At 41.2% G+C, this 121,896-nt stretch overlaps 2 protein-coding genes across 5 annotated transcripts; one reads left to right on the top strand and one right to left on the bottom strand.

The window, feature by feature from the left end:
- The first annotated feature begins 26,098 nt into the window (after positions 1–26,098).
- Positions 26,099–69,025, top strand: LOC128899513 (interleukin-6 receptor subunit beta-like). The gene is made up of 15 exons (XM_054178937.1): positions 26,099–26,141; positions 26,341–26,391; positions 32,072–32,183; positions 34,231–34,397; positions 36,096–36,235; positions 43,748–43,889; positions 44,834–44,916; positions 50,908–51,118; positions 52,185–52,343; positions 53,269–53,391; positions 54,785–54,937; positions 56,605–56,748; positions 58,688–58,784; positions 60,332–60,395; positions 68,603–69,025. The coding sequence occupies exons 1-15, from the start codon at positions 26,099–26,101 to the stop codon at positions 69,023–69,025; spliced, it is 2,112 nt and encodes a 703-aa protein (XP_054034912.1).
- A 21,716-nt stretch (positions 69,026–90,741) lies between these two features.
- On the bottom strand, positions 90,742–120,284 carry SREK1 (splicing regulatory glutamic acid and lysine rich protein 1). 4 transcript variants are annotated; one of them, XM_054178935.1, is made up of 13 exons: positions 115,096–115,206; positions 111,571–112,425; positions 108,069–108,192; positions 107,663–107,778; positions 104,807–104,971; positions 102,488–102,666; positions 101,987–102,117; positions 100,548–100,662; positions 97,891–98,010; positions 95,145–95,654; positions 92,188–92,283; positions 91,634–91,766; positions 90,742–91,277 (listed from the first exon to the last, which is right to left on the bottom strand). In XM_054178935.1, exons 4-13 carry the CDS (start codon positions 107,723–107,725, stop codon positions 91,131–91,133), a joined length of 1,659 nt encoding a protein of 552 aa, XP_054034910.1. In that variant the 5' UTR covers positions 107,726–107,778; positions 108,069–108,192; positions 111,571–112,425; positions 115,096–115,206; the 3' UTR covers positions 90,742–91,130. The 4 variants fall into 4 exon arrangements, with proteins under 4 accessions (XP_054034910.1, XP_054034908.1, XP_054034911.1 ...); XM_054178933.1 differs by lacking the exons at positions 108,069–108,192; positions 111,571–112,425 and adding an exon at positions 119,939–120,283 and having other exon boundaries at positions 115,096–115,229; XM_054178936.1 differs by lacking the exon at positions 111,571–112,425 and having other exon boundaries at positions 115,096–115,193.
- Positions 120,285–121,896: the final 1,612 nt, after the last annotated feature.

The following is a 121,896-nucleotide window of genomic DNA, read 5'->3' on the forward strand; positions in this document are numbered from 1 at the left end:
AGATTACATGGACTCACTGGGGGCCGTAATATTTTCAAGACTGTCATGGTATTTTATACATTAAATATGATAACATGCATTCATCAGACAGTCACTTATTGACCTCACAATCCTTTGATCATCTCAAGCTTTTGTTGCAAAACATTAGTTTTATTAGTACCACAGAAGACAAGTTTAGGAGAACACATCCTAAGTCCACCCCAGACAACTTGTGTCAATACTGGCCGTTCTTGCTGTTCCAGTTATGCATATGCTTAATCTCCTTTGTTCACCTCTTACCTCTGTGCTGCAGTTTCCTCTCTGTTTGACAGCCTTTTCTTAACACTCTCATACTTTCATCTTTCTTTATTGCATAGCAGGTTATTAGCTTGAAAAGCCTGGTAGATCACTTGAATGCACTGTGCAACTGAACACATACATGGGTAAAGGATGCTGGCAAGTTAGTGGGGTAAAATAATATAGTTGTGACATTATGCTACACAGCCTGAAGCAAAATGTTTAGCAACATGGCACTACTCAAAAATGAAAGAGCTATTTTTACCTGGAAATATTGTCCTTTCTGATTCTACCCTGGAGATTCTTCATATTATGCAGCAATCATTTGTTTTGTTTGTAGGGGTTATATTGTACACTCCTAGTATCACCCTTGAACACTGCTCTGCACAAACTCACATAATTCATGGGCACTTTTTGCAGATGTTTACCTTGTACATGGATTCAGACAGAAAACTGGCTTTTGAACAGGAAGGCTGGGGCTATCAGCTATTTTTCTCTTAGCAGAAGAGGGTCAAAAAGCCAACTGCCAGGTCAGTGATCTCTTCTAAGGAGAATTTATGTGTCTCAGACAGGGAGAATGCTTTTGCAAGTATCTTGTTATCCTTACCTGGTCATGGAAAGCACAGCTGTAGCAAGTCTTGGCAAGAACACAGAACACCAGGAAACGTGGAACTGCAGCTCGTGTGTTTAAATAAGCAACAGAGACCTGTAATTACTGCTTCAGTTTAACATTGGAAATTACTAGTACAGAGAAGCCCAAGTCAAGGAGTAGACCCTACTTTAAGATGGGTTTGTGAAATCTTTGTTAAAAGTAAAGACTGCAGTGAAAACAAGAGTACATTGCCTCAAATGTGCACAGCAATATTTTCAATGAAGGGCCAGGTTCAAAACAGATCTAAGAAAGACATGCAGATACTTTGTAAAAACAAACAAATCAACCTTTATAGAAAACCTATCCTTGAAAATGCATGTACACCCTCTTGTTACAATGCTATTTTCCACATTCTGAGTCATACACTATTCTATTCCAGGACCTAGTCTATCTCCTTGGTGTGTGATACGTACAGAATCTGCACTAACTCAGACTGTAGGACTCTGGAAAATAGGCACTTCCAAACAGAGACACTAGCATAGTGCAGTTCTCAGTATCTCAAAACTTGCATTGTGATTCTAAGTGGCAAATCCCCTACTTCTCTCAGAAAGAATATATATAATGAATTCAACACTTTATTTATGTAAAAAAATTATCCTGCTGAACATTCTGCTCTTGGAAGAACATGGCTTTCAAAATTAGATTTCTTAATAAAACTCCTTTCTTTCACTGGTCATTAGCAGAGTGCCCAAGCCATTCCCTTCAATTTATTCACAACAATGGTGAAGGAGAGGTCTGCTATGGAATAATCTCTGCTCTACAGGATCAGTTAGGGGAACCCATTCAAGACAAAGGAAAAAATAAATGGATTATGTCAAGTGCATATAAAATTAGAGATAAGACAAACAGTACTTACACTTGAGAATTTGCTAAACAAAATATTCGTTGTTTGAAAGTTAAAGAAAGACTGGTACCAACAAGCCTGGGGTATCTTTGAGAGTCACTAAATTAGCAGCAGTGCTGAAGCATGGTTTTCTCATAATCTCGTTCACCTAGAATCCCTTCTGATGTGGCCAAACTAGATACCACCACACTGGCAACACTTATGTAGTGAACTCTTTTATTTCTCCAGATATTAGCCTGGTTACATAAAATAAATATTACGAATTTCATTCACTTTTTTTTTTTGCTTTTGAGAGGCAAAATAGGGGACAGGATATTGGATTGGAGCTCTCAGAACTAAACACAGGATTCTGGCTGTGGCGTCAATAGGGAAGAGAAGAGGGGGACGAGAATCTTCATCAACCCACTGATCACACACTTCTTAATACACCTCAGGATACCATTGGATTTCTTGGCCACAAGAGCACACCACTAGCTTATGGTAAACTTGTCCACTAGCACTCCCAGGTCCTTCCCCACAGAGCTGCTTTCCAGCAGGTGAACCTGTGCTAGTGCATGGGGTTATTCCTCCCCAGTACAAGACTTGACAATTGTGCTTGCTAAAACTCATTAGGTTCACCTTTGCCCAGCTCCCCAACCTGTTCAGGCCATGCTGAATGGCAGCACTGCCTTCTGGTGTGTCAGCCACTCCTCCAAGTTTTGTATCATCAGCAAACTTGCTAAGAGTATGTTCCATCCCTTCATCCAGGTCATTGATAGACATGTTGAGCAAGACCAAGCTCATTACTGATCCCTGAGGAACATCACTAGCTACTTGCCCTCAAGTACCTCGCTGCTTCAGAGAAAACAAAGAATGTGTCATTGCCATAAAGCCCAAAATCCTTGTGATGGTACTGGCCATGAAGTCTGATATTCATTATCCATCTACTTATGACCTTTCCCTTTCCTCTAACTGGTAAAATGGAGGAAAAGAGAACTTGGCCTCCAAATGTTTTCATTTTACCCCCAGGACTTCAGTCTTCTGTGATTCTGTCCAGGTTTGGGCTCATAGCATCATTTATGCCCACATGGAAGAGCAACAGTGCTCTTGACAAGTTGTAACACCATCTTTGGCTCCCAGGAAGCAGCAGACCTCTTGTGACTCCCTGACAGGTCAACATATGTCTGCCTTAGCGGCCTTAGACAGAATGCTGCCCACCATGAGCAAAGGTTGTTTCTTTTGTGGTATCTACTACATGCTGCTGGTGAAGTTTCTCCATGTAGAGCTTGCTTGCGGGTGTCTATAGGAATCATTACTATGCAAGTTTTGCTGTCAAGGCAACCTCAGCTTCTACTTATATAGTCTGCTTGCAGAGACTCCTTTTAATAATCTAGTAATGAACTTTGAGTGTAGAACAAATTCCACACTGCTTCTGCAAAGCACTTTTACACACATTGAACTCTATTATCTTCAGAAGAAATTGAGAACATGCTTACGTGTTGTGATGGTTTAACCCACCCGCATCACATAAAGCCAGTCAGAGAATGGAGCTGTATTTTACAAGCAACAATGGAATGCTACAAATATGTAAAAAAATATACAGTATTTACAATATTATGCTGGTATTTACCAAAAAAAGAAGCAGCACAGAAATCCTCCTTGGGCAGGAGGATTCCACCTCACCTCCCCCCAACCTCTCCCCTCCCCTTTTCCTCTGGTTAATTGGAAGAAAAGAGAAAAATAGATATGTTAGGGCAATTTCAGTTAGTTCAAAAGTGTTGTTAGAAAAGCTAGTAATGCTTATCTTTGGTTTTGCTAATGAGTCCTTCAGTGAAGCAGTCAGCATGCCAGCAGAAAGACAGAAAAGAACAGAATGAGAGGAGAATGTAAGATTGTAAAACTGCATCCCACTCCTCTGACCAATGAAAGTTAGTTTAGTTTAGAATTAGTTTAGAATTATCTTTGTTTTCCTTTTTACACCCAACTGTAGATTTGCTCGGATTTTTTTTAAAAGCACAGCCTAAACTGTCATCATGTGTCCTGCACTGTGACCTCTTGTTTCTGATCACGTCAGGTCCATGGAATGTTGCTCAGAGCAGTTAGCAGCATGAAACCTCCAAAGGCAGAGCGTGGCATGGCAGCAGCATCAAGCCTAGGTGGTGACATTTGTTTACCCCAGGTAATCTCACTGGTGAGATAATTCTGTGAGATTAGAATCACAGGACTGTATCTCACTTCAAGGATGGCTCAGCAGGGCTGTCTTTTCTAAGTTTGCAAATGCAGTATGTTTCAGCACTCACACTTCATAATATAGGCAGTACATAATAAGGATTTTAAATAATAAGCATTTCTGGTGCACTCTTTTGCTCATGCAACTTACCTAATTAAAATTCCTATGTTAGACTGCAGGTTTACTGAAACTTTACAGTAATTTTTATTATTTTTTTTTTCCCAGGTAGCAATTAAGAATTAAAGATTAAAGCCTACTTGTTACACACTTTATGTTTTTCTAATATGTGGCTCTGTACGAATACTGCAGTAGTTCCATATAATACATTGCTCTGTTGCCAGGTACGCAATGAAAGGTACATGGATCAACTACTGGAGATCAAAGACATATTTTAGAAGTTCCAAAGAGGATGTAGCAGCTGATCAGGATAATCTATCATATAATAGTAATTTGCAAAGATATTTAAAAAACAAATGCAGTCAGAATGGTCTAATACCATTTATTTACTTAGACAGCTGTGGTGAAGGCACATTATGCCCAGAATTATGCCCAGATATTGAAATTTGTCCCAGCACATGGGCAAGTTCCCCCTCCTTTCATGAGGGGTACAAAGCCCAAGGCACTAGCCAGGTGGCATGGACCCCTGCAAGCATTCATCACATGGGATGCTTGTGCTAATACCAAATATGGGCATAATTCCAGCTTCATGCCTCCTATGGGCGGAAGCTGGTTGTTTACGAGAGTGCCCACTGGCAAAATCTAGCCTCGAGAAACCTGTAAGTATTACCCCAACTTGTAAATATGTTGCCCTCTTTCTCTTTGTCCTCTCGCCTGGCTCGAGCAAGGAGAGATCGTTGCTTACAGCCATACCACCCTGAGAGTGTCTCTGGAGGAGGGACCTCGCTGAGCCTGAGAAGCTACAGCGTTGTATTGCCGGTCTCACCGGTTGGAAGAGCCCACCATGTCTCAAGAGGACTGGACTCCCCGAGTGCAAGATCTGCCCAGTTGTCAGGGAAGGGACTTAGACGAGTCCGGCAGTTCAAACGTCTGCGTCAGCCTTAAGCAGCAGACTGACGAGGTGTACACCCCTGTGTGTGTCAGTTCGGAGCACAGGTACCAGCCTCAGCTGCATGCCGGAGTAACGCCGCCGTCGTGGGAGAGTAGTCGCTACTGCTGCCGCTCCATGCCCTGTGAACCTCAGGGAAATCCAGAGCACCGTTTGTGCCCTGCGCTCCATAGCCGGGACCGCTCTGATAAGGGTCCCGCCCACTCCTTCGAGCCAAGCAAAGAGCAAGCCGCCACTCTGTGCAGCCGCGCTTCTTCCCCGGGGCCGTCCTCGCTGGCCCCGAAACCCGTTGCCTCCGGGCCAACCCCGGCCGGGTCCAGCCCCGTCTGCTACTGCGGCAGATCAGAAACGTTCGAGCCTGCCTACTGGGAACCCTTACCCCGCCCCACCTGCCGGACCCACCCCTCAGGACCGCTCCCTGCCGTCCGGAGGGAGCCACCTGCGTCCTGCGAAGGGGGACATGCCGTCCGGACCAGCCTAGGAATCAGTCCGGCGACAGCAGTCTGCTGTAACCTAACCTGTCTGCAAACAAAGGACACAGTGTATGTCCCACGTGCTTTCCGCTCCCTAACTCACAAAGCACCCGCGTCTACGAGTATAATCCTTCCAGTCCAGTCCTCTGAAATACATTGTAATATCTTTGTATATAGTCAGCCGTCGCCAACGTCCCGTCGCGTCGCCATCTGCTGGACAAGCGGCAGAATTGCAGCCTTCGTTGTAGTAATCGAAATTAATTCTGTAAATATCCTAATTGAATCCTAATTATAAATACTAAACCACTTAAGGGGCGTATTTCGCAATCATGCACTAGAATATGTATATAAAACAGTGATTCATCTGTTGTTAATAATTGTAACAATTACTATTTACATAATTCATTTTTTGTATTCATGAATTAATAACCTCCTCATCACAATGGCACTAAAAGTTTTGTCAAAGTTAAAATTTAAGCTATATAAGGGAAGGTGACCCTCCAGGGCTGTTTGCACTACCAAAAATAATTATGATCTTTCCAGAATACAGGACAGTTAGAATAGAATAGAATAGAATAGAATAGAATAGAATAGAATAGAATAGAATAGAATAGAATAGAATAGAATAGAATAGAATAGAATAGACCAGGTTGGAAGAGACCTTCAAGACCATCGCGTCCAACCCATCAACCAATCCAATCCACCTAAACAACTAACCCATGGCACCAAGCACCCCATCAAGTCTCCTCCTGAACACCTCCAATGATGGTGACTCCACCACCTGCCCACACAGCCCATTCCAATGGGCAATCACTCTCTCTGTATAGAATTTCTTCCTATCATCCAGCCTAAACTTCCCCTGGTGCAGCCTGAGACTGTGTCCTCTTGTTCTGGTACTGGCTGCCTGGGAGAAGAGACCAAGATCCGCCTGCCTACAACCTCCCTTCAGGTAGCTGTAGAGAGCAATAAGGTCACCCCTGAGCCTCCTCTTCTCCAGGCTAAGCAACCCCAGCTCCCTCAGTCTCTCCTCATAGGGCTTGTGTTCCAAACCCTTCACCAACTTTGACAGGCGTATAATTCCCTGGCTCATCCAACCGGCCCTTCTTGTGGATGGGCACCACATTGACCAGCTTCCAGTCATCTGGGACCTCTCCAGTGAGCTAGGAGTGTGGAAAAATGATGGAGAGTGGCTTGGCCAGCTCATCTGCCAGCTCTCTCAGCACCCTAGGATGGATCCCATCCGGTCCCATGGACTTGTGGGGATCCAAGCGGCTGAGATCACCAACTACCCCTTCTGGAACAGAGGGAGACTATGCTGCCCCCTGGCTCCTTCTGCCAGCTCTGCAGGCCAGCTGTCTGGAAGACATTCTGTCCTGCTAGTAAAAATTGAGGCAAAGAAGGTGTTAAGTGCCTCTGCCTTTTCGTCATCCTTTGTTACAACATTCCCCTCTGTGTCCACCAAGGAGTGGAGGTTGTCCTTGCCCAAGTTATCCATCTGGTTAATCAGATCCAAAATAGTAGGTCTGACTGTTAACCATACTTCTTAACCATACTTGTCTGACTGCATAAAAGACAGTAAAAACCCACTATGTCTCCAAAGCATTAGAATGAAAACAGTTGTTTGTCTTGCCAAAGAAGGCAAAGTGTTCCATACCATGAGATATGCATTAGCCTAAGCATCACTACCAGCACTGGGTGCACACAAGTGCTTTGCTCGTTACCTGTCTTGGCTATTATTTCAGAGCAAGCTGTTGATTTAAAACTACATGAAGAAGGCAAGACTATTCAATAACTGTGATGTGAATTAACTGTATTTTTCTGGAAGCTTAATGATTACAGAATCTTTCTTGTTTCACTCAAGGAATTGTGGCTGCATTAAAAAGTTGGTTTTTCAGTACATTCACCTGTGTGACCTAGATCACCTCCCAGGAGCAAGCAGTTTTACAATGTTTTTCAGAACACAGATTTTACACAGTAACTCTATACATTGAACAAAGCTGTCAATAGCAACAAGATATTTACTACTCCTCTACATCTTTGCAACACCTTCTTTTCATCTGGTTTTCCTACGGCCCAGGTGCTTTTTGGCATGCAAATGCACAAAGATACAAAAGACACTGGGTCACATCCACACCAGTGATCCACAGGCAGAAATAAAATAATGAAAATTGAGACATCACCACTGTAAGTTCAAAATAGTCCATTTATTTGTATGACTGAAAGAATCATTAAGCACAGTACCTGCCCAAGAACTTAGCACTCTTTCAAGATCACGCCACTGAACAGTCATTCTCTGCACTGCTCAGCTGACAGCTAATGAACCTCTTAAACTCCTGAGCAGGTAATGGGATGCACAGCTGCACAGTTCCATTAGGAAAATAACCCTAAACATAGATATTCCCAAGCAGTTAACTGGTTTTCCACAGAGGCTGCTTGTAAACATGATGAAGAACTAATTTCTGAATTCTGTCAGCACCTCAACAAGTTGTTTGCAATTAAAACAGCAAAATCATTATGGTTTTGAATCTAACGTAATTTAATTTAACTTTCTTTACATTTACCTCTTTCTCATCTACCAAATACCAAGAAGGCTCAGCTATACTGCATTACACTATGCATTAGAATGTTCTCTTACTCTCCCTCCAGAAGCATTTAGCCTTTGTTGCAAATCACAGAAGAATGGACAGGATCTTATTCAAAATAAATACAAGTAAGTACTCAAATATTTTTATAACAAAAAAAAATGAAGATGGTATACCCACCACCTTGCTTAGTTACAGTGCATACTGCTTGCAGTTTTTATTTCACAAGAATAAATCTAAAATTATCATAAGTAGCATTATCAACCAAAAAAAATTCTATTTGGTGCCTTTATCTCAGATTCTGCGCAAAACATAAACTTGTGATTCTGTTTATTTTAGCATATTATGGTTTGGGAAAAGATAAAACTCTGTAATATAAATATATTTGCCAGTGTCACAACAGTCAGTAAAGAACTGCTTCAAATTAAAGATTTGCCTTTCATCTGACAGCCACTGTTTCCTTGGCGCTGATCTCTCTCTTTCTTCTTTGTGTGTGTGTGTGTGTGAAATTCCATCTCCTAAAATAACAACCTTCTTTCTGCGATGGCTGTTATCATTACTCTGGTAATCTCACTTTGAGATTTCACACTATTCATTTGAACGCCAGTTATCATAGTAGTATCATAGTATCAGTCAGGGTTGGAAGGGACCACAAGGATCATCTAGGTCCAACCCCCCTGCCATGGGCAGGGACACCCCACACTAGATCAGCCTGGCCAGAGTCTCATCCAGCCTGGTCTTAAAACACCTCCAGGGACAGCACCCCAACCACCTCCCTGGACAACCCGTTCCAGGGCTTCACCACTCTCATGGTGAAGAACTTCCTTCTCATGTCCAGCCTGAATTTTCCCACCTCCAGCTTCATTCCATTCCCCCTAGTCCTATCACTACCTGATATCCTGAGAAGTCCCTCCCCAGCCTTCTTGGAGGCCCCCTTCAGATACTGGAAGGCCACAATTAGGCTACCTCTGAGCCTTCTCTTCTCCAGACTGAACAGCCCCAACTCCCTCAGTCTGTCCTCATAGGAGAGGTGCTCCAGCCCTCTGATCATCCTCGTGGCCCTTCTCTGGACAACTTCCAGCACCTCCAGATCCCTCTTGTAATAGGGGCTCCAGAACTGGACACAGTAGTCCAGGTGGGGTCTCACCAGAGCTGAGTAGAGGGGGAGAATCACCTCCCTTGACCTGCTGGCCACACTTCTCTTGATGCAGCCCAGGATCTGATTGGCTTTCTGGGCTGCAAGTGCAAATTGAGAGCTCATGTTGAGCTTCTCGTCCACCAGCACACCCAAGTCTCTCTCCTCAGGGCTGCTTTCCAGCCAGTCACTGCCCAGCCTGGATTTGTGCCTGGGATTGCCTCCACCCAGATGCAGGACCCTGCACTTGGTCTTGTTGAACCTCATGAGGTTGGCTTGTGCCCACCTCTCCAGCCTGTCAAGGTCTCTCTGGATGGCACCCCTTCCCTCCAGCATGTCTGCTGCACCACACAGCTTGGTGTCACCAGTTCCTATCTGCCTTTTGATATTCTTCTTTTCCTCTGTTCAAACAGGCTTCTGATTGCCCTGGCTCATCACTGAGGAGGCTAGCACTGAAGGCAAAACCAGCTGACATCTCACAATGTTGTTCAGCAAACCACACTCTATTCTCTAGGAACAGCTGCTACCAAGGAAAGTAGGAAATGCTCGCAACATTTCACTATTAAACATTTCCAGCCATGATCCACATACTATTTTTAATCTGTACTTTGCATCACGACATAGCACTTTTGACACAGAAATGCAAGCTGTAGATCTTTTCAGATGTCAGGCCCCCATGCACAAGTATTATCTGGAAAGAGAAGATAATGTCTTTTTGCTTCACTATTTGCAGTTACTGGTTGGTGCCTTTAGAGTGCAAAATATTCTTCTCTGAGCATGATTTACTTTCTCTATTTTTACAGCTGATTACACGTTTCATCACTGTGTCATTATTCATGGCTTCTTTGAGATTTGGTTTAATAAGAGGTACCGTGGTTTCACAATCAGTCTTCAGTGAACTTACAGGAATGCTACTAAAAAGTGTCTTTTCTGTTTTACTGTTGCCTCTTGTCAAAAACTTTGTTGATAACAACATATGCTCAGGAGCTCCTCTGTAGTTTTTAAGGTAATTTTGATTGCATTATAAAAGTGCTGCATACTGGGAACATTATATTCTTGCTGTTCACTCCTTAAAACATACAGGAAAGAGACAGAAAATGATCTACTGCATATTTAAGCAGTATCCTTGTGCTGTGCTTTTGTCTCAGTTATGGTTCAGTCTCTGCAGGGGTCTGCAGACAAAGGCATCGTAGAAACATACAATCATAAGGTTGGAAAAAACCTTTAAGAACATCAAGTCCAATTATCAGCCCAACACCACAATGTTCACTAAATCTTGTCCCAAAGTGCCATGTCACTCACTTTTTTGAAAATCTGCAGGGATGGTGACTCCAACACCTCCCTGGGGAGCCCGTTCAAATGCATGGCACTTCTTCAGCAAATAAACTTTTCAATTTTTCCTAATATCCAATATAAACTTCCTCTGCCACAGTTTCAGGACATTTTCTCTCCTTCTTTCACAAGTTACTTAGGAGAAGAAACCAACACCCACCTCTCTGCAACCTCCTTTCAGGTAGTTGAAGAATGCAGGAAGGTCTCCCTTCAGCCTCCTCTTCTCCAGATTAAACAATCCTAGTTACCTCAGCCACTCCTCATAACACTGTCCTCTAGGCCCTTTACCAGCTTCATTGCCCTTCTCTGGACAGTTGCAAACCAGTTGCTAATTTTGACCTTCAGTCACATGTACCTCACAAGAATGTTTTGAGGTTTAATGCATGCATGATTACAGAACATATTGAAGATGAAAAATAATATATGATAAACATTTCTTTATACTACTTTGGACATAAAAGGAACATTAGTACTGTTTTCTAATGTCTCAAATAAATAGCTATGCTGTCCTTTCCTAGACATCTATCAAAAATATATCTATAAAACAGGAAGAAAAAAAATAGAAGATGAAGAATTATAAATAATCAAATACAGAAGTAATTTATTTTGACAATTGGAATCTCTCTCACTTGGTTCTTTTGAACTCCTTGAGGCTCATTAAACTGTTGATGGCAGAGCCTGCTTCCATGTTTGAGAAAAAAAAAAAAAAGAGAGTGCTGCCTAAATGCAAGCAAAAGTTTCAAAGATAATGAGGCTTGGGACCTACGGACCAGAATGTATAGGCTGATTTGCATGCATTTTCCTCCTCCCCTGCTGCTTATTTGCATTGTTCTTCATTTTCCAGCCAGATCAGAAATCCTCAGGTGATTTGTTAAGATTTGCACAGTGCCCACTTGTATTACTGTTACTCTTTAGGTAGGCAGGGAGGAAAAGCACTGTCCAGTGAGCTTTCAATTGAACAACATTAGTTGTTAGTTAGTCACTTTCATTTGCTATCTATCCTGGAGGAGTACCAAAGATTTCCCACAGCAACTGTGAATAACAGTTTCACAAAACTCTGTTCTAAATCAAAATCATCTATAATTGAAAGGAAAGGGTGAGGAACTGTGATCTTGGGTTCCCCCTGTAAGGAATATAGTCATTCTCAGTTTTTCTGTGTGTACTCTGTTGTATTTGTATTGGGTTTTCTGCTGTGGCTGTTTTTATTTCATACTCCTTTGGTGCTTGGGTTTGAAGTACACTGCAAAACAAGAATCTTTCTAATGAGTGATGTGGAACTGTTTTTAACAGTGATGGTTTGCCCAGCTTGTGCTATGTGCTGTACTAGTTATCTCTGTAGGTCACTGTTACATATAAGTACAGAGGGAAATGGGACCTTCTGCACCTGGAATGGACTGCCATGGTAGGGAAGACTTGCATGCTTGTGCCCTTTTTTAAGGATGAGAATTAGTGTCCTAATGACTTACAAAAAGAATGAAAATGCATCATAAAAGGGGAAGAAAAGAGTTTCAAATTCTTGAAACGAGTATCTCAAGAGAACAGAGACCATGCTAGGTCACACAGAGAGACAATTAGAAAGGCAACAGCCCAGATAGAAATCCATCTGACCACTATAGTAAGAGATAGACAAAAACATTTTTTGCAAATACATTAACAACAAAAAGAAAGCCAAGGATAATGTCCGTCCCTTATGGGATGGAAGGGAGGAAATATTGCCACCAAAGATGAGGAAAAGGCTGAGGTACTTAATGCCTTCTTTGCCTCAGTCTTTAATAGTCAGACCAGTTATTCTCAGAGTATTCAGCCCCCTGAGCTGGACAACAGGGACAGGGAGCAGAATCAACTCCCTCATAATCCAGGAGGAAGTAGTTAATAACCTGCTATGGCATGTGAACTCTTACAAGACTATGGGGCTAGCTGTGATCCAGTCAAGAGTGGAGGGAAATGGTGGAGGAGATTAACAAGCTACTCTCCATTATCTATCAGGAGTCACGGTTAACAGGAAGGTCCCAGACAACTGGAGGCTTGCCAGTGTAATGCCTATTTACAAGAAGGGCAGGAAGAAGGATCCAGGGACCTACAGGCCTGTCAGACCTCAGCACCACAAAAGGTTATGGAACAGCTCATTCAGAGTATACTCACATGGCACGTGCAGGACAACCAGTGAAACAGCCTCAGGCAGCCTGGGTTACAAGAGCACAGGATTTTAGGGGTTGGAAGGCACCTCTGAAGATCATCAAGTCCAACACCCTTGCCAGACCAGGACCATAGTATCTAGCACACATCACACAGGAATGCATCCAGATATGTCTTGAAAATCTCCAGACAAGGAGACTCCACAGCCTCTCTGGGGAGCCTGTTCCAGTGCTCGGTGACCATCAGAGTCAAGAAGTTCCTCCTCATAGAATCACAGAATCATCCAGGTTAGAAGAGACCACCAAGATCATCAAGTCCAGCTGATCACCCAACCCCATCTAATCAACTAGACCATGGCACTAAGTGCCTCGTTCAGTCTTTTCTCAAACACCTCTAGGGATGCTGACCCCACCACCTCCCTGAGCAGCCCATTCCACGGGGCAATCACTCTTTCTGTGAAGAACTTCTTTCAAAGATCAAGCCTAAACTTCCCCTTACACAGCTTGAGACTGTTGAGACTCTTGTTCTGTTGCTGGCTGCCCAGGATTGGTCTCTTCTCCAGGAGTGTAAGGGGAAGTAGTTTCTCTGCATGCATTACAAAGCAGTCATCACCAGTAAAAACAAATACTATTTATTATTCTGCAGAGCTTCTGTTCTGTTCAATAGAAGGAATGCTTATTCAGTATTCATTTTATTTCCTTCTCTAGCATGCACTTGCCCTTTGGTGCCAAGTATTTGAAGGAAGAAATAAAAATACCTTCTGTGTTTTTTCCCAAGAGATCCTCAGCACTGTCAGTTTAAGGAAGCTCTGCCTTACAGAGCTATGCCTGAGACTACAGGTCAGAGCCTAGCATCAGCACAGACTTCTGTTACTTGAGACACTTTGCCAATGCTAGAGGCAGAGGTAGCTACATACACTGTGTCTGTCTCCATGCTGTGGTGCAAAACAACCCTTAGCCCTGCTCACTGGGTATGTATGATTACATCCAGATGCTTCATCCTTCATCTCTGAAGAAAGACCACACATTGCAACAGGGAAGGGAGCAGAGTTTTCTTTAAGAGACTGCAGGAAGACCTCTGATCCATGTCTCAAAATCAGCTGGCTGTGGTTAAAACCTCCATCCTCTGTGCCTTCCCACACCCTGAAAAGGAAAGACTCAGTCTGAGACAGAAACCACATTTAGAAAAGTGCAACAAGATGCTTGCTCTACAAATTAAAGAAAGGCTTGACAAAGCTGAGGTTGAAGCTGCACTGCCAGCCTCAGTTCTAACACTTGTATGTGGATGAATGTGCATGTACAAAAATATTCTAAAATCAAATACAGTTAAGGCAGCTTTTACTTTTTCTATGTGAGATGATGAAGATAATTCCATTGAGTGCAACATCACTGAAACACCCAGCAGGAAAATCGCATGCAAAACACCATCATTATTTTCATCCTGACCTTCTCAAATGCAAACATGTACAATTTAATAACTTTGGCAGACCAAGAGTATTTCACTTGCATTGTACATAAAGTATTTCCATCAAAATTAGAAGGCCGAATGTTTAGATCTACAACTTGGAAGCCAGAGGTATTTCTCAAATAAAAAGTGAATCTTGTTAAAGGCTAAGATCACCTCACACTTTGGACATTGAAAAAATCTGTAGTAAACCAGATGAAATACAGTTTTACCAATGTCATGTACATCCTGAGATTACAGAGGTAATCCCTGGCATTTAGTGATACCTAGTGGTATTTTCTTGAGTATGACAAGCCCAAGAGTGATAACCTAGATGCTCTATGGCACATTTCTTCCCCACATACCTTTTGCTTTCTGAATCCCACAGGATACTGATGGAGTCTATGACAACTGCCAGTAAGAACTACACACATTATAACTGAAAGATCCGTTTCGTAAAATATGGGAAGGGGAGACAAATGGTTGTCCTATCCATATCTGGGAGAAGACTTCAGCATCCTCGTAAATCAGTGTGTGGAGAAACACTGTGCATTCTATTGAGGGATGGTCTGCAACCCAAGTGCTGCAGAATTTCAGATGTAAAATTGCATTCAGTCCATATGCCTCTTTAGAAGTAAACAGCAGGATGTTGTACAGTGTTGTGGTGGTTCTCAGAAAGTTTTTTCATACTTTTCTGGTATTTTTCCCTTGCATTAATATTTCTTGTCACACATAATATATTCTGCTTCTGCCAATCAGTTAATGTTTAGTTCATGCTAAAAATATATCTTCCCTGTCTAAATGAAGGCCCTATTACAGCAGGTGTCACTGTGACGTAATAAACACAAAGTCCAAGCCCCTCTCTGAGGTGTGGGGTGCTGAGTGGGACAGGTCCAGCCTGGTTAAGCAAGGGCCCATCGGTCGGCCCCCCAACATACATCACAGGCTGACAGAAAAGTTTCTGTGAAGGAGCTGTCACAGGCTTCATGCAGCACCTGGTGCAGGAAGCTTGTAGTGTTTGTATCATCTGAGCCATGTCTTCAGCCTTCAGCAGCTCCATGAGCTAGGTGACAGCAGTTGATCAAATACACTTGAGTGTGTGTATTGGGTTTAAGCTGAGTTGGAATTAATTCTCCTCAAAGAAACTTTCTAGTGCTGTGCTTTGCAGTGCTGTAGCTGGGGTGACAACACACCAGTGGTTTGGCTACTGTGGAACGAGCACCCAGGCTATGTTTTTCCAACATTTCCCTGCCCCAAGAGTATGATGAGGGGACGCAGCTGGGCCAGCTGACACAAGCTGGCTAGAGGAGTATCCCATGCCTTATGACATCATCTCAGATGTAAGAATGAAGTGAAAGAGGGAAGTGGGGAGATTTGCCCATGGCCTCTGTCCTCCAAAGGAACCACCGAGTGTAGAGAGCCCTGCTTCCAAGACTGACCACTGTCCTGCTGATGGGAAGTAGAGACTGACATCTGTCTCTGCTTTTGCTTATCATTATTAAATTGCTTCTATCACATAGCTGGCTTGTGTTATATTTTCCTCTCTCCCCTGTCCATTTGAGAAATAAATGATAAAGCAGCTTTGGTGGGCACTTGGCCCCTATCCAGGGCCAAACTACCACAGTGTGAAGCACCTGAAGTCCTACACAGGGCCTGCATTTCCAGACTTAGGATTCTGCAGTCTCCTGGGGTCCCCAGTTTGACAAATGTATGAACGATTTTCCCAAGCACTAAGTCATCCAAGACTGTAACTGTCTGTGTAAGGACCAGGTGCCTAGGGACAGGAGGATGTTTCAGATTTTGAAATGTAAGAATAATTTCATGTTTTGCTGTGAAAAAAAAAAGAAAAAAAAATCTCCTTCCAGGTCTGAAAGTTTTGTTATTCTCTCTGGTGGTTTTATATTTTTGTTACTATAATAATTCAATATCTATGTATCCAGGAAATTCAGTCATAATAATGTTTATGGGGAGTTCAGTTATGTAAATTATTATGTTATTGTTAGAAACACAAGGAGGCTTGGATATAGGATGAGGATTTTTGTCACATAAGAACATTTTTGTGGAGCTATACCAGCTTTGCCTAATCTCCCTTTAGTCAGTAACTTTGGCTCAGTGGAGTTTGCATTTTTGTCATGGTTTTATAACAGGAAAGCTTTCGTTCTGCATGTTTGATGCTACACCCTGTACCTCTATCAGACAACGTTGGTTCCATCAAATTCCTTAGAGCTCTTTAAGCAATATTTCAAAATGAGCATGGAAGAAGAGGCTTGTCACCCAGGAGAGCTATAGTGTAGTTTCCAAGGCATGTAGGAAGGCAAGAATGAAGGCCAAAGCCCTCTTGGAACTAAAACTGGCAAAAGAAGTTAGAGAACAAAGAAGGGCTTCTTCAAATAGTAGGAAAAGTAGTAGGAAAAGGAAGAATAGGGACAGTGTGGGCCCACTGCTGAAGGGGGAGGCAGCCCTGATAACGGAGGATGCAGAGAAGGCAGAGTTGCTGAATCCCTTCTTTGCTTCAGTCTTTACTCCTAAGACTGAACTCTTCTATGAAGTCCAGACCCTGGATGAAGGAGAAGACGGGAGGAAGGAGGACTTTCCACTAGTCAATGAAGACTGGGTTAGGGATCCATTATATAAATTGAGTATTCATAAGTCTGTGGCCCCTGATGAGATGCACCCAAGAGTGTTGTGAGAGCTGCCTGATGTCACTCTTATCACTCTCCATCATTTTTGCAAAATCCTGGCAGACAGGCGGGGTGCCCAATGTCACTCCAGTCTTCAAAAAGGGCAAGAAAGAGGTTCCAGGAAACTACAGACCAGTGAGTCTCATTTCCATCCCTGGAAACAGGGTGGAGTGGCTCATTCTGAAGGTCATCTCTAGGCACTTGGAATAGAAGAAGTTGATTAGGAGCAGTCAGCATGGATTTACCAAGGGGAAATGATGCTTGAATAATCTGATAGCATTCTATGATGCTGTAACAGAATGGGTAGATGCAGGGAGACCTGTGGGTGTAGTCTACCTTCACCTTAGTAAGGCTTTTAACACTGTCTCTCATAACATCCTTGTGAGCCAGCTCAGGAAGTGTGGGATAGAAGAACAGAGAGCGAGATAGATTAGGAACTGGTTATAAAGTAGAGTCCAAAGAGTGGTGGTCAGTGGTGCAAGTCCAGCTGGAGAGCTGTAACTAGTGGAGTCCCCCAGGGATCAGTGCTGGTTCCGGTCCTGTTCAACATCTTCATCAATGACATTGATGAGGGGACAGAGCGTCTGCTCAGCAAGTTTGCTGATGATACCAAACTGGGAGGCTTGGCTGATACACCTGAAGGCTGTGCAGCTGAGCTGTTCAGTGAGACTTGGAGAGACTGGAGAGCTGGGCAGAGAGGAACCTAATGAGGTTCAACAAGGGTAAGTGCAGAGGCCTGCATCTGGGGAGGAATAATAAACTGCACCAGTACAGGTTAGGAGGTGATCTGCCAGAGACCAGCCCTGTGGAGATGGACCCAGGAGTCCTGGTGGATAACAAATTATCCATGGGTCAGCAATGTGCCCTTGTGTCCAAGAAGGCCAATGGTATTCTGGGGTGCATTAAGAGGAGTGTGTCCAGCAGATCAAAGGAGGTTCTCCTCCCCCTCTAGTCTGCCCTAGTGAGATCTCACCTGGAATATTGCTTCCAGTTTTGGGCTCGCCAGTTCAAGAGGGACAGGAATCTACTCAAGGGAGTTCAAAGGAGGGCTACCAGGATGATTAAGGGACTGGAGCATGAGCCCTATGAGGAGAGGCTGAGAGACCTGGGGCTGTTTAGACTGGAGAAAAGAAGACTGAGGGGGTATTTGATAAATGTTTATAAATATCTGAGGGCTGGGTGTCAAGAGAGAGGTGGCAGGCTCTTCTCAGTTTGACCCTGTGATAGGACAAAGGGCAGTGGGTATAAGCTACAGCACAGGAGGTTCCACCTCAACATGATGAAGAACTTCTTTACTGTGAGGGTCACAGAGCACTGGAACAGGCTCCCCAGACAGGTTGTGGAGTCTCCTCTGGATACTTTCAAGACCCATCTGGATGTATTCTTGTGCAACCTGTGCTAGATTCTATGGTCCTGCTCTGGCAGGGGGGTTGGTCTCGATATCTGGAGGTCCCTTCCAACCCCTAACATTCTGTGATCCCATGAGCATCAGAATATCCTTCAAGTTAAATTTTGCTCTTCAAAGGTTGAAAAGTGACATGAGAGAATATATTTCTGAATCTGACTTTTGCCTTTTGATCTCTGAAGATAAACTTCCTTGAGGTGAGCAGGTAAACTAGTACAGGATGCACATTAATTGCTTCTTGCCTGCACTATTTTTTTAACTTTTAAAATTATTTTTAGTGGAAAAATCCTCTCCTTTACATAAATGGTAAGAAAGTAATGTAAAGAAATGTGACCTTTCTTGGATTTTTCCCTCTATTAACTGCCTCTTTTACTACGTTAAGTTTATTCAGTACCATGAGTGAGAACTTGATGTACAAAGATCTACAAAGCCTACACAACACTACTCAGAAACTTATCAAAGTTTCAGATCTGTGATGTGTGTTTTATTTTTTCTTATACTTCGTGATTCAGAAACTCATTTAAGAAAAAGGCATTACTGGGTTTGTGTCACCTTGAGGCAATACCAAGCTTAAGCTATCTTCACAGAGCTCAAAGCCAGGTTTTTTATGGAAAAAGACATTGAAGGGGGCAAAACAAGAGAAACAAGATCTTCTACTTTCTACCCAGATAGAGATCACTGTAGAAGTGCTGACAGCCACATGATTATTGAACTTTTGGCCTGGTAGCAGCAGCACCAACTCCACAGCCAGTCCATTCATGGTCCTTGCCTTACACAGGAACATGGGCACTCTTTGAGTCATGTTTAGTTTTAATGCTAAATGTTGCCTAATCAGTGGAAAATTCTATGTACTTCAGTAACTGTGATTGGGAGAGACTGAGGAAAATGGTGAAGAGAAAGCCATTTAAAGCCCCTGTGGAATACTGGATGTAGGCTAGTTCTTGCATTTCACTACCTATCCATGCTTACTTAGAGATATGATTGAAGACCATTACACCTAGTAAAAATTACTGGATTGCGAATTCCTCACAACCTTTGCTATTCCACTTGTCATGTGGCATAAAGAAACATCCAGACCTTCTTTAATGAGCTATGCTACAGAATGATTGCATCAAAGGATTCTTCAATTTCTTTTTATCATATAGAGAGTCCATTTTGTTTGGAGAGAATATTGCTGACCTCCAAGATGCCATTAAAATGGAGCTAGAAGACCATTGCCACAATGACTCCAAAACCAAGCAACTAAACATAGCAGTATCTTGCAAGATTGTATTCCCCTCTCTGATGATTACTAGAAAGGAAAAACAAACAAACAAACCCAGCAAAACAAACAAAAAACCTCAACCCTATTTATAGTACTTCTTTACAATTCTGCCTCCAAACTATTCCTAAAGGGAAAATTAGACACTTAGATGCTTTTTCCCCAAATAGTTCTCAAAGATAAATAGTTCTGGAATAACTTTCCATAAGGACCAGTGGGAATCAGAAACAATTTTAAGCAGGAGCCTATCTGATTTACAAACAGATTGCAAATGCCTTCAACAGAACTGGAACTGGTGACTCAGAATTTCCTTTTCCTAAGGCAGAAGGGGTAAATGAAATAAAAAGTGTTCTCTTTTTGTTGCAATGTTGTTCCTTCCTGAAAGAGAGAGTTTTTTCACTTTGTTTCACTAAAAGAAAGCTGAATTTATGGCTAACCATGAAATTAGTTCTCCTGCTTTTACTACTAATACTCATATAACAATTTGGGCCAAACAAGCCAGATCACAGCTTCTCTCTTTCAGAAGAGAAACAAGGTAGCTTTCTGTGGTGGTTTAGGCTGGGTGCTGGCCCGGATGCCACTGCGCAGGCCACACCTGGGAGGTCCCAAGGGGTGGGCCCAGCCCAGGGGGTGGTCACAGGGAACCAGGTATTCCATTCCCATAGTGCCCTGCTCCCCTATAAAAAGTCCATGCGGGGTCTTCACTTCCTCTTTCGTCCCCTGCTGCTGCCTAGGTAAAATGGCTGAGCTGCCTCCCTTGGGCCTGCCCAGGCCCAAGGCTGGGTTGGGGGTTGGGGGAGGAAAGAGCCCTGGGGGGGGGTTTGGGTGTACCCCCAGGTGGGGATGGGATGTTCTTGGGTATGTTCTGGGATCTCTCTCTTTGTCATGGTGCTTGTGGGTCTCTGTAAAACTTTCATTGTTGTTTTTGATTGTTTTCTTATTTAAACTTTCCATCACTTTTTTGCAATCCGTTTGCCTGAGTCGTTATTTCTGCCTGTGGTGGGGAGGGGACCTGCCCCAACCCATTACACTTTCAAAAACCATCTCTGTCTTTCCACTATTCAGTGCCTCCTTCCTACAGCAGTGTAAGCTTCTGTTAGGTGGGGCAGGGCGCCAAAATGCTCTTTACATGACCTGATGCTTACTGATGGTGCACAACTGCCTTTCTTCACTATCAAGCACACTATCCTGATTGTACAGGCTCTGCTTTTCTGAAAAACAGGGTAGCATACAGAGATATCAGATTGCATTCACATCCTCTTACAACCACACAGCCAAAGCAAACTTATCTCAAGTATGATTGTTTCTTGCCCTGCACTACTGCAAAAGTGTATTATTGCAGAGTGGCAGCTCTTGCTTTGCATGTGTATATAGCCATACATGATAGAGAATTGGAACTTCTCATACTTGAATTCTTTTACAGGGAAAATATATCTTTTCACATGCTTAGACTTCATGTCTTGTGTACGTCTACCTCTAAACATTGAGAAAGATAAGTAAGAGACCCAGAGATAGTCCATCTTACAGTTCACCCTAGTTCTTACTTTGCCAGCAGCCCAGGTGTGAGACTTGCAAATTATGATTAAGCATTTCCCCTTGAGTGCAGTTCCACCTCATCTTGCAGCAATCCTTTCTGTAAACTGGAAGGCCTGTCCTTCATATAGTTCTCATATTCTTCTCTGCTGAGCATTCAAGTCTTCATATTAACCAGATATTGTTTTATTACCAAGAATTAGCACTTGGGGAGAAAATTGAGTGCTAAGCCATCAATAGGAATTTGTTGTGTAAATGAGAAAATACAAACTTCCCCAGTTTCAGGGTTGCTTATACCCTCTTCAATTCAGTTTTACTCTTTGGCATGTCATTTCATTCCTGCCATGCTCCCTCTATGGCCTTTCCCTCCCTTTATGGGGGAGGAAAGGAAAAAAAAAAAGGATCTTGCAGTCACAGTAACTATGGAGACTTTCACTACCTCATGCAGCCATGTTCACTGCATGTGCCCTACCATATTGCTGAAAGGTTCTCACTAAGGACTCAATAAGTAAATTCACAACTCTTTGACAAGTCTAAATTAATCTTAATTTGGCTTCAGGAAAAAAAAAAATCCTATGAAATTTGTTTATGGAGTTTTTAGGGGGTTTGTGTTACCGGAGAGAGAGAAGCAGATTTTGCATTCTTTGAAATGGCCACAAGTGAGGATGAGTTAACTGATGACTCAGTTAACCATAACTACACTTTTTCAATTGCTTTGTTCCAAGACAGGGAAGGCACTTGTAGGTATTTGAACTGAGAAAAGGTAATGATTTGGCATCCCCGTAAAGCTGGATAAAATTATGAGAGAAAAATTACCATGGAGAAAAGCTGGCTGTGAAAGAGTTACACTAATGGCATGGATATATGCACTATTATTGAAGTCAAAAGGACTGTACGAACACAGAACAATATGTTTAAAAGTTCATCCTCTGCCTTGTACTAAGCAAACTTCTTCACAGTGCTTTTTTTGCCTTTCTCAAACATGTTTCTATTATAGTTATGTTCTTCTAGAAAGCATTTATTTGTCCAGGAGTAATCCCAGGAAAGGGGAAAAAACAAGTAAATAAATAAAATAGAGAAAAAAAAAGGTGTCTCCAATATTTATATCTCCTCCCTCTTGCCTGAGTGATACAAAAAAAAAAAAAGCAGGTATAAAACTAAACCAAACCAAAATGATCCTAAAAACAAACAAACAAAAATAACCCCAAAAAGTTAGAAAACACAACCTTTCCTGTTCAAAAGGTAAATCTTACTCCCACAAGTGTGTATGAGGAGAGCACAGACAAGCTTTCATCAAATTTTCTTTGTTTCCATACCACATATCCCCAAAATAGTAGGTGGAGACCTACTGGATAAGCCAAAGAGGAGGGCAAAGAAGAAGGCTTAGAAGGTTTATCTGCTTCTACTATGTTCCCTTTAATAAAATCTTTTATGTGATGGAGACAGTTATGAGTGGCCCTTGAATCTTCTCTTGGCTGCACAGAAAGACATAATGAACACACAGATTCTTAAATTTTATTTTCAGAGCAGTCACTGACAAGTTAGTAAACCTGATAAGATGTGTTTGCAGGTGACTGAGCAGAGGTAAAGATCTTGTGTCCAAATCACAATACTTAAGTCTCTGATTCTGCATATAGGCATATAGCTCAGTCAACACGTGTCAAATACTTTTTCAAGTATGCCAGGGAGAATTTCCTCCCATTATCCCATAAAGAAGCCTGTAGCACTAACTGTGGTTCCCTGTCTGATATAATCATGCTGCCTCAACTCATATAAATGTTCTAGTTTACTCACTGGGCAAAACTGTGCAACCATACTTAGGAAGATTTAGCATCATGTCATTGTCAGTGGTGAGAAACTAGAGGTACTCCACTATAAGCAGAATTTAGTTCAGAATTTAGGTCTTAATGAAATTAATGTAGTTTCATCTTTTTTTTTTCTCTTTCCCCAAAGTCTTCACTCAAACATAAAAATCTCTGGTTCTCCTGCATTCTGTCTTGGCTGTGTAGCTTATTCTGTGACATTTATGCTTCATCTGTACTTGGATTTTTTATAAACCTTGAGGGCAGATCCTTTTTTATGATTTTCACTCAGTCAGTGTGTTAGGATGAAGACTGTGACTTTCATTAAAATATCACAGAACTGTTTGAATGATAAGATGCTTCACAATGTAACTTGAACTCAGAAAGGATGAGCATTAGGTGATGGAGATGTTCCCTGTCACAGCAAATTCCCCCCACAGGGTGTGGCTGAGGTCTGAGTGGGATTTTTTTTTCCCCAAAGACCATATGAGAACTGCATTTTGAATTCAGATGCTTGTGCATTTTTCTGGCAGAAAAACCCATTCTGTAAGAATCTGTTAGATCTTTTACAGACCTGGAGGTCTGTTTATTGGAAGCAGAGTTACCTCTGCTTCAGAACTAAATTCTGAAAAAGTGTAGCACTACTTTACATCCACAGAGGAGAGATACAGGACTCCAGCATGTACTACTCATAGGCCACAACTGAATCTGAATTTTCTGCAATACTGAATTTGTTAACAATGTGCCTGAAACAGATGAGTTGCGGTCATTTGGAACTGAACTTTTCACCAGACAAAAAATGATCCTATTAAAAACATACATGGATTGACTAAGGAGAAAACGAAGACCTCAATTATTTGCACTTCAGACAAGGAGGTAAGACTTCAAATAGAAACACAATATTCTTCTCCAGATGCCTCAGCTCTACAGTCTATATTCTGTTTCAGCTGTCTAATAAGTTCTGAGTGCTGCTCCCACATAATCCAAACTGTCTTAGGATATATTCAGTATGCTGAGTAAACAAGATTTCAGACCCCTTCTGGTTCATTAGCATTTGTGGGCACAAGGTTCATTTGCAAAAATGTATTCATAAGTTCATGTTCTTGACAGTGCTCCTGTGATGTCCAAAGCCACAAGAGACTGATCTCCACAGCTGTGGAGCAGTATTTTCCTTGCCTGGTTGTATTCAGAGATCTTTTTTTTTCTTTTAAATGACAATTAACTGATGAAGCTAGGGCAGAGAACAGAGAAGGATGTTGTGGGTTTCATATTAATTTACATGATGTAATCTAGTCTAAACTGAAAACATCATTTATTTCAAGACTGCATTCTGGGGATAGGACCACGAGTGTGCTGTCTCTTTTACTGCAGAACTTAAATAAGAAAGTGTCATGGAAAAGAATTCAGAGAGAACTATATCTACAACAAAAATGCATAAGCCCAGGTCCAAGAAACCATTTAGGTCACAAATGAAGCAAAGCTGACAGTATCCTACAGTCATTCTGCACTGTTGAGCATATCATAGAAGATGGCATAATTTATTCTCATCTGAATGGTGATAGAAGTCCATGGCAGTAAAAGACCTGAAATATTAAACATTTGGAAAAATGGTTCTATGCAAAATTTACCTTAAAAATGAGAATTCAGCTTTTGATGCACATTAAAAGGTTACTATGGCAACTTGATTGCTGTACTGTAATTAAAATCTTACTCCTCTGAAAAATCCCAGTTCTTAGGTTTGTATCTCCTCTGCTATTTCAATGGGTGATATATTTTCTGTACTTGTTATAATTGACTTTTTTGTTTTAATAGCAGTAGCATTTGTACTGAGACATAGAGCTCCAGGAAAGATAACACAGACTTGCCTTATTGGGTTTGTTTCTCTCAAGTATGATCTTTTCTAGAATGCATGTTGAATCCAGTTTTCTTCTCTTGCATTGAGTTACTTTCATGGTTTTAATTTGGGATATGTTATTTTAAATGTGATTATCTTGATCTCATCAAACCAACCACACAGTTAACATAGTTTTCTCTATGTTTTAACTTCTATGCTATTCTTAGTCTTTAACTCTTTAACCCTACTGTCAAAATCTCTCTCACATATGACTTGCATTTTCTCTTTGTTAGTTTTTCCTTACTTATAAACTAAAGCTATCCTCTTGGCTATTATTTGTGGAAAATATCGTCAAGGCTGATTTTTAGGTCACTCAGACTAGAGGAATTTTGAACTCACATGCATATCCTCTCTACATTCAGTGTTTCGGAGCTTAGTCCCAAGGCCAAATTATTTCATCATTGGGAACCCCCCTGTAACACTCAGCAGAACATCTTATTCACTTACACTTCATGATCATGCCCCTCACAAAATCTGATAAACTGTAGCTGGTGCATTAGTCACCCACTCCTACTATAGACCAAGATCCAGTGCCTGCCCGTATCTCTCTCTCTTTATGAAAGTGATTAATTTTAAATAGATATTATTTTTCTTTGCTATGCATACTCAACCTGAAAGATATCATGATTAACTTATCAAGATAAGTTACTAATTTTTCTGTCACCAGCTGGGTCTGAGTTGAGTCTCTGATTGCAGCTATCTAAGCCCCAAAGGGAAATTTTCTGAAAATTTCCCTTTACTGCTTTAGCTTCTGTGGCCAGCATTATTGTAAATGTTCTGTGATAAAACTTAACAGATGTGAAGCTTACAGTTATACTTGATTTTTGTCTATATTAGGGCTCCCAGTGTTGGTACCAACATCGTAGATACAGAATTTTTGATGTGGTGAAATTATATTGAATGGGGAAGAGGTCAGAAAGTGAAGACAGGCAGAGTCTTCTTTCCTGCTGTTATTTCTACAGTACTCAAGCATTCATTCCAGAGTAAGTTAAACACTTTGATGCAGCTTTTATTGCAATCAATATCTCTTGTTCACAAAGAAAGGCTAAAATTTTCAAAGGAGTTTGAAGTATCTATAAAAGTTCAGTTCAATTTGCATTGCTGTAGACACTGCTGAGAATGTCACTATGGCTTCTTACAAGCACTAAAGTGGAAAGTTTCTGTTTCTCAGAAAGGTTATTAGGTTTTCTTAAGTATAATTAATAGCTTGGAGCTCCAGCATCCTTCATACTGTCATTAATACACCTACTACTTGTGTTCAGCCAGTAACAGCACAGGTTGTGGAATGAATAAGAACTTTGAAGAGGAAATGTGAAAAATAGACTGAAGACAGTGCAATGCTGATGGTAATCACTATGCTTCTTTACAGAGAAGATGGAGACCTCTCTGCTCACAGCTATCATTTTATTTGCAGCAGGTGAGTTTTAATTTGCTGCAATAATTGTTACTATTTATGAAGAGTAAAAATTCATACCATTACTAAAAGGCAAGGCTGTATGATCAAAACCATGATAAAATGAAGTTCTGTGGGTACAAAAAGCAGCAGCAAATAATATTTTAGACAATAACATTTCTTTTACAGCTGTCCTGTTAAATGGTTTCTTTTTATTCTCCAGATTCTTGCAACTGCATAAACTGGGATTTTTCATCTTGCCAGCAGCTCCCAGGTAAGTAAATATTTCTCACATAATATTTACTTAATCACAAAAATGAACACCATTGTTGAAAGAATGCTTTAGGGTAGATTTAGACTAGATATACAGAATAAATTGTCTACAGTAAGGGTGGTGGCTGGTCACAAGTGGTGTTCCTCAGGGCTCAGTGTTGGAACCACTTCTGTTCAACATCTTTATTACTGACCTTGATGAAGACATAGAGTGTGTCATCAGTAAGTTTGCAGATGACACCAAGCTAGGTTGGGAGTGTTGATCTGCATGAAAGTAGGGAGGGTCTAGAGAGGGACTTGGATATATTGGATCAATGAGCCAACATTAATGGGATGAACTTCAACAAGCCCGAATGCCAGGCTCCTCACCTGAGTCAGAACAACCCCAAGCAATGCTACAGTCTTGGGAAATGCAGCTAGAAAGCTGCCTGGCAGAAAGGGACCTGGGGGTTCTAATCAACAAGCAGCTGAACAAGCAGTGTGCCCAAGTGGACATGAGAGCCAATGGCATCCTGGCCTGTATCAAAAATGTTATGTCCAGCAGGAGTAAGGAGGTGATTGTCCCCTTGTACTCAGCTCTGGTGAGGCCACACCTCGAGTATTGTGTCCAGTTTTGGGCACCTCAATACAGGAGAGATGTGGAGGTGCTGGAGCAAGTGCAGAGGAGGGCAGTGAAGCTGGTGAAGGGCCTGGAGAATAAATCTTATGAAGAGTGACTGAAGGAGCTGGGACTGTTTAGTTCGGAAAAGAGGAGGCTGAGAGGACGCCTCATTGCTGTCTACAAGTACATGAAATGGCACTGTGGAGAGGCTGGTTCTGGTCTCTTCTCACAGGTAATTAGTGAGAGAACAAGGGGCAATGGCCTCAAGCTGTGATTGGGTAGGTTTATACTGGATATTAGGGAAAATTTTCATGAAAAGAGTAGTCAGGCATTGGAATAGACTGCCCAGGGAGGTGATTGAGTTGTCATCCCTGACTGTGTTTAAAGGTTGTTTGGATGTGGTGCTTGGGTTATGGTTTAGGGGTGAACCTTGTAGAGTAGGGTCTTGAAGGACTTGATGATCCTGAGAGGGTCTTTTCCAACCTGAATGTTTCTGTGATTCTGTGGTAAAACACTGGAACATATTGCCCAGAGAAGTGGTGGATGTCCCATGCCTGGAAATATTCAAGGTCACATTGAGTGGGGCTCTGAGCAACCTGATCTAGTTGAAGATGTTCCAGCTCATTGCAGGGGAATCACAGAGTGTAATCATAGAATGATGAGGATTTGAAGGGACCTCTGGAGATCATCGAGGCCAATCCCCAGCCAAGGCAGGTTCACCTAGGAAAGGTCCCACAGGAACATGTCCTAGCATGTTTTGAATGTCTCCAGAGATGAATGCTCCACCACTCTTTTTATATTCTTTCTTCTTTAAGCCTCCAGCCTCTTTTCCCATCTCTTTAGCATAGCCTTGCATTTCTTTGCTCAATCGACACATCTCTCCTGCAGACTGTGGGGCTGATACCTCATTACTAATTTATAGCTGTCCCAAATAATGAGATGCACTTTCTTTAATGACTGCTGCTCCTGAATTCTCTCTGAGTTCAGTTACGAGAAGGAAAGGCTCGGCCCGAGGAGCCTTTATACAGCCTGTTTCACTGCAGAGTGGTTTTCAGAAAGGGGTTATACTAGATGACCTTCAAAAGCCCTTTTGAACCCTGAACACTTCATGATATCGCTCTGCGGGGCACCTGTCACCCGCCTCCAATCCTGCCCACCGCCCGGTCATGCCTACCTGCCTTCCCACGCCCAATTCCCCGGCCCTGCCCACACCTTCTTCTTCCGCCACACCCCCAGCTCCGCCCGCTCCCTGCTCTCTCGCTGCTCCCTCCAGTGTCGCAGCCCAGCTGCAGCCTGCCGCGCTGCGCTCCTGCCTGCCTACGATCAGCTCTGTTCGCGTGGGGCTGGTGGGAAGTTCTGGCCCTGCCAGCCTGCAGAAGCTGCATCCATATGGAAACATTTGCAGCTCTCTGAAGGGGAAAACTGCCCTAGGCAGCACAGACAGATGTGTCCGTGTACAGCCCAGAGATTACGGCAGCCTGGAGGTGATCCTCAGGCTCTCAGGTCTCTCTAGTGTGTAGTGTCCAGACAAAGTATCATATTTTAAAAGACAATAGAGTCTGTAATGTTTGTGTGTGACAGTTACTTGTGCTTCACTCTTAACTGGTGACTTCTGCAAGGACCAGTACAGCACATTTCAGTTGAAGTCACTATGCAGCAGCTGGCGTTCTTCTGGAATACCTCAGGCAGAATTTATAGCACGCAGAAATATCCTGCTTGTTAAGAACCACAGCTGAGATGACAGGTTTTGGAGCACACAGTGGCACTAGATAAAATATCATTAGAACAACTGTATTTTTCTGAAGGGAGCCATGAATAGCTTTCTAGTTCTTGTAATTAGCCAGTCAGATGAAATTCTGCCACAGCATTACAATGAATGCCAAATACACAAGAAGCAACCAACCAAGTTCTAGAATGGAAAAAAATTCTGGGTTGGTTGAGGGGTTTTTTGTCACTTGTTTGTTGTGGGTTTTTTTGTTTTGGTTGTTGTTTGGTTTTGTTTTTGTAGAAGAAAGTGAGTTGTGATGTCTTTAGACCAGAGGAAAACTTTCTCCTTTCTTTGCAATACCTCTTGGAGCACAGTAATGGTTCAGGAGTAGCACAATTCCAAGACAGTAAAGAAGTAATAATATTATGTGTGGTTTTTAAGGGGAAGCCACAGAATAAAACAAAAAAATACTGAGATAAATGTGCATGTGGACACTAATATATACAGGAAATGTGGAGGGAAAGAACCAGGGTGCAATATTAATTATATTTATTCTGAAGGAATTAGCATTGTTTTAGCAGTGGAGTGGTACATTGAGATGTTAATTGAGATGATACACTATTTCCACATGTTACATCTACTGCTTTTTCTTTGTTCTAACACCTTCATCTCAGAGAGAAAGCCAGAGGGGGTTTTAAGACTGAGATTTTAAAAAACAATACAAGAGCCTGTTCTGCAAGCTGAGGCAGGTCTGCACTACTATGGTTACCTCTTGGATCTCAGTTAATAGAAAATATGAAGGGAAGTTAATAGTAATTTATTAGAAGTGTGAAAATGTTTCCTTCTCAACACTGTCTCCAGAACTGTTATTTCAAATAGTTTTAGAAGCAGTACATTTCAAATTTATTGACATAAGTGTTATAGCACTTCCAAAAACATTTTGTTTTCAGGTGTTTCTTTCCTTGAAGAAACACCAAATAAATGAAAAGTTTGGTTTGGAGTAAGAAAGGAGAAAAATGTGTACTTTATTAGAAAAGCACATTTCTTTTAGTAGGAGAAAAGAAGTGTCACAGGATGAGGGTATTAAAGTCTGAGCTATATTCATCTGACACACTTTGGTACAAACCAGTTAAATATACAGCAACCATCGGAGTCATTAAAAGAATACTGAGGATGCTCTATAACCAAAGTTGTGGTAAGAAATGGCTCCAAATGAAGAAAAGAAGAGGAATGATTTTGTATTCCAGAGGTTTGCATATTTACTTATCCAATAGCAACCTTTTTTTACTCAAGACTTGTTAAACCTAACAGTTATAAAGAAAATGTAACTCATAAGGAAACATTATGACCTTAATATCCTGTACCTGTTAAGATCTTTATCTGCTTTTCTGAAGAGGAAAAAAAATTTGGGGTCTTTTTTTAAAAGTGTGGGAGGTACTTTAAAACATTTTGGTAGATTCTTCTGAACTAACAGTTCAGACAGTAAGACACGAAGCAGAAGGAAAACAGTGATGTTTTGCTACCACTGTTTGTGATAAGAGATTTTTTGAAATACTCCAATAAGCTTCCCTTCAGCTGAAAAATTTATACATTTAGTTGCAAAACAAAACAACCAACCAAGCAAGCAAAAGCCAAACAAAAACCACCAAACCAAAAACATCACCCTATTTTTCTTTCCATAAATTAGGCATGGGTCGTTTGGTACATACATTTATGCTTCTTCTGCTTTATAATGTGATCTTTATCAAACTGGTAGTATACAGCAGTGCATCATTTTCCTCCATCAGTACTGCATTATTCTGAGCCCCAGATAGAGGTGACTGATGATTTTGAAGTAATTCTGGAATACAGTCAGTTCTACTGTACAGTACAGTTCTACTGTTGATAATTAGCTCTATGCTGCAGTATGTAATGCTTTGCAAGAAACTCCACAGAAATTCTTGCCAGTTTGAAATCATGGAAGCACCAGATTGGCCCTTGGTGTTAGTTACCAGAATACAATACCTTTCTCCTTTGTTCCCCCACCTCAGTGGTATGGTATTAATTTCTAAGATGTTTCACAAGGGTGTTTGCAGTCAGTTCTGGGATGTAGAATACATAGAATAACCAGGTTGGAAGAGACCTTCAAGATCATCACGTCCAACCCATCAACCAATCCAACACCACCTAAACAACTAACCCATGGCACCAAGCACCCCATCAAGTCTTCTCCTGAAAACCTCCAATGATGGCGACTCCACCACCTCCCCAGGCAGCCCCTTCCAATGGGCAATCACTCTCTCTGTATAGAACTTTTTCCTAACATCTAGCCTGAACCTCCCCTGGCACAGCCTGAGACTGTGTCCTCTTGTCCTGGTACTGGCTGCCTGGGAGAAGAGACCAACATCTGTCTGTCTACAACCTCCCTTCAGGTAGTTGTAGAGAGTAATAAGGTCACCCCTGAGTCTCCTCTTCTCCAAGCTAAGCAACCCCAGCTCCCTCAGCAAATCTCTACATTTGTGTTTAACAGTTGATAATCTGCTCCAAGTGGAGCTGTTTCCCACTCAGGTTTATAATCCTGAAGGCACAGCAGGTTTATAATCCTCTTGTGCAAAGCAAATTGTTCTTCTTGTTCTCCTTCACAGTGACTCCCCCAGGTAGAGGGCCGACTCCCCCAGGTAGAGGGCCTACTCCCCTGATGCGGCTAGCTCGCCAGAGTTTGCTTTGTCCAAACTTCAGCAAACAATTGAGTTCAGAAAGACATTGGCAAGACGAGGAGAGGTTCAGAAAAATTTTGTCATCTGGTTTAAGGAGGTTACTTCACAACAGCTTTCCTCAAAGCAGAAAGCTATAAACTAGTAGTACTTCCTTGAACATATGCAATCTGTTTCTAGAATTTTTGTGCCAAAGCATGCAGTAGTGTATCCAGAAATACAAAGAATTGAAACTAAATCAATAAACTTCAGAGGCAAGCAGCAAGAAGGATTGTGTATCTTCTATTACAACAGAGAAACACACATCAAAAGAATTAACATACCAAATCTGTGGGAAACATAGAGTTTCATCACTGTGTGGTGAGATGCATAACATCTGGTGATCACCTCATGAAACACAGGAAGAATTCATGCTTTCTGCCTTCGCTTACGAAAACTAGGCTATGCTTGGAAACATTAGAACTGATAAGGTTTAATCTTTCTAAATGTTTGTCCCTTGTTCTAAACATTAGTGAACTACTTGAGAGTAAACATGAGATTCACACAGATAGTTCTTACGTTATTGCACAAAAGGATATAGTCTGATTTGTATTTGGGCTTCCTTCCCTTAGTCACCACACACAAGTTAACAGTAAACAGTTGCCTGTGAACATACAGACTGCATGTTTTCATCTTGCAGATTGGGACAATGAATTGGTATGCTACAAGGAGTTAAGTGAGGATCTAACCTGCACCTGGCTGCCAGTTCCCAGTCCTCCAAATGTGATTAATTATACAATATTCTTAAAATGGTAAGTCTAAAAGTAATTTCAGGAAATTAGAAGCTGTCCTTGCTGCTGGAGTTTTACTCTGAGGTATTTCATTATATTGCAGGTTATTATGCAAAATCTTTCTTCACGTCTCATTGATACCTACTGATTTGGCAAAAGCTTGGTTAAGAGTGTGGTGTGCTGACCCAGGCTGGATGCCAGGTGTTCACCTGTAATTGTAAATATATGTAAATATTGTATATTTTGTACACACTCATTGCATTTATTTTGAGATTGTTTATTTAAAAAAAAAAAAAGGGGGTGGGGGGGAGAGGGGAAGTCTGACTTCTGTCTCAGTACCTGCATTTTACAAAATAGAGTTTCCATATTTTGTATCTACATATTTGCTGTGGTTAGGAGTGACTTCTCTATCTACACCACATGCTGGGATATTATATTCCCCATGATGATCTTCACACTGCAGAGGAACAAAGCAACCACTTCAGGGCTGAGGTTACTCCTCCCCATTACACTCAGTATTTTACCACTGGAGGCAGCAACAGGTGATAGCTTGAAATAAACATCAAACAGTGCTGCTTTTACTGTCTTACCTCCTGGGTCTTCCAGAAGCTCAAATTTCTTGGAACAGAAGCACCTGTGAAACAGTTCTGCTTCTCTAGAGGCACCATCAGCTGAAGAATTTGTAAGCTAGTTGCAATTAGAGTGCTCAGCCAAAATCAGACTGCATTGCTCTTAGGATGCAGGGTTAGTGTTATGAACAAAACAAAACAAAACAGCAACAACAAAAAAAGAAAGTGTGAAAGAGGAGGTGGGTGGTGCAGGAGGAAGGCAATCGCCTTTCAGAAGTGTTGGTTTCCCCAAGCCAGACGCAGGACTTGAATATCAGTCTCCTAAATTTCAACCCAGTGGTCTTAAAAACAACACAACCACTTCTTTTCTCATTTTTTATTGGGTTAAAAAGAAAACAAAAAAATGTTAAAAGGGCTTTGGCTTGTCTGGAAGAGCACATCTCCTGTTTCTCAAGCAGCGTCAGTTTAATACTGGCATTTTTCTTGTCCTTGCTCCTTATGATTTTGTTGTCAAGAAGAAGCAGATTAAATAAAAACACTCCCACAGAGAAGTTCCAACCAAGCATTTGAAATCATCCTTTAAAATTCTAATGGCTGATTCACAACTAGTCTGAAGTAGAAGACAAGGGAACCTTCGTGGTTTTGTTCAATTAGTTAAATGTTCTATCACGATTGGCACATTAAATATTTGAAATATGTAGGTAGGCAATCAGTACACCAGCACATTTCTGTAAGGCAATTGAATTGGCACAGCTTTAACATATTTTTTTTGGGGGGGGAGAGATATATCTCTCTCTAGATATAGATATATAGATTAAAAAATGGTCTTCTGTGTGGCAAGGATTAAATGAGAGAGAGAAGAGGTGGGAGGAACCTACATAGAATACAACCAACCTCCTTTTTAAAGCCTTAAACCTCCTGGACTTTCTGTCCTGTATGCATTAGGTATACCAGGACAACCTACAGGGCTGAGAACTGAAGCGGCAGTTAAGCATCTCTGCCAAACACTGATCCTTTGCAGGAATGAAAGACAGGCATATAACTTACAAGAGACTTTTCATACCTTTGTGGTAATTTAGAGTCATGTAAGTTGGAAAACTTGCTACTCAGAAGGAATTTAGGTGCCCCTATGGTAGGTGACAAACAGACTTCATGGAGTGTTTTCTAGCCTAATTATACACCTTCTAAGTGTTCTTTATATCCCAATGTAAGCACAAAAGAATCACACTATGCCTTATGATTTTAAGGAAATTCAAATTTTTCCACTATGCAGCAAGGATTTGCATGTTTAAATTTGGTAGTTACTAGTGTACTGGGATTACACTTGCTGTTTCAAGCCACTCAAACCTCACCTTTGAGATTTCAGGATGCTGAATTTTGTACATAGGTACCTGGAACACTATCAGTTGTTCTAATGATGCTTTCTGGGGCAAGGGGAGAAAAGGGTAACTATCATCTGCTAAACTATTTGTTTTTCATTCTGCTTCCTTCTTCCAAAGGGAGAGAATACCAAAACTTTTTAAACGAAACACATCATCATCTTCTGTCACCATACAGCGAAAGAATCTCTTCACGAACCGATCTGCATTTGTTTGGATAGTAGTTAATTATGCCCATGACAGCTGCATGAAAGGAAAGAACATCTCACTTACACTGAGCACAGCAGGTACAGTGTCTTCACAACTTGTGTTACTGCAGTGCTAAAGGTAAACCTTTTCTTAAAGGTTGCTTCCAAAGTTGCAGCTCTTGGAATATGCCTGTTATTGTCACTGATTCAGAGAGTTTGGCTTCCTTGGATTAAATCTTTACTGGAGTCAATAGCAGAAGTCTATCAGCTTTCATGAGAGAAGGATTTTACTTTAAATAATTTGCTAGGCTATAAAAATAGTCCTAGCCAGAAAAATAGATAGGGATATCTGTGCACAGTACTTAGCCTGCTTTCTGTGTCCTCTTTGACAGTTTTCTGAGCTACTTTATTGGTTTTCAAAGAGCAAGTTCATAGAATCAGTAAGGTTGGAAAAGACCTCAAAGATCATCAAGTCCAACCATTCACCCAAGACCTCATGACTACTAAACTATGGCACCAAGTGCAACGTCTAATCCCCTCTTGAACACCTCCAGGGACGGTGACTCAACCACTTCCCTGGGCAGCACATTCCAATAGCTAACAACTCTCTCTCTAACCTCCAGCCTAAACCTCCCCTGGTGCAGCCAGAGACTGTGTCCTCTTGTTCTGGTGCTGATTGCCTGGGAGAAGAGACCAACCCCCACCTGTCTACAACCTCCTTTCAGGTAGCTGTAGACACCAACCAATCCAACCCACCTAAACAACTAAACCATGGCACCAAGCACCCCATCAAGTCTCCTCCTGAACACCTCCAGTGATGGTGACTCCACCACCTCTCTGGGCAGCCCATTCCAATGGGCAATCACTCTCTCTTAAGGTAGTTGTAGAGAGCAATAAGGTCACCCCTGAGTTTCCTCTTCTCCAGGCTAAGCAACCCCAGCTCCCTCAGTCTCTCCTCATAGGGCTGGTGTTCCAAGCCCCTCACCAACTTTGTTGCCCTTCTCTGGACACACTCCAGCAAGTCAATATCCTTCCTAAACTGAGTTGACTCAGTACCTGCACTTGAGGAATCCTCATAGAGCATTAGCAGTCTGCGAAAAGTTTTCAAAGTTGAACTGTTTTCAAAGACTACTTACCTACCACACAGTGCTGCCAGGGAGTTATGAAAAAAGAAATCCTGATAACTGTACCCTTTAGATGTTTAAGGATTCCCTACAGTATCTGATTACTGAGATAGCTTCTGGAGCTTTCCAAAACTTCACCTTCTCAGAGGAATCGTGGTCCAAGAATAAACAGTGCTTGTCACACTGTGAGGTACTACCAGCACAACCTGCATCACTATGATCTCTTTTGGAAAGAAAGACAAAAGTGTATTTGCACTTCCAGTTAAACAGCTAAACAGAGTTACTGAAAATGGAAGGTGTTCTGGAAATTTTGTATACAATTCACAATTATAGGTACACTTGGCACTTTGATTTTGCCTTTCAGACTCACTCAGAATAGCACCTGCTTACAAAAAGGACCTTCCAAAAATCAGTAAATGCATTTACAGAAGAAAGGAAAGAGGAACATTTCTATATTGTTGATATCATCAAGATTTAATAATTATTTCTAGACTTTTTAAATCTTACAGTGGTCAGTATTCTGTGCCAAATATTTAATTATATTTAATTTAATTTAATTTAATTTTACTTTATTTTACTTTATTTTATTTCATATAAAATACACCTGACACACTATTACCAAAGCTTTTCTGCTTCTCTTGCACTTGTAACAGCTGCATTTTTCCCATTTTAGGAAAGTGCTTGACACCATCTAACACAAATGTTCATCAAATCAAAACCAAATTAATAGCGAAGTGGGACCTGCCTGCAACTCCTACACCATATGAGCTGAGATACAGAGAGGCACTTACAGAGTCCACTCAGTGGACAGTGGTAAGTACCCCAAATACCAATCATTTGAGAACATGAAGTGGCTTACTATCAGCTCTGCAGTACAGAACACCCACAGCAGGGCATCAACAGGCTGCTAAAGAATCATAGAATACATCAGGTTGGAAGGCACACTTGAAGGTCATTTTTGCCCAAACCTCCGGCAGTGAGCTACAAGGGACTGGAGTCTTGTAAGGAGAGGCTGAGGGAGCTGGGGTTGTTTAGCCTGGAGAAGAGGAGACTCAGGGGGGACTGTATCACACTCTACAACTACATGAAGGGAAGTTGTAGTTAGGTGGGGGTCAGGATCTTCTCCCAGGTAACTTGTGATAGGATGAGAGGGCATGGCCTGAAGCTGCACCAGGGGTAGTTTAGGCTGGATGCTAGGAAGCACTTCCTCATGGAAAGGGTAATTAGACACTGGAGTGGACTGCCCCGGAATGTGATGGAGTCACTGTTGCTGAAGGTGTTTAAGGAAAAATTGGATGTGGCACTTAGTGACAGAGTCTGGTCAGTGTGGTGGTGTTAGGTTGTTAGGATCACAGTATCACAGTATAACGAAGGTTGGAAGAGACCCCAAGGATCATCAAGTCCAACCTGTCCCAACAGACCTCACAACTAGACCATGGCACCAAGTGCCACGTCCAATCTCCCGTTGAACACCTCCAGGGATGGTGACTCCACCACCTCCCTGGGCAGCCCATTCCAATGATGAATGACTCACTCAGTGAAGAACTTTTTCCTCACCTCGAGTCTAAACCTCCCCTGGCACAGCTTGAGACTGTGTCCTCTTGTTCTGGTGCTGGTTGCCTGGGAGAAGAGACCAACCCCTTCCTGGCTACAACCACCTTTCAGGTAGTTGTAGAGGGCAATGAGGTCACCCCTGATCCTTCTCTTCTCCAGGCTAAACAATCCCAGCTCCCTCAGCCTCTCCTCACAGGGCTGTGCTCAAGGCCTCTCCCCAGCCTCGTTGCCCTTCTCTGGACACGTTCAAGTGTCTTCTTAAACTGAGGGGCCCAGAACTGGTCATATGGAGGTTATTAATATTTGTTAGGCAGAATTATTAATAAAAATATTAATTACTTTATTAATTTTAAAACATGGGAAATATTAATAAAACCTATTTACTGGTTCAAAATATTCAGTTATGGAACAGATATCTCACCATTGGGAACATATAACAATTAATACGAGCAAAAATTCCGAAACTGAACAAACAGTAATTTAAACTGTAATAGAAAAAGAGAGGAACATCAGCAACATGCTGGAGATTGCCCACAAGAGCAACAGACATTTAACAGATGCTTATAAAAATCAGATTTCATAATTATTCTCTGATCATGGCACCCCATGGCACACGTGGGGATTTAAACAAAACCAAAATGGCATCAACCACGTGAAAGCTGCAGGAACAGAGTTTCACATTCTGTTGGCTTCTGCAGCTTGCTGCTGAGGCACATACAGGCTTTCTCTCCAAAGGCTTTGTAGCTGAAAGCTTTGTAGAAAAGAGGTTGCTGCCAAGGCTTACAGGTCTTGTTGGCTTTGTAGCTTTGCCTGTTTTGGAGAGGTTCTTCAGCTGCAATCTTCGCAGTGGTGCTCATCACTCTTTCCAATAAAATGAAACTGTCTCAGGGACTCTCAGCTCCTCCTGGGGTTCATCTCTCGGCCCAGCAAGATGCATCTGTCTGCTCCTGGGCTTTACAATGCTTACAGTGAGGGGTCTTGCAGTCTTCCTGGGTAAACTGAAGTTCAGTTTGAATTCCAAATTGCAAGACAAGCAAGGCTTGTGACTTCTCCCAGAGTTTGAACAATTGCAAGGCAAGGCTCTGGCTCTTTGGGTGGTATTTATGGATTTCCCAAGACAGTGATGGCCAGTGACAACAAAGATTAAGAGATAGAAACATGACACTTTAACCTATACAATCAGTTCCTGGGCAACGTGGGCAGTTTCCTGAAAAACCAGACCTGCTGGCTCCTGCTCCATTGTCTGATTCAGAGCATTTTTGAGGCTTTTTGTCTCTACAAGACATAGGTCATAGGCTGGACTTGATGATCACAGAGGTCTATTCCAGCCTCAATAATTCTGTGGTTCTGTGATCTAACTACATCAGGTTGCTCAGGGCCCCATCAAGTTTGACTTTGAGTATCTCCAGGGATTTGGCCTCTACCACACCTCTGGGCAGCCTGTTCCAGTATTTTACTACCCTCAATGTGAAGAGCTTCCTCCTCATGTCCAACCTAAATCTAGCCAGCTTCATTTTCAAACCATTGCCCCTCATCCTATCACTACAAGCCCTTCTAAACAGTCCCTTCCCACCCGTCCTGTAGGTTCCTGTCAGATATTGAAATGATGCTATAAAGTCTCTCTGGAGCCTTCTGTTTTCCAGGCTGAACAACCCCAATTCTTTGAGCCTGTCTTTGTAGGAGACATGGTCCAGCCCTCTGATCATTTTTGTGGCCTTCCTCCCACGTCCTTCCTGCATTGAGGACCCCAGAGCTGGTCACAGTACTCAAGGTGAGGTCTCCTAGATCAGACCAGAGTAGTAGAATCACCTCTCTTGACCTGCTGGCTACACAGCCCAGGATATTGTTTGCCTTATGGACTGCAAGTGCACATTTTTGGCTCATGTACAGCTTCTCCTTCAGCAGTACCCCCAAACCCTTTTCAGCAGGGCTGCTCTCAATCTCATCATCCCCCAGCCTGTACTGGTACCAACAGTAGATGTAGGACCTTGCGTTTGACCTTCTTGAACCTCATGAGTTTCTCCTGAGCCCATTTCTCCAGCCGGTCTGGTCTCTTTGGATGTGTTGTGGTTTAAGCATTTCCCAGAGCCCAAAAGCCCAATGGAACAGATTAAGGTTGTCTCCCCTCTCCTCTTTCCCAGTAGGGAAAGCAAATTAGGCAGGAGAAGAAGCAAGAGGTAAAACTACAAAAGAACAGTCCTGAATTGATTTGGAATTAAAAAGGGTATGTTTATCAAAAACATAAGGCACCTGAGTAAAAGGAAGGTTACAAGGTACAATGAAAAGGGATAAATAAAAATATATACAAAAACAGACGCATCTGGCAAAGGATTCTTTGGATGTAAGATGGATTCTCTTCAGATGCAGTTCCCTTAGGAGTCCGGAACAGTGTGGAACAAGCCCAGCCACGTGGTAAACAAGTGAGAGCAGCAGCACAGTTTCAGAGTGCCAAGGACAAAAGAGAGAGAGTGAAGCAGTACATCACCCCACCTTAAATAGGGTTGTGTACAGGAAGTGGAATAAACTTTGACCTGGGGACCCCTCTTTCTGGGAGGGAGCCAGGATTCTTTGACCACCTGAGGCTAGGTTCTTTTCAGCCCACCCCTCCTGGGCTGGACTTAACCTAGCACAGGATGGCATCCCATCCTTAAGTCTTGTCAACCCCACCACTCCATTTGGTATCATCAATAAGCTTGCTGAAGGTGCACTCAGTCTGTATCATTGATGAATATATTGAACAGCACAGGTCCCAATATGGACCCCTAAGGGACACCACTAGTCACCTTCCTGATCTCCATGTGTTTTAGCATAGCTTCCAGGAGGATCTGTTCCATGATCTCTCTGGGCACAGAGGTGAGACAGACAGGTCAGTAATTTCCAGAGTCCTCTTTCCTAAAACTGGTTGCAATATTTCCCTTCTTCCAGGGACTTCACCTGATAGCTAGGAGTTTTCAAATGTCATGGTGAGTGGCCTTACAACTACATCAGCCAATACCTTCAGGACTCTGGGATGCATCTCATCAGGTCCAAAAGATTTATGTATTTTCAGGTTCCTCAGGTGGTCCCAAGCCTAAGCTTCCTTTACAGTGGGAGGGACTTTACCCCCCTTGTCCATCAACATGGTAGGGGTGAAGAGTAAGGTTGCCAGTGAAGACTGAGGCAAAATATTATTGAGTAGCTCAGCCTTTCAGACAACTGTAGAGAGCAATGAGGTGTTCCCTCAGCCTCCTCTTTTCCAAACTAAACAGCCCCAGCTCCTTCAGTCACTCTTCATAAGATTTATTCTCCAGGCCCTTCACCAGCTTCATTGCCCTCCTCTGCACTTGCTCCAGCACCTCCACATCTCTCCTGCATTGAGGTGCCCAAAACTGGACACAGTACTCGAGGTGTGGCCTCACCAGATCTGAGTACAAGGGGACAATCACCTCCTTACTCCTGCTGGACATAACTTTTTGATACAGGCCAGGATGCCATTGGCTCTCATGTCCACCTGGTCACACTATTCAGTTGCTTGTTGATTAGAACCCCCAGGTCCCTTTCTGCCAGGCAGCTTTCCAGCTGCATTTCCCAAGTCTATAGCATTGCCTGGGGTTGTTCTGACCCAAGTGCAGGACCTGGCATTTGGCCTTGCTGTGGCCTTCCTGACCTCATCCCTACACAATCAGACAGTGCTCCTGTACTCCTCCCAGGTTACCTGTCTGTGCTTCCACTGTCTGCTCGGTCCCCTCTTCCTCTTTAGTTTCACCAGCAGGTCTCTATTCAGCCATGCTGGTCTCTTCCATTCCTTCCGTTCCTTGCTTGATTTCTCAACACCTCATACAGCTCTTGCACTGTATGAAAAACAGCCGTGAAGATCTGCCAGCTCTGTTCTACTCCCCTGTCCCTGAGAAACATTTCTCAAGGTGCCCTGCTGACTCACTCCTTGAAGAGCTGGAATTTTGCTTTCCTAAAATTCAGTCCTGACCATGCTTCTTGGCTGCCCCATATCCCATAGCACTTTGAAATCCACCAGTGCATGCTCACTGCTGCCTCCAATCTTGATATCACTGATGGATTCACTTGCAAATGTGACCATTAAGTCAAATAGCCTTCAGGTAGGCCTGTCTATTCCCTGGCTTAAAAAAATAATCACTGAGACACTCCAGGAATCTAATCAATTGCCTACATTTCTCCATGCTAATTTTCCAGCAGGTACTGGGGTGGTTGAAGTCCCCCAGTGTTGTTTCCCCACCACACCCTGAAAATGCAGACAGAAGAACATCTCAGAAGTTTTCTCTGAAACTCTTTATTGCTGCGTTGTAGACTCCCCAGCATTACAGAGCCTCAGAGTCCCACTTACAGAAGAAGTCCCAGAAGCCCTTAACAGACAAAGCAGCTAACAGAAGTCCTGAGCATATCTGTAGCAGCATTCCTAAACCGAGGTCCTGTCCAGAAGAGGTAGCTAGCAGAAGCAGAAGTCCTAACCCAAGTTTCTTACCAATGATCCTTGAGAAGCCCTAAATGAAGTGTCTGTTGCTCAGAGTGGCTGTTTTTTATACTCTTTGTTATCAATCCCTTAACCAGTAAAACCCAACCACACATAGAAGCTAAAATCTTTCCCAATAAGAGGTGCCAGCATGTCAAAGAGGTGGCTTATACAGCCTGTTCCAAAGGGTGCTAACATGAGGATGTGGTTCTTGGCACACATGGAATGTTGTCGTTTTGCTCTAAGCAGTGTGCTAAAGAATTGATCAGCTAAGGGATCATGCACTCTGAACCCATCCAGCAGCTGCCCTCAGAAGAGTGGCTGCAACACTGCAGCATAATGAGAGCCTGCAAACACAAAGTCTCCTGTAGCAGTAGTAGGAAGGCTTCATCAGTGGGCTCCCCTTCAGGCAGTTTGTAGTAGTCACCAACCACAAGTTTTCCTTTGTTGGTTCTGTCCCCAGTTCTTATTCATAAGCCTTCAACATGTTTATGGCTATTCTTCAGGGACAGTTCATCACACTCTATCCATTTTCTGACATGAGGTCAATGCCTCTGCCCCTCCTTCCTCACCTGTCTCTTCTGGACTGCCTGTAACCATCAATAGCCACACTTGAGTCATGGGGTTCCTCCACCCAAGTTTTGGTGATGACAATCAGGTGACTGTTTTCTAGCAGCACAGTAGCTTCCAACTCCTCCTGGTTATTGCTCCTGCTGTGTGCATTCGTGTAGAGGCACTTCAACTGGGCTGTTGGCTGCATCACTTTTAGTGGAGTGCCACTTGTTTCCCTTGAGGTGTTTCATTAGAGTTCCCTTGCTGGCTTCTATTGACCCAGATCACCTCCACTGGATTTTAGCTGTGCTACAGTGTCCCAAACACATCTGGGCAATAATGCCAGAGCCTCCTCGTCTTCAGACTAAAAAACCCTTGTTACCTCACCAGTTCCTCTTAAGACCTGTTCTCCAGGCCCTTCAGCAGCCTTGTTGCCCTTTTCTGAATATGCTGCAGCACCTCAATGTCCTTATCATAGTGCGGGGCCCAAAACTGAACATGGTATTCAAGGTGCAGCCTCACCAGTGTGAAGCACAGGGTCACAACCACTTCCCTACTCCTGCTAGCCACACAGGCCAGGATGCTGTTGGCTTTCTTGACCATCTGGGCATACTGCTGGCTCATGTTCAGCTGGCTGTCAACCAGCACCCCCAGGTCCTTTCCTGCTGGACAATTTTCCAGCCACTCTTCCTTGAGCCTGTAGCACTAAGGGGGCACAATCTATGACCCAGGTGAAGGACGAAAACTTCGCAACCGACAAATGCTAAAACAAATACCTCAGTCTGCAATAGCACTTCTACTAAAAACATCATAACACCTATAACCTATCAGCCCAGAGGTCCATTTAATGCAGGCTACTGTACTTCAATAACCACCACCAATGGACTTGTGAGGATCACAGCATGTTAGGGGTTTGAAGGGACCTCTAGAGATCATCAAGTCCAACACCCTTGCCAGAGCAGGACTATGTAATCTAGTGCAGGTCACACAGGAATACGTCCAGAGGGGTCTTGAAAGTCTCCAGAGAAGGAGACTCCACAACCTCTCTGGGGAGCCTGTTCCCCTGCTCCATGACCCCTACAGTAAAGATGGAAAAGTGTAAATAGCTGAAGCATATAACAAGCTTCTATCATGTTTTCTTCTACAGTTTTCAACTCAGCAATTTCCTTAGATGAGGAGGTGTCTTTGTTTCAAGATAATCTCAATGTTCTGTACAGTCACTGGAGCTCCAGTGCCATCATCAGCTGATGGTGAACATTACTTCTCTGATGTTAAGGTCTAGGCAGCCACACATTCAGTCCATCCACACTCCCTATTACATCACTCTCCCAGCTCTATTTACACATATTGTGACATTTGAAAATAAGAGATTTATTTTTTTCTTCAGTATTTATTTTTTACCTTGACATCTTGTTCTTCAGAATGCCAACAAGCCTCAGAATCACATAATTATTTTTCAGAATACAGAATGCCTCATTGATTTTAAAAGCAATGTTTACACCTAAACTGTTACTTACATGTCCTGACTGAGCTGAATTAATCATGAATTCATGATGAACATATGTCCATGAAAAAGAGAGTATTGCCTTGAACAAACAAAAAGGCGTTGGCTAAAATGTGCAGTAATTCCTCTTTAATGACAGGAAACTCCACTTGCAGATGCAGCCAGAAGACTGGTCCTTGGCTGGGAAAACAGTTAATATAATAAGATCATGTTTCACTGATACCACATAAATGAAACTTCTTTTTTTCAGGTGCCTGTAGAAACCAATGCTGTCAATGTCACTGTTTCAAATGTAAATCCTATGTCTTCATACATTGTTCAGCTCAGATGTATAGCCAAGAATGGTCTTGACTGTGTTTGTGTTTGGAGTAAAGAGATTTCAGTCCCTCACAGTAAGTAAAACGTTGTTTTGTCCTACTGGGAACAAGCACAAATGTGAAAGCCTTTTCAAATCTTGTATCATATGAAATAGCAGTGTCAGATACTGCTGAAAATATGAAAATCAAATGGATTCATATGAGCATGTTGTCTCAGTCCAGAGAGGGAAAGAGACTCAGTTCTTTTGAATATTCCCATGTTATGAAATTAGAGGCACAAACGAGGCCAAAGTATCCACGGCGAGGCTATTTGTCACAAAAATAAAGTGGATGGATCAGAAGGAGAGAGAGAGAATAGCGAGTGAGAGCGAGGAGAGGGAGAGAGAAGAGGAAAGGAATTGTATTACCACACCCCTCACCCCCCAAGACATCTTGAGTCTGTGGAGGAAGGGTGTTGCAGCTTTGGATGTAGAGGAGATATCGTGGCTGTGCTGTCCTCTGAGCAGCCTCTTCAGCTCCTTGAGTTGTAGCAGGCAGAACTTAGGACACGGAGAAAGAGTTCCTCTTGGTCTGCTTCTTCCAGGCTACATGGTGATGTCTCTGTCATTTTTTCTCTCCTGGTATTCTCTCCATTTTTCTTCAGAACAGCATTGCCCCGGTCTTTTCCTTCTCTAATGTTTTTCTTCTCAGCAGCATTGTCCAGGTCTTTTCCTTCTAGGTTTTCATTCTCCTGAGCCAGTAGTTGCTCAGGTCTTTTATACAGTTTTTAGGTATGTATATTCCAGAGAGTATCAACAGCAGTGGCCTCTGCCCATTATTATTTCCAGGGCAGCTGCAGTCTGGTGAGCAATCTTTATCTATGCACCTTCCAGAGAGTTGTTCCAGTGGCTTCTGCCCGATACACGTCAGCTGTTGTCTGGGCCAGCAGCAAAGGTGATTTTATCTTTGTTGAGTCACATCAAGAGAGACAAGAGTTAGTCCCTCACACATGTGTCTCCATCTTTTTCCATGTTTACCAGAGCTCACAGAGAAGCCAAGAATATCATACAATTCAACTACAGAAATCTCTCCAGGCAGAAGAAGAGTTCTTCTGAAGTGGGAGGTAATGTTCCCTTTGAGTCTGAGTACCTTCTATTATGTCCATGCTATTCATTTATTACTTCAGAGAAAAGAAAAAAAAAAGAAAAAGAAAAAAAAAAGGGGGGGGGGGGTGTTGGGGAAACCTGTCTGTATAAGCATATAAGCAAAAGGCTTTGAATCTAGCATTCTGCTTCAGGACTCACTGAATTTGTATGATGGTGTTTTAGGTGATAAAGGAGCAGGGGAAAACTACGCCAATTTATAAACTTGACAAATTATTAAAACAGTAACCCCTGGGCTCAGATTGATTGATTAGAATAAAGACTCTTTCCAACTTGCATTAAAAATTGGTGTGCCTCAAGTTTGTCTGTTAGAATTAAACATTCCTTGAAAGATCCTCATAAGTCTTTAGTGACATACCTTGTGTTTCACAGATTCCTAAGGTACATTTATATTCTTGAGATCAAAAACTTTTAGAAGAGCTTGGTAAATATACAAAATTTACTTATCCAGAAGTGCAAATATATTATAATCAGGATGGAAAAATAGCCTCTGACTTGTGAGAACAGAATCTAGCTATGGGCTTCTCAATGGCATTTAAATTTCAAACCTCTACCACAGAGGCATACCCCTTCTGCAGCAGGAGTCATTATCAGCTGACTACAGCAGGTCAGTCAGTCTTAACAGTTTACAATTTTTTTTGGTGAGAAATAGAGAACTGACAGTCTTGCATGTATAAGTGGCCCAGAGGCAATTGCAATGAGCAATGAGTTAACAGGGGTGTTTATATGGAAGCTAATTAATTCTATCTGATTTCTGAGAGAAAGAGCATCTGTAAACTTGAAGAAGTTTTCCACAAGGGATGTATGTGGCAGAAAGGACAGAAGCTGACAGAATTTTGAAATATCAGGTGGAAAGTTTTGTATATAACCCATACATTTTTGTTAAGAGGAAGAAAAGACAGAGCAAATCTCATCTGATAAGAACAAGAGATCCCCTTTTACCCTTATCTCCTGACAAGGCAGCAAAGCTGTAGAATAGAATAGAATAGGATAGGATAGGATAGGATAGGATAGGATAGGATAGGATAGGATAGGATAGGATAGGATAGGATAGGATAGGATAGGATAGGATAGGATAGGATAGACCAGGTTGGAAAAGACCGTCAAGATCATCAAGTCCAACCTATCACCCAACACTATCTAACCAACTAAACCATGGCACCAAGTGCCTCATCCAGTCTCTTTCTAAACACCCCCAGTGATGTGACTCCACCACTTCCCTGGCAGCCCATTCCAATGGCCAATCACTTTTTCTGTGAAGAATTTCTTCCTAGCATGCTGTGATGGCTTCACCCACCCACATCAAACAAAAGCTTGGCTGAAGTCAGTCAGAGAAGCAAAATGGAAAGCTGTATTTTACAAGCAATAATGGAATGCAATGACTATGTACAAAAATAGGTATTTACAAAGAGAAAATGGCACAGAAATCCTTCCTGGACAGGAGGACACTGCCCCTTGCCCCAACCCCACCCCCCCAACGCATCCATCCCTTTTCCCTCTGATTAATTAGAAGAAAAGAGAAAAGGAGAGATGTTAGGGGAAATCCAGTTAGTTCAAAAGTGTCATTAGAAAGCTAGTAATGTTTATCTCAAGGTCATTATATGATAAGCAGTTTCTGTCCAAGAGCAGCATGCATGCCAGCAGAAAGAGACAGAGTGAGAAAAGAATGTAAGACCATAAAACTACATCCCATTCATCTACCAATGAAAATTAATTTTGAACAATTTTTGTTTTCCTTTTTACACCAACTGTAGCTCCTAGCTTAAAGGCACAACCTAAACGGTCACACACCCAGCCTAAACCTCCCCTGGTGCAGCTTGAGACTGTGTCCTCTTGTTCTGGTGCTGGTTGCCTGAGAGAAGAGACCAACCCCCACCTGGCTACAACCTCCCTTCAGGTAGTTGTAGACAGCAATAGGTCTGCTCTGAGCCTCCTCTTCTCCAGGCTAAGCAACCCCAGCACCCTCAGCCTCTCCTCATAGGGAATGTGTTCCAAACCCCTCACCAGCTTTGTTGCCCTTCTCTGGACTCGTTCCAGCAAGTCAACATCTTTCCTAAACTGAGGGGCCCAGAACTGGACACAGGACTCAAGGTGTGGCCTAACCAGTGCTGAATACAGGGACAGAAATAAATTATTCCCTTTGTGATAAAGCAGTAGAAAGTACATGCCAATTTAAATGTTAAGCTAAGAGAGCAAATTATTCTCCATCTAAATGCTTTTAAAAAAAAAATTAATTAAATATAGTGCCAGAGCTAGGACCTTTTATTCAGGATAACGCACAAGTCTATTATGAAAAATAAAGGTCAAGTCTGGTTGGCTTCAACAAACATAAAAGGGACAGAGGGAAGACATTCATTTAGTAATTATGTTAAAAGTAGATAAAGAAAATCTTTGGCTCTGCTGCCTTACTTGTTTAAGATGCTCTGAAACAAAAGAGCTCAAAACTGTTAGAGGCTAGCCAAAGCTCCTCTGATTTTGCTAACGCTCTGTGAGTAGCCTCTACACAGTTTGGATCAACAAGCACAAGATCCATGGCTTCAGCTCTAAATCCCCAAACAAGGCAGTGTCTACTGCTTTCATGGCTGCAAATAATAGAGCACATCCTTCCACAGGAAGAACAGTGCTAGCCTTTTCCAGTCTCATTTTGCTAAGATAAGAAAGCTAAATTCTACTAGTTCTTCTACAATAGACCTCATTTTTTCCTATATCCTAGGAATTATTCCTCCAACATAGAAATCTGTTCCAGTTTCAAAGTCTGTTGAAAGAGCCATAGCACTTTTCCCTCAGCAGCTTTACAAGAGCTTCAGATAATGGCAATAATTCTTCCCTTCCTATCTTGGGAAAAATAGCTGTTTCTATTTTAACAGGTCCCAGCTTTACCCTAAATCCCTCTCAACACATCTTTGCTTGTTAAATTACTGAATGTCATCCAATTACATAATTTAGATAAGTCAATCTTCCACCTTTGTGGTGTCTCCACACTGATATTTTTTTCCTAATAAGTAATAATCAAGGTTGATATAAGAAGTAATCCTTTTACAAGTCACAGGCCTTCATGTATTGCATTTGATTTCGACTTAGACTGTAAGAATTTCTATTTCTGTGCACTCATTTTTTAGTCTGGTGTGATGTGAAATAACAAATGAACCATCCCTCCTAAAAATTTCTATCAATAGATATATATGTAGTTTCACAGTATCACAGTACATTAGAGGCTGGAAGGGACCTCAAGAAATCATCAGGTCCAACCCCTTGCCAAAGCAGGATCACCTAGGGTAGTCTGCACAGGAATGCATCCAGGTGAGTTTTGAAAGTATCCAGAGAAGGAGAGTCCACAACCTCCCTGGGCAGCCTGTTCCAGTGCTCCATCACCCTCACTGTAAAGAAGTTTCTCCTCATGTTGAGGTGAAATCTTCTATGTATAAGTTTGAACCTTGTCTTATTAGTGTGCGCCACCAAAAAGAGCTTGACTTCCTCTACTTGACGCCCACTTTCAGCTATTTATACACAGTGATGAGATCCCCTCTCAGTCTTCTCAAGACTAAATAGCCCCAGGGATCTCAGTCTCTCTTCATAGGAAAGATGCTTGAGTCCCCTAATCATCCTCGTGGCTCTCCATTGGATTTATTCTCAAAGAGACAAGATGCCTAACAGAGCCTAGTAGATAGAATAGAATAGAATAGAATAGACCAGGTTGGAAGAGACCTTCAAGATCATTGTGTCCAACCTATCATCCAACACCACCTAATCAACTAAACATTGCAACCAAGCATCCTGTCAAGCCTCGCTCTGAACACCCTCAGCGACAGTGACTCCACCACCTCCCCAGGCAGCCCATTCCAATGGGCAATCACTCTCTCTGTGTAAAACTTCTTCCTAACCTTCAGCCTAAACCTCCCCTGGTGCAGCCTGAGACTGTGTCCTTTTTTTCTGGTACTGGTTGCCTGGGAGAAGAGACTAACCTCTGTCTGACTACAACCCCCCTTCAGGTAGTTGTAGACAGCAATAAGGTCACCCCTGAGTCTCCTCTTCTCCAGGCTAGGCAACCCCAGCTCCCTCAGTCTCTCCTCACAGGGCTTGTGTTCCAAACCCCTCACCAATTTTGTTGCCCTTCTCTGGACATGTTCCAGCAAGTCAACATCCTTCCTAAACTGAGGAGCCCAGTACTGGACACAATACTAACCAGTGCAGTGTACAGGGGCAGAATGACCTCCTTTCTCCTGCTGGCCACACAGTTCCTGATACAGGTCAGGATGCTATTGGCCCTCATGGCTGCCTGGGCACACTGCCAGCTCATGTTCAGCTTACCATCAAACAGCACCCCCAGGTCCCTCTCCACCTGGCTGCTCTCCAGCCACTCTGACCCCAGCCTGTAGCTCTGCATGGGGTTGTTGTGGCCAATGTGCAGAACCCGGCACTTGGATGTGTTAAATCTCATGCCATTGGACTCTGCCCATCTGTCCAGCCTGTCGAGGTCCCTCTGCAGAGCCTCTCTACCCTTGAACAGATCAACTCCTGCCCCCAGCTTGGTGTCATCTGCAAATTTACTGATGATGGACTCAATGCCCTCATCCAGATCATCAATAAAGATATTGAACAGGATGGGGCCCAGCACTGATCCCTGGGGGACAGCACTAGTGACCGGCCTCCAGCTGGATGTGGCACCATTCACCACCACTCTCTGGGCTCAGCCCTCCAGCCAGTTCCTAACCCATCGCAGTGTGCTCCCATCCAAGCCACAGGCTGACAGCTTGGCCAGGAGTTTGCTATGGGGGATGGTGTCAAAGGCTTTGCTGAAGTCCAGGCAGACTACATCCACAGCCTGCCCCACACCCATCAGGCAGGTCACCTGATCATAGAAGGAGATCAGGTTGGTCAGGCACGACCTGCCCTTCCTAAATCCATGCTGGCTGGGCCTGATCCCTTGGCCATCCTGTAAGTGCTGTGTGATTGCACTCAAGATGACCTCTTCCATAATCTTGCCTGGCACTGAGGTCAGGCTGACAGGCCTGGAATTCCCTGGCTCATCCAACTGGCCCTTCTTGTGGATGGGCACCACATTGGCCAGTTTCCAGTCATCTGGGACGTCTCCAGTGAGCCAGGACTGCTGAAAAATGATGGAGAGCGGCTTGGCCAGCTCATCTGCCAGCTCTCTCAGCACCCTGGGATGGATCCCATCTGGTCCCATGGACTTGTGGGCATCCAAGTGATTAAGCAGATCACCAACTACCCCATTCTGGAACAGAGGAAAACTATGCATCTCCCTGGCTCCTTCTGCCAGCTCTGGAGGCCAGCTGTCTGGAAGACATTCTGTCCTGCTAGTAAAAATTCAGGCAAAGAAGGTGTTAAATAACTCTGCCTACTCCTCATCCTTTGTTACAATGTTCCCCTCCGTGTCCACCAAGGAGTGGAGGTTGTCCCTGCCCTTCCTCTTGCTATTAATGTATTTATAGATGGACTTTTTGCTGTCCTTCACAGCAGAGGCCAGTCTAAGCTCCAAATGTGCTTTTGCCTCCCTAATTTTCTTCCTACAATACCTAGCAACATCCTTAAACTTTTCATGGGTTGCCTCCTCTTTCTTCCAAAGATGAAGATTCCCAGAGGCATCAATTGCAATTAAACACTTCTCATTAACTTTCAAGTTCCTAATTATGAGGGGTATGTTCCAGTGAAATGTAGAGAACTTTACAGCTGCTTTAATGCCTGTTATTACTAATTGGATACATATATCTAAGTTCTCAATTAAGCAAAACACTTAATCCTGTGCTTAAATCTTCTCCATTTAAGCAGGCTTAGTTTTAAGGAAATGCTTCATTTCATTGATTCCTAATAACCAATTAAAGCAGTATGATTTTAACCTTATCACTAAAGATGATGTTTTGTTTATACCTCTTAGTTATATCCTACACAGGACAACATAATATTTATAGAATAATAATCTTTTTTTCTAGGCAACACAAAGTGAGAACATCCTTGGATATTACATCAGCATGGAAAGGATACCCAACAGTTGCAGGGATTCACCAAATCGCATCATTCTAAAGGACAGAGAAGTTCTTCTAGATGTCTCCATGGCTTATTATAGAATTCGTATTTCTGCCTTTAATAAAGCAGGAGAATCTCCACAAGCCATCTACAGTGTCCCAGACTTCTCTGCAACAGGTACTTACTTACCTTATCATTCATTCACTAGACCAGTGGAGAAGTTTCATGAGCAACCCCTAGGCTACCTCCTGACAATCTTTGGGATAGAGTCAAGCATTCTTTTGACTATTTATTAGGCCGATATTTTTGCACCGTGCAAGTCAGTATTCTTTCTTAAGAAAGGACTTGCAAAGAATTTAAGGCTTCTTGTTTTCTCGAGCTGGCCACATACCTGTGTGTTACATCTACCTATCAAAAGGGCTTTCAGAGGATACTCCAAGTTAAGCAGATAACAGCTGTTTAAACAAATTTCACAGAATTATGTGCAAATCTAAGGGTTTTGAGCTAAGCAGCTGTTTAAGAGACCTGCTACTATATCTATCATAAATTACTGGGACAATACTTGCATTAAGTGTGTTCCCAAGATAAATTCTTACTCAGCATGCACAGCTCTTCCTCAGCTAGCACAGCCATTTCCTGTAATTTTATTTTATTAGTTTCCAGACAGGAGATTAAATGGAGAATTTTGTCTGGCTGCCACAAGTTCCACTTCTTACCATAAAATGATAGATTGCTCTTCTCTACTCTTAGTTTGTCAGAAGGTCTTTCCTAGTTTGATACTCTGTCTTTTAAAGTGTCAAGATGTTTAAGATCCTTGTAGAAAATGTGATGTGGAATTTGAAATTATGTAGCTATAACACATAATTATCTCCTCCTTCTTCCCCAGGTCAGCACTATCTCACAGTTACTTCACGTATAGCAGATAACAGCAGCACACAGCAGATTATTTAGCAATGTCAGCCTTCATATTTGTTGGGCTTGGAACAACCATTTGGCCTTTTCTGGCTGTAGGAAGTTAAAGGTCACAAACAACAGTGAACACTGGAGCTCCCAGAGATCATTGCGAAGTCCTAGATGTTACATTTCCTTTACTGACATGCCAGTGTAAACCTTGCTATATACTAATCACCAGCAATGTTAACTACTTAATGAGTCATCATACAAAACTAGCAAAAGACAAAAAGGAAGAGAAGAGTAAACTGCTTTCCTGTCTGTCAGTCTCTAACAGTGTATTTGTTCACAGACTTGCCTGGCCAAATCCATGTTAAACCCTGGGGAACTCATGCAGTTGTCACTTGGACTCCAGAGTACAAACCAAAATGTTTTGTGGTGGACTGGGGCACTGGTAAAGAAGATATGCACATGAAAATAGTAACTACAGCTATTGGAAATTTCACACTAGGTAACAGCAACTGCTTCATCTACTTATAGAGACATTAATTCATTTATTGACTATCTGGGGTTAGGGAAGGTAGGATTTCATCATGTTTAGGAGCAAACTGAAGATCCAGAGAAGAGCAACTCTTATTTTTGTCTAGCACATCATCTAATTGTTAGCAACACAAAAGCAGACAAAAAGCAGAATTTTCAGTGGGGTTCTTCTAGTCACAAGTGGTCAAAAAAGCTAAGCTAAGCTAAGCTAAGCTAAGCGACATTTGTCTTGTCCCTAGGTAAAGTTATCTTTAAACATAAACTGCTCTGTTACAGTTGCCCACAGATTTTTTTTAATTTTTAATTTTTTTTTAAATCCCAGGGGCTGTCCTTGTCAAAACCTAAGTCCTCAATTCATTCTTCTTTCCAAGCTAGGCTTGATGAGCTGCAGCCAGGGATGACTTTACAGAATAGTCATTGAAAATGTCTTGGCTTTTATGTACAGCAGAGAACATTAAGCTTCAGAGTTATACAAGTGAATGCACTGTTTTCTTTGGTCATTTTGCAACACCTGCACTGCTATGTTACCTCAAAGGGGTTTTGCTCATTTTTAGACATGCCAGCTAAGGGGGAAATACCTGTCCTTAAGCTGAGATATCTGTAGCCACTTTGGTTCCTACTCCTTCAGCAGAAAAAGCTTTCCAGAGGAAGATTACAAGGAGATCTGTCCTCTTTCAAAAGCAAACCCATGTTGTGTCTTGTTCTTCTTTTGAAATGGTTTGTATTAAGCATCTAGAGACAATGAAAAAAGATGCATGTATTTTGTACAGTCTGTAAAAAATCACACTGTGCTTTGAGTCTCAGGAAGTGAAAACCACACACATAATGTTGTCTCTCCTCCCCTTCTTTATCATTTCTAACCTTTCAGTAAACACTGATGTACCTTTGTTTTCCAGACAATTTTCAGCTGTATAAGTTGTACAAAATAATGTTGCATGCATCTGATGTGTGTCAGTGTGACAGTTTCATGAAACATGAAAAGACTTTTGGAGTGACCCACTTGTACTCACTTGAAGGAGGTATTCCTCTCCTTGTCTTTTATATTTCTTCTCATGTCCTATCTGCAGCCACAAAGGAATCCTACACAAAGTTTCTTTACCAGATGACTTGTCAGCATTCTTCACTTAGCATTGGCTTTCACTCCAGCAGTTATACACTGGCAGTGAATGACCTAAATGTTGTTCCTTTCTGACATGCTCATAGAAAAATTATTACACTATTGCTACTATTACTATGCTATTGCTACTATTACTCTAACTAGTAGTAGTAGTACTATTAGTAGTAGCACTATAGTTATTACTGTTACAGTTTTAAAAGACTATGCTTAACAGTAAATAAGAATTAGATTTTTCCAGAGGATTCAATCCAGGGGCTGGACAATTACATTTTTGTCTTAAGAGGTTGAGCAAGTAAGTAGCAGAGATGAGTTTATTTCATTTCATTGTCTCTGCAAATTTCTATATAGTTTAGGAACACACAGAGCATTTCTCTTTTTTCTGCTGTTCACTTGCTTGCTTCCCTCTGTCTCTGTTTCCTGACCTTGGTGCCTTGGCCTGATCGTTTCTTGTTTAAGCTGTGGTAAGAACTGACCAAGACAGGACAGAGAGAAATTGTTAGCTGGTTGTCTATGGCCTCTCTGGGCTTTTGTGTCCAGGGTGGTAGGGGTGAGAAGAGCTGAATTATGGTACAAGGGGCTATTTCTGATGTTATTGAACTGTGAATATACATAAATATACCTTGTATATGTTTGTTGCCTCTTATCATTTCATATCTACTTCATTTTTGTAAATATAATTTCATTTTTCTTCCAAAATTTAGTGTGGCAAATTTATTCTGGGAGTACATCTCCAATTTGTTGGGGTGCAAATCCAGCCAACAACAATTACCATTATTATTGTTACTACTGTTATTAGTACTATCATTATTACTATAGTTGTTACTCTTGTTACTACTGCTGCTAGTATTGTTAGTAGAATAATTATTATGTTGTTATTACTATTACCATTCCTGTTATCAGCATTACTGTCATTATTGCTAATATTACTATTATCACTATTAATGCCATTTCCAAAATAATGGAAAGAAGATCTTGGAATTACTACTCTGTACAGCTGAAATTTAACTTTGGCTGAAGTCAGATTGTCCAATATCAATTCAGTAGTGTCTCGTATTGCAAGCTGAAATGAATACAGCTGCATCTGTTAGAGTAAAAGTATTTCTAACAAGACAGTTGCAGTTTCTACCTACTTTATTGTTTCTCAGGATGAGGGTTTTTTCACTCTATACGATTTCTCTTTTCCACACTTTGTGATACATTTATGACAACTAGAATCTAGGAAGCACTTAGGTTTTAGTGTTTTGTGTCTATTGCATAAGCATTGGTGAAGAACTTAAAAGTATTATCTGATTAAGTTCCTAGGACAGGTCCCAATAATGTGACCATTCTGAATATCACAAAGCATTCTGCACTTGTGAAGTGGACTGAAATAGCTGCTGAAGACTGTTTGGGTTTTCTCCAGGGATACAGAATCAGCTACACAGATTCACTGACTACAAAGTCTCTGGGTAAGTGACCATTGTTCAGAGCAAAGTAGCAGCTCAGAGTCACAACAGAGAAAATTAGTGAGCGCTCTTGCAGCACACTACTGAGTTACTTAGATTTCTGAGGGAATGTAATGCTCTCAAAGGGGAGCTCCTGGTTAGAGTTTGCTAGAGTATGAATACCTAGAATTTTCTAGAGATCACCTGAAATTAATTATTGTTTAAAAAAAAAAAAAATCCTTCAAACTTACATTTCTGAGACTGCTGCAAAATTCTCTAGGAACACTGAATGGAAGATTTATGCTTTCAGTATTTCTGAGGTATTAAGATACTACTATTAAATACTTTTGCATTTCATTGCAACTCAGCAAATCTTGGCTCTGAGTCCTTCTATAACACTTACTGTTTTTCTAACTCCATTAGCAGGGAATACAAGTTTTTATTTTTGCCTGTTTTCAAAGACACTATTATAAATTTGATGTTTAGAAACACTTTCTAAAATTGATAGCTTTTGTGTGTAACTACAATGGATGAAACAAATACACATTAAAAAAATATTTCTGAGCTCCAACTGCTTCTGTTTTTTTACAAAATAATTTTAAATTAAAAGAAAAAAATCCCCATCTTCTTCCAATAAACATTTTTCTTCTGTTCTGCAGTGAAAAATCTTCTTCCTATAAATGATAATATATTAACTTTGCAAATATGGGCTTTCAAATAAAATTAAAGACAAGCTATGGGAGACAGATAGCACCTAACCACCCAACAAAGGAGAATGACAAAGATTTTATAGTTCATGTTGACTTGTGCCCTTACAGGGTCATAAATAGTAACAAAAACTTCAAGTACACAGCATTAGCAGGAGTTTGACACCCTCTTCAGGGGTGGCTCTATCGCACTGCAAATACCTACCAGCACAAGAGGAAGTGTGCAGACTCAAGGGAAGCATCCAGGACTGAACTTTTCTTTCTGCCCTAATCAGTCAACACAATGGTGACATGACACCTGATTGGCATGTTTTCGAGGAAGAAGAATTTTATTCAGAAAATTAGGGGCAGGAAGCCTGTAAGCTACAGCACCATTTCCACTTCTACACAGATCTTAAATTTGCAGTGTCAAACTTGGAAAGTAATTTCTGCCATGTTAAAGACAGCTACAGCATTGCTGACTGCATTATTCTGGTCATGGGAAAAGCTACTGAACCATCAGAAATGTTGAGCTGAAAGATCTCCAAAGTAGGGGAAGCAGAATGCACAGCCCTTTTTCTATACTGAATGTTGAGTAATAGCACTGGTATTAATCAAGGTGGATAACTAGTGACTAGTGTAGTAAGGGTAAAGCATGTGATAGGGTCTAGTCCTTATGTCATCTGTTACAGCCAACATGGAAACCTCTGTTCAATGTGTTAACTGCATTTTCTTGACACACAGTATAAAGATCCTTCTGCACTCAGCACCTAAGCATGCCTGGTATGTAAAAAGCTCATGCTTTTTACCTCTGGATTTAAAATGTGCATAGGTATTTTGGAGAAATCCTGTACCTGTCCAAAGAAATCTGCAGAGTGTGGTTTCCTCCAGCTGTAGGTTAGGGCACAGAATTTTTTTCCTTTTCCCTAGTCAGCTATGGTGATACAGGCTCAGCTGTCAGAGTTGGTCTAACAGTCTCTTCCCCCAACCCCTCTTGCCTTTTAGCTGTTACACTCAACTCTTCAACCACAAGTTACCGTCTTACTGGACTGAAGGCAAAAACCATCTACCATGTGCAAATTTCAGGATTCACTAATGCTGGTGAAGGCCCTCCAACTCGTTCACAGTTTTTCAGCACTCAAAAATACGGTACCCTGGTAGCTAAGATATGTGTTACCCAGCATCAAGATTCACTTTATGTACTATATATGGCATTATAATCTTATCCTTTCCTGTTTTCTGAGGAGTAACAAAGTGCTCTTGCACAAGATCTATTTTTCAGTCCTTGGTTACTGACAACAAACACAAAATTGTTCCTTTGTTAGAGGCAAGCCATGCATCACAGGGCAACTTAACCTGTATTTCATTACCTAACGTGCAGGGAAGACTTAGTTAGGGTTCCTCATCTCTGAAACATTTTCTCACCTTTTGACTATTAAGATATTATATATCTTTCTTTACTGCTAATTGTTATCATAGATTTCAGCAGCTTAAATATTCTGCCTGTGAGCAGTTAGGTCCAGTAGTCTTTGCTCATGGCAAAATCTTGAGCAATTATATAAAACTGGTTTCCAGTTAGACACCAGAGCCATCAGCGGGGGAGAAGTATCTGTTGCTTGTGACAGCAAAGCAATGTATCTTTTGTTCTCTCATAATTGAAATGTATTTTCCATAACAGGTCCTGCAGTTCACTGACAAAAGTTTGCTTTTTTCTTAAGTGCCTAGACCCACTAAGAAGACCAATGCAGTTACATGTATAAAGTTTAATACATTGTAATCACATAAGGTCGGTTAAACATGGATTCTCAAACATTTTTAGAACCTTATCACTGTAGTAGACTTTTTGTTTGTTTGTTTGACTGCTTCACTCAATTTAAGTTTTCTGAATTGCAGAAGAACAGATTAAGATGACATCATCAGCCACAGGAAAGTAACCTGTGGAATTAAGGTGAAAGTACAGAAATGGCTTCTCCCCATACAGCTTTTACAATACATGAAGGAAATACAAACACAAACAATTGAATAGCCACTGTGAAGCAGAAAGAAAGAGGAAAGAAATTAAAATACTCCTTGAAGTCAAGAAGGTTTACACCCCCTCTCCTCCCTGTGGTGAAATCCTTTCTTCCATCAACACAAAAAATTAGTGTCTCCACTGTAGGGCTTTATTCCATGCATTCTTCTGAATATGTTTGGATAGGATTTGATTTTTCAGGAAAATAACAACAATGTAGAGTTAATTTAATGTAACTTTTTTTAAAAGTCAGGTAATTACATTTAATTTAAGCATTAGCTTTACTATTTCCATTGGTTTCTTTGTCATAAAAGCCTTTTGGCAAATGCAGTTTGTATCAGCAACGCAGTCTTATACTGATCACAATTTCCTGGTGCTATTTTGAAGCTTTTAATTTAGCTGTCTGTACAGGATGCCTCAACCACCACTCACTCTTCACATCACAGACTGCTTTGGTGCCTGCAACAGCAGCACTACTCTTACTGCCTTAGCACTTGATCAACCCTCATTAACTTTTCAGTCACTTTACCTCCTTTGGGATGGTGGTACACAAGTGAGATGTGAAGGATGCCACCTACCAATAACACTAACCATACTATTGTCATCAGGACCAGGTATTATCTTGCCAAAGCAACCCCAAACCCTACTTGTAAAAGCCAAAACGGATTAAAAGTCAATTTCAGTCAAATAGTTTCTTATTAAGTTTGAACTGCATCAGAGTAATGAACCATTAAACAAGCCAGAGTTCATGCAATAGCAAAGGGAGTAGGAATACTTCTTTCATTGTAAAACATTTATCTTTGGATAGTAGATTTAAGAATTCAGCAGAGAGAGAGAGAGAGAGAGAGAGAGAGAGAGTGAGTGAGAGAGAGAGAGAGATACCTAAAAATTCAAACCCAAAAGCTTCTGACCCTCAGAGATCCCAGGTCTTGCTTAAAATAAATTTCACTTACAGGAATCCCAGAACTTGTGTAAAATTTGATTTGACTTCTGTTTGCAGTATGTTTCTTGCAGAGGCAATATAGCATTTCTACTCTTGATACCACAGGTCTGATTCAAACTCTGTTTCCCCACCAGATAAAGGAGAATTTGAACATTTTGTGACTGGCCTTTGCTTTGGCATGATGTTCTTTCTGGGTTTTGCACTTCTCACTTGTTTTCTGGTGCATAAAAGGTAAGAAGGTAATACTGACTGAAGTTGTGAGCAGTTCTTCATTGTTGCTTAACACGTTTCATAGCACTGAGTCTTTTTTTGTTGTTAAAGCAATGCAACACAAAAAGTGCACAAGACAAAGGCCATCCATTGAGTCTCCTAAGCAATTCCCTTTCTAGATTTTACAATAAATTGCTCTATATCTCATCTAACCCATTTGACAAGAACTTCTAAGACCTAAACTGAAGTTTTGGCCTAGAGTCAACTTTATTGTCTTAAACATAAGATCATACTTCATTGTCTGGGCCCATTAGGATAGAATTATTTAAAAGAAAAAAAAACAAAAACCACCAAACCACCACTGGAAAACCAGCATACAGCAGCCCAGTGTAACACTACAAACTAACAATTAACTATGAAGTAGTATTGAACACATGGAACTAAGATGGAGGATCCCAAGGATCTTTTCATCTCAATTACCCACTTAGTATGTAAAAAATTACTCAGCCACACACCCATCTTCATAGGATCAACAAGATGATCCAGTAATTCTACAGCCTCAAACCACAGGGAGAGTAATGGGCTTGTATAACCTCCCAGAGACTCTCACAGTAGCACTGATTTTTAATTATTAGTATTATTTTTTCCTATGGAGCTGAGTCACTGGCCAAAGTTCAGAAGGGTGTGCTCCAAGAGCAACTGCTAAAAGGGAGTTTTCTGTTAAAAAATGCAGAGGGACAGTCTCCCTTTGCTCCCACAGGTGCTCATCATAAGCAGTGAGAAGCAACAGATGTCTGCAGGATCAATCAGCTCCACAGAAGCTCTTCAAAATTCCCACCCTCTTCAACTGCTGCCCCTCTGCAGCAAAATCATAACTGGCTTCTGCTAGTCTGGGACCACCATCCCAAGGTGGCAGGAGTGATGGGCAGGCTACAATTACTGTCTGTCTTCTCAGGAAAGTTCAGGGAGGACAGTGCCTGGGTAGTGCCCATGGTGGGGTTAGCCCAGGAATTCTACAGAGCATAGCAGATTGCTGCTCCTGGTGCAAAGTTGGAGCTTGAAAAATGGGGCTCTAGTGAAAGGTCTGAGGACATGTAGCCAGCTGAAACCCACTTGAACACATCAACTGGCAAACAGAATGTGCATTGAACAGAAGTAGCTTACCCTTATTTTAAGGGAAAATAAACTTCAAAGTAAAAGCCCATGACCAAATACTTACTAAAACAAGCTTCCTCCTATGTGTCCAAGAGTCCTCAATGAAGATAGTGGTTTTGTGGAAATAATAGTGAATTAATAATATACAATAACATACAGAAAAAGCTCCTGTCACAGCTCCTTCATCCTTAAATAAAGATGCAAATTATCACTAAATCAGCATTTTAGTGTAGACTGTCAGGCTTGGTGTTCAGGTTTTAATTGGCATTATTCATAATAGTCATTGAAGAAGATCTTGCTTTGATGGTCGCAAAAATACTAATAAAATGTTACTTACAAATGGCCATTAACTTACATGCATAGGAAATGTCACTCATTTAACCTGACAATAAATTTAGAATGTTTTTTTTCAGGCTGAAAAAGTCATTCTGGCCCAGGGTACCAAGTCCAAGAAACAGCAGTGCCCTCCAGGATATGGCAAGTACTCTTTTCATGGTGTGAGAACATACAAAAGAGAGATCTTTCCTACCAAATAATCAATATTAATCAATAATGATAGTTACTAGTCTTTTCACACTTCACCCTAGTAAATGTCTAACAATAACAGTTGAGAAGTTAGAATAATAGTAGAAATATAGAATGGAGGAGAGTTGTTTGGGCAGAGGCTGTATACACTTTTTAATTTAAACAGCATTCTCGGGCTTTTTTGAGAACATTATAGAGCATATTTAAAGGTGTGGTTGTTAAAACAAAGCAAAGTTGAAGGAGGGGAGCTAAAGGCTTTCAGTTTTTCTATCCTGTCAGTTTTCACCATTTGGAACTGATTATAAAGTATAAGTTACTCAAAACTCACAGTAATGCACCATGGCCTAATTCCACAGAAGTTGCATAGTGGAGACCATGTATATGGTATTTTCTGGAATCCATCTCTCACCTCTTTACTCTCTAACCACTTCAAGAGGAATCCAGAGACTCTGGAGGTTTCTAGACAAGGAGCACCTAACAGTCAACAGACATCAAGGGTCAGCAGTATGTATAAATTTTGCCCACAGCTTTCTCACATGCTTTGGCAAGGAATTTGGTACCTGAATTTCAGAATTGAAGCACCTGGAAATCAGCTGTTAGAAAAACGCTGCTAGAGACCATGTTGCCTGTTAATCGACTTAAGTGCATCTTCTTACCCTTCAGTCTCCCCTTTTAAACTAGTTTTTACTCCAGTTTTGCTTGCACCACATACTGAAACGTGTCCTCTAAGACACCTCAGTTTACCTCCCAAGTCTCAGCCTTGTGTTTTTGTAGCAGGAACTTGTACTGCTTTCATTTTCACATCTCTTTGATTTTTCTGGCAAGCTTGAACTTAATCTGGCAGTTGTAGATCTGAATCCTTAAGGCAGCTTGCCAGCCTTTACAAAGCAGACTTGTGTCTATTTAGAAGAAGATCAGGCGGAAGCTGGAGTATGTCTACAAGCCAAACACTGTCCAGATCTGTAACACAGAATGAAATCATCAGCAATGAAATTTCCTGGTCCTGCTTGTCACACTATTTCTGATATGGACTAGGATGCTGTTTGGCTTCTTAGCCACTTGGGCACACTGTTGGCTTCTCTAGTTCTTTTACTGCTGGGCAGCTTTCCAGCCACTCTGCCTGTACTGTTGCATGGGGTTCCTATGACCCAAGTGCAGGAGCTAGCACTTGGCCTTGTTAAATATCATACAATTGGCCTTAGAACCTCCGTCCAGCCTGTCCATGTCTCTCTGCAGAGCCTTTCTACCCTTGAGCAGTTCAGTACTCCCTTCCAGGTTATAGTCATCTGCAAACTTATTGAAGGAGCACTCAATCCCCTCATACAGATCATTGATAAAGATATTAAACAGAGCCAGTCCCAATGCTAAGCCCTGGGGAACACCACTTGTGACTGGCCGCCAACTGAATTTAACTCAATTCACTACCATTCTTTGGGCCTGGCCATCCAAACAGTTTTTAACCCAGCTAAAGGTCCACCCATCCAAGCCATGAGCTACCAGCTCCTGCAGAAGGACCTGCAGAACACTGATATCACCTGGCACTGACATCAGACTGACAGGTCTGAAGTTCTCCTGGATTCTCCTCCTGGCCCTCCTTGTAGACGAATGTCACATCTGCTAATCTCTAGTCAGCTGAAACCTCCCTGGTTAACCAGGACTGCTGATAAATGATGGAAAGTGGCTTGAAGAGCAGTTCCACCAGCTCCCTCAGTACCCTTGGGTGTATGCCCCATAGACTTGTGTATGTCTAAGTGGTGCAGCAGGTCACTAACCATGTCCTCTTGGACTGGCCCATCCTCAGTTCTGGCTCCCCAATAAAAGAAGGACATTGAGTTGCTGGAGCAGGTCTAGAGTAAGGCAGAGAAGTTGCTGTATGGTCTAGAGAACAAATCTTATGAGGAGCATCTGAGGGAACTGAAGGTGGTCAACCTGGAGAAGAGGAGGCTGAGGGGAGACTTCATTGCTTTATACAACAACCTGAAAGGAGGTTGTAATGAAGTGGGTGTTGGTTTCTTCTTTCTAGTATCAGGTGACAGAATGAGAAGAAATGGACAGAAATATACCTCCAGGGGAGGTATAGGAAAAAATTCTTTAAGGAAAGAGTGGTCAGGTATTGGAATAGGGTTACTAAAAGACATGGTGGAGTCACTGTCCCTGGAAGCGTTCAAAAAAACACATGGACATGGCACTTTGGGACCGGGTTTAATGGCCATTGTGGTATTAGGTTAACAATTGGAATAGATGATCTTAGAGGTTCCAACCAAAACAATTCTATGATAATTTGATTCTAAACTCTATTATTGTCACAACTGGAGAGACAAAGAACACTGCTAGCACTCCTGATCCCTTAAACAGTTGTCAGATAATGTTCTGGGGGAGAGCAGAAAAAGCTTTATGTGAGTAGACAATACAATAAGGCAGTTACCAAGTCTACTGCCTAGAAGTAATCTGACCTTATAAACAACTCCTGAAATGTGGAGAAAGATATTCTACAAATGAACACTGTAAAGTGGAGCTAAGAAGTAAATCCTCTTATATTCCATATATTTATTCTATTTGTAGGTTGTTTCAAGAATGAACAGGTTAGTTGAGTAAGAATCACAGAATCACAAAATGTTAGGGGCTGGAAGGGACTTCAAAAGACCATCTAGTCCAACCCCCCTGCCTGAGTGGGATCACCTATATCAGGTCACACAGGAACACATCCAGGTGGGCTTTGAGTATCTCCAGAGAGGGAGATTCCACAATCCCCCCGGGCAGCCTGTTCCAGTGTTTCATCGCCCTTACAGTGAAAAAATTTTCCTCATGTTTCCATGGAATTCCCTATGCCACAACTTCCACCCATTGCCCCTTGTCCTGTCATTGGGCATCACTGAGAAGAACCTGGCTCCATCCTCTCAGCACTCATCCTTTATGTATTTATAAACATTAATGAGGTCTCCCCTTAGTCTCCTCTTCTCCAAGCTAAAGAGCCCCAGCTCCCTCAGTCTCTCCTCATAAGGAAGATATTCCACTCCCCTAATCATTTTTTTGGCTGTGCAGTAGTCTCTTTCAAGCAGCTCCCTGAGGCATAGAATAGAATAGAATAGAATAGAATAGAATAGAATAGAATAGAATAGAATAGAATAGAATAGAATAGAATGGAATGGAATGGAATGGAATGGAATGGAATGGAATGGAATGGAATGGAATGGAATGGAATGGAATGGAATGGAATGGAATGGAATGGAATGGAATAGACCAGGTTGGAAGAGACCCTCAAGATCATCGTGTCCAGCCTATCATCCAATACCACCTAATCAACTAAACCATGCAACCAAGCACCCTATCAAGTCTCCTCCTAAACACCTCCAACGATGGTGACTCCACCACCTCCCTGGGCAGCACATTCCAATGGCAAATCACTCTCTCTCTTCCTAACCACCAGCCTAAACCTCCCATGGTGCAGCTTGAAACTGTGTCCTCTTGTTCTGGTGCTGGTTGCCTGGGAGAAGAGACCAACCTCCACCTATCTACAACCTCCTTTCAGGTAGTTGTAGAGAGCAATAAGGTCTCCCCTCTCCTCTTCTCCAAGCTAAGCAACCCCAGCTCCCTCAGCCTCTCCTCGTAGGGCTTGTGTTCCAAACCCCTCACCAGCTTTGTTGCCCTTCTCTGGACACATTCCAGCAAGTCAACATCCTTCCTAAACTGAGAGGCCCAGAACTGGACACAGGACTCAAGGTGTGGCCTAACCAATGCAGTGTACAGGGGCAGAATGACCTCCTTTCTCCTGCTGGCCACACTGTTCCTGATGCAGGCCAGGATGCCATTGGCCTTCTTGGCTGCCTGGGCACACTGCAGGCTCATGTTCAGCCTACCATCAACCAGTACCCCCGGGTCTCTCTCTGCCTGGCCGCTCTCCATCCACTCTGACCCCAGCCTGTAGCTCTGCATGGGGTTGTTGTGGCCAATGTGCAGAACCCAGCACTTGGATGTGTTCAATCTCATGCTGTTGGACTCTGCCCATCTGTCCAGCCTGTCGAGGTCCCTCTGCAAAGCCTCTCTACTCTCGAACAGATCAACTCCTGCCCCCAGCTTGGTGTCATCTGCAAATTTACTGATGATGGACTCAATGCCCTCATCCAGATCATCAATGAAGATATTGAACAGGATGGGGCCCAGCACTGATCCTTGGGGCACACCACTAGTGACCAGCCACCAGCTGGATGTGGCATCTTTGCTGGATGTGGCCCTTCTTGAACTGAGGGGTCCAGAATTGGACACAATCTTCCAGATGTGTCCTCATTTGGGCAGAGTAGAGGGAGAGGAGAAACTCTCAACCTATTCACCACACCCCTTCTAATACACCCCAGAATGGCGCTGGCACAAGAGCAGATTGCTGCCTCATGGTCAACCTAAGGTAGCAGCTCTTGACAGAAACACAAGCAGCCTGGAATGGATACAGGTCCCTCATAGGAGATGTAAAGTAAAATCCTCCTGGCTCCTCTCACCTTCCTAGCTGCCCTTGCAAAACAAATACGGGGCACTGGAAGTTGAGGGTGAGGTGATTCTGATGACAGAAGACACACCATCTGAGGCGTTGCTAGGTCATGCAGAAAAAAAATTGGAGAGTTAAATGCCCATTTAGAGCTTAAACTGGCCTCTGCTGTGAAGGACAACAAAAAAATCCTTCTACAAATATTTTAATAGCAAGAGGAGGGGCAAGGACAACCTCCACTCCTTGGTGGACACAGAGGGGAACATTGTAACAAAAGATGAGGAAAAGGCAGAGGTACTTAACACCTTCTTTGCCTCAATTTTCAATAGCAGGATGGGTTGTCTTCTGGACAACTGGCCTCCTGAACTGGCAGATGGAGTCAGGGAGCAGTATAGTTCCCCTGTGATACAGGAGGAAGTAGTTAGAGACCTCCTAGGCTGCTTGGACCCCCCACAAGTCCATGGGACCAGATGGGATCCATCCTAGGGTGCTGAGAGAGCTGGCAGATGAGCTGGCCAAGCCACTCTCCATCATTTTTCAACAGTCCTGGCTCACTGGAGAGGTCCCACAAGACTGGAAGCTGGCCAGCGTGATGCCCATCCACAAGAAGGGACTGAAGGAGAAGCCAGGGAATTCCAGATCTGTCAGCCTGACCTCAGAGCCAGGCAAGATTATGGAACAGGTTATCTTGAGTGCAATCACACAGCACTTACAGGATGGCCAAGGGATTGGGCCCAGCCAACATGGATTTAGGAAGGGGTTTAGCAACCTCATCTGCCAGTTCTCTCAGTACCCGTGGGTGTTTCCCATGGACTTGAACACTTCCAGGTTCTTCAGGTGATCATGAACCTGATGGTTATAGGATGGCCAAGGGATCAGGCCCAGCCAGCATGGATCTACAAAGGGTATGTCCTGCCTGACCAACCTGATCTCCTTCTATGACCAGGTGACCCATCTGGTGGGTGTGGGGAAGGCTGTGGATGTAGTCTGCCTGGACTTCAGCAAGGCCTTTGACACCATCCCCCACAGCAAACTCCTGGCCAAGCTGTCCGTCTGTGGCTTGGACAGGAGCACTCTGTGCTGGGTTAGGAACTGGCTGGAGGGCTGAGCCCAGAGAGTGGTGGTGAATGGTGCCACATCCAGCTGGAGGCTAGTTACTAGTGGTTACCAGGGATCAGTGCTGGGCCCCATCCTGTTCAATATCTTTATTGATGATCTGGATGAGGGCATTGAGTCCATCATCAGTAAATTTGCAGATGACACCAAGCTGGGGGCAGGAGTTGATCTGTTCAAGGGTAGAGAGGCTTTGCAGAGGGATCTTGACAGGCAGGACAGATGGGCAGAGTACAGCAGCATGAGATTTAACACATCCAAGTGCCAAGTTCTACACATTGGCCACAACAACTGTAATCTAAAGCAGTGACACATCCCATGGTACAAAGTGGCAGGAAAAACTGGAGATATTCGGTTGAATCAGCACACAGAGGCCAGGAAAATGAACTATGGAGACTAACCTGTGAGGTAGCCATTCCATCAGTATCTTGTTCTTCACATTTAGACCAGATACTTCAAAGATGGTGATGATTCTTCTTTACCTGTAAGTGCTTCTTTCAGACAGTTCACCCATTTGGTAGGTGTAGAATTTAGGCTAGTGTTCATAATAAATATGATAATGGAGGGTACATATCACAGAGGTCTTTATTCAGAAGAAGTTAAAAGCTGGCCATGCAGAGCTGTCTACTCATTCCATTACAAAAGAAAAGCAGGGGCATTTTATGTGGGATTGATAAGATTTCAAGGAACAGCATATTCATTTCCAGGTCAGAATACAAATTGTAAGAACAAAGAAATGTAAAAAGCAAACCAACCAACCAACCACCAAAAAATCCAAAACAACCAATAATGATTTATTTTTTGCAACATAAACTACTCCAGAGCAACTGAGGAGGTTAAAAAAAAAAAAAGCTAATATACCAGAGAACACACCAGCCACACCAGCTCTCACCCTGGCCATAGTTTTAAAAATTTTGTCTCAAAAGTGACCAAAACCTGCAGGACAATCCAAGTGGAAAAGAAGGATGTTTTGTTAGAAACTGTTGACAAGATCACAGGATGCTGGAGGTTGGAAGGGACCTCTGGAGATCATCGAGTCCAATGCTTCCCCTTTTTTTATTTTGTAAGAGAAAAAAAATTATTTACTTTTACAAAACAGACCAAGTATGTGGATGATTTGGGGAGGTGTCCTAGGCATCTGTGGAGGTCAGCACACTGAGGCTGAGGGCATCACAGAACCTCTGTGCATCCAGTTCCACCATTTCACAAAGGGATTTGTCATCCTTGCTTCCTGGCTCACAGGAAGCCAGGAAGCCACTGTTCACGTGTCCAGTGAAAGGTTTGTGGTCTTCCTGTCCACTGTGTTGCACAGCACAGATCCATCTTTGGAGCTCACACAGTCCTCTCCAAATATGTTGGGATTTCCAGAATGGCTGTTTTGACAGTGTCTGCATAAATGTCATTAGAAGGATTCACCACTCACTCAAGGACCACCATGCCTGGCTCCTGGATCACAGTAATGTTTTTGAAAACTTTCAGGGCCAGTTTTTGTTGGATTTCTATTTCTTCTACATCTCCTGTAAGTTTCTGTAGCTGGTGGCAGAGCAGGTGTGCTCATTGCCAGGTCTGTGCAATTGGAGAGGTCACATGGAGAAAGGATGTGATAGCTAAAATTTCTTTTAACTAGGGTTACAGAAAATCTCTGTCCTGGCTTGATTTTTTTTATCAGCTAAAGTTCCCATCACCTTGGCAAGTTTTTCACCTCTGAGGTTCAATGTCACAGTTCCTACGATTGTGAGCTTCTATATGAACTTCATCATCTCAGGCTGCGCCAGGGGAGGTTCAGGCTGGATGTTAGGAAAAAGTTCTATACAGAAAGAGTGATTGCATATTGGAATGGGCTGCCTGGGGAGGTGGTGGAGTCGCCATCACTGGAGGTTTTCAGGAGGAGACTTGATGGGGTGCTTGGTGCCATGGGTTAGTTGTTTGGGTGGTGTTGGATTGGTTGATGGGTTGGACGCGGTGATCTTGAAGGTCTCTTCCAACCTGGTTTATTCTATATATTCTATGTATTCTATTATCCTCATATTCCCAGGTCAAGGCAGCTTTCAACCAGGCGATTTTGTTGTCCATTTAATCATTCAGAATTTGTAAAAACTTGTATACCAAGATCACAAAATAGCCTTAGGTTGCATATCAAACTGCTTGCAGCAGCTGATATCTAAAACTTGTTCGGCTGCTGTTTCAATTCAAGCTGCTGCCTTTTTGTAGCAACACATCTGTTAAATGTTTTGAAAGCTGTGGTCTCAGAACAGCACATTGTGAAGCCTGCATTTTACCACCACCACTATGTTTTATTCAAAGCAGATATAAAAGCAAGAATAACTTTGGTTAAATACGATGGGAGAGGAGAAGATGGCACTCTAAATTAGGGAAACAAATGTATTCATTCATGATTCTAAAAGCAATGAAGAAGAGATAAAATTGATCAGTTAGCATATGACACAGGCAGGACCAGGCTCCCCATCTCCTAGCTTTATACTTTTCTTACTTATTTCAGTAAGTTGCCAATTGCACTTTGCAAAAGTGTAATACTAAAATTATTCTTTCTTCTTGTTGTGTCTTGCAGACGAATTGGAAATCTGTTTCCAGGTCACTGCTTCAGCCCTTATCAGACAATGATACCACAAACCTTTATGTCATAGAGCATAAGCCAAAAGCTTCTTTGAAGCTAGACCTCCATATGGATGGTGAAGAAGACAGAAAGTGTGACACTTGCCAGTCAGAAAAACCTAGCAAAAACATAGACATAAGACTAAGGCATGAAGAAATTCCTGAAGAAGCAGTTACAAGTGAAGAAGAAATAATTTCCATTACAGTACCATTCTTGAGTGACTACACCAGCATAGAGCTCAGCCAGAAAGCCTTGATGAACCCAGCAGTGAAGCTGCCTGCAAGAGCTTCTTGTCCTCGTCTGGAAATGGAACTAAGCAGTAAAGCAGCACAAACTGATCATCAGGTTTTGTTTGCTCCACAAGATTACCTCAAATAAAGTCAGGTAGTATTTTTGCCATCTGGACCAGCTTTGACAGGACATGTCAATTTGAACTCTAGCATCCTCAGAATTTCCCATACCATGAAGTTCCAAAACCCTCTGAGTCTTGAATGGATCCATTAGGACCATAAAAGATAGTGAGCGTGTGAAAATAGTTAGTATCTATTTCAATAAGCCTCTTGGCTGAAACAGATTGATTATCTAATTAATTAGTTATTCAGCACAGTTGTTCTGTGGAAAGTCCTACTGTCTTCACACAGGCAAACTTTCAGGGAACTGTACGAAAAACCTTCCAGTAAGTTACCTCTAAATGCTTAGTCCCAGGGCACTCAGGAAGCCATTTCAAGACTTCCCCTCTGTTGTTCTAGTTTATAACTCTAGAAGGTTCTCAAGTAACTGTGATCAGTTTAAAACCTGATTTTCAAACTTAGTAAGTTCTTCAGTAATATTTCCAGCAAAAGTGTCTACTACTCCAAAGAAGCTCTCCAGTTGGTCAAAGATGGCCAAACAAGAGTCCAAAGCCTTGGGTTTTGGAATAGAAAATGATGCTCTTCTGTCTATGTAAAGCACTATTAAGTGCTTTACATCTTAAGTATGCATAACTTTATTCACCATAGATGAGTAGTGCTGTGTAAATGAAGATCATAATAAGTATCGTTATTAGTATTGGAGGTTTTAGTTGCATTAAATCAAGGCTATTTCTTCCTGCATTTTTCTGCACAGACTGGAAATCCATCCATGTTCTGTTAGGAGATTTAGTTGCAGATTTCACACTGCATGCAGTTATGGTCTTTTTGAATGGATTTCAGGAGCTGAAGAGATAGTTCAGTGAGTCATCCCTCCAAAGCCTGCATAGAGGAGTCATCAATGGAATATAAAGGGTAAAAGGGTCTTTCTTAATGTGCTCTCTCTGTGACTTCATCATGTATCACCATGCTACAGAGTCTTAACTGGTTTTCCAGCTTTACAGCAGCTTCTGTAGGCATGAATGGTTTGTAGTTTTTGTAGAAGACCTAGTTTGTGGTCATCTTGAGGTTACAGAGCATTTCACTAAAATTATTTTGTGGAGAAAGAAATTGATCCACTGCACCCTAAGCACTAGAGGCTCCTTAGATGGGCATCTTTCAAAATTCTCTCATTAAAAATGAGGGTGACTCAGATTCACACAAATATTTCCATGCATATTAGGCAGTATGCAGTAGAGAATAGCTGAAAGAAATTGCAAATGCCAGCTTGACTGATTTAGTGAGACCCCATAACAAAACCTGTATAATTCACTTTCCTTATTTATATTCTCTCTCTCTTTATCTATGTCTCTCTATTAGGACTGGCAAGAACCATCCTGTATTTCACTTTGGGTTTTGCATTAAGGCTCTAAGCCCTTAAAATTGTTTTCTTGCAAAGCAATGTACCATTACCACTCACTCTTATTACCTCTGCTCATTGGAAGAAGGGGTAACATGATCCCTCCCCAGACCACTTCAAAGGTTTGAGCAGTCTTTTATATCTATCTCTACATCTTTTAACTTCATTCAGAGGACTTTGCCTGATTTGAATTTAGGAGAGCACAGAAGATCCTGCTGTTAGAGAAGCTGTTACTATTTGCTATATCCAGTAGAGGGGATGAAATGAAATGCTATTAATGGACAATGAAGTCCTCAAACGATATACAACCATTGTCAGCTAGTCATGTGAACATGACCTCATTTGTCAGATTCCCAAACATAAGAATTATGCATCTTGTCACCCATAATACTTCTTTCGTTTACAGTCAGAGCAGTTTATTTTCCTGGTGTAGTTGATACCACAAACACTGCATACCATGCCAACATGTATTGTTACATTACATACAAAGTAAATAAGTAGAATCAAATGGCTTGTGAGCAGTTTCAGTATCTGAAGCAACCTTCATACATGACACTCAAAACACAGGTTGGGTTTTAGATCCAGTGAGTATTGCTTCTCTGATATTAGCCATTTCCTGACATCTTCCTGAAGAAAATCCATCATCAGACCAAGAGAATTTCCGTAGAGTGCATATGGACCTGGAGGCTGTCCTCAGGAGCCTGAGGCCCCCGAGAAAGACAGGACAAAGAAGAAATTTTCCTTGGTCAATGAGAACTGGGTTAGAGAACAGTTAAGTCATCTGGACATCCATAAATCCATGGGTCCTGATGGGAAGCACCCAAAGGGGTCAGGAAGCTGGCAGAGGTCATTACTAGACCATTCTCCATTATCTTTGGGAAGTCATGGGGGACAGGAGAGGTGCCTGGGGAATGGAGGAAGGCAAATGTCACTCCAGTCTTCAAAAAGGGTCAGAAGGATGACCCAGGTAACTATAGACTGGTCAGCCTCACCTCCATCCCTGGAAAGGTGATGGACCAACTTATCCTTGGTGGTGTCCTTAGACATATCAAGGACAAGCTGGTCATTATGAGCAGTCAATATGGCTTTACCAAAGGGAAGTCATGTTTGAAAAAACTGATAGCCTTTTATGAGGACATAAACAGGTGGGTAGATGTGGATGTGGTTTATCTTGATTTCAGTGAAGCATTTGACACTGTCTCCCACAGCATCCTTGCAGCTAAGCAGAAGCAGTGTGGTCTGGATGATCAGGTAGTGAGGTGGATTGTGAACTGGTTGATTGGAAGAAGTCAGAGAGTTGTGGTCAATGGGATGGAGTCTAGTTGGAGGCCTGTGTCTAATGGAGTCCCTCAGGGGTCAGTACTGGGACCAGTACTGTTCAGTATATTCATCAGCGACTTGGATGAGGATACAGAGTGCACTGTCAGCAAGTTTGGTGAGGACACAAAGCCGGGTGGAGTGGCTGACACACCAGAGGGTTGTGATGCCATTCAATGAGACTTGAGCAGGCTGGAGAGCTGGGCAGGGAGAAATTTGATGAAGCTCAACAAGGGCAAGAGTCTTGCATCTGGGAAAGAGCAACCCCGTATATCAGTATAGGTTGGGGACTAACCTGTGGAGAGCAGAGAAGGGGAAAAGGACCTAGGAGTCCTAGAAGGTTGACCATTAGCCAGCAATGTGCTCTTGTGGCCAAGAAGGGGTGTGGTCAGTAGGTGGAGAGAGGTTCTCCTCCCTCTCTGCTTTGCCCTGATGAGGCCACATCTGGAATACTGTGTCCAGTTCTGGGCCCCTCAGTTTAGGAAGGCCAGGGAACTGCTTGAAAGAGTCCAGCACAGAGCCACAAAAATTATTAAGTCCTACCAGTAACACCAGGCTTGAAGTCATTGGTGTAAAAGGACAACTCATCATAATGTATCCTTTGAGAGCAAAGATCTAGCCAAAACAGGAGACTTCACTGAAATAAAGTACCCACTCAGGGACACAGGACTAGGAGTCATAGAGTGCTCAGGTACTTAGAGGCACCTGAGTTTGTTGGTTTGTTTGGGGTTTGTTTCATTTGTTTGTTTGTTGGTGTGTGTGGTGGTTTGTTGTTTTGGGGCATTTTGCCGGGGGAGGGAGGTTTGTGCTTATACAGATGTACTATGACTGCAGAAGCACAACTCTACTAATAAATATGGAAGGAATTTCATTTCATACACTGCTCAAGTGGTTTCAGTAGTGTTTCTAGCTTCAGTATTCGTAGTTTCAATATCTGTTAAGAGTGAAATGGCAAATAGAAGGCTCAGGATGATAAAAGCCAAAGCATTTTAGATTTTGGTGGTTTTGTTTTCTTTTCTTTTACCAGCCAACATAGCTCAAGCTGACCACTATTAGCATTAGCAAAAATTAGGACACTGCAGAAGCTTAAACTCATAATGGTAGATCTGGAGCCACACAGTCATAGTGATTTATAGCATGAGGTATTGTACTGCAGGGTTAAAGTGTTCTAGCATTTTATATTCACAGAGAAACTAATGTTATAGTCACTCTACATGGCCTCTAAAAACATGTGCAAAGCAAAGTTAGTACATACCTATCTTTTCTGGTATCCATGGTAGATGTTTTTTCTCACATATTTAAAGTAGTATGGACACTGAATATAATTGTTTTTCCACTTAGGGAAGTGTAGCTGGATAGCATTGAAAATTCTAACAGTGTTTCAGAACCAAGATAAAAAGATACTCAGCCTGGAAGATGAGACTGCAGAAACCAGAATATTCTTGAGGGTTTTTTTCACCCTGTATTAACTGCCAAATAGAATAACAATAACTAAAGGGTATCTACAAATTCCCTAACCCCCTAAACCTTTCAGGTAAGCCTTTGGCAAGCTTAAAAGCCACTTTTATAGAGTAACAGCACCTTGAGCAGAGTCCTCCTGGAGAGGAAAGAGCACAGAGGCATCCTGTCAGTCTGAGTCAACCTGTTACTGTTACCAAAACTGTAAAATAATAAAGCACTTAATTAAAGCCCTCTATTTACAGAAGATGCTTGTCTCAGAGCTCTTAATTCTGTGTCATGGACTCTTGGTTTTCTTTTTACTCTCTCTCGATGGCACTGTGTGTCTACTGCCTGAATGATGTTAACTGCGCCTTTGTACTGTGTTGATGAAGTCTGTAAGAACATGGGTATAGGATGGCTTATATTAGTCCCTTCTGAGCATTACTCACAGAAGACCTACTATGACAAATCACTCCGTGGCAAATGGGAGGACACAATCTTATCTCCTCATCTATTCTATTTCTGCAGTGGATGCACCAGCTCAATTAATAAAACTGAAAACAACCTGCCATGCTAGAAACAGTCACTCACATCACCCATCCTCCCATCTACCTATCCACAATGCAGTAAGAGAATCATTTAAGGATAGCTACCATTTTATATTTTTTAGGGGTGCATTGAGGAAATCTAAGGCCTTCTTGGAATTAAATTTGGCAAAGTATGCAAAATACAACACAAAGGGTTTCTGCAAGTATATCAGTAGGAAGAGGAAGACTTAAGGATGTGCAGGCCCACTGCTGAATGAGGTGGTATCACATTAAGGGTAAGATCCTGATGTTTGCCTATCTCAGAGCCCAGGACTCTTGCTGGAACTATCTGGCAAAATTTACATTAGCCTCCACTTCTTGGTGCCTCACTAAGGACTTGCTCTGACACAGTTCAGAAAGTTATAACAACCAAATTGTTCAATTGTTCAAAGCAACAGATACCACAGATCCAGGATTGCTGGTGATAGAGGCACTGGCTACAAGATGATCTCAGGATTAGTAAATCCTGGGTAACACCTGACACAGTCAGAGGTGCAGACGTTCACAACAGCTCTGACCAGCTGTGTACTGAAGGCACATTCCTTGCCAAGAAAGGTGTCCCTGTCTTGGGTAGAGGAAAAGGAGCGCACTGATTGTCCTTGTCTTTGCTTCTCTCCTGGTCTCATCTGCTGCAGGTGGGGGTGCTGATGGCCCACACTGAACACCACCTTGTTGACCCTGGTACCAATGCCAGCAGCACACGTTTCCTGATGCCAGAGGTAGCGTGCACCAAAATGCCCTTCTCACAGGCCAGGTTGCCCCTGCCTTCTAGGTGATGTTTAGCATGATTTGTGAGGAAAGTTGAGTAACACAGCCATATCTGTTTAGCATGTATTTGATTTTCCTTATTAGCATATTGAGGGGTATCAACTTTGATATTAAAATTACAGTTAGTTAGGCAAAGGTCTTCATTCAGGCACCCCGCCTCCCCCCAAAACTATTTTGCTCAGTCTCAAGAAGACAAGGCCAAGAGGAGACTTCATTGCTCTCTACAACTACCTGCTGGGAGGTTGGAGCAAGGAGAGGGTCAGCCTCTTCTCCATAGTGTCAAGTGACTGGAGTAGAGGAAATGGTTTTGAGCTGTGCCAGGGGATGTTCAGGCTGGATGATAGGAAATACTTCTTCACAGAAAGGGTTCCCAAACATTGGAATGGTCTGCCCAGGGCAGTGGTAGAGTCACCTCTGGAGGTGTTTACACAGTGTGTGGACCTGGTGCTTAGGGACATGGTTTAGTGTTGATTCTGCGGTGCTGGGTCAAGGGTTGGATTGGATGATCTCTGAGGTGCCTTCTAACTGGATGTATTCTGGGATTCTGTGAAGTTGGGTGTTTATGTTATTTGAGCCCTGCTTCATCTGTTCTAGCCAAAAAAAGGCCATCCTAATCTTTTTAAGACTCCCTCCTTCAGCTCTCTGGCTGGCCAGCTTCACAGATCTTCATTTAGCACAAACACCTGCTGAATGTAAATGGCCTTGGTCTTGAATCATACTAGATCAACTTGCTTTCCTGGCCCCTGGCCACCTAGGGGATTTATGACAAGTGGGTTACCTGGTGACAGAGGATACATATACTGGTTTTAGGCTATGCCTTTAAAATTTTGTTACATTAAAATTTTGTTAATGCTGGGGAGGAATTTCAACCCACCACCATTACAGAGAAGGCAGAGTTACCGAATGCTTTCTTTGTTTCAATCTTTACTGCTAGGACTAGCCCTCAGGAATCCCAGTCCCTGGAAGTGAGAGAGAAAGTCTGCAGAACGGAAGACTTGAAGACTCCCCCTTAGTCAAGGGAGCCTGGGCTCGAGATCATCTAGGTAAACTGGTGTGGTAGTTTTAGGCTATGCCTTTACAAATTTTTCACAAATCTTGAACAGAAAGTGGTGGAATGTAAATAAATCACTATTGGATGTTGAAAGGAAAATAATGATAATTCTAAACAATTCCATTGGAAAGATCATAGAATCAACCAGGTTGGAAAAGACCTCAGAGATCACCAAGTCCAAACTGTTACCTAACACCTAAATAAACCATGGCTTCAAGTGCCATGTCTAATCCTTTTTTGAACAGCTTCAGTGAAGGCGACTCTACCACCTCCCTGGGCAGCCCATACTAATGGCCAGTTGCTCTTTCTGTAACAAACTTCCTCCTCACCTGGAGCCTAAACTTCCCCTGGCAATAATGGGTAATGGACTTAAGATAATGGACTTAAACTAGTTGCACAAAACAATCTACCTCTTTTTGCTGTCCATCATTTTCCTCCAGTCCTGGCTCACTGGAGAGGTCCCAGGTGACTGGGAACTGGCCAGTGTGGTCCCCATCCACAAGAAGAGTTGGATGGAGGAACCTGGAAACTCCAGGCCAGTCAGCCTGACCTCAGTGCCAGGGAAAGTGATGGAGCAGATTATCCTGGCAGCAATAACTGTGAACCTGAAGGATGGCCAAGGGCTTGGGACCAGCCAACATGGATTTAGGAAGGGCAGGTCCTGCCTCTCCAACCTGATCTCCTTCTATGATCAGGTGACCCGCCTGGTGGATGTGGGGAGGCCTGTGGATGTGGTCTACCTGGACTTCAGCAAGGCCTTTGACACTGTCCCCCACAGTAAACTGCTGTCTAAGCTGTCAGCTCATGGCTTGGACCACAACACTCTGTGCTGTGTTAGGAACTGGCTGGAGGGCCGAGCCCAGAGAGTGGTGGTGAATGGTGCCACGGCCAGCTGGCGGCCAGTCACCAGTGGCATCCCCCAGGGATCAGTGCTGGGCCCCATCCTCTTTAACATCTTCGTTGATGATCTGGATGAGGGGATTGAGTCAGTCATCAGCAAGTTTGCAGATGACATCAAGCTGGGGGCAGATGTTGGTCAGTTAGAGGGTAGAAAGGCTCTGCAGAGGGACCTTGACCGACTGGACAGATGGGCAGAGTCCAATGGGATGGCATTTAACAAGTCCAAGTGCCGGGTGCTGCACTTTGGCCACAGCAACCCCATGCAGAGCTACAGGCTGGGATCAGAGTGGCTGGAGAGCTCCAAGACAGAAAGAGACCTGGGGGTGCTAATTGACAGTCACCTAATCATGAGCCAGCAGTGTGCCCAGGTGGCCAAGAGGGCCAATGGTATCCTGGCCTGTATTAGGAATAGTGTGGCCAGCAGGAGCAGGGAAGTCATTGTGCCCTTGTACTCTGTACTTTGCATTGGTTAGGCCACACCTTGAGTCCTGTGTCCAGTTCTGGGCCCCTCAGTTTAAGAAGGACATTGAGACACTTGAACGTGTCCAGAGAAGGGCAACAAGGCTGGGGAGAGGCCTTGAGCACAAGCCCTATGAGGAGAGGCTGAGGGAGCTGGGATTGTTTAGCCTGGAGAAGAGAAGGCTCAGGGGAGACCTCATTGCCCTCTACAACTACCTGAAAGGTGGTTGTGGCCAGGAAGGGGTTGGTCTCTTCTCCCAGGCAACCAGCACCAGAACAAGGGGACACAGTCTCAAGCTGTGCTAGGGGAGGTTTAGACTCGAGGTGAAGAGAAAGTTCTTCACTGAGAGTCGTTCGTCATTGGAATGTGCTGCCCAGGGAGGTGGTGGAGTCACTGTCCCTGGAGGTGTTCAAGAGGAGATTGGACGTGGCACTTGGTGCCATGGTCTAGTCATGGGGTCGGTGGAGACAGGTTGGACTCGATGATCCTTGGGGTCTCTTCCAACCTTAGTTATACTGTGATACTGCTTCTATCTCTTTGTTCTTTGGCTCTGGCTGATGCTTCTCCTGGCTTTACTGACCTTGACTGCACTGCTTTTGTTGTGAGTGGTATTAACAACTTCTCTGCTCTTTCTGTTTTCCCTTTTGGATCCAAGGGGATCAAGGAGGGACTCAGTAGGGGGAGAAACTGTTACAGCTCCCCTGGTTTTTGGGCAGGGGGATTCTTGTGCTGTTTGTTAATTGTAAATGCCTGTAAATACTGTGTATTTTGCACATATCCATTGCATTTCATTGTAGATTGTAGTTTTGCTTGTAAATGCAGCTTGCAGCTGAGCTGGTCTGGCAAATGTAATGTTGGGGGGGTGGATTTTCAGCCCAACACAACCGGACACACACAGTTCCATGGACCCTGATGGGCTGTCTCCATGAGTGCTGAGGAAGTTGGCTGAAGTTATCACCAGTCTTCAAAAAGGGCAAGGAGGAGGACCCAGGAAATCATAATCTGATCAGCCTCACCTCCGTATCTGGAAGGATGATGGGAGCAGCTGATCCTAGAGGTCATCTGTAAGCATGGGGAAGAAAAGAAGATTATCAGAAGCAGTCAGCACAGATTCACATAGGGAAAAAACATCCTTGACCAATCTGATAGCCTTCTCTGATGGTGTGACCAGCTGGGTGGGTGAGGGAAGAGAACTAGATGTTGTCTACCTCAATTTCAGCAAGTTTTTTTGGCACTGTCTCCCATAACATCCTCTTAAGTTTAGGAAGTATAGGTTGGATGAGAAGACAGTGAGGTGAATTGAGAACTGGCTGAGTAGTTGAGCTCAGGGGGCTGTCACCAATGGTGCAGTATCTAGTTGGAGGCCCCTGCCTAGTGGGGTTCCCCAGTCAGTACTGGGTCCAGTCTTGTTTAACATGTTCATCAATGACCTGGATACTCTCAGGAAGTTTCATGACATGAAACTATGAGTAGTGACTGACACATCAGAAGGCTGTGTTGCTATTCAGTGAGACCTGGACAGACTGGAGAGCTGGGCATCAGTTAGACTAACAAAGTTCAGCAAGACCAAGTGTAGAGTCCTGCACCTGGGGAGGAATAACCTCATGTGCCAGTACAGATTAGGGCTTGACCTGCTGGAAAGCAACTCTGTGGAGGATCTTGGAGTGACGGTGGAGAAGTTAACCATGAGCCCACAGTGTACTCTTGTGGCCAAGATGAGGAATGGCATCCTGGAGTGCATTAAGAAGTGTGATCAACAGGTTTGCCCTGGTGAGGCCACATCTGGAGTAGTGTCCAGTTCTGGGCCCTCTGGTTCAAGAGAAACAGGCAGCTACTGGAGAGAATCCAATGTAGGCCTACAAAGATGATTAGAGGTTTGAGCATCTCTCTTACAATGAGAGGCTGAGAGATCTGGGACTTTCTAGCCTGGGTAAGACTGGCAGAGAGGATCTCATAAATATCTAAAGGGTATGTGTCAAGAGGATGGGGCTGGACTCTCTTCAGTGATAGGACAATGGGCAATAGGCACAAATGGGACCATAGAGTGCTCCACCTAAACACAAGGAAAAACTTATTTGAGGGTAATGGAGCACTGGAACAGTCTACCCAGAGAGGTTGTTGAGTCTCCATATTTGCAGACATTCAAAATACGTCTGAACATGTGCAGTAGGTTTAGGCTATGCCTTTAAAAATCAGCTGCAGATTTCAAACAGAAAAGTAGAAAAATATAAATAATTCACTATTGGGTGTAAAAAGGAAAACAAAAGATTATTCTAAACAAATTCATTGGGCAGTCTGGGGTATAGAAGCAGTTGTTCCATAATGTCTTTCACTTTTTCACTTCCATTCCCATTCCTTTTCCTTTTCTCTGGTTTGGCTGTTCTGCTGGGGAGATAAATAACTGCTTCTGGCTGGCCTTGAGAAAAGACAAGAACACTAACACTGCTTCTCTAACTAATATTTCTTCCTTCTTTCTCTCTTTGGTACAAAGGGAAAGGGAGAGAAGGTTTGGGTGGGGGGAGGTGTGGGGCACAGTGGAGCAGCTTCTCTGCTCTCTGGGGGACCCAGAAGGGTATCAGGGAGGTTTTCATGTTATTTTCTAATTGTAAATACCTGTATAATATTGTAAATACTGTATATTTTGTACATATTCATTGCATTCCATTGTAGAGTGTACTTTTGGCTTGTAAATACAGTTTCCATTTGCTTCCAGCTGAGTTAGTTGTGCTTAGTTAACGTGAATGGGAAATTTCAACCCACCATAACATGTACCTGTGCAGCCTGATCTAGGTGAAGCCTACATTGGCAACAGGGTTGGACTCTTTGTGTTTAGACTGGAAAAGACCTTTAAGATCATTGAGTCTAACCAGAAACCTAGTACTCCTAAGTCCAGCATGAAATCATGTCCCTAAGCAGCACACGTACACAGAAATACCTCCAACTACTTTCCCAGACAGCCTGTTCCAATGTTTGACAGACCTTTTAGTGAAGACGTTTTCTCAATATTCAGCCTAAACCTTCCCTACCACAGCTTGAGACTGTTCCAACTTGTCCTATTGTTTTTACTTGGGAGAAAAGACCAATCCTCACCTTGCTACAACCTCCTTTATACTAGCTGTGGAGAGCAATAGGTTCCCCTATGCCTCTTTTTCTCTAAGCTAAACAGCCACAGTCTCCTTAGCCATTCCATCCCATGTCCATCAAATATTTAATTGGCAAATAGTCAGCTCTTTATTTGTAACACTGTGACTCAGTTTCTGCCCTCCAAATCTGACGGGGGGTGGGGGGGTGGGGGGGAAATGCACATGGAGAAGCAGCACTAGAGAACCAGTTACGAGCATAACAAAGTACTACTTTTGTAACTTCCAAGGGCAGTCACAGTTAGGTTTTGGTTTGTGTTTTCTTAATACTAGTTGATTACTGGAAAGCTTCAGTGAATGAAATGGAAGGTTTGGCTGCAGAGAATAAGTTGACCAAGACATCTCAAAACACTAGGAATAAAATTATTATTTCAAATGCATTGTTTCTTTGGTCTTATACCCCTGCACTTGCATAGTCTGTCCTTCCAGCAGTGCCAGTACATCCTGGATCTAGATCCAGCCAAGCCACTTTGGAGGCCCAGTATTCCAAACTGGCACCATGGTACTCTAATGCCATGGCAGCAAAATTCAGCCTCACAGCTCCCATTTTATGCTAGCAAAACTCTCAGTCATAAACTGAGTAAGGACAGATTGGCTTCATTTTCTCTTGATTTACAGTAAATAAAACTGCAACATACATCAACCTCAATTCCCCAGTCTTGGTTCAAGGCACCAGGTGATGAACTACTTCAGGTATGACCACAAAGGCCTTGTAACCTGTATGTAGACCATCTCCCTTTCCTTCTATTAATTTTGCATTAATAGATTAATATTGCATTAAGGTACTATAATAGTAACAGTAGGGTGTTAAAAATAGTAGTGCTTTGCAGTAGGCTTGTAACAAAGCCTGTAGCACGCTGCCTGTCTCAGTGTCTGTCATTTCAAACAATGCCTGAAACATTACTGTGATACCTCAAGAGGGGGTGCTCTAGCACTGAATTTTATACTGCAGTGAAGCATAGTGTGACTTCTGGAAGATGCTCTTCCTGCAGCCAGCTGTCACTTGTAATTTTAGAAATTACACGACAGATTCCACGTGCAAACATTTCTGTTTCTTCGCTGTAATTCCCTCAACAACCTTTAAGGGACTTAAACCTTTCCTGGAGATTTCTGAGGACATACAAGTTTGTGTTCACAGCAATGAACCACATTCTCAAGAGAGGGTATTGCTACAGAAAATCCCAGATTGAGATTTACAAAGTCTTAGTAAGTGATGCACAGAATTATGTTACAGATTGCAAGTATTGTGCTGGAAAGGATATATTGTCAACAGTAGTGCAGTGCTTCAAAAGAAAGATCATCACCTTTCTGAAAAGCTGATGGTAAACATTGTCAAATCATGCTAAAGCCAAATTTCTGTGTAAGCCTAAAATCCCCATCCTGCCTAAGTACCCATAGAACAGCATGGCCTCACTGCAAACTACTTCCATTCCTCTTCCTCACACTGCAGCCAACCCACCATCACAGAGTCCTCTTCAACCTCTACAGCTATGAATCACAACTTCATAATACAAAAAGGGATGAGGATATTCAAACAGTTCTTGCCCCCCACCTCCCGCTCCAAAGCCTCCTACACCTTCTCCACCCAAACATTGTCACTGTACCAAGCTGCAGCAACAGTTTACATGGTATAAATGTTCGTATTATCACAGCCAGAGATGTTTGATCACTAATCTTAGGCATTTTATACCTTACAGGTATGCCTGTAAGTAAGAAGATGAATCAACAGTGGAATCTGCAAGTTTCAGTGGTTACTCTAAATTTAGGAGTGAGAGAGGACAATAGTGATGCTCTTATAAAGCTCTTGAGAACTACGATCTGGAATTCTGATACAGCCTTTGCAGTCTGTATGGATCTCTGTTTATCCCTCTCTGTAAAGGGCATAAAGGCAGAAGTGTATCTTACAGGCAGAGGATGACACTGAACTCATTGTCCTGCAGGGACAAAAAGGCTCAAAAATGCTCTGACCCAGACAATGGAGCAGGAGCCAGGAGGTCAGGTTTTTCAGAACAATGCCCACCTTGCCCTGGCTTCTCTGAACATGTACTGGAGTCCAAGTGGGCCAGGTGTGTGTGCCTTTGGCCATGTTTGGAGAAAACTCATTCTATAGGTTACAGTGTCAGGTATTTATCTCTCAATCTTTGTTATCATTGGCCATCATTGCCTCGGGAAATCTCTAAATACCAGCCCGAAGAGCCAGTGCCTTGTCTTGCAATTGTCCACGCTCTGGGTGAAGTCACAAGCCCTGCTTGGAATCCAAGCTGTGTTTCAGTTTACCCAGACAGGACTGCAAGATCCCTCGCTGTATAGCATCGTAAAGCCCAGGAGCATAGCAGACACATCTTGCTGGGCTGAGAGATGAAACCCAGGAGGAGCTGAGAGTCCTTGGGACAGTTTCATTTTATTGGAAGAAGCAACAAGCACTACTGCAAAGACTGCAGCTGAAGAACCTCTCCAAGTAGGCAAAGCTACAAAGCCAACAAGCCCAGCAAGCTTCAGCAGCAACCTCTTTGCTACGAAGCTTTCAGCCTCACAGCTTTTGGAGATAAAGCCTGTATGTGCCCCAGCAACAAGCTGCAGAAGCCAACAGAAAGTGAAACTGTGTTACAGTATCACAGTATTGCCAAGGTTGGAAGAGACCTCGAGGATCATCGAGTCCAACCTGTCACCACAGACCTCATGACTAGACCAAGGGTCATGTCCGGTCTCCTCTTGAGCACCTCCAAGGATGGTGACTCCACCACCTCCTTGGGCAGCCCATTCCAATGACTAATGACTCTCTCGGTAAAGAACTTTATCCTCACTTCGAGCCTGAACTTCCCCTGGCACAGCTTGAGACTGTGTCCCCTTGTTCTGGTGCTGGTTGCCTGGGAGAAGAGACCAACCCCCACCTGGCTACAACCCTCCCTTCAGGTAGTTGTAGACAGCAATAAGGTCTCCTCTCAGCCTCCTCTTCTCCAGGCTAAGCAACCCCAGCTCCCTCAGCCTCTCCTCGTAGAGCTTGTGCTCCAAACCCCTCACCAACTTTGTTGCCCTTCTCTGGACATGTTGCAGCAGGTCAACCTCCTTCCTAAACTGAGGGGCCCAGAACTGGACACAGGACTCAAGGTGTGGCCTAACCAGTGCAGTGTACAGGGGCAGGTGGAAGTAGATGATCCTTGAGGTCCCTTCCAACCCTAACAATTCTATGATTAATTACTACAATCCTTACAACTGTAAGTTACCCCAGGTAAGAATTATCAAAGGGAATCTGATTTATTAGAATGAACTAACTCACACAATACTTGGCTACTATCTTTCATCTAGCCATAAAAGCACAGTAAAAGTCCATTGCTAAGGTGTTCAGTGCAAGGCAATGACCCAAGTCTAATACTTTCTTCCATTAGAAGATTCTGAATTATACTTCAATAAATTTAGTATTGCCACACTTCAGTTGTAAAGAGCAACTATTCTAAATCCTGTTATAAAATCAAGAGGGGAAGTGTAATTGTTTAAAGCAAACCCAATGGGTTAACCTGCCTGTTCCCTCAACACAGAAATTATGGAGAAACAACACACAAACTCTGTTGAGACAAAAAAGAAAGTGAGATAAGGTAAGAGTTTACTGGGCATATCAGATAATCATAATACAAATGCATGAAGCAGTTCGGTATGAATAATGACAGTGAAGAACAGACTATGTTAAGTAACTTACTAGGTATACCACCTTATCTGAGAAATGGTACTTTGCCTCCAGCTCTCCAGGTTCACACCAGAAATGCAGAGCTGTCACCTTTCCACCCTCTTCGGAGATTAAGCAACAGAATAAACCCACTGCAGCTCAAACCATCTTTAACACATCAAAGGATCTTCTTAGTGATAAAAACTAAGCTTGGATAGATTAAATAGCACCTCACAATTAACATCATAATACCTAGTCAACATCTTTGTAGAGGCCAGCTGCTCTTCTCTGCATCCCAATGAACTTTTCAATGACATGGCCTCATAAAATCTCTTCTGGCTAGGAGAGAATTAACTGGGCACACCAAAACAAACCAAAATGTACTCCATGTTTGGTCCTAGTTAATATAAACCACTTCATAAAACCTATTTATTCTGCATTACAGTTCATTCAGAAACACTGATGATTTTGCTTGACACGGATGTGTAACGTATTAGTATGATCTGCAGTTCAGAGAAGCCTAGTCCATACTACATACAGGATGCTAGTATGTTTAAGAGTTGAATAATTGTGAGGAAAATGCCAAACTAGTAGAAAGAAATGTATTTAGCAGCTTAGGCAACATTAAATAAGCTGGAATGAAACAAGAGTATCCTCTTAAAACTGAACAAAGCAGAGGAACAACTACAAAAAAATACTACCTCAGCACAGCAAGGCACAAATCCAATGAAAGCAGATTATACCTTTAATGTTCATATTTCATATGGACTAAGGCATTTGATTTGAACTCCTAAGCTTCAAGTAGTCTGAAAAGAACCTTTAAGTATTACTTCATAAAAAGTTATTCTTTAGATTCTTTCAAAAGAAATGTATGGTTTCTAGGTAGGAAAAAAAACAGAAACAAAAAACCCAACCAACCAAAACCCAAAAGTAGTCTTTCCCAGGTCTGACACTGAAGCAACACACTTGAAAGTCCAGTGCAAACATGCATGTCTGTTTTCTTAAACAAGTATGCAAAAAAAGCCACAAATACACAAAAAGTTCGGTGTTAAAAAACTGTCATTTTGTTTAAGTCAGTCTTCAAGCATCTTCACTATAGAGTACTTAAGGAACTTAAGATAGGCAATATAAGATTCTGAACCATTGCTAAGATGGATTTCAATATAACTCTCAGGTTTGTTTTACCTTGCTTTCACATTCAGAGCAGTGGGCTGAAATGAAGTTATCCATACCAACAGGTGTGTTGCCTGAATCACCTGATTTGTAGGAGCTAAACCAGCCACAAGTCTCATTACAGACATGATTGCTCTCAAAAAATCACGAGCTCCCTGCTGAGCAAGTCTGTTGAGAAGCACATCCCAAATTTTGTTCATTAATTACTGCTATTTAGATTCCTGCACATTACAGAGAGCAATAAAGCACCAAAAATGGTGAATTCTAATATGAAAATATCCCCTTGAGAGGTTGAGATGTACTGTTCATGTCGGAAGCTCCTGATACTACTTTTTTTTCCCCCAAACAACAAAACCAAAGAATTTCAACATACATTTCCACAGAGTCATGTTTGTTAACCTACTGGATAAAGTAACAAGCTCTTAGTGGAGGAACTGCGGTAGTTGTCTCTACAGAAACTAACTCCTCAACTACTATGCTCCACCAGATTTGTAAGCTTTTTCTGTAACTGAAGAATGAGATACTATCTAACATCTCACTACCCTTCCTGCAATATTCTTGTTGGTGGCAGTGTAACAGATTTAGTTACAAAGTACTTGAATCCCAAAGCAACTGGGATACTGGGGGGGGGGGGGGGAGGAAGAATTGCTTCACAGCCGTTTCCTGTATCTCATTCAAGCTAGTGGAAGTGAGTTTATGAACCATTAAAACTTTGGGACTGCATTTACTTATGAAAATAAGAATATAATAGCAGCATTTGATAGTTATTTACTTGTATAATTTCATAGTTGCTTCATTACAGCAAAAGCACACTCCAGCAACGTTAAACTCGGACCTGCTTCGCTACCAGAAATGCCAAATCCAAAGAAAGGAAATAGTATTTTTACTGCTTAGGTTCCCCAGGTATACATGAACCCAGACTATTACAGGTGCTGTGTGTAACAGATTAGTCATAGGTGCTGTATCAGTGGGAAAAGTACCAGGCAGGATCTACTGATCAACATGAACTGTGCAGGTCAAATTACTCTTGATCTTTCTAGACCAGACCACTTTTTCCTTTATTATGAAAATCACATCTTTATGAAGCAGAAATTCCTGTGGCCCATGATTTACTCATCAATGCAGTAGTAGTCCTGAATCTCTACACTAAGAAAGGGTTTTCTGAATAGAGCAAATTTTTCTTCTATGAAAGCTACTTAACTGGCAGCCTCATTAATGACATCAAGGACTACATGAAAATGATTCTTTCACCATTGCTGATAACGTCTTTCAAGTCAGAAGACACATGTAACCTTCTCAATGGGAGAAAGATTTCATTAATAAGTTTTGTACACCGAAGATCTCTAGTGTCACATTTGGCACTAGATTAATGTCATGAATTTTAAAAAGTGCAAGCTGAAACTTCCCAGAAGAAAAACGCATAAACAGCTCAACACTTCCGCCTCCCCCCCTGCAATCATAAAACTGCCATGACCATTCTTTAGAAGGGCAGATTTTTTCTTTTCAGTTTCAGGAAAACACTGTGAAAACTGAAGGTCATAGATAGCTTCTCAAGTGCAACATTTGCTTACAGAACACAGAATCAAAGTGTTACAGTGTCTCCTCAAACTTAAGGAGACAGTAGGTGCCTACACGTATTGCCAGACAAGTTTATTAAACCGTTTTATATTTAATAGAATACAGAAGAAACCACCATAACTGACATGCTCAAATCCTACAACAGGACTTACTTAGGATCGATTCTTGAATTTGAAATAACAATAAACACTGCATGCAAGGATATTTTTTGTTTAAAAGCTTAAAGACAAGTCTCTTACATTAAAAAAAAAAAAATCCCTCAAATGGACTGCTTTTAGCTGTCCATATTATTTTAATTACATTTTCAGCATGTAAAAATAAACCTAAGGTACAGGCTGAAAACAACTTTTTTCCTGTTTAATATTAGCATGCAAAATTAATTTTAGATTCTCTGTAGGTAGTAACACATAATGATGTCTACAAATTCCACCTGTCCACATTCCAGCCTCTGGTGAGAAAAACATCTCTCTGAACTAAGCACCTCTGATTTACACCATTTGATGCATTTACAGATCTCAACATTTGTGTCACTAAATCAAATTCTCACTTGTAAAATTATGGCAAGACAGACCAAAGGCAATCATTGATGGCTGTAAAACTGAAAGCACCACCAAGTGACAGGCAGGACTCAGAATATGCCCTGGTTTGCAAGTCATTGTTCAGAATTCACATCTTAAAGACTTTTTTTAAAAAAAAAAAACATTAAAAAGCAATTTTCATGCTAACATTTACAAAACTCAGGACTTCCCCCTCATCCCCCTTAGCCCACCTTCTTTTAAGTGAATGGCCAGCAGAATCAAAATACATCAACTCTAACCTTGATCATTACAAACTAACAAAAAGACTGTAATCAGAGACACTTCAGACATAAAAGCAGAAGATACACACAGGACTACATAACCCCTTGCAATGCTTGTACACAAGAATGAAAAAATAATGCAGTACTAAGGACCAGTATGAGGCACACAATTTTTATCACACAAAGTAGCCTTCATTACTCACTCTTTTCTTAGACCAAAAGAACATCACAGAAGTTCCTAAGTCCAGTGAATTATAAAAATATCACTACTAAAGGCAACACAGAGTAGCTGCTATGTAACAGTCCTTTGCGGTGTCTCAATTCAGGTATGGCCACAGATGCACCTGAGCCAGAGAATACTGGCAAGCAATGAAAGCATGCCACAGACTACAGCTTACCTTCTTTGTAGCAGAGTAAACACGTTCAAGTGGCCATAGCTCATTTCAGAATCCAAGCTGTGCACAGGCTACTGTTAGCCAGACAATTAAAAGCTAGTTCAGATGTATCTGAAATTTGCATCCAAACAACTAGATGGTGACTAATGAGCAGGCAGAACCCACATCTGATTTCTCACCGATTCAGATGTTTCTAATCTTCAACTGCAATCCTTTTCCCATTCTTAGTTCCAATTCTGAAACATGAAAACCAGTATTCTTTACATACCATAGTGCCATCAATGTTTGCAAACAGAATTTCATCCCTCACAGCTGAATAAACCTATTGACTTCAATGAATTTATCTAAGTCACAGCCACTTATTGTGAGTTCAAAATCCTGTTTCATGCACCAGCAGCTATCTTCTGCCAGCTTCTTTAAAAACCCAGAGGAAAAAAGCAGTTATCCAGAAATGCTGTAGTAAAAGAACTGTGGTCACTAATAGAAGCTTCTGCCAACTGCTTTAACATGATCTTAGCAAAATGGCACCGTATCATGACTTCTCTCAGTCAGAAGTCAGTAACATTTTCCAGTAAGGCCTGACTCAAATTAAGTTACAATTAACATCTATTATGCACCACATTATTCTCAAAACCTCTTAATCATATTCCTAAAGTGCTAAACCAAACAGTCTGACATGGCAACTCAGCAGGCAGACTTTAGAGGTGAAGACTGACATGTTCTTGCAGCAAGCAAAAACTTCATTATTGTGCTACACTACCAGTTAAAAATTAGCTACCCTCTGAATAGACAAGCATTTTACAGAATAAAAGTTCTTCAGTTTTTAGGAAAAGGGGAACTGTCAAACTCCAAATACAAATAGGCAGAACTCAACTACACAGACCTGCACAGCGTTTACAAAGCAAAACCAGGAAATAAATGTAAGCTGTAGGAAAACACCAACTTGAGGTGGGGAGGGACTGTGTGTGTTTGGTGGGTGGTTGTTGTTGTTCAGTTGTTGTTTTTCTTTTCCTTTTTACAACTTCTTGTAAGGGAATAAGTAATTCACATGCTATATTAGAATGTGCTGCTTATGGACTTACCTATGGCTGCCAGCCCCAACAATTTCCAGAGGCATGTGTCTTAGCTAAATGTATACAAACCATAATGTACTCTATAACCAATACAGCTGTGCAAGGTCAGGGTAACAAAAGCTGAAGCCAGATACACTGTGAGAACTCTTAATTCCTCCCAAAGGAGAAACTTAGCTTTGCAAAGATGTTATAAACAATACATGTATATTTTACTGGTGTCCACATTTCAAATCAAAGCTGCATGAATAAGGCCAGATCAGCTAAAAATAGTTATTTGAATAAGTACGTTACAGCAGAAACTTCCCTCTAAAATACTTAATTTTATTAGTGAAATGGTACCAAAGATAACAAGTATACAAACAATCTCTTTGCTCTATGCTACTTACACATCATAAATAAGACAGCTGTTGTTGCAAGACAATCTTTCATAGCCTTCCTGTAAGCATACAGATTTGTCATACTTTTATCAGAATAAGCTGTTTACCAGTCAACAGCATGTGGCTTAAACATCACAAAAATGACTGTCTATACTTTACATGGTAAAGCATTTTCTATAGTCTTAGAAGTACACAGTAGCAACAACATTAAATCCTACCGAAAATGAAGTGATTAAGCAGCTTCACAATCCAAGTGGGTTTCATTACCTTAAAAATTGGGCAAATTTTTCACTCCTTGTAATATGCTTGCCTTTATTCCCCCTTCCCTCCCCCCCCAATAATTAACTATGCAAATGAAAAACAAATGAAAGCAAATACCTAATATGATATTAAGTGGGATATTTTTAAACTGAAAGAAATTACTCTTCCCATGAGGTAAGGCAATGAAGTCATTTGATTGTATTATTAAAAATAATCTGCTCAATTTCAGGTATAATTAAATTTTTAAAGTATGACTCTCAAGAAATCTCATGTAACCAGCTGATGACGTAAGTTCAGAAAACACAAGCTGTGTTTTACCTTGATAAAAATACTCACTTTATAAATCTCTTACATGCTTCCTCCTCAGAGAATGAAAGAATGTCTATTATACAGCTGCCATGTAAATTAGAAGTTTTATCCCCAAATTATTTATCCCCCCTGCTTTGCACATGAGTCCTTTTCTATCACTGACCAGGTATCAGAGAAAACGATGGAGAGGTAACAATTAAGGCCATCCAAATGTAGATTAATGTCTAAAGGGTTGTCTTTGATGCAGGTGATCAGAAAATGCTTTGCATTCAGCTACTCTCTTTGTACAGTGGTGGTCCCCAGATTGCATCTTGGCTTTCATCTATACATCTCTTTCCTTAAAATAAAAAAGTACAAGTGGAGCTTTAGTATTTTAACAAGTGAATCAAAACAACCATTCTGACACATCACTTGCATTCTTTTCTACAGTATGGTGGCGGCAAAACAGCAATAGAGATCATGTTAAGATTTAACTTAGAGAGAGTAAGCACATATACATTTCTAGAAAATACCACATTTTAAAAAGGCACTAAAGCTTCTGCTTGTGCTCCCATTTTTTAAAACAAGTAAGAAAAATTTGTTTTCATAATGGCACCTGTACTATTTGCAGATGAACAGACACTGCAGTACAGCTCAAAACAAAGCTTTAAGTTTCGATACATCGTACAGATGTGCTCAAGTCTGGAAGGACAAATGATAACAAAGCAAACCAACTCCAAAATAACCAAGTAAGCTAACCTATTGTCTATAACATGGCAATGCTCCATGCACTGTTCAAATAATGTAAAAGAAGTATTAATTTTAGGGATATAAGTAAGGAATTTTTAAATAATAAATCCCAAGAATCTCAAGCAGTGAGCAAATGAAAAACATAGCTATCAATGGGTGACTAACATAAGAACTATAAAACTGTTGTTTATGTTTAAACCCCCTTTCCTGGGGTTGACAGCTGTTGATTGCAACACTGTGCATATTCATGCACCATTTCCAAGCACATCAAACAGTACACATTGAATTTATTGTGGATTTTCTAACCCACAAGTGAAAAAAACCCAAAATTCATGAACTAGCAGTATTTCTTAAAAAACCTTCAAGGTGTATCTTCAGCTTTTTTTGGGCAGTACAGGTTTACATTTTTCCATCTCTACTTATTTGTAACAGCTTAAAGTAAAACCTAACATAAATAATTTTACAAATAAGTACAGCCACCACAGAAATGCATGGGTTTTCAGAGATGAATAGGTCTGATGGCATCTGCCTTTTCATGGTATAATTACTGGTCTATGTTCTCTTGCTTCACAGCAAGACAACAAAGCTATCACAAGAACTGGAAGAGCTACTAATACTATCACCATGTTCAGATTGATTGCTTTGACATTTTCTTCTTTCTAGGAAATAAAAAGCTTTGGATTTCAGTCCTTAATTGAACCAGAGGTCCATTCTTTGCTTTAAATCTCTTCCATTTTAACTGAGAGGTTTTCTTCATTTAGTTGACAGTTTCCATTCTGTTGCAGTTTGACTTCATCTGTCCTTTGTGCATCTTTGTTTTCTACTTCCTTGTCAGTGTCTGAATTCTCTTTAGCATGATCTTTGTCCTACCAAAGATAAAATTATTTTACAAAAAAATCACACTGTTAGAGGATATGGCTGGGGGCTTTTTGTTGTGTTTTTTTGTTGTTGTTTCCATCCCCCACCCCCCCAGGAAAAAAGCTTCCCTTTCAATTGGCTCTCATAACCACCCATCATCCAACAAATCATTGCCATAGGGTAATCCATCTTTATCATCAATATTCAGATTAAAAGAGAACATGCAGCATCATGGAACCTATGAGAAACAGCTCCAGAAAGAGAAAAAAGAGGGAAGAAGGAAAAGAAAGAAAAGGGAGGGAATTTCAGTAATGGCTCCACTAGCACCACTTCACTCTGCTCATCACTCCACGACACAGCTTACCTTCAAAGTTGTGGTACTTCTGTCAGATTTCTCCCTCCCCTCTTTTTCTTTACTACTTTTTTTCTTGGAAGTGGAGCGTTCTCTCTCTCTTTCATTGTTTGTATCTCTTTCTCTTTTTTTTTCTTTCTTGTTTCTGTTTTAGAAAATTTTATAAAATTCAGAATTTGACTCAACAAAAAAAACCTCCAAATCATTTAACTGCAAACATGTAACAAAACCTCCTTCAACAGACGATGGCATTGACTGAAAAGAGCTTAAGAATGCATGTGTTCAGAACCTATGGTATGTGCAATAACAAAACCAAATTAAGCTGAATTTTATGAAGGTCTTTAATTGATGTGAAGCAAGCTTGCATCATTGATAGATTTCAAAGTCTAGTTGAAAGCATACCAAAGCTCACATCTATGAAGAATTTTGGTCTGTTTAAAACTGAATCATACCGACCAAGCAAAATCATATGAGGTTATTAAAGGCAGTAAAACAATGAAAATAAAAGAAATATAACATCTTCCTCCTTTAATGCTCATCCGTTTTTATGCTGGCATCAAACTGACCTTCTTGGAGAAGGAGTTCGTGAAGACTTTCTCTTTGTTGTTTTGGAAGTTTTAGGAGACTTGGAGGGACTTCTACTCTTTCTTTTACGCCTTTCTCTACAAGACCAAGAAATTCAAGATGATTGAAGAACGAAAAAAATAAATTCAGATGCTAAATAAAAACACAAAGTTCTCAAAAGTTATTTAATGCAACAGCTAAGTACATATCCCTGAATTTCATGTTATTTATCACCACCAATACATGAATGGTACTAAAACCCCTAAATTTCCTGTTTCAGTTTGGTGGGATAGGAGAGGCTGTAAGTAGGGAAAAGAAGTTACCTGTTAACTATGGAAATACAGTGAATTCACTAATCCTGTATTAAGCATGACTTTTTCAGTCAGGAAACTAATTCAATTGAATAAAGAGCCATATTAAGACAAAAGGCCTAACTTGAGCAACACAAACTTCAATATATAACCTTTCAACCATTGCAGCATCATAGTCACTGTCATTTCACTTCAACATGACCAAAGTTTAGCTCAATACATGAGTCAGCACTCCTACTGGTTTACAATCAAATGGTGCAAAATGAAGCTCAAGCTGCTGTCAAAACAAGAGTAAGTTACTAGCTATTGTCTTCCTAGCAGTCTTTTCACAGCTAACAGAACGTCATCATTTTGTAACACACCAAGGAGCTTGTAGTATTTTACAGAACAGGTGTTTTATATCTACGTATGGCGTTTGCTAAAGTTGCTGCTATGAAATCTGATCTTGAACAGAACAAACCATAAATAACTAGTAGCAAAGATACTGAAGCGTAAGTGAGCCAGTAAAGCTTCATTCAACACAAACATTGAATTTATCTCTATTCATCAGGTGCGAATATTTTTTCTTCAATATTTAGAAAGGCCAAGATATCAACAATCAGATAAATTACAAAAGCATGTTAAGACAGGCCTAATATCACTATCCTGATTAATACCCTGACAAGATCACCTACTGTGAACTCCTGAAGCTGTACAGGACAAAATTTAACTATTTTGTTCACGAAGCTCTGAAGTTTGATTCAATCTTTGCTAAAGAGGAAGTTTGGTCTGGACAATCAGATAGCGAGGTGGACTGCAAATTGGTTGAAAGAAAGAAGTCAGAGTTGTGGTCAATGGGACAGTGTTTACTTGGAGGCCAGTTATCTAGTGGAGTCCCTCAGGGGACAGTACTGGGACCAGCAATATTCAATATATTCATCAACCACCTGCATGAAGGAACAGAAAGCACTGTCAACAAGTTTGCTGATGACACAAAACTTGGAGGAAGAGTTGACTCTCCTGAAGGCTGTGCTGGCATTCAGAGAGACCTGGACAGGCTGGAGAGTTGGGCAGAGAGAAATTTAATGCAATTCAACAAGGGCAAGTATAGAGTCTTACATCTGGGAAAGAACAACTCTGTATATTGGTACAGGCTGGGAGCTCACTTGCTACAGAGCAGCTCTGGGAAAAAGGGGTCCTGATAGACAGCGAGATGACCGTGAGCCAGCAACATGCCCTTGTGGCCAGGAAGTCTGATGGCATCCTGTGGTTGTCCTTCTTTAGTAACATTCATATAATGAAAAATAACTTTAAATCAAAGTAGCATTTTTGTACTGTGAGTCCACTAGAAGACACACACTAATTTTTACCAGAATTCTTTGTCCCAGCATTTGAGCCTTCCATGACACTCCACTAAATAGAAAGATTCTTAAAGGAAAGCATAATAGTTGCTAACTAGAGTATGAATCTTTGGTAATATCCAGCCAAGTTTTCTATTTGACATTAGGAATTGAGTCTTCCAAAGTTCTTATGCAAGATACAAATCACCAAAATCTTAAAAGTGCTTTTTCTGCACTTACATACTCCTGGGGTCTTATAGACATAAAATAGTATATTTCCAAAGCAGGCAGAACTACTACCTACTCTGTGTAGGTCTTTAACCTATTAAATAATGTTAAAACTTGTATCGTAACAGGAAGCTTTTGCCCATAAACCCCCAAAAAGAAAATGGAAGTTTTATATAATGCAAATGGAATGTTCAGAAACCATGACGTTTTTCTGACTTGTACAAACAATGAACTCTTAATTTTGAAGACTATGAGACTTGCTTTTGCCCAGTGAAGTTATAACATGTAGAACTTTTCCCAATTCACCCAACATTTCATTCTCATTTGGTATCAACATTTCACATGTGGTATTACTGAACTCTCGTATTCCTGGGGTATTCAGAAAGCAGTTTTTCAACCAAAGCTTCTGAACTTGCTAGCCATAACAATTTTAGAATGTGCCTGAGGCAGTCCACTTTCAGAACTTATAATCGATTTCACAGCCTATTTTTGCTGTACCAAATTTACCCAGACTTCCATTCAGTTTAGACTCCCCCAGAGGAAAAACCAGCAGCTACATAAACTTGAACATTTTTCTACTTTCTGTGAGGATCATTAAGGAATGTCACCTGCCCCTCTAACCAGCTAAACAAGTTATCCATATATTCCAACTGAGACACATTCACCTTTTGAATAGTTAGCCAGCCAAGCAACATGCTTGCTTTCTCCTTTTCAGACACAGAGATGAAGAGTCTCACACAACTGTTCATGAGATCTATATACCAATACTGTAGAGTAAGTACCAACAAGCCATGTAAAAGTTACTCAGACTTTCACCAGGACAGCAATGATGTGTGTTGTCACTTTATCAGAAGTTTCAGATGGCACCAACAGAGAACCATCTCCTTACTGTCCACAAGGACTACGTATATACTGTATGGTTATATGAAAGACATAACCAGTAGCCCTATCATACTGGCCTCTTTGTACCAGATGGTACTTTTTTAGAAAGACACACATTTAATTAGTAAGAAACAGTGATATTGATACATAAAAACTAGGATGGTGTCACACTGAAAAGTAAAAAAAAAAAAACAAAACATGAAAAATTTCTGAACAAACCTGCTGGAGCTACGAGATCTTCTTGAAGAGCTATAGCTTCTCGGGGGTGTTCTGGACCTCTTATCTTTCTTCTTTTTATCATCTCTCTCTTTTTCTCTTTCTCGATCCTTATCGCCATCTCTCTCCTTTTCTTTGTCTCTATCCTTCTCTTTGTCCCCTCCTTTGTCCTTATCTCCCTCCCTCTCCTTAACCTTCTCTCTGTCCTTTTCTCCATCCTTATCTTCTTTTTCCTTGTTCTGGTCTAACTCTTCCCTGTCTTTTTCCTTATCCTTGTCCCTGTCCCTATCTTTGTCCCTTTCTCTATCCCTATCTTTGACTCTCTCTCGCTCTTTGTTTCGCTCTTTATCCCTCTCCCTGTCCTTCTCCTTGTCCTTCTCCCTGTTTCTGTCTTTATCCCGCTCTCTTTCCCTGTCCTTGTCTCTGTCTCTCTCCTTGTCCTTGTCTCGGTCTCTCTCCTTTTCTTTATTTTTTTCTCTTTCTTTGACTTTTTCTTTGTCTCTTTTCTTGTCCCTGTGAAAAGCCAAACACAAATCCATTAATTCATCTTTGAGCTTTCCAATTAAAATTATGGCTAACATTTTAGCATAGATTAATTGCTCAAGTATGCATCTCTGTTTAAAAATAGTAATTACTAAATATTTTAAATTTTCCATCCTGCTCAACGTGAGGGTAAGTTTAGCTAGCTAGGAAGAATTCAGGAACCAAATTGGAGAATAGAAGGCCAAAATTAACTGTGATCTTCAGAGTGATGTTACTACATTTTGAGAGAAGGTCTCTCTTTATCTCAGTTATTTTAATATGATATAAATTTTCTCCAGTTTGTCAGAAGTGAGACAAACTCTAAAATCTGTGAATTTTCTCCTTACTAAAAGTGTGTCCACATATCATGGACTGCAGATTAAGAAGCCCACATGAATAATGACAGCTGACAGAAGTTTATTCTACACTGGTCTCTCATATAAATATTCTCACACTATCCTCACAGTTTTTGGTGGCCCAAAAACAGTTAGTACACAAATTTTAAAAACAGGGATAAAATTTCACCAAATTCCCTCAAAATGCAAATGTAAAACTTCGATCAAGACAATTGTATGATCTGTAATGTCATTAGAAATTTTTAAATCCTTGAAGAGTATTTAATATCCTTGCTTCTGCTTTTACTATAACAGAACAAGTCAGCTTCTTTGGGACACGCAGTATGACACATGTTCACAAGAAGAAAACCATGGGGAAAATCACAACTGATATTCAAGTCATCAATCCAAACAAAAAAAATGATTAGCTAAAAGCTTGCTTTAGAAGATTACACTTTGGAACAGAATTATTTGAAGTATGACTCCATCTTTAGCTTCTAGCAGAGAGATACCTGACTCCTAGAATTGCCTCTAGGACATATGAAAAGGAACAATTGTTCAGAGAGAAACAGGAGAAAGCACAAGAGAAGCTGATGTCCAAGAGAACCAGACTGACAGAAGCTGGTGTGTCTATTGGCATCTGTTCTAGGATTTTTAAAGATTCTCAAAAAGACTCCTTCACACATGAAAGGCCCTAAGCACAGCCCCCAACTTTATTCAGTGGAAGAAGTGTTTGGCTGTACCTTCTCAATTGCTAATAAATAGGGGGCTGTTGTATCCTCTGTGACCTGTCCACTTTGGTTTCCAGCAGATTTTGGCAAATAGTTTTTCAGAAGACTCAGCAAAGGCATGTAAGATCATAAAGACGAAAGAGCATGCAATCTTTGCAATAGTAATACATATCTCAATCGCCTCCCCCTTAATTTACCAGAGATTTCATTGGTCTTGTCTCCTTCAATGAGCAGATCAAGAATTCTGTAGATTCTCTAAACAATGGTAACACAGAATCCAAAGGATCTATAAATAAATCCCAGCTAGCTACGTAGCCTACTTGTTTCCACTGAGGCCACTTATCTGCAGCTCTTCCCTCAAAAATCAAGGGATAACTGTACAAGTATGAATCTCATTTTCAGTGAATTAGGGGAATTAGAGATGAAACAGAAAAGTAGAAACACTTCTACTCACAAAGTTACTTTCATATGCACTTTTTTTGTAAATATTCACTACAGCCCTCAGAAAATTACATTACTACTTCGTTGGAATTTCACAGTTCAGTAATTAGATGATCAGACTTTAACATTAATAGATTATGTAATTATAGATACATTAGATCCTGAAATACAGATACACCATATAACAGACATGCATTTGGGCTCACAGCAGCATATGGCAAATATCAGATAATCAAAGGCATAAATAAAAGCTCAGGCTTTACACAGTCTCAGAATGAGAGATCAAATTCAGCCTGAACCCAACCTTCAACAGATACAGACCAAAGGAGCATCATACAATTTCTTGTGAGTTGCACAGGCTATAGAGAACATTCCTAATCTACTGGTTATAGTCTAGACATTAAAAAAAACTTCATTTCAGTTAGTTTATATATAGTATAAATGGAGACTAGACTCAAAATGTTTATGTACCTCAGTGTGGTGGTTTAACCTCCATAGGAATCACATGAGCTACTATGCAGAAAATGAACTCTCTCAGACAAAACTACTACGCTCAGCATGAAAATTTTTCTTTTGTCCCAGAAACAAAAACTAAGGACAGGCTCAAAAATTGAAAAATTCCACCCTTTACCATCACATAAAGGTTTTTTAAGGTTTCTTTTTTTCAAAACTCTGTACTGTGTGCTAAGAACAGTTTAACTTCTTAGGAACAAGACTCACCGAGAACGAGAGCGACTTCTTGATTTTCGCCTTTCCCTAGACCTAGACCGTTTTTTCAGAGGACTTCTGGATCTGCGTCTGTCCTTGTGTCTTGAGAGTGATCTGTTGCCAGATCTACTTCTATATGAACAATACCAGAATGTAATTTTTCAGTTATGAAGTTTCAATATTGAAAGTCAATGAATCATACATCTCACCTCACCACATGAAATTATGTAGTTACTGCTCCTACCAACATTTTTGCAAATACCTACACTTTATGCTTCATAATGTGCACATGTCCTCCTTTGAAACAATGCACTACTTAAGTAATATTCATGTTTCACAATAATCTCCATCTTCATATCATATTAGGATAAGCTGTCTTTTAGATGCACTGTAATTTACTATTTACTAAAGAATTTCTCACTGCTTGTCAAAACATTTAGGTTTTTGTTTGTTTGGGTTTTTTGGTGGTGGTGGTGGTTTGTTTTTTTCCCAGGCCCAATTGCTTACTCAGTCTTGGTCACTGAAGGAAGATGGCTTTAAGTGGATTCTTAATGCTTTGTGTGCTCCAGCTTTACAATATAAAGAAATCAAACTAAGCAAAACCAAAAAAACATCCACTAGCATTTAGTCATCTTTTCAGCTGAAACCTGGATTTCAGCTGTAAGAATTCACAAGGACGGGAATGGGCATTTACTATACTGATAAATGATCAACGTAAATAACTTGAAGATACTCTTAAAAAAAAATAAATCTTCTGATATACAGTACAGTTGCATGTTTGATGAAGAATGTAAGACTTCTTACAATTACCATATTATTTTCCAAAAATATTCTCCATTTTTGGAATACTGCCTAGGTAAGGGAAAACAAAGTTTCAAAAACCCACATCATAGGATACTTTGCCTAAGAGGCTGAGGCACAGTGACATTTAACTTACCAAAGCAGAAAAGGCCACATATATTACTCAATAAATACTGAAGAATAGGAAGGCACAAATAACAGCAGCTGCAGTTGTCCTCTGCAGCTCAAGACACAGTAGTATGTATAAAGAGGAGAGATAACCATTTTTTAGCCTACAGTTTTGCTTTGCTAATCAGCGCAGAAGCACAAACTAACTACAGGGCAAATTAACTACAGTTGAGCCAGAGTAAAACTTTGAGTAGATTTACATTATCAAGATTAGAATGATTTACTTGATTTATAAAACAGTGAGACTAGGAAGTAGTAAGGATAGTATACTCTTAGTGATTAAGTTCTCAGCAGAGCAGACTGTCATTTTTTCAGCTGCTCTCACAACTGACAGTAGGAGTGGTAAATCATTTAAAACACACCTCAAGCAATAAAACACACTGATGAACAGTTGCTTAAAGCAGTTTTTGCAAGTTTATCTTCTAAAACTTTTGCTTTGTATCAATACAAAGTCATACTGAGATTACTGCAGTGTTATAAAAAACAAAGACTGTTTTCCAGCTATGTTCTGAGTTAGTGAAATAAGCAATAAGGAACTGACCAAATCATTCTCCTTGCATTAAAAAGGTACCTAATATTTTTAGGTCATTAGATAACACATACTGTGGTGTCTTGCTATCATAAAACTGAAGCCTGCATTTATTTCCTATTTGTATTCTAATACAATTGATAATAACTCACTCTGGCTGTTTTTTCTGTATCTAAAAGAATTCTAGTTACCATGTTAGAAGACAATGCACGAAAAGATGCAACAGAGACGTTGCTGGAACACTCACCTTTCGGTGTAAGCTTTCAAATACATGCTTAATTTCTTTTGACGCTCAATGTAGCCGGCTATCTTTGATTACATAAATGCTCAGAAGACATTTGTGAAATTGAATGAATCTGAACCACTTCAGAAAGCACTAAGTCTCACACAGCAAGACTATCTCGTTATTGGAAAAAATTATTAATGAGTATACTTTAAGGGTGATCTAGTAATTTTATTTCCTCTCATATTCCAAAGCCTGTTTCAGAACCGAATAACTTTAGCACAGCAAATAAAACCTGAAAAATTAGAAACTGTCCCTAAAGCACTTATTTATGCTTTTAAAAATTATGGCTTTACATTTACAGTACAGTAAATAAAAAAAAAATACATTAATCAACTTGGTAATTACAAGTTGATGACACCAGGAATTTTCTACTAGCAAAACCAGCCAGGCTATCTGCTCATGGTGTTAACAGTAAACTACACACATCTACAAAATATAGGTAACTATTCCTTCTTAAAATACAGCTCAACATAATGCTACATGGCACAGAATGCATCGTGAAATCACAGAGATAGTTAATGCTGCACGGCACAAGAAGTGCTTCCTAGTCTGTCTAAAATGAAAGCAATCCTGGAAACATGTATCATGTAAAGAGTATCCATTCAGAGATAAAGTTCCTGGTTACTCTGATCTGCTCAGTTTAAGTTAGTAATCTTTTCTACAAGGGTACTTAGCTTCTAAGACAGACATTTCACTAATTATCACCACTCAAAAAACCCCATTGTGTTTCACAGATTGCATTGGGTTGGAAGGGACCTTCAAAGGTCATCTTCTCCAAACCCTCTACAGTTGAGCAGGGACACCTCCAACTAGATCAGGCTGCCCAGGTCCACGCTGAGCCTGATCCTGAATGACCTCTTAGTCCAAAATAAAAGCCATACATACCTGTGTTTTGAGTGTGATCTTTTCCTTCTAGATCGGGATTTTGAGCTAGACCTGGATTCTGAACGAGAATGGGAACGAGATCGACCGCCTTTTCTTTCACTGCTCTTTCCAGACTCTGAGAGGAAAAAACCACTTTGCAGTGTAAGCTCAGAATATTTAAAGATCCCAGTTAACAATCTGGCACAAGTGGAATGTACCACATATAGTGCAAGGGGCCTACTCTTTCATATCTTCTTTCTTTGCAAATATCCTTCAGAAACATCCAAGAAAGTCATTGCATATACTCGTTGAGTGCAGCCATCCTGCAGCAGTACACATAAACCAGATAATCATAAACAGCTAGCTCTATCAGCAAAGGGATTTATGTTGCTGCCACAATGCACAAGATCACAAGTTCTCCTCTTGATCTATTCTTTAAACTTACTCTAGTCTTAGGTTAAAAAAAGAACGTTGTTATATTAGAGTATAACTTCAAAAACAAGCAGCAAATGGAAGTACTTTCTATACTTTTAGGTATTCCAAATATTTAAGTTTCACTCCTCAAACAATGTTTTGCTGGAGGAAGTGATGAAGGGAAGAGATTGGAAGTTTTAACCAAAAGCCAGGGTGTCACTGAGAATCTTAACAGTGACCTTGACAGACATTGGTTCAGACTAAAAGATTGTTATTCTGCTGCTTAATGTTGAGGAACTGTTTGAGCTATTTTTTTCCTTTCAAACCAAAAAAAAAACCCAGAAAATATTCACCCAAAAACCCTTCAAGACTCTGCACTTGCAGTTGAGCATAAGTTGCAATTTTTTTTTTAATGCCATGGTTTTAAAATTAGTTAAAGTCAGCATACATTAGCAATGCAATGTGTCTCTAAACTCTCAACCCACAGACACCTTCCTCCTGACACCCCAGTGTTAACAGGCATCAGTATGTTAGATCTTATTCCAGATTCATTCGCTGATCCCATTTGCTATGAGGATGAACACAGTCTTGAACCAGCAGGAAACAGAACAGGGACAAAATTAATCTGATGCAGATAATGAAAGCCTGATATTACTGCTTTCAGAACCATGATGCTCTCCCTCATCATGAAGCTATGGTATTAATAGGTGCTAGAGGCAAACAAAACAAAATATAAAGCATTTTGTTTTAAAAGCTCGAAAGTACTTTGAACTTAAAAGGCACCAACATGAAGAATCAATTAGTTAATTACTAATAAGAATTAATTATCTGGGTTTTAGAACATGCATCTGAAAAGAAGACATGATAAAATAAAAAACTCAGCTTCATTCCACTGCTTTTTTGCATGAACACAACTTTGATTACTTTCCGTTTTTCCCCAACACACATTGTTCATCTTTTCCTGTGTTGGAAAGCGCTTTTTTACACATCTGTACCAAGGTATACAAAGAGTATGTCTGTTAAGCAATGAACACAAATAGACCTACCTGGCTCAATAGCAGCAGATATGAAGGACTGAGCTTCCCTTACTCTCTTCATCACTTCTTCCAGTTCCTTGGCAGCAGCTTGCGGTGTCATTTCTGGAGGCTTCACTATTGCATTATTGGAGTGATTTATTCTAAATTAAGTAAAAACAAAACCTTTAACTCCCCAACACTTGAAAATAGAAAATGAGAAACAACTGAGAAAGGAGAACAATCCCACTTCCACATACGACTAAAAATCTCAAAAGTTCAGCAAAACTATGCATTTGTCCTAGCACTCCAAGTATCCAAAATGTCAAGATTAAATGTCTTTTACTCACTGTCATCCATGTTCTTCTCAGAAAAAGTTATGCTCAACCTTGAAACTGGTGTTTATAAAAGTGTTCCAGTTTGCTAACAATAGCTCTGTACACTGAAAATACTATCACACATCTGAGTCATCAATGGGTTAAGGATACAAAGAGATCTCTCATTAAATAGCCATACGGATAATTCAATTCTTACTTCAGTGGCCTGTCTCCAAACATAACTCCATTAAAGGCAAGAGCTCGAGGTACAGAATTTTGGTCTGCAAATTCCACAAAAGCAAATCGTGTTGGTTGCGTCTCATCACCTGCCATCCGCACAAATTTGACTTCTCCAACTTGCTTAAAGAATTCAAGCAGCTGATCTGCTGTTGTAGTCTAGAAAGAGTTGAAGAGCTTGGCTGAAGTACAATAGATAATGAAATCCACATATGCAATATATCAGGTAATCCAACAGCTATAGATTTTGGAAAGGTAGTGTTATACTTTAATACTAATCTAAAGAACATACTACACAAACTCTTGAGTATTACATCAAGGTTGAAACACTTGAACAGTATTTTGCAATTTTTAGGCAGTTCATTACAAATAAAATTAGAATAGAATAGACCAGACCAGGTTGGAAGATACCTTCAAGATCACCGCATCCAACCCATCAACCAATCCAACCCACCTAAACAATGGCACCAAGCACCACATCAACTCTCCTCCTGAACACCTCCAATGATGGTGACTCCACCACCTCCCTGGGCAGCCCATTCCAATGGGCAATCACTCTCTCTGTATAGAACTTCTTCCTAACATCCAGCTTAAACCTCCCCTGGCACAGCCTGAGACTGTGTCCTCTTGTTCTGGTACTGGCTGCCTGGGAGAAGAGACCAACATCCACCTGTCTACAACCTCTCTTCAAGTAGTTGTAGAGAGCAATAAGGTCACCCCTGAGTCTCCTCTTCTCCAGGCTAAGCAACCCCAGCTCCCTCAGTCTTTCCTCAGAGGGCTTGTGTTCCAAACCCCTCACAAGCTTCGTTGCCCTTCTCTGGACACACTCCAGCAAGTCAACATCCTTCCTAAACTGAGGGGCCCAGAACTGGACACAGGACTCAAGGTGTGGCCTAACCAGGGCAGTGTACAGGGGCAGAATGACCTCCCTGCTCCTGCTGGCCACACTGTTCCTGATGCAGGCCAGGATGCCATTGGCCCTCTTGGCTGCCTGGGCACACTGCAGGCTCATGTTCAGCCTACCATCAACCAGTACCCCCAGGTCCCTCTCTGCCTGGCTGCTCTCCAGCCACTCTGACCCCAGCCTCCAGCTCTGCATGGGGTTGCTGTGACCAATGTGCAGAACCCAGCACTTGGATGTGTTCAATCTCATGCCGTTGGACTCTGCCCATCTGTCCAGACTGTCGAGGTCCCTGTGCAGAGCCTCTCTACCCTCCAGCAGATCAACTCCTGCCCCCAGCTTGGTGTCATCTGCAAATTTACTGATGATGGACTCAATGCCCTCATCCAGATCATCAATAAAGATGTTAAAGAGCATGGGGCCCAGCACTGATCCTTGGGGCACACCACTAGTGACTGGCCTCCAGCTGGATGTGGCACCATTCACCACCACTCTCTGGGCTCGGCCCTCCAGCCAGTTCCTAACCCAATGCAGTGTGCTCCTGTCCAAGCCATAGGCTGACAGCTTGGCCAGGAGTTTGCCGTGGGGGATGGTGTCAAAGGCCTTGCTGAGGTCCAGGTAGACGACATCAACAGGCCCTTCCTAAATCCATGCTGACTGGGCCTGATCCCTTGGCCATCCTCTAAGTGCTGTGTGATTGCACTCAAGGGTTTTCCTTACACACCTATGTCTAAGCTATTGACTGCAAATTTTGACCAATTTTTAAAAAATTATGGTATTATAAGACTTGTCTTTTTTTTTTCCTATTAGCTTGTAGCTTTTTAAAAAATTTATCACAATTAACAGTAATTTTACACTCTAGTAGCTACTTCAGCAGTCAAAAAACCCCCAAATATCACCATCAGTCAAAAGTGAATTGTTTTTCAATTATATTTCATCAACTAATGAAAAAACAAGTTTCTAACAAACCTAACTTTCCTGTTACAGATACACGAAGGTATTTATGCTAATTGTGCAACTTCCACTAGAGCAGAGGATTCTACCTTAATTGCACTTTAGCAACTGCAGAGTACTGCGGGGGACCATTACCACAATCTCACAACTTCTAAGGCATTGCTCAGCTAACACAACCTAGCTAGGCATCTGATTAACACACACAATTGTAAATATTCTCCTTCAATTAAGATGCAGTGCAATTTCTCTGATATCCAGAGTCTGGTCTGACATGACTGACACAAGAGCAAAATTTGAAATATCACTAGAAACAAAAACTATATTTTTGTCTTGGATTCCTACTGCCATCAACTAATGAAAACTCTTTAACATGTGAGATTAGAATTCAAATGTTGCAATTCTACATTTTCTATTAGCATTCCCATTACACAAAAGAAGCCCTACCTGGGAATTCAGGTTTCCCACATAGACTGTTCTCCTGATTTCATCAATTTTGGATGGATCCACATTCCCCATAATTGGTGGCTGTGGTATTTCTCCCAGTGCTGTAATGTTAGGGTCCAGTGCTGCTGCTGGTATAGCCCCCAAAGTGCCAAGGGAAACACCAAGCTGGAAAACACAGAAACAGAATATGCTTTGCAACTAAACGCTGGTTGGAGATACTACACTTGTCAAGGTTTGCCTTGTGCATTTCCATAAAAACAAATCAATATAGGTAATATTGTAAAAATTAAGTCTGGAGAATTTTTTTTTTGAGAATTAAAATCTACTCACAAATAACTTTCTGTAGTTAAGATTTTCTGTGTGTTATCACTTAACATTTTATCAAGGACGTCTGTCAAAAACACAGCGCATCAATCAGAAAACATATAGGCTTGATTTCCTAATACTTAGGAGCCAATCAAATTGAGCAAGATACCTTCACACACTAGTAGTATTTTTTTTTTCCCCCAACAAGTATTGAGGAAGTGCTGAGCCCATGTCCAGCAAGGGAAGAAGGAAATTTGCAGTGCGCAGGGACAATTTGTATCTGTATATACATATCAATCCATCAAAGGGACAGAGAAGGTACCATTTGGACAAACATCACATAAGGAGTGATTAATTACACCTGAAATGTAAAGGATAAAGTTCTTTTCCTACAGACACTTTTTAGAGAATGAGAACAATACAGTTGTCGTTTTTGATACTGGGAACCTGAGGAAAGTTATAGAAAAATCTCAATCACTACTAACTTGGTCTGGCTTCAATTTTGCCTTTTCCATCCAAAAAGCAATTGCCTTTTCAGCAAACAAATTTTCTAAAAAGCATGCAAAATTCTCAACAAGCCACTAGCAATTATTTTTACAGAATGAAAAAAGGAAATTTTAACTTGAAATTTTCCCTGAATAGGCTGTTGCCTGCTGAGGGTTTACATCAAGAAAGGCTTACAGTGGCAAAAGGGAACTGCGCAAAATAGCATCAGCCAGCTCCTGTGGGTTTCTTGCAATGAAAACATGGTTATGCATACAGTCCTGTTCTTAAGACACCAAGTGAAAGCACCCCAATGCAGCACTTTAATATTCTGACGAACTGTGTAACTCTTTTAGCAACAAATTTTTAAGAGGTCCATAGCGCTGCCACTGGACTACATAATGGGTCTGTGGAAGGAAAACAACTAAAATGGACACAGCTGAAGTATTTAACCACTATTTTTCCAAATAGCTCCCAGATGACTGGAGATTGCAAATATGATGCCCATCTACACAAGGGGCAGGAAGGAGGACTTGGGGAAACTACAGACCTCGTAGTGTGACCATGGTGCCAAGGAAGGTCAAAGACCAGATCATTTCGAGTGCAGCATGTCCAGGGCAACCAGATGACCAGTCAGCATGGACTCTTGCAAGGGGGATCCTTGCAAGAGGGTATGACCTTCTATGACAAGGTCAGCCACTTAATGGATGAGGGAAGGGGTATAGATGATGTTTATCTGTACTATAGTAAAGCCCTGGACACTGACTCCCAGAGCATCCTCCAGGAGAAACTGCCTGCTCATGTCTTGAATTAGTGGGTGCTTCACTAGGTTAAAAACTAGCTGGATGGCTGGGCCCAAAGAGTGATGATGAGTTGAGTTAAACACAGTTGGCAGCCAGTCACAAGTGGTGTTCCCCAGGGCTTAGTACTGGGGCCAGCTCTCTCCAGTATCTTGATCAATGATCTGCATGAGGGGATTGAGCACACCCTCAGTAAATTTGTAGACAACTCTAAGCTGAGAGGGAGTGTCAATCAGCTTGAGGATAGGAAAGCTCTACACAAGAACCTGGACATGCTGGATCGATGGACCAAGGCTAACAGTATGAGGTTTAACAAGGCCAAGTGTCAGGCCCTGTACTTGGGTCACCACAACTCCATGCAATGCCACAGGCTTGGGGCAAAGTGGCTGGAAAGTTGTCTGGCAGAAAAAGACCTGAGAGTGCTGGTGGACAGCTGGCTGAACATGAACTAGCAGTGTGCCCAGGTGGCCAAGCAAGCCAAAAGCATCCTGGCCTGCATCAGGAATAATGTGACCAGAAGAAAGTAAGTGATCATGTCCTTGTACTCAGAAATGGTGAGGCCACATCACAAATACTGTGTTTGGTTTTGGGACGCTCACAAAGGCATTGAGTTGCTTGAGCACATCCAGAGAAGGGCAACAGAACTGCTCAATGGTCTACACAACAAGTCTTATGAGAAGGAGTGGAGGGATCTGGGATTGTTTAATCTGAAGAAGAGGAAGCTGAGGGGAGACCTCACTGAGGTGGGTGTTGGTATCTTCTCTCTAGTCTCAGGTGACAACAAATTACCTGAAATCCAGCTGGGGGTATATTAGAAAAATTTAGAATTTTAGAATATTGGAAAAATTTCTTTAAGGAAAGAGGTCTCAGGCATCACAATAGGCTGCTGAGGGAGGTGGTGTTATGACCTTTCACAAAAGCGTTCAAGAAACATGTGGACATGGCACTTCAGGACCTGGTTTAATGACAATTGCTTAAGGACCATCTTAGGTTGATTGTTGGACTTGCTGACCTTAGAGGTCTTTTCCAACCTAAAAAATTCTTTGATTCTATGAAATAATGATCTGAAAGAAAAATCCAGGAAAGGTAGTGCATGGATGTCCTGTGACCTACCCTCAAGAAGAACCACAGATGAAAATGTCACTGAGCTAGCTAGTATACGTGAGGAAAACATCCAAAGATCTGATGGCTGTTGTTCTCTGAACACAAAAAAGCCCACTGAGCATAGAGGGAAACAGGTATCAAACAGCTATTGAGTTTTACTCACTGTAGTCAAAGGGGTTGGCGTAGGTATAGGAAGTAACCCTGCACCAGGCATCAGGCTTGTCATAGTAGGAGCAGGAGCCAATAGAGAAAGGGCTTTGGCTTCATCTGGAATTTTACCTGAAGAAGCAAATGAAAGCATTACACAGAGTTGGAACGCTATACAGATGTTACTCTTTCTATGATTTTACAATTACCCTTGCATTTAAAAATGTAGTAAGTAATAATGAATCTATCTACCAGATCCTTACAAAGAAACAAATAAGAACTTAAGTTTTCCCTTTTACCCTGCTCTACTAGGAAAAACAAATGTGAGCAAAACGTCAAAGACTAGCAATCTCATTACTGGATTATTATTTTAAAAACTGAATAATGTATACAATTATGTAACACTTTGAGCTATGGGTCACCTGTACTGGAAACTTAATGTTCATGAACCAAACGATATCAAGCATGGACGCTTTCCCAGGGCGATGTTTTCGCGGTGATCGAAAGTTGTTTTACACATGACAACCGTTCGTGTTGGCTGCATCACTAATAGCACACAGAACATCAGATACAGAAAAGAAGAACATTTTTTAAAGTTTAATCCCCAGAAACGGCAAATAACCAAATCAGTAAAAAAAAAAAAAAAAAAAAAAAAAAAGAGAGAGAGAGAGAGAGAGAGAGACGCAAAAAACCCAAAGTATGTGCTAACTGAAATTCTGTGTCTTAAAAACTTCTTCTGGTGCTACCTACTTTGAATGTAAAAATTAGTAAAATAAAACAAAACCTACTGAACTACTGTGACTCCACATAACACATACTGTAAGTGAAGCTGAAGGTTAAGGATAGGCAGAAAAGAATTAAGATTTGTAATGTCTTGCATTCCATGTCTCCTCAATTAATCTGAAATCTTTGATAAATCAGCTTTGAATCTACTGATATTGAAGAAAGTAGTAACTGATCAGCTAAGCAAGCTGTATTCTCCTAAAATATGAGATTCCTACTATTTCAACAAGATTATACTCCCTGCCATGCTACAAATTTAATACTTAATCTGAATTAAACTGACATTTCAGTCAACATTAGTTAAAATCAGATTGCTAGAAGATCCCCCTAAAAACCTAAGGAATTAATAGCTGTATGTTCATTATTACAATTAAATATGCATATTAAATTTGAAATGCAAAGGGATTTGAACGGGTACAAACATAACACTGAACTGAAACACTGGAGAAAGAACCTCTAATTGCTAGGCACTTGTGATCTATTCAAATTTACTGACATAACAGTATATATGATATCCATCTGAGCCCTTTGGTATTACCTCATGCGCTTTATTTAAGTTAAAGCTTTCATCTAAACAAGCATACTAAAATCAGGGTCTGAAAAACACTATGCTAGTAGCTTTTACTGCTTTGGTTCAAACAGTTTGATATGACTAAAGTACACATCTAAATGAAACTTGATTTGTATGTTGCATGGGTGGAAGAGAAAAGACAAAACAACAGTACCCATTTTTTTCCACATGCTTCCTATTTACATTTATTTTGTTTATGTTAAATTTTGAGGCACTTTGCTCCTTAACATGTAACAAACCTCTTGATTTTGCTATCTAAAGGAGAAAAATAGGAAAATTATTAGCACTTAAGAATTAACTGTGCAATAATGACTTCCGTGGCTTTAAAAAAACATGCATGAATCTAAGTCATTATCACAATGTTCAGCACTCTTTACCAATTTCATGTGAAGTCAGGCATGCAATGAGGGGTGTACCTGATTACCTGACGGCTCATGAGTATCAGGAACTGTGCTGCATATCTGCCTAATATGTAGCTAACTAAAGGGCTTTCAAATATGCAGTTCCAGCAGCTGTGCATGCAAATTAAGCATAGAATTATGTACCACTTCTTCTGAAAATAGAAATACCTAAATAATTGATGATCCAGACCTTATCCTGAACAGCTAGCATCTTGCAATTAACTGGATACACATGCAGTATTCTAGAGCATCAATGGATGGGGCTTAATGGCAGAAATGGCTCCTAAAAAGGTGTGTGCATATTCTGGTTTAGATCCTTGGTCAGTAATGTACATAAGTATACGCCTAATTTAAGCATGCACTTACATACAGCAAATTCAATACACACTTAACCAGATTAACTTAAAAGATGTTTTGGCATTTAGCCCTTTCAAATAAGAACTGAGTTAGACACATAACTACATAGACAATGAGTCAAGAAAAGTACTTAAATACAAGCCTGTAAGTATGTGGGCCACCTTACTGAAATAATAGGAATTATTCTTTTGCTGAAGTGTTTCTCAAGGAAACCACTGAACAATTTTGGTTAAGTGCACCATTACAGCAGTTCAAAGAACGAATGACATGCATATCTAAACAGTCACGTTAGCAGCATTATTTTCAGAACACTCTGGTCCTTTAAAAATGTAATGTATTATTTTAAATACAAGATCTAGCTGGTCAATTTAATGCCACAAGAATGAGAAGGGGTCTCTCCTTACAGAGAAGCCTGAAAGTCTGCCACCACATTCAAGCCTATTCTCCATTTTTTTAAGCCCAGGTCAAACTTTTAAAACAGCTGTATAGAAAATTAACCCGGAAGAAACATAAAACCTATGTATCATGCAAATTTACTTCCCTGTTCTTTAGGCAGATTTGGAAAAAGTACATGAAGCTAAATAACCTCCTAATTTTTTGGAGTTTATCTCCACTGATTTACTTATAAAAGGGAGACAAGCCCACAAAGCAAAAAACAAGGAATGAAAAAACCTCATGTGGGTTATGACATAAATTACACTTCAGTTCAACTGTTTCATTTCCTAAACTCACAGTATTTAAAAGCTGAATGGAAATGAGGTAGATATTTATTTTCTAATGAGGGAAACAGACAATCAACATGCCACATCTACACCACATACTTAGAAAGATTTCTTAGAAGCTCTTGTGCTTAGTAAATTACAGATTCTGTGATCATCCATTTATTGATTCTTCACTTGGCAAAGGAATCTGGAAACAGATGTAGATTACCTTTGCACTGCCTAGAGACACTTTCTGCCCCTTAAGGAAATGTACAGTTGTCCTAAATATCCATCCTGATTGCTACTTTCTAAAGTGCTAAAGTACTTTCTTCTAAAGTGCTTAAGAACACTAGTGAAAATAGTCCATAACAGAATCCATTTTGTGAAAAGCTGAAGTACCTTCATTAAGCAAGCACTAATCACTGTATTTTTCTCCCTCTCAAAGTGCTCAAGGAAAGTATTTCCTGCTCTTTATACTGAAATTATATGGTTAATCCTTGTCCCCACAACCCACTTCAGCAGTAAGTAAATTTCCTGGTTTAAAGTAGTTTTATTTAGAGTACATGTGAACTGTTAAGTAAAGGAATCGTTATTTTTCTGTTTTAAAATCTGTGGAAAATGTACGCTTACAGACAGTTTCTGTGTGATCCAATTTGTGTTTCTTATTGGATTTAGCAGCAATGATTAAAGAGATTACACCTACTGGCAATTATCTCAACTCATGATCTCAACACAGATCACAAAGTAAAGCTCTTCCTAGCTGTAATTCATAGCCTGGTGCATTACCACAGTGAAATCAATTGATTCCAATGCAGTTGTCTGGGAACAGCAATGTCTGAGGACCAGACATCACCTGGCATCATGGCATCTGTTTCTCAAGAAGTAAGAATATCATTTGTAGATGAACTTCCTCAATCACTCCAGCATGAACTGCCAGGGCTACTGAGATTGTGAGATGACACAGAAGACACCTTCTGGGCTTTTTTTAAAACCCTCTTCTTGAAATAACTGACACTGGAGTACGTCAAAGTGCAATATACACATACACACACATACGCACACAGAACTGATTCAATCTCCCCACAAATAACAGGGTTAAAAGACAACGCACCTCACATAACACATTCCAACCAAAACTTCAGGCTGCATTTGTACTTATGAGTGGTAAACAGTTTTTTCTGTAAATTACAACAATAGGATGAAATCTTACTGCCATGGACCTCACTGGAGCAAGGTTTCACCAGAAACTATCAAACATGTCATGATATCCAATATTCATGAAATTTCTAGTTCATTATTATTTTAAACTCCTCATATTAGATATAAATAGTAAGACTTCTTTTAACCAGACCATGCAACCTAAAATAAAACTACTCTGCTAAAGAGGGAAAATAGCAGAGAAAGATTATGAAAGATTGTGACCTTACTGCCCAAAATTAATTTCCCCAGAAGAGGTTTGATTGTCCTTTTCCAAAATAAACTCATACAGCATAAGAATTTACCTTAAAACTGGTATATTTTTCACTGCCTACCTTCTGTCATAATGTACTTATATGCTGAATTTAGATTAAATGCATTCCAAATCAAATTTCTCTGCAAATTAATCATATTATAAATTCTGTATATACCATCCACCATTCATAAGCAGCTTCAGGTTAACTTCAAAATGAAACACTGTGAACCCTTTACAAAACACCATTTTTACAGAACTGAAGTACCAGTTCACAAGTACAAGGGAAAGAGATTTAACAGAACAAAACAAAAAAAGGGACAAAATAAAATAAAAAGAAACAAAGGAAAGAAAGCAAAATAAAATAAAAACAGAGACAGGGCGTCCATCTTCAGCAGGCCAGACTTCGATCTCATTTCCCCCATGAAGGTTTCACTTGGCGGCAGGTTTAGTGGCATGGCAAACAATGCCTAACTCAGGCAAGTGTAACAGGTCTGCCTTGGCCAGTCTAGTCATCTAATAATGCACAAATATCACACAGAGAAAACATACAAAACCAAATTAATAGTCAAAATCCATCTACCAGATAATGTGGACATAAAATTTAGAATGATTAGGGTGGCATCTTTATTTCAACCTTTGTGTTTCAAAGTATAACATTTAAAGAAAAACCTACCCATACACACACAAAAGAAAGTTGCATTTTGACACCTTAATAACATTACTTCATTTACATTTTTGTTAAACTGTTTATTAAATGTTACAAAATTAAGACTATTTTCATTGTGTAGTGATTCCCTCCTAATACTCCCTTGATTTACCATTGTTCAAATGCACTCCAAATTTCAATTTTCCTCTGCTTTTTAAACAAAGTTTTCAGAATTCCATTTTACCATTCCTCTGTGTTCAATTCGGCGCATAAAGTGTTTTATTACTGGCACCATCGGCCAAGGATATAATTTTACCCTCTGGTAGAGTATAGCCATCAGTACTTTCAAAGTCATACATTCCACTGATTTCATTACCAATGCATCATACAGTATATAGTGAATCAAAAAATGTTTCACTGTGGTCTCCAAAGTCATAGTTATTCCACACAATAAATTCCTCAGAAAGTTAAACCTACATAAATTCATACATTTATAAATTTGAATTAGTGACTGTTAAGAGTTACATGAAAAGAGCATTCTAACGTTAATGAAAAAATTGACGTCACAACTCAATCACTTGTTCACCAAATTATAAATAAACCTCTGTGGAGTCTAGAATGATATTGAATAGTGACACTTTTCTGTAATATGTTCTCAGAAACATTTAATAAGCCAGCTACAAATGGAGCTGGAACAAGATGCGTCTAACTTCGATTTTATTCTCCTTCCATTCACTGTCCACCATCAAAAGACACATGAAAACAGATTTTACCTGCCTGTTGCCACATCATGTCAGGCAGTGACCTCACCATAAGAAAAACACTTGCAAGTGTTGTTCATTCATTAGGCAACAGTCTTCCCTTTCTGGCAATACTGAACCAGTGTTAAGGTATTTTCAATGAAATGTAAAACTAAGGTCCTGAATAATTTGCAGTACATGTTCAGGGGGGATTTTTCAGTAAGGACTGTGGTCCCACTAGCCTCTGCAGCATTTCAAGAGGATACAGCAGCATCCTCTTTGTGGTTTTAAGAACAAGTACAAAAAAATAAACCAAAAAAGCTACCAAAACAAAGCGCAAAAGCCACAAAAAATCTAGGCTTCACAAAAACAAACACGTGCCATAAGTCCCTATTCTAAAGACTACATGAATAGGCAGAATATTGTAGGGCAACATAAGCTTCCAGTGAAAATACTTATAGAGCCTTTGACATTTTAGAGACTTGCTAGAGTCTGCCCCAGACCATTATTACAGCAGCAGCCTCATATGATCCAGATCATGACGTGGCAAACAAGCCAAAAAACGGTACTGTGGAACCACTGTTAAACTTCAAGAACTCAACAGCACATTTTGAACCAAAATCCAACTCTTCAGTTAGAAAAATTATATTAATAGGAAGTATTTCTGGACTCGCTGCAGTTTATTGTTCATTTATTTTAAGAATTATTTTTCATAGCAAAACAGTTACCACATTCAGAGTGAAGTTAGATTTACTCAATCTGCATGTTTCCAATCCAAAAGAGCAAAACATACAGAAACATATAGGCAGATTCTCAATTTCACAATGATCCCAATGAAGTCAATGGGGCCCTGCCTAACTCCAGTGACACACTACCAAACATTGTATGACTGTATTCAGGAATATTATACTAACATTATGAACCTCCTTGTATTCAACACATCTGTAAAAAATATGGCCTCAAAGGTAGTTATAGGAACACTTGTAAATTTAGTATTCAACAAACATTTCATTAAAAATAGTTTGTGCTGGAAGCATTCTGTACAGACTACTACATTTTTAAAGAGGTATCTAAAACAAAAAAGGAGTACCAGTACACATAAGAAAGCCTTTTTATGTCATACAAAGTAGTAATTTCCACAGGAACAAGAATGGAAAATTGACCTTTTTTTTTCATTAAGCTATCAGGTAAACAGGTATACTCAAGCACTAATTATCACCATAAACACTGAATATTTTTTATCAAGGGAATATAAAATGGCCAAATGTATATATCACATATGCAAGCAAAACTGGATTCAGTTTAAAAAAACTTTGAAAAACAATCAGTATCTGAACGAAAAAAAAATCCCCAAACCAGGAAAAAACCACCACACCAAAGGTGATACATTAAGATCCAAACAGCAGTGTTATCAGCACCAGGAAATGGCTTGATCCTTTCAGTGCTCCATTGACTTCAGTGAGAATTCCATGTGAGAATAAGCCTGCCAATGCAACTGTACTGAAGGGAATTATTTTACCTTCTTTTCTTTCAAAATATATAGCAACTATGGAAAATTGAATTATCCTAATTTGAACCAACTTTTTTTCTAATGATGAATTTCAATTAAACCCATAAAATTCATATTATTTCCTTTCAATTTTCAATAGTTTCAAGATTTGGGGTTTCATGCTTCTTTGTTTTTTCAAAAAGCAGTAAAATAAAGTAACAATAGAGCACTGCCTCCTTACATAGAAAGCTTAAAACAAGCAGACATGACAAAGATCAGTATTACAAAAGAATATCTAAAATACCAACCTTCTGCACAGGGCACAACTATCAAAGCTCTGTCAATAAAAACCGTGTTAGTTAGATGCTGGGCCACACCAACACTCGATGCTTCACGGAACTTAATATAACATACTTTGGAGGAAAAAGCAAGAGGTGCGTTGCTGCAAGATAAAAGGGGGATGGGGGGGGAAAATCAATTAATTACAATTAATTATGACCAATCACATAATTAAATAGTTCTGTGCATTTGAAATTATTACTCCTTATCAAAATAGATTTTAGACTTCCTGGAAGTTAGCCAGAAGACAAGGGTATAGAAATGTATTGATTTGCCTATTTACTACATCACCGAAAACAGCATAGCATAGCACCTTCTCTTTTTTAATGGGGAGGCCAAAAGTCCCAATTAACAAGGTTCATTTTCTTTCATAGTACTGCTAAACAGTATAGTCCTGTACAGTCCAAACTACTACTGTAAGCAGCATATTTACTTGAAACATTTGTCAAGTAACTAACTTATACTTTGTCTTTTTTTTTCCCCCCCTCCAAATAATTCTTATTTAGGGAAGTTAAACGACAAACACAGTCATTTTTCAGCAGGTCCTTCAGATTTCAGCCCACAATAACAGATACTCTTTATGTCTTCACAAAAAGCCATTTCATTAATTCTTAAGATAAAAGCAGTTCTTGAGACTTCTTTCAAATGCTAGGTCTTAGTTCACTAGTTTAACAAAAATCCTTTTTATTATCCACCTTAACTTGGCATTGTGTAGTACACGGTAACATCAAAGGAGATAGAAAGAATTCACTATTCAACTAGAAGGAAGAAAATTTTTAATTTGCTTTTCCATTAGAAAGTATACTGACAGATGTCAGAAAGTACAACATGTAAAAATTGTAGCCTAGATCAAAACCAACTAAGGTTTTAAAAAATGTATTCCCCTAGTCAAAGCCTGCAATCTTTATATGAAAAAAAGCACATCTGAAATCTTCAGAGATAAATCAAAAGGATATTGCTGGAACATCAGCCATTTCCATACGAAAAGACCATCTGTCTTCTAGCAAAGCAGTAACTCATGGAAAATAAGCTGCATAAACTGTTTCATCCCAAGCCTCCTGCAGCTAATTCTAAACCTTCTGGAAGTCCCAGAAGTAGTTTTAGTTTAGCCCAACCCACCTTGTAGCCCCTCGAATTCCAAAGCTGTTCTATGGAATTAAGCTTTAGTATTTAAATAAAATCTCAGAAGTTTTAGGCACATTATTTCAACATATTATTTGCCTAAATGAAGCAGTAACAGTATGAGGCAGGTTGCCTAGTATGTTTCTGGTTGCTGGAAAGGCAACATCTAGATAAAAGACCTGGAGAGCCAGCCAACTTCAGAAGATCCAAAAGATCTAAAACTCTAAAAAGTTTCACAGTGATTTAGTCCATTCCTTTCACGAAGTGAGCCCCTAAACTTTCCCAACAGGCCTCCTAAGTCTTTTCCCATTTCTTCTGATAAGCTTTTCTGAGATGCAGTTGAGGTGGTCTTCTGCCTAGGGTTATAAAGTACCAATGCAAAAAAACAACTACATCATCTCTTATTCAAGGTTATTCTAATCTAGTTTCTTTAGGAAAGCAAGAAAACTCAAAGGAAATAAATATCTGAATTGTATTCTGACATTTCTGCTTTCCTTGACACAGATGCAGTAACATCCATCAGGGTGGTGTAGATGACAAAAATTAATAGTTTATTAAAATTAGATGCTATGAAGTATCTGTGCAGATCATGTATAAATAAGGCTGTGTGTGCCTCAGAGGCCTCATCTATACTGCAGTCACTGCAGGATATAACCACATGGAAGAAACACTTGTGTTACAGCCTTCAGGACCACTCCAGACCATCCAGAACCCAGCAGTTTGGAGACAGACTGTGCTTTCAAACAACTCATTCTGCAAAAATCCTTTGAAGGCTTGTCTACAAATGAAACTCTATGAAACAGACAACTGGGTGACAAGCCTAACACAAAAGCACAACTGGGACTAAAAATCCAGTTACAGACATCACTACTAATCATCCTAGTAAACTGAAAACTAAGTCTAAACTGTATGAGCAGCTGACATACTGGAGTATATACTCAAGGCAAAAGACCTCTCACACCCTGCAAACCAGCTTCAGATTTCAACTGTACTGCAAACTGAAAGTAATCTATAAAAGCTAGTCTCAGTCTTGTTCAGAACTGTGAAAAAAAGAACACAGAGAAAAAGAACTCACAGAAGCCAATTTAAACAGACAACAGAAAGTCACCAAATTAATGTTTTCTGGAACAAAACGTTTTGTAAATTAGAACTTTAGGCTAGTAAAAGCAACACGACACAGACAAAAGTTTGAAGGAATATTCTACAGAGCAGGGAACGCAGTATACCCTCTCATCCTCTTGCGTATTGAGATGTCAGCATCATCATGCAAGTGTGGTTTTCTTGAGACCTTTTTGTACATTTGGACTAGCAGGAGGCCTACTTCTTACCTCCTTAATGGCCTCTGTCTATTCCCACTTGAAAAAAAATCAGTAAGTACTGAAGGTTTTGCAAAGAATAATCTAATGAGCCCTTGTTAAACAGTGACAAAAATTTTCCACTCCCAACTTAGGAATTCAAATCTATAACCAAATCAGGACCACATGCAAGTATTCAAATCTTTTTTTTTCCCTCTATGTGACAAAACACCACTGCAGCTGACAGCAAAGCTCCACTAATGGCCACCTTCTACACAGAAGGCTCTGTGTAAAAGGCCCTGATGCAGTAAAACTCTTCATAAAGAAATCAATTCTCCTATGCAGGCTTTCTAAATGAAATACTATTTTCTGTTCTTGTTGACTTTTTCACCCTAATTTTCCAAGCTAAGTTCATATTTATCTAGAACTTTTCTTCACAATATTTAAGTCTTAAGCTTCAGGAACTCATTTAGTAAAATTGGGAATCTGTGTTTCAGTTTCCCTGCTTTTCAGAAAATATAAGTGGTAAGGAAAATACCATATATACAAGTAAATGAATGATCCAAGTAACACAAGAAATCGTATTTTCTGATTTTACAATCATCCCCTATTTTCACTTCTAGCATCCCTCACATATAGTTTGTTTGAAATTTAAGAAGAGAATTCTTAAAGGGTCTCTTAACATCCTATCAAGGTTAAAGCACTGCTTATGGGACAGGGAAGCAGAGTTGAATTTAGTAATGAAGTAGAATAAAAGAGACCTTTGATCACTGAAAGCCACCTATGGCAGTCTTTAGGAGACAAGTCCTATGAAGAAAGGGATAAAAATGTCTCATCAAGCCTAAATTTCCCGTGCAAATTTGTGACAACAGTCACCAAATAAGATTAAGCAAATACAGCAAACAAATGCAGCATAATACAAGAGAAACTCCACTGGTCTTTAAGATTTGATAATTGCATACAAATTCAGAGTGACATGAAGAGATCAGTCAAAACCTAATAGCCAGTAGCTATTAAGCCAGGTATTGCCTCTATGTCAGACGTGAAGGGGTAGCCCTCCCAGTTCGCATAATCAAAGATGGTTTCCACATACTATATATACATTTACAGTAAAACATGTTCATTACATTTCTGGGAAACTGTTTATATATGCATGGAATCATTTAAATAGATAAAGTCTTTTTACTTCTCGGTCTCTGCTGTCATTTTCTGACCTTTCTACTATATTACAGTTTCTTACTGATGCTCAGGCCATCATTTCAGTGTGTGAAGCTATCACTTTAGCTCCCCCACAGCTTCAGCCGTTGTTACGCAGCTGTGTCTTACCTTCTTCACTCTAGCCAGCTCAAAGCCATACAATTACTTATGACTAGAAGCTAATCTCTCTTAGCTACTGGGAAAGTTTTTAACTGCAAAAAACCCAATTAGTTAGCCTCCCTGCTTCAAGAGTAAAGTGACTGGATTATAAAACTCCAACAAAAATGAACCCTTTCCCACTTCCATAGAATTTACACTTGCATCAATTTTTGACTTAAAAGGTTGAAATCCTTCTAGAAACAACAGTATAAAATTGCACAATAGTTTCCTTGTAAGAAAATACAGAAATAAAACAGGCACCAGTAACATAGATCCTTGACCCGCTAAAAGCTAATATTTTTTTTTCAGTTAAAATAAATACTGCTTTGAGTGCCAATAAAGCCTCATTGATAAGAAGCTAAAATGAAAACTTTCTCAAGGCCACGGCCCTCAATACTGAATCTGAAGGTGGACTACTTGCAGTTCACATAGGCCCCTTAGGAATGCAATAGCAATAATAAAGTCACATTTACTGCCCTTAAGTGTAAAAGCCTCTAACACACAAGACAGAAACTTTCCCACAGCGCACTAGTCTTTCTGGAATATGGCAGGTAAGAAATCCATCGTTCCAAAAGGGATGTCTGATTAACAAGGACTGAAGAAACCGTAGGGCTTTGATCAATTAGATAAAACATTAGCCGAAAAAGTATCAGAAAAATACATTCATTTCATAATTCCTCCCAGTCAATCTGAGATATAAAATATCAGATTCAGTGCCGCCACCCGCCACCGTGAGGCCGCAACCCTGGCCGCCACGACAGAAGACAAAAGCAGCCGCAGAGATACCGCGACAACGCTCCTTCCCCGCCTGTGGCCGCCATCTTAGGTACGGGCGAAGCTCCTTTCCCCTACCTCTCCTGCCATACAAAGAAGTGGGGCCACGTGATGGGCTCCCTATGCCGGAGGCTCTGGTGCCCACACTCAAGATGGTACTCAGGGCCTGCTCCTTTTTACCTTCCCTTCACCCTCCTGATCCCTCTAGATCTCTTTCTCCTCCCAGATCTCTATGGCTTCCGAGGCCGGTGCTGACCCTACTTACTCCGGGGGATAGAGACGTAACTCTTCAATGTCTCCCAAGAAGCCGAAGAGGGTTCGCATCTGCTCACTGGTCACTGCAGAGGAGAGATTCGTGACCTGGATGACAGACGTGGGGCCCAAAGGGAAGCCCAACGGCACCCCGATCCCTCCGCTGTTCATCATGGCGAAGCCTGGAAGACCGCTCGGCTCGCGATGGTGCCACACACAGCCGGAGAGGCGGACCTGACCACAGAGAAGAGCGCCGCGCCTGCCAGAGCGTCCTAGCGTACGGACGCTCTAGCGGCGAGAACGACTGCTTCCTGGAGGAGTTTCAGCGCGGACAGCCTTTCCCCACCTACCGGCGGAGACTCCCCAGAGAGCGGGTGGCCGCACTCCGTGGAGGCTGACCTCTGGCGGTCGCAGTCCCTAGCTCAGCAAGGAAAAGAAAAGCCTTGATTCCTAATGAGCCGCCCAAGTCGCCGCTGCCTGGGCGGACGCACAGCGAGGCCTCCTCGGCTCCGCCTATATGGAGGCGCGGGGCCGCATGCGCAGCCCGGGGCTAGGAGCTGCGGGGCCCACTGTCGCCTGGTGTTGCGCACGCAGCCTGGCTGCTGCGCGGCAGCCGCCGCCGGGCGGGCTGGGGGAGGGGGCCGGTGTGGGCGCCTCTGACTGAGGCCGCGCAAATGTGGCTCCAGCGCCTCAGAAAGCGCTTTCATTCTCCTTGAGCAAAGCGAAGGGGTTCTCGGTTTAAACACGGAGTCTGGGTAAAAAAAAATATGGCTCCAAGAGGGCAGGGTGGGGTCCATTAATTGATTTGCTTTGCCGACAACTTAAAATATTCCCATTTAAATGCTCTTTTAGTAGTCAGGGTTAGTAAGACGTAGTTTAATTACCCTAGGGAGGAAATAAACGCTTGAAAACACTGTAACTGCATTTAAAGATGATTGTAATGGAGTAAGTTCTTAATGGTTTTGTTAGTAACTTGGCTGGGGAAATATCCCCATTAAATTGATTATACCTGGAGTTACAGTTAAAAGGTGACTGGAGACAATGAGGCTGAAGGCTATGCATTTGGGTGATGGCTATTAAGGGTTTAACTGCAGTCTTTCTTGGTAAAGAACTCTGCTTCTTGGCACCAAGAGATTAGTTTCATACATACTCCAATTTCTAGTATTTTCTATCCACCAAACCAGAACTGAGGAGGGACTGAGGTATTTTTCTAAGCTATCCAGGCTGAGAAAGATTGCAGGTATGTGGTACTTCCCTGAAAAAATAGGTTAGTTCTTACCAAATCTCCATATAGAAATAGTAGAGTAGTGCTTCCTTTATTGATGATTAATATGTTACAGAATTTTAAATAGTACCAAGCAGTTGCCCGAGATTTTTTAAAGTCCATGCATATGTTTCAGGTAGTACTTACTTCAAAATTATGATCAGTGCCCTCATTTGTTTACATAGAATCCATATTCCAAAAGAAGACAAATAAAATCAAAGTTACATCTGTCAGCCATCCAGGTAGCTTTTAATTAGCCTACATTTAGAAGAGCTTAGCTGGAGAATTCAAGATCCTTTGTTACATTTTGTGCAAAACTAAACTCTGGTATGATTATTCTAACTGAGCATTACACAAAGTATTCCTGTGTTTTGACTAATATGTCTCATTGCCCTGAAGGGACAAAAAGCCTCAGAAATGCTCTGAATCTGACAATGGGGCAGGAGCCAGTCTGGATTTTCAGGAAAATTGCCCATGTTGCCCAGGCTTGTCTGAACATGCCCTGCAGTCCACGTGGGCCAGGTGTGTGTGCCTTTGGCCACAATTGAAGAAAACTCATTCTAAAGGTTGAAGTGTCAGGGTTTTATCTTTTATTCTTTGTTATCATTGGCTATCATTGTCTCGGGAAATCTATAAATACCAGCCAAAAGAGTCAGAGCTTTGCCTTGCAATAGTCCAAGCTCTGGGAGAATCAGAATCACAGAATC

The sequence above is a fragment of the Dryobates pubescens genome, chromosome Z (assembly GCF_014839835.1).
Source record: "Dryobates pubescens isolate bDryPub1 chromosome Z, bDryPub1.pri, whole genome shotgun sequence".
Taxonomy (NCBI): Eukaryota; Metazoa; Chordata; class Aves; order Piciformes; family Picidae; genus Dryobates; species Dryobates pubescens.

Coding starts and splice junctions, on each gene's coding strand:
- LOC128899513 (XM_054178937.1), top strand. CDS start 26,099: ATGGAGACCTCTCTGCTCACAGCTATCATTTTATTTGCAGCAG. Junction 26,142..26,340: donor TATCATTTTATTTGCAGCAG/GTGAGTTTTAAT, acceptor TTTATTCTCCAG/ATTCTTGCAACTGCATAAAC. Junction 32,184..34,230: donor TATACAATATTCTTAAAATG/GTAAGTCTAAAA, acceptor CTTCTTCCAAAG/GGAGAGAATACCAAAACTTT.
- SREK1 (XM_054178933.1), bottom strand. CDS start 120,099: ATGATGAACAGCGGAGGGATCGGGGTGCCGTTGGGCTTCCCTTTGGGC. Junction 115,230..119,938: donor TTACGTCTCTATCCCCCGGA/GTAAGTAGGGTC, acceptor TTTATCTTGCAG/CAACGCACCTCTTGCTTTTT. Junction 91,767..92,187: donor CGAACTCCTTCTCCAAGAAG/GTCAGTTTGATG, acceptor TTTCTAAAACAG/AAACAAGAAAGAAAAAAAAA.